This window comes from Globicephala melas, chromosome 12 (assembly GCF_963455315.2).
Source record: "Globicephala melas chromosome 12, mGloMel1.2, whole genome shotgun sequence".
Taxonomy (NCBI): Eukaryota; Metazoa; Chordata; class Mammalia; order Artiodactyla; family Delphinidae; genus Globicephala; species Globicephala melas.
The window spans coordinates 12384254-12504684 of NC_083325.1; the positions used below are offsets into that span (position 1 = coordinate 12384254).

Genomic DNA, 120431 nt, shown 5'->3' on the forward strand with positions numbered 1-120431 from the left:
TTCCAGACAATTTTTATAGACATGCTTGTCCTTAATCATATTTTATCTTTACGCAATAGGATTATGGTGTTTACTACGCTGCAACTTGTTTTTTCACTTGCTAATATCGCAGCCATCTTTTCGTTTTGGTATAGACACACCTACCTCATTCTGTAGAGGGTTGCATTTTAGGGCACCTCATAATTTAACCAGTTTTCTATTGGTGAATATTTTTTTTTGCTCTATAAACTATGCTGCATTAAAAAATCTTTATATGCCGCATTATCTGTTACATAGCTGTGGGGATATATCTGTTGCGTAAATTCCCAGAAAAGGGAATTCTGGGTCAAAGGGCATGTGTGTTAAAAGTGTTTATAGATATTGCAAAATTGCCCTGCAAAAAGGGTGCACCAATTTACATTCCTATCCGTAGACTCATTGGTCCTCCATTTGCCCTTCCTCATTTCCTTCCCTTCCCTTTCTCCCTCTCCGCCCCCCTTCCTTCCACTTAACAAACAGACAAGCAAACACTTTACTTTTTCCATAGTAACACGACAGGAATGAAAATAAAACGTATATTGCAGTTTCTCATAGTTTGTTGGTCCATCTGGTTCTCTGGCATCCAACTATTGACTATATTCATCCTTTTGCTTTAATTCACATCATGTTATTACTCTAGGAATAAGTTATCTTGAAATGTTTGGGTCTTATGTATGCTTTTTGTCTTGTCAACATAAAGTTAAAAATATGTCTTTCATTCTAAAGAATGACTGCTGGGTTCAGGGTATGATTTTGTTTTTGGTTATAATTACACTTTCTTTATATGAAAATTGCCCTGTAGTTTTTAATTTAATTTTATGGCTCACCATCCAAAAATATGAGCTGGTGTCCTGTGAAAAGTCTGTCTCTTTTCCTTCTTCTCCATCTCTGGTTCCTACTGCCTTCCCTGGCCTCTGAAACCTTGTTTTTAGTTTCTTATATATTCTTCCAGTGTTTCTTTATGAAAATACAAGCAAACAAATATGGATTCTTTTCCCTCTCTTTTTACACGAATGTAGTGCATTATTTGTTCTGCAACCTTTTTTCCTTCCTAGTTATTGGCATACATTGGAGATCTTTCCTGATTAGTAGATGGAGAGCTTCCTCATTCTTTTTCATGGTTGTGTATATATATATATATATATATATATATATATATATATGATATTCCATTGTGGAGGGACCTTATTTACGTAACCAGCCCTCTGTTGATGACTATATCCTATTTATTTTTACTATTATAAACAGTGTTGCAGTGTGGTCCATGTTCTTGTCCATGTGGTCATTTTGGATGTGTACAAGTCATTCTGAAGTGTCATGAGGAACTGATGGGTCAAAGGATTTCTCTTAATTTTGTAGATGCTGCCAATTTGCCTTCCTGAAGGGGCTGCACCAACGTGCACTATCACGAGGAATGTGGGAAAGTTCCTCTTTCTCCACAGCCTCGCTGCATGTATTATCTTGTTGGAGTTTTGCCAATCTGATAGGTGAAAATTGGTATCTGTAGGTCTTTTTTTTTTTTTTTTTTTTTTGCGGTACGCGGGCCTCTCACTGTTGTGGCCTCTCCCGTTGCGGAGCACAGGCTCCGGACGCGCAGGCTCAGCAGCCATGGCTCACGGGCCCAGCTGCTCCGCGGCATGTGGGATTTTCCCGGACCAGGGCACGAACCCATGTCCCCTGCATCGGCAGGCGGACTCTCAACCACTGCGCCACCAGGGAAGCCCTCATTGTAGTTTTGATTTCCACTTCTCTAATAATTAGTGATGTTGAGCATCTTTTCATGTGCCTCTTGGCCATCTATATGTCTTCCTTGGTGAAATGTCTATTTAGGTCTTCTGCCCATTTTTTAACTGGATTGTTTGTTTTTTTGATATTGAGCTCCATGAGCTGTTTGGTTATTTTGGAGATTAATCCTTTGTCTATTGTTTCATTTGCAAATATTTTCTCCCATTCTGAGGGTTGTCTTTGTCTTGTTTATTGTTTCCTTTGCTGTGCAAAAGCTTTTAAGTTTAATTAAGTCCCATTTGTTTCTTTTTCTTTTTATTTCTGTTACTCTAGGACGTGGGTCAAAAAAGATCTTGCTGTGGTTTATGTCAAACAGTGTTTTTCCTATGTTTTCCTCTAAAAGTTTTATAGTGTCTGGTCTTACATTTAAGTCTTTAATCCACTTGGAGTTTATTTCTGTGTATGGTGTTAAGGAGTGTTCTAACTTCATTCTTTTACATGTAGCTGTCCAGTTTTCCCAGCACCACTTATTTTTTATTTTTTTATTTTTTGCTGTACGCGGGCCTCTCACTGCTGTGGCCTCTCCCGTTGCGGAGCACAGGCTCCGGACGTGCAGGCTCAGCGGCCATGGCTCAAGGGCCCAGCCCCTCCGCGGCATGTGGGATCTTCCCGGACCGGGGCACGAACCTGTGTCCCCTGCATCGGCAGGCGGACTCTCAACCACTGCGCCACCAGGGAAGTCCCATCCCAGCACCACTTATTGAAGAGGCTGTCTTTTCTCCATTTAATATCCTTGCCTCCTTTGTCATAGATTAATTGACCATAGGTGCGTGGGTTTATCTCTGGGCTTTCTATCCTGTACCATTGATCTATATTTCTGTTTATGTGCCAGCACCATACTGTCTTGATTACTGTAGCTTCGTTTTTTTAAAGAAGATGTTAGGGGTAGGAGTTTATTAATTAATTAATTTATTTTTGCTGTGTTGGGTCTTCGTTTCTGTGCAAGGGCTTTCTCTAGTGGTGTCAAGCAGGGGCCACTCGTCATCGCTGTGCGCGGGCCTCTCACTGTCGCGGCCTCTCTTGTTGCGGAACACAGGCTCCAGACGCGCAGGCTCAGTAGTTGTGGCTCACGGGCCTAGTTCTTCCGTGGCATGTGGGATCCTCCCAGACCAGGGCTCGAACCCGTGTCCCCTGCATTAGCAGGCAGATTCTCAACCACTGTGCCACCAGGGAAGCCCGATTCCTGTAGCTTTGTAGTATAGTTTGAAGTCTGGGAGCCTGATTACTCCAACTCCATTTTTCTTTCTCAAGGTTGCTTTGGCTATTCAGGGTCTTTTGTGTTTCCATACAAATTGTAAGATTTTTTTGTTCTAATTCTGTGAAGAATGCCACTGGTAGTTTGATAGGGATTGCACTGAACCTGTAGATTGCTTTGGGTAGCATAGTCATTTTCACAGTATTGATTCTTCCAATCCAAGAACATGGTATAGGTATATTTCTCCATCTGTTTGTGTCATCTTTGATTTCTTTCCTCAGTGTTTTTTATTTAAATTTATTTTTATTTAATTTATTTTATTTTTGGCTGTGTTGGGTTTTGGTTGCTGCGTGCGGGCTTTCTCTAGTTGTGGTGAGCGAGGGCTACTCTTCGTTGCAGTGCGAGGGCTTCTCCCTGCGGTGGCTTCTCTTGCTGCGGAGCACGGGCTCTAGGCGCGCGGGCTTCAGTAGTTGTGGCTTGCGGGCTCTAGGCGCGTGGGCTTCAGTAGTTGTGGTACACGGGCTTAGTTGCTCCGTGGCATGTGGGATCTTCCCGGACCAGGGCTCGAACCCATGTCCCCTGCCTTGGCAGGCGGATTCTTAACCACTGCGCCACCAGGGGAGCCCTAGGAGGCTTTTCTGAAGATTTGGAGCAGACATGGGGATGTAAGGAGGATGGAGCCGGTGTCTGGGCAGCCGGTGGCACAGTTTAGAGTGTCCTGTCTCGGGGGCACCACTAACTTCCTTTGCACAAGTTACTGCTTTCCTTTTGTCTCCTTTTCTCTCCATCTCTCCACCTTCCTCACGGGGGCAAGACTCCTGACTCCTGCAAGAGAATTCTCTCTGTCCTTCGGTCTCACCTTACTCTGAGGGGCTTACCTGCCGGCCATAACAGAGCACGGCCTGCACAACCATATGGGGGTGTGGTGTCCGCTGCTACTTGCTCTTCCTGGGTTTTCCAGTGCTTTCTGGAAACTCTGCTTTCTAAGGCGTGAGGCATGGGAATCAGGGCATGTCCCAGTGTGACAGCAATGAAGGAAGAACAGACAGAGAGACTGTGTAACATGGGTAAGAGCAGATTGAAAAAGGACAATTTAAAAAATTTTTAGTTAAAAGAATTTGGAGGCGGGGAAGCACTATAAACACAAGGAAAAAAATTCAAACTGTAGAAAATGTGTGCGGTGAGAAACCTCCCCTCTCTGCCCTCAGTTCTTTAGTTCACTTTCCTGAAATAACCACTGTTACCGCTTCTTATTGATTTTGGGGAAATGTTTATGCATATATAAGCATAAGTTATATGTATTATGTGTAAGTATTCTCCCCCTTTAACAAGAAATAGTAGCCTGTTATACATAAGGCTTTTCTTTTAACTTTTGAAAATATAACAATATATCTTTACTATTTTAAATGGAGCGACTTATAAATATAGGTACATAAATACACAAAAACACATATATATCAATATTTTCTTGTATTTGCACAAAAGGCAAACCTACGTGACCTCCTTCATCTGTCAGCAGGGAAGCCTTCTGGGGCACGGGAGTTTCCATTATGAAAGGGATTCTTGTTGCCAAACATTCCTGATGTCACGTTCAGTCCCAGGATGTGATAACAAACACTGAGATCTGTTTCTGAGGGCTCAGAGCTGTGGTCGGTGGTATTCTTGTTGCCAGTTATTTTCTGTCCACTCCGTAGAGAGTTCTGCACAGCCGGGTGTGACCAGTGGTGCCTCCCCGTGGGAGGAATGTACTTCTTCCCCTCACTGGCACTGGACTGGCCACATCACCTCCCTGGGCCAACGGAAGTGAGTGGGAGTGATGCCTGCCACGTCGACATCAAAGCCTTAAAAGCCAGGGTGGGCTTCTGCTCTGTCTCTTTGTCCTTGGCCATGAGAATGGAGACAGGACTTGTTCCTTCAGCCTGGGTCCCAGAACAAGAAGGCATCTGGAGTAAAGCCACAGCTGATCCACATCTTAGGAGTAATGTGGGTGAGAGAGAAAGCTTCCTCGTTGAAGGTTGTTCGTTATAGCAGCCTCGCCTAGAGAAAGCTGACTCAGACCCGGGCTGTGCTTTGTTCTAAAGTCCAGATGGCTCTGAGGAACTGGTATCGGCTAACACTGCCTCTGGGCTGGACCTGGATCTACCACCAGTAGGTAAAGGAGTTCTGCTTGTTATTACAGGAATTAAGATATGCCATGGGCGCTATGATATCTCATCCTTTGCTCATAGCAGTGCCAATCACTTCCAACGTTCAGAAAGCCGTTTGGTCATGTATAATAAGAGCCCTAAATAATTTTTACTTCTGGAAATCTAGCCCAGGAAACAAAGTCAGAGCTATACACGGAGGTCCATTGTAAAGTTATTTAAAAAACCGGAAACAGTGTTAATGCCCCATCACTATGGGAGAGTGTATACGTTATCCTATATGATGGACGCTGTGCAGTCATTAAAAATCAAGCAGCTGAATATTTAATGAGGTGGAGGAGACGTTTGTGTTTTAATACTGAGTGAAAGAAACAGGATACAGAACTCTATCCTTATGACAACCCTAACAAATTTGGGATCACACTGTTTATAATTTTGTATCTCTTTTCACTTACGTTATGTGAATAAACATTTCCCCGAAGGCCAAACATGTAAATAGGTACCAAAAAAAGACCATGAGGAAATAAGCAAAAACAGTGGTTCTCTCTGGGTAGCATTTTCTTGTCTGTACTTTCTGTATTTTCCAAACGTGCTATGATGAATATATGCTACTTCAATAATCAGAAGTAACTGCTGTTTAAAAATAATTATTCCGGTTACTTCTAGAGCCGTGCCTTTGCGCTGTGGCTGCCCAGGGGCCTTAATTGGGGCTCCTTGGCTAAGAATAAGCCTGTGTGTTTAATTAGGTCACTCTCCTGCCGACCTAGAATCTTTGCACAGGGCTTAGCTTGTGCTGCCCCGAACCCCTGGGACGTACCCTGTCTGAGCTGGGAGCCTCACAGGCAGGCGCCGGACTGCTGCCTGCCTTTAGCTCAGTCTGAATTTGAGAAATGTAGGAACTGTCACCCTGATGTCTCTCTCCCTTAAAAATGAATTGAGACCTAGCAGTTTTATTGAAGAGAAAACGAAGACTCATGAAGTAAGCATTCTACCCGTTTCGGGTTGGTTGTAATCCTGGTGAGGACAGCCGCTGTGCCCGGCAGCCGTCGTTCACTGTCCCCTGCGGCCTTCCAGGTCTGTCCCGTGTCACACACATGGAGGCCCTGGAGAGGCTAGTGAGCAGATGGGGGATATCTCATGTGTGAGAGCCAGAAGTCTCCTAGGGAAGAGCTCCATCCCAAGGAAAAGGAGACCCGTATGACCAGGATGACCCTAACCAGGGCCTCAAGTGTCAGTGGGCCAGCCAGGGCCACTCCATTCCTGTGGTGTCACTAAGCCTTTTGCCAGGTTTGGCCCTTGTAAGTGTGTGCGCTGTGTGGGCAGGTGGGTGTCCACAGTGTTGCCCAGCAGATGCTACTGTGGATTTGGGGACCAGGCCTGGGGACAGACAGGGAAAGGGCGGCTGGGACCGGCACCCTCATGGAATAGGGCCTGCGGATAAACTAGCACAGCACGATCCACTTTCCAAAATAGTTTTTCTTAACTGTTTCACAATCATTCACAACTGAATGACTTTCCCGTCCATGGGGCGCGGGTTCCCTCCCCTCCCAGACTCCATCAACCTCCCTGGGACCTGCTTCTACCCTGCACCACAGGGCCTCGTCCTCCCCCAGACTGCTCCCCATCTGAAATCTTCAAATCCATCACCCTTAATTTTTTTCCTTGAGGTCTAATGTACATATAATAAAGTACATGAGTTTTTTAAAAAATATTTATTTATTTATTTTTTGCGGTACGCGGGCCTCTCACTGCCGTGGCCTCTCCTGTTGCAGAGCACAGGCTCCGGATGCGCAGGCTCAGCAGCCACGGCTCACGGGCCCAGCCGCTCTGTGGCATGTGGGATCCTCCCGGACCGGGGCACGAACCTGCGTCCCCCGCATTGGCAGGCGGACTCTCAACCACTGCGCCACCAGGGAAGCCCTGACCTTGTTTATTTCCTAGTATTTCCCCCACCTCCTCTTCGCCAGCATCACTCCCGTGGAGGGCGGGTTCAGGCGCTTAGCATCTCTTGCCCCACCACTGCACCAGGCGCCGGACTGGCCTCTGCCGCCCGGCCAAGCCCTCTCACGTGTCCTCCTCCACCCTGAGCCACGGAGATCCACCCCTGGGCACATGGGACCGGGTCACTCTTCTCTTGCATTCCTTCACTCTCATCACCTCCAAGAGAAAGTCCCCGCCTGTCAGTGTGGCCTGGAAGGCCGGCCACAGTGCACCCCAGCTGACACCCCAACTCCCCACCGCAACCAAGCATGTCTGTGACACCCACAGGCTCGCCAGGCGGCCGCTCAGCACCGTCGGGGGCAGCCCTTGCATGGCTGATTCCTCCTCCAGGAAGCCTTCCCTGACCTCCCCGGGTTCTAAGGGCACAGCTTTCTCATTTCACTGTTTCCCACTAATGCCTGTTGTCTGTCTCCTTTCTTGGACTGTCAGCTACTTAAGGGCAGGTAACACCTCCTCATAGTTTTAAACCCAGCTTCTAGCATAAGTTTGGCATGAGGCGCATACCTAAGGAATGCGTGGTGTCTGACTAGATCGATTGATGTGCAGGAAAATACTGCACATAATACTGAAATATGCCCCATTCTGACTCCCGCGCAGGTTCCCTTTGCCCCGGGACCCTCTGCTCTGGCCTGTGCTCATCCTGCCTAGCCCCCTCCGGATTCTCCAGGTCGCAGCAAGGGCAGGTGTGGGTCTCTGTCGGGGGCAGGGGGAGGGACCTGTCCCTGGCAGTGGCTGTTAAGACCCCTGGCCAGGCCTCAGGCAGGTCTGGCGGGTCTCGGATGCCCTTCCATCCTGTCCCAAACCTGGCTCGGGGCCATCGTGCACCTTCTCCACTGAGCTACACAGTTCAGGGACAGGATGGCACTGTCTCCCGTGCTTCGGGCTTCCTCTGCCTCCTGCCGTCCTCAGATTCCCTGGGGACCCAAGGTCTGCAGGGCTGCACAGCTGCTGAGCTAGGGGGGCCCCTGGTTTCCCAGTTTAGGTGTAAATAAGACCTCACCTCACTCCCTCAGGGGCCAATTTTACCTAAAAGTGGAGCCCCAAAGTGTTGCATTGATGTCCCACGGGGGAGCCTTGGCCCCGGCCTCCCTGCCCCCATCCTGTGCTCTTGCAGGATGGTCAGGTCGGCCGTGTGGGCAGTCAGCGCACACACACTCACACCCACACTCACTCACGCTCACATATGCACTCACACACCACAGCCTCCCAGCGACTTCCTTTATTCTAATGGCAGGAGAGATAAGTTCTTGGAAGTTTCCTAACGTCTCACCCCAGATCTCTCCTTCCACGCTGCCCCACCCATTCAGGGGGCCGGCCTTTGCCCTGGGTGGGGCAGGATTGGGGCAGAATTGTATGTGGGCCTTATGTCAGCCCCAGCTCCTTCCAGCAAGTGGAGTCCACCCTCCAGTCACCGTCCCTCCCCATTCACCCCGGGACGTGCCCTTTGGCTGTGTGGCCACATCGGAGGGGAGGAGCCCTCCAACGGCCACTGCCCTGGAGGCAGCTCCCAGCCTCTGCTGTTTCTGTGGGTCAGTTTCCTTCCAGCCCCTCAGCGCTGGGCGCACTGCCGGCTTCGTGAAATCCCTTTCTCCTCTAAACTAACACAAATCCTACATTTCCTGAAGACCTCATCCAGGATGCCCCTCTGTTAAAAAGCCTTCCTTTGGCGCACCCCTGAAGATCCTGGTGTTGCTGTGGGCCGCCACCCCTCCCGGTGTTACCGGTATGGTGAGAACAGACTGTACCCAAAATCTGGCTTCTGCTGAGGTGTCCCTGATGCTAAGAGATGCATCTTTCTTTTTTTTGTGGTACGCGGGCCTCTCACTGCTGTGGCCTCTCCCATTGCGGAGCACAGGCTCCAGATGCGCAGACTCAGTAGTTGTGGCTCACGGGCCCAGCCGCTTCGCGGCATGTGGGATCCTCCGGGACCGGGGCACGAACCCACGTCCCCTGCATCGGCAGGTGGACTCTCAACCACTGCGCCACCAGGGAAGTCCACGATCTGCATCTTTGACCTGGGCTGGAAGAAGGCGAAAGTGGTTGAGCTCCCACTCTGTGGCCACGTGGTGTCACATAAGTATGAGCAGCTCTCCTCCGAAGCCCCGGAGGCGGCCCGTATTTGTGCCAACGCGTACGTCATGAAAAGCTGTGGCAAAGATAGTTTTCACATCCGAGTGCAGCCCCACGCCTTCCACATCATCCGTGTCAACAAGATGTTGCCCTGGGCTGGAGCTGATAGGCTCCGGACAGGTATGCATGGTGCCTTTGGAAAGCCCCAGGGCACGGTGGCCAGGGTCCACACTGGCCAGGTCATAATGTCCATCCACACCAAGCTGCAGAACAAGGAGCACGTGATTGATGCCCTGCGCAGGGCCAAGTTCAAGTTCCCTGGCCGCCAGAAAATCCACATCCCCAAGAAGAGGGGATTTACTAAGTTTAATGCGGATGAATTTGAAAACATGGTGGCAGAAAAGTGGCTCATCCCAGATGCCTGTGGGATCAAATACACCCCTAGTCGTGGCCCCTGGACACATGGCGGGCCCTGCACTCCTGAGAGTCTTGGCGCTGTCCCCTCCTTACTCACACCCACCGATAAATCCTACTTTCCTGTCCAAAAAAATCCAAAAAGCCTTCCTGATATATTGCTCTGGTCCCCGCCTCAGTCTCCCTGTACAGCCACCCCTGTGTGAGGAAGCCCCATCTGCGGGAAGTTTCTGGTGGTCTCGAGAGAGTTTCTCCAAGCTCAGGGGTATGAAAGGCCCCTCGATGCTGTGGACCAGCTGTGCACCAGCTGGGTGAGCTGGAATAATGCCTCCGACTGAAGGTGGAGGTGAAGTGTGAGGGGCGACAGGTGCACCCAACACCCCGGGCACCTACGATCTGGCCACCTCTCTGAGTGTCAGGCAGCCACGGGGAACAAAGCCATCACGTGCTGGGCCTGGACACTTTCTAAACAGGCACAGCCTGGGTGTGAGAATCAACAGGCATGAGGGCTGAGTGGTCCTGTTTCCACTCTGCCCCTGGGGGGATGGGAGGCGTCCAGCTGGGAGCTCAGAAGAAAGTGGGAGCCAAAGTGACTGTTCCTGGTGGTGACATGGGGGCCTTGGGACTCCTTATTTAAAAAAGATATTTTTAAAATTTGGAAATAATTCCAAGTTTATGAAAAGTTGTAAACATAAGACATAGTTCAAAGGACATCTTTCTACCTTTTGCCAAGATTTACCGACTGTTAACGTTTTACTCCATTTGCTTTATCATTTGTCTCCCCAAGCATGTACACACACACACACACACACACACACACACACACACACACACACACACACACACACACACACACACACACACACACACACACACACACACACACACCACACGGATGTCTCTATATGCATAATTTTTTCCCTGGAGCATTTGAAGGTAAGTTACCCTTTTACCCTAAATACTTCAGTATTTTCCAAGAATAGAGATTTTTCTTACGGTATCAACTTCATAGATTGACATTGAGCCAGTACTTTTAGCAGCTGTTGATTGTCTAGTCTTATTTGTTGACCTAAGGATGTCCTCTTCCCTGATTCAATATCTGAGAGCAGATACCGCATAGCCTCCTCCATTAATCTGGAACATTCCCTCGGCCTTTCTTTGTCTTTCATGCTGTTGAAAAGTCCAGGGGTTTTGTGAGGGCTCCTGGGCAGAGGCGGTTTCACCCAGGGGTTGACAGCACAGATGTTGGCGCCTGGGCTCTGGGCTCAAGTCCGCTCTGCCATCTTGCTTTGTAATGGTGGGCGAGCGGCTTAGGACTTTGGTGCCTCATTTTGCCATCTGTAAATTCAGAGTAATGGAAGGCCTACCCCGTAGGGCTGTTAACGAGCCTGGCACACAGTCAAAGCAATGCAAGGATTCACTTGTTGTTACCGTAACAAATCTCCTCTTCTGGAAGGGGCTCTGAAATGTACCAAGTCCCACAAGGGTGCCCGTGGCACAGGGGCCAGGCCAAGAGGGCCCTGTGACAGCCTGTGGTCCTCCCCAGCTGGACCTGCCGTCAGCTGAGGGGCACTGGGGTCTGGACAGGTGGCCACATCCTGGAACGGCACTACAGACTGGCCAGCTGAAGATCCATTGGGGATATGGCCACCTCAGCACGCAGCAGTGTGGGGATGTGCTGGTTCCCCAGCTGTGCCAGTGCACGTCACATGAGGCCCCACCAAGAAGTGATGGGCAGCTACCAGCTCCTAGCTCCCAGCGTGCTGAGTATAACCCCCACGCTGTTCAGTCAAGCCCAGGAGAGGGCTGGGAGTGTACTTGGAGAGGTGGCCTGAGAAACCACTGATGTGACGGAGTGTATGTGAATGTCACTGGGTGACTTCCTTATCCTCAGGTGGAAGGGAATCTTGGGATAGACCCCCGAGTTCAGCTATGGGAAAAGCAGGATACATTTTTGCACACTCACCATGTTAACACCCAGTGGGAGGGCTGAGGAAATTTCTGGTGACTTCCCATAACCGGGTATTCCTCCTTCTGTTTCTGACCCAGAGAGGAACTATGCACCTTTAAAAAGGTCTCCCTGAGATGAGCAGAGAGCAGAGAATGGGTGAAAAGGACTCGGGAAATCCTGCTGATTTCTGAAGCTTGATTCTCCTCTGATACCCTTAATAAAGGCTACCATATATAGTCCATAGGTCTGTGCATCCAACTGTCCTTCCATCCATCCATCTATCCATCCATCTATCCACGAATCCATCCGTCCATCCACCGATCCATCCATCCATCCATCCATCCATCTATCCACTAATCCATCCATCCATCCAATGAGGTAATGTACCTCCTGCAGCCTCCATACTCTTGCCTCACCATCCTAACAGTTGCTCGTCTGGAATTACCAAGGAAGGAACTATTTCACTGAAATACATTTTTTTCCCCCAGATAATTGTTATCCCTTCAAAAGTGCCTAATTTCATTAAGTTTGGCCATTTTGTAGAGAAAATTTTCGAAAATGTATCATAAACTGGCCTTCCTTTTTCAAAGAGGACATGCCACATCCTATAAGTCTTTCTGGATGATCAGGTCAAAACTCTGAATGGAAGTCGTTGTGCTTTGTTGCAAAACCAGCAATTGTGGACCCTTAGGGACTATTTCCAGCTCTACACTAAATGGTCCCAATTGCTCTGCTTTTTTTTTTTTTTTTTTTGCGGTACGCGGGTCTCTCAGTGTTGCGGCCTCTCCCGTTGCGGAGCACAGGCTCCGGACGCGCAGGCTCAGCGGCCATGGCTCACGGGCCCAGCCACTCCGCGGCATGTGGGATCCTCCCGGACCAGGGCACGAACCCGCGTCCCCTGCATCGGCAGGCGGACCCTCAACCACTGCGCCACCAGGGAAGCCCTGCTCTGCTTTTTGATACTCACTTTTGTACTTTTTTTTTTCTGATTCTGAGATTCTAGTCATCTGCCACTTCTTATAGCTCCTGGTATGCTTCTAGCAATTACTTCTTTAAATGGCCTTGGGCTGGGAAGATTGATAGCCAAGTGTGTTAGAATTGTGTGTAAAGCAAGAATCTTAAGTTCTTTCTTTCTTTATTAGTTTTATTATTTTTATTTTTTAAATTAATTAATTAATTTTATTTATGTTTTGGTCGCGTTGGGTCTTTGTTGCTGCGCACGGGCTTTCTCTCATTGCAGCGAGCAGGGGCTACTCTTCGTTGCGGTGCGCGGGCTTCGCGGTGCGCAGGCTTCTCATTGTGGTCGCTTCTCTTGTTGCGGAGCACGGGCTCTAGGCGCACGGGCTTTAGTAGTTGTGGCATGCGGCCTTAGTAGTTGTGGCGTGCGGGCTCTAGGGCGTGGGGGCTTCAGTAGTTGTGGCGCTCAGGCTTAGTTGCTCCATGGCATGTGGGATCTTTCCGGACCAGGGCTTGAACACGTGTCCTCTGCCTTGGCAGGCAGATTCTTAACCACTGTGCCACCAGGGAAGTCCCTAGACACCCTTATTTCATTTTTTTAAACATTCAAGTACAGGTTTTTGAGTGGACATTTTTTTTTATGGGTTTTTAAAATTGTTTTATTTGGGAAAAGTGCGTCTTACAAAAGGGCAGCTGCAAAATACAGAGACCTCTGCAACAATTACTTGGTTTTGCTTAACGTGAAAGAATGAGTGTTATCCAAGGAATCAAAGCAGTAGATGGACAAATCAGGGGCATCTCCAAGTTATTTTCAAGAAATAGAGCAACAAAACGCAAAGCTATAATTTCCTATCAAGAAATTCTTCTAACAATTTAACTTTAGCTTATCTCGTGGCTTACCACCCCTCCGTCCCCTTTTAGTGGCAAAGCATGACTGACTATTGCAAACCAATGACTTCACTACAGGAAACACCTTAGAACATAGTTTTGAATCACATCTGTCTAGCTGCAAAGCTCAGGGATGGAATGAGGCAAATACCCACAAAAACAAACACAAAAACCCGACAACAAAAGCCCCTCAAATGAGGACAAAGTTTTGTCAAAAAGTGCCTGGACTGGAAAGTCTAGGAGATCATAAAACATTAAATACAACTGGAACTGAGACCCAGTTTGTGTTAATACATGAGATAACCAGATAGTTTGAACTTCTATGGTTAGGCCCATTTGTTTACTTATATAGACAGAGCTAGCCCTGCTCTATTAACAGCTACCAATGTACCGTTGTGTCCTTTCAGATCCATTTTGAGTGGACATATTTTTTTTTCTTTCTTACGTATTTATTTATTTATTTGGCCGTGCCGGTCTTAGTTGCGGCACGCAGGATCCTCGTTGCTGCGTGTGGGATCTTCAACTGCGGCATGCAAGATCTTTAGATGCATCACGTGGGATCTAGTTCCCTGACCAGGGATCGAACCCAGGCCCGCTGCATTGGAAGCGCGGAGTGCTAGCCACTGGACCGCAAGGGAAGTCCCGACACTCTTATTTTTAAAGCACACGCGTCTTCCGCTTTTGTAAACGCCATGTTTGCTTCACTCTGTGTTCTCTGCTACATTCTAGGTGGTTGAGGTCTTTGGGGGCACAAGCCCTAGAAGTGGAGGTGGCATAATACGGATGAATTCTTCTTCCTTGATCATTACTATTTTCTCTCTTAGAGAAGAGAGGGGATGCCAGAGACTGTCCTGGCTTTCTTCTCCCTCAAAGGAGGAGATGGGGGCCCAGGGTGGCGCCCACGGGGTCAGTGGTGTCTGAAGTGTTTGAGGGAGACGGGAGCTGCTGGGCCTCACTGCTAGCAGGCAGGTGGGTGGGGAGGGGGCCGCTGTCTCCTCACTCCTGGCAGCGATGGCCTGTGTGGACGGGGGAGAGCCTGGGGGGCCCAGAGGGGAGACACAGGCCCTGGGGTAGGATTGGCACCAGCGGTGAGGTGGGCATTTGGGATGGGGGTCGGGGGGATCTTACAAACACCCCATTTCCTGACATATCCCACACAACACAGCAGCTCATACACAGGGATGGTGACACTCAGAACACAGACCAGCCCCTGCACTCACAAGGGGACATCTTTCTGTAGGTGGGCAGTGACCCGTCAGAGGGAAACCTGACAGTGTACACTTGGCATGGAGGAAGGTGCTCTCCCCCCACGCACGCCGACGTGGGGACATGTGCTGCCCACCTGTGACAAACGCATCCTCTCTGAACTTGGACACAGTGACCCCGCTCAGGAAAGAGACAACGGCGCATCCTCGCGCACGGGGATGCCCCCAGCACACTCCCACGTTGAGACGGAGCCCTGCACACGCGCTCACACGCATGTGCCCAGACACACGCGAGGCCCTGGGTCTTGGAGTCTGGGGGGCTGATCTCAGTGTCCTTCCCCTTCCAGGATTTTTGTCAACCGCAGCCTGGAGCTGGGGAAGATTTGTTGCCTTGGCTTCAACATGGACTGCACTCTGGCTGGGAGGGGGAGGGGAGTGAGGGGAATTTGGGGCTGGGAGCAGGGGGCGGGCACCAACCGGCCTGGGTCTGCTTGGCCCACAGCCTACAAGTCCCCGGCCTATGAGACGCTGGCCTTCGAGTTGCTGCTGGAGCGCCTGGTGTGCGTCGGGTACCCACACGAGATCCTGCGCTGCACCTACGACCCTGCCTTCCCCACCAGGTGCGGGAGCCCGCGGGGCGGGAGGCTGGGCCCACTCACTGGCCCTGGTGCCTCATCCACAACCTCTGTGCCCTCTCCCGGGGGGCTGGTGTTTGACGCGCCCTGTGGAAACCTGCTGAAGGTGGACGCCCGCGGGAATGGGCTGCTGGGCACCCATGGCTTCTCCTTCCTCCCGGAGTAAGGAACGGGGTGCGGGGCGAGGATGCTGGAGGAAAGACAGTGGCGGGGGTGACTCGGGCACATCGCAGGGGCTCGGCAATGCCAGCTGGATAAGGAGGGAGAGAAGGATGGGTAGAGGCGGGAAAGAGTGGCGGGGCCTGTCCTGGCCTCTGGGAGGCGCTGGGGAGGGGCATCATGGCACCCAGCCCACCCCTTCCCTAGGGCCGAGATCTGGAGTTTCTACCCCAGTAAGTTCATTCAGAGGGATGAGTTGCAGCGGTCCCACACCCTCATCACGCTCTTCAACCTGCCTGGTGAGGGCTGATGGGGGTGGGGGGAGGTGATCCTTTGGTCCTGGCTCTGGCCTGGCGGGCTGCTGCCTGGATCCTCGGGCCGGCGACCGACCAGCCTCCCTCTGCCCTAGAAACCTGTCTCTACGTCTGCCTGGTGGGCTTCTTCTCTGGCTGCTCCCGCTACATCCAGTGAGTTCCATGCCCCTCCCCGCTGCGGCCCTGGGTGACCAGCAGGACACTGTGCAGCTTAGGGGCCAAGCCCGGAAATGGGGGCCCCGCCAGAGGGCAGAGGCTCCTCCTGAGGGGTTTGAGGGGCTCCAGGAGCTCAGAGGGAAGGCCTTGGATGTAGGGGCCCCCAACCTTGTAACTGATGCCCCCACGGGGTGACACCCGTGCCAGGAGGGTTGGGACATGAGCCCAGTGTCGGGCCCACTGTGGATGGAGGGGTCCCCCTGGTAGGGGTCCAGGGTTGGTGGTCACATCAGGGCCCCTTATCAGCCTCGCTCTTGGCCTGACCCAGCTGTGACACCGGTGATCAGCATGGGAACCTCTTCATGTCTTCCAGGATGTGACGGATGCCGTGGATAACGTCCACCATTCGGTGAGTGGCCCAGGCCCCCAGACCCCATAAGGTTTCACTCTTCTTCCCATGGAGGCTGGTGGTCTGGGCTCCCTCATCTTGGATGCAGGCATGTGTAGGCACGCGCGCGTGCACGCACGCACACACGCTCACAGCTCTGCTCCCTCCCGCGGGGCTGTCTCAAGGAGAGGCCCCCAGAAGACTTGGAGAAGTACATGGAGAAGGATGCGAGCGGCTATAGACCAGGGTCGTGACCAAGCCTGTCCCTTTGTCCCCCTCCTCCCCAGGGCACTGGGGCTGCTCCCCCTTCCCTGGCATCCCGTCGAGATCTGGACAGAGCTGTGCACCCTGGCCTTGCGCCCCGCCCTCCTGCCTGGCCTGAGGCCCCCTGCCCATGGGGCTGAGACCTGGGAAGGGGCTCCCGGGGCAGCTTGGGGAGACCCCAGCCCTGGAGGCTGCTCTTCTCTCTGACCCAGGCGGGAATCCCCATCCTGCGGGGCAAGAGGAAGGAGGTAGGGAAGGTGTCCTGGCTACCGGCAGCTACAACTACACCGACGTGCATGTGCCTGTGACGGGGGAGGCCCTCAGCCTCCGGGCCAGAGAACTGCTTCCTTCTTGGCCCTGGGGAAACTGAGGCACTGCAGGAAACAGCAGCCAAGACCCTGCTCCGCCCACTGCCTGATTGGCATCTTGGGTTCCATTTCTTGGCCTTTTTAGATCTCAGTGGAAGAAGCAATTTTCCCACCATCTCGCTCCTGTGGTCCCCAGCATGGCCTGTGGGGTGAGGGCAATGGTAGTGGCCCTTGGCCCATCTCAGCTGGGGGCCCTGACCCCTGCCCTGTCCCCGCCAGGCCATCCGGAGCTACCTGTTTGGCGCTGGTGAGGTGAGGGCCACGCGCCTGGCTGGGGGAGGCTGTGTCAAGGGCAGGCAGGGCCGGGCTGGGCCACCTTGCTGGGGCCCTTCCCATGGCCAGCCCCCCGCTGGACGAAGAGGCAAGTGTGTGTGTGGGTCGTTTCACGTGGGTGGGTCTGTTGGAACTTGCCCCGTGGGTGGGAGACCAGTGACCTCAGCCGGTCCACAGGAGGAGCCTGGAGGGGTGGGGAAGGCCACTCACGGCCTTGGAGAAGGCAGTGAAGAGGCCATCAGGTATTTGGGGAGGGGCTGGTTGGGGCGGAAGTGGGTGGGGAAGGGGGTGAGAAGAGGCTGTAGCAGGCTGTAGCAGGGGAGGGGGCATGACACACCCCGCGGGGACCCGGCAGGCAAGCCGGTGAGCGGGTCTGCAGCTCGGGGACTGTGCTCTTGTCCCGTGCCCCTGCGTCTCTGACTCTGCCGTGAGGGGCTCTGGAGGCTGACGCGGTGCACGCGACATCCAGCGCTGGCCTCCGCTGCTATAGCTTGTGAGCCTCCCATGCCAGCATGGCTGCGTGGCCAGACTGCCGGGGTCCTGCCCCCGGGACGTCTCAGTCCTGCTGAGGGCCAGGGCCAGGGCACGTGGGCGGGCATGAGATGCGAGGGCTGGCGAGCTTTCACCGGTCCAGAGCGTGGCGGAGCCTGGGCGGGCATCCGGCCGGGTATGGCGGGGCAGGGGCTGGCAGGGACCTGGCTGAGGACCTGTGAGCCGCGGCGGGTCAGATTCCCAGGCTGAGCACTTGTGTCTGCACCTGCCCACCCCCTGCAGGCCCTGGAGGTCCTACTTCGACCTGATCGTGGTGGACACGCAGAAGCCCTGCTTCTTTGCGGAGGGAACGGTGCTGAGACAGCTCAGGACGGTAATGCAGGGGCCGAGGCCCGTCCCCCATGACCCGTGGCCCACGCTGTGGGGAGGGAACCTGCCTCTCAGGCTTGATCTGCCCTTAGCAGCTGCTGCTCTGCTGTCTGTCTGTCCCTGGAAGCAAGGAAGCAGGGGACCCCTTCAGGGCCCTCTGCCGCCTCCTTCTTCCCACACCCCACGGTCACCCCTGCCAATCCCAGCCCCCTGCCCTCTCTGGCCAGGGCACCCCTTCTGCCTGCTCTAGGACATGGGTAAGCTCCGCGTGGGCACCAGCACGGGGACCCATCAGCACTGTGCCGTCTACTCTGGAGGTACCGGCTCCCCGCCCCGTCCCTCCACAGGCGCCACCTCTCAGCTAGGAGCCCATGTCCCCAGGCTGCCCACCAGGACAGGAAGGGCTGTGAGTGGGCCTGTCCTCCCATGGTCGGGCAGGGTCGTCAGACGCAGTGTGCAAGCTGCTCGGGGTGCGGGGGAAGGACATCCTGGACGTCGGGGACCACATCTTTGGGGACATCCTCAAGTCCAAGGAGCGGCAGGGCTGGCGGACTTGCCTGGTGGTTCCTGAGCTGTCCCGGGAGCTGGACATCTGGGCCTGAGAGGAGGGTGAGACGTGGGGGGCCAGCAGGGGGCACCATGGTCACATCTTCCCCTCTCTCCTGCGGGGGGCTTGGTAGTGACCGTGATAATACCGTCCTCTCTGTGGTTTGTGAGAGCAGATCTATTTTATACACGAGGAAACAAGAGACCCAGAGAGGTTAAGCGGCTTGCCCAAAGTCACACAGCCAGAAGGGCTAAAGTTGAGACTCAAATCCTGTCTCCTGATTCCAGAGTCCTGTGGTGTTTCTGTAGTCCGAGGTTTCCTTCCTCACTGAACCCACCCTCCTTATCCACCCTGAGGAATCTTAGTGAGTGGAAGGTCCACTCTCCCAGCCGGGAATGACTTGTATCCTCGGGGTCAGGAGTTGCTCTGAACCCAAACAATCCGGGCTTGTCCTAAGGGCTGGGTTTGAGTCATTGCCTTGTGACCTTGGGCGGGTCACCTGACTCCCTGTCAGCTTCCTCAACCGTCCCTGCTCTGCCTTGGGCAGAGTCTCCCTCGATGTAAGGAAAGGGTGAAGGATGTTATACACACAGTAGGGGGAGCCTAGACGCCAGTGGCCTTTCCACCCTCACCTCAACTAGCTGAGCTAGGCCTGGGACAAAGGTGGGCAGGGTTGTCAAGCCCCCTGTCCCCTGTCCACTTTTCAGAGCGAATGGAGGAGCTGAAGAGGCTGGACGTGCAACTGGTGGACCTGTACCAGTGAGAGCCCTGACCTGTGACCCCTGCCCAGGGAGGGGAGCAGGATGGAGGGTAATGGTCCATGTCCAGGCCTGGCAGCGGGGTCCTCGCCAGAGTGGTCGGGAAATCACGATCTGTTTCAGGGTGGGCTTCCCTAGTAAACTGGACTTTGGGACCCCTCTGACCCCCTTGGGACACTCACACTGTGACCTCTAGGCCCTTCCTGCTGACGCACCAGCCTGGACTGAGGACGCTTACCATCTCACGGGCACACACCCAGCCCAGTACCCCCCACTGGTGTCCCCAACTCGATCTGGGGAGGTTGTGCCTGGAGCCTGGGGGGCCGTTCCTCTCTTCCTGGGTCATGTGGCCATTTTTGCACCAGGCACATGGATGGCAGCAGTTCCGGGCTGCCACTCATCAGCTCCACCAAGAGGGAGATTCGGGTAAGAGCGGGGTGCCGAGGGAGGAGGGGATGGGCCCAGGGGGCTGAAGGTAGGGCGTGTGCCTCCGGGCGGCCTGACTGGATCCGCTCCGTCCCAGACCCCAGAGCCCAATTACGACTCCCCCAGTCGTCAGGAGCGCCACCTGGCCTTGTCAGCCAGCGCCCCCTGCTGGCCATATTACGAATGACAGCAGTATGCTCTTAAAAGGGCCTGCGGGGTGATGGGTGGGGCTTAGCCAGTTCCTCAATCTCCACCGTTAACCTTGAGAAGTGCCGGCCTCCTGGGTTGGGTCCTCATGTGACCGACCACCCGGCTAGCGTCTGGGGTCAGCCAGACAAGGGGCCTGAGAAGACGGGATCTAGGGCCGGTGGAAAGGACACGTTCCCTGTGGTATTACTTGACCAGTCACCAAAGCTGGGAGAGTCCCACAGGCCACATCAAGGGGAGTCAGGCCACTTGGCCTTCCCAGGCCCAGCTGGGACCAATAGTGAAGGATCTTTGCTGAGCCTCTTGTAGGGTATTTGATCCTCCCACAGCCCCGCGAGGTGGGCTGGGCGGGGATCGTCATCCTTATTTTACTCACGGGGAAACTGAGGCACATGTGCTGCTCAGTCACTCTGGGAGTAACATCTGGACCAGTTTTCTAGACTCTAAAAGAAGGGCCTGTGATGCGGGGGGGCCTGTTGGGGGGGCCGGAGTGGGGACTGGGCGTGTGGGCCTCCTGCAAAGCCCTCTGAGGAGGCATCAGAAGGTAAGTGATGCTGAGAATTTAGTGCAGGGTGGTCACTCTCCAGGGCCAGGCAGGAAACTAACTGTGAAGCGGGAAGTGGGGTCCGTGGCAAAGCGGCGAGCTGCCCCACTTCCCAAAGACCCCGGCTGCGGGCAACACGGCAGCCCCTTCCCCGTCGTGGGCTGCAGGGGTGGGGGTGAGGGGGTGGGGTGGGCGGGGATGGGATCTCTGCCCGCGAGTCTCCCAGGAGCTGGACCAGTGCTACAGCGCGATGGGCAGCCTGTTCCGCTGCGGCTTCCGCCAGACGCTCTTCTCCAACCATATGATGCGCTACGCCGACCTCTACACGGCCACCTGCCTCAACTTCCTGTACCACCGCTCAGCTCTCTGTACCGGGTGGCCCCGGAGCTGGTGGGTCCCTGCAGAACCCCCACCCCCCCCCACCCCCGGCATCCCTGACCCTCCGTCCCAGAAGGATCCACTGGTCCCCAGCCCTGCCAAGGGCTTTTGAGGTCACCAGACCCACGCTCCCTCTCTAGGCACAAGCGGGTCAAACCCTTGCAGATAACTGTCCACACGGTTAAAAAAAAAAAAAAAGCTCTAGAGGGGTTGTGGTTGTATAGATACGATGCCTCTGCTGGGAAGTTTTCCTCCTGCCCTCCTGCTTTAAACTGAGACCACATTATCTCCCTAGTACATATGATACTGGTTTGAAGGAGGAAGGCTATGGTCTCCCTACCCTCAGTACACAGTGATCGCAGAGGAAGTGGACCAAACAGCAGTCCATACAGTAAACGCTCCAGCTGGCTTTCCTCTGGAAGCCCTGGAGATGCTTCTGGGGCAAAAGCAGGGAAGTGGAGGCGGCGAAGACGCCACGGAGTTCATGGGGGCCGTGGGATTGACCAGGGCAGAGCTCCCCGGAGGACACCCGTCCCTCTCCCAACAGGCGGTCATTATTTCCGTCGTACATGGTGTGCCACCTGCACTCAAGATTCTGGACTTGAAACTAGTTCTCTGGGGCTCCCTGAGCCCTGCTTTTCTTGTCACTCTCAGCTCCCTTCCTGATATTTGAGAGGAGGAAAAACTGTTTTGTTTCTGGGCTGGGTGTTTGTTTTTTTAAAATCGATCCTGCTGAATGCTTAACCCAGCAAAGTAGGTTTTCTTCTCATTTTACCACTGGTGAATTTTAAGTGCAGAGAACCTAAGTAACTTGCTGTCACACTGGTAGACAGACTGCAGAGTCAGCATTTGAACCCAGGGCTGCTGAACTCAGGGGACACGCTCTGCCCCCTGCATCACACTGCCACATGCTGGGGGAACTGAGCTCTCCCCATGCAGCTTCATCCCTTCTCTGGGCTTTTAGATGAGCAGGGCTGGAGATTTCCTGTTGCCAAAGCTGGGGGTCCGAGGCACAGTTAGAGTGCTGTTAGACATTGTTGCTAAAGTAGAGACCAGACAGGTGAAGAAAAAGGATCCGGAGCACCCAGGTGAAACAGTTAAAGAAACCTGACCTTTACCCCGCTGTGCTGCCTGGGATTTTTGAGGAAGTGAAGTCCGTCTGCCAGAGCTTTCCTTCTCCAGCTGACCCTCCTGGGCTCCCCTTTCTGTGGCATCACTGGGCAGGAAGCTGGCAGCTGGGGGCAGAGGATGGAGCTGGCGGGGGTGGGGGGGGTGGGGCGGTGTCTATGCATAACTGGGGACTCCGGGAAGGCCTCACCACTGACGGAGCTTCTCCACCTCTTGCTGCATTGGTCCCTACAGATGCCCCATGAGTCAGCAGCAGAGCCAGAATGGGCCAGTCTGGGTCCTGCCGCCCACCTCCTCTCCTGCAGCCAGAGGGTGAGTTGCTGGGAAGTGGGAGGAGCCACCTGGCTGGCCCAGGAGCTCAGCGACTTAGGGGCTACCCCGGGGCTAGAGCAGGGGTCCCAATGGAGCAGTATCAACCCGAGCAGGCATTTGGGAGATTTGCAGGAGCTCTTTTGCCTTCCAAGTGCAATCATTCCTGAGTATTTACATAGAAATACATATTATATTATACATTGCTTTTCATTTCTCCTATGTTATAGCTATGGTATTATATTGATTTTTAAGATTATAGACACAATCATTATATTATCTATGAATTTCAATTCAGGATAGAAGAAATGAAAATACTTGTTTTACATATTTTTTTAATTGAAATAGTTGATTTACAATGTTGTGTTAGAAAATATTTAGATTTAAAATGAGGCATTGGGGCTTCCTTGGTGGCGCAGTGGTTCAGAGTCCGCCTGCAAATGCAGGGGACACGGGTTCGTGCTCCGGTCCGGGAAGATCCCACATGCCGCGGAGCGGCTGGGCCCGTGAGCCATGGCCGCTGAGCCTGCGCGTCTGGAGCCTGTGCTCCGCAAGTGGAGGGGCCACAACAGTGAGAGGCCCGCGTACCGGAAAAAAAAAAAAAAAAAAAATGAGGCATTGGGTCCGAGGGGGCCCAGAACCACTGGCTGTCAGCCCAAACTCACAGGTTCTGCTCAGCGGGGTCAGCTGACTGCACTGGGGCCCTGCACCTCTTCACACCAGTTCTGGCTCATTTCTCTCACAGCTCCGTCTCCGCCCTGGGAGAGGTTGCAGAGCACAGGCTCTCCCTGGCCAGGCTTCCTCTCCAGGCAGCTTTTACGGACACAATGTGTAGGGGCTTCTGCTTTGACCCTTCTGCTCCTTTGTGCTGCCTGACTGCCCTTTGAGTGCAAACTCCAGTTTTCCTGAGGGGCAGGCTCAGCTCCTAGCCTGGTTCTGCAGCCCCAGGCCCTGCAGGAGGGTTCCTGTTTCTACCCTGGCGTTCCTGGGCCTTGATTTTCAAAATGCCTGTCTCGTCGGTTCCCTTTAGATTGGTGGCTTCGGGCTCAGTGAGCATTCTTCCCACCGGTTTTTTTACCAAGCACCTCCAGCATGCCCGACAAGGTAGAAACGGAATTGTAAGCCACTTTACTCCCGCCCAGGAGAAGCTCAAAATTCAAGCACATCAATACTTTAATCAGTGCTTTGCAACTATTTTTCCCTCCCAGCCCACCAGAGGGCTGGACCCACTCCCATCTGCAACTGCATGTTCTCTAGGGATGTGTTGGTTTCTCTACCCCTTCATCTCCATCCCAGCCCAGGCTAGGGCATTTTGACACATTTTCTACCCCTGGTTGAGAGTCACTGTGTGAACCTGGGAAGGCTCCATGACCAGCTCTCTTTGTTTCTTAGAAGGCTGAGGGCAAAGAGAGAGGCAAGGACCAGGAGGGCTGCACGGAGGCAGACTGAACCCAGGACACAGGCCGGCATCACGGTCGTCTTCCACTTGAAATATTTTTCAGATAACGGGAAAAATATGGAAGAGAGAAAAAGCAACCATATTGAAGTCTCCTAAATGTAACAGGTTTGGAGCCCAAGAGCACTTCTTTTAGGTAGGAGGAAGGTGTCTTGCTCTCATCCTGGAAGGCAACCCTCCCTGGCCTCTGGGCCATTTGTGTGTAACAAGTGGAATTATTTTGCCCAGTTCCCCTGAGTGTATCATTTCACATCCAATTTTATTTCTATCCATTTCTTTTTAAAAATAGTATTTCCGGGACTTCCCTGGCGGTCCAGTGGTTAAGACTCCGCACTTCCAGTGCAGGGGGTGTGGGTTCGATCCCTGGTCGGGGAGCTATGATCCCACATGCCTTGCGGCCAAAAAACCAAAACATAAAATAGTAGCAATAGTGTAACAAATTCAATAAAGACTTAAAAAAAAAAGGTCCACATCAAAAAATAAATAAAAATAATATTTCTGTGCACTTTTGATTCCGTCACTAGTAACAATAATACCTAATGGGCTATAGATGACCTCATTAATGTTCTTTCCAGGTCACTATGCAAGACAGCGAGATGCCCAGACATCTTTGAACTTGATGTATACATGCATTAAAAACTGTAAGTCCTACTCATGATTTAAAAACTTGATTCTTTATTTTAGTCGGAGCTCCTCCGTGGTGTTAAGCCCTGGCCCTTCTTGTTCTGTCATTAATTTGAGTTCACTTTTCGTGTTAGTGTATCGTCTGGCATTAATATTGGAGGCTCAGAAGGAATATATTTACATGTTTGAAATGACAAAACAAACTCTTGAAGAAATTGGTCTGTGGCACAGTTCACTAGTTTTATTTTCTGTGGATAAACAAGGGAAACATTTGGAATATCTGAGGATAAATAAGGGACAACAGGCTGCATGCTGAGAGTTCACAGTCATTTTTTTAAATCTCTGTTTATTTCAGAAGTTTCCGGGCCTTTCACTCTTCTTCCTGGGTTGACTTTTGGGCCTCAGAGTCCTGCAGGGGTAGGTTCTCCAGGCAAGAACCGGGTATCCCTGGCCTTTTGTCTTTAAACACTAGATTTTTATTCAAGAGGTAGATGATAGTATTTTACCGGGAAAACTGCTCAGACCCTAGGGTCCATGCTTTTCTGGAAAGGTGCTGAAATACAGTAGTATTACAAAAAGTATTTTGTAATGCTACAAAACTGAACCCTTAGAATTCCCTCCCAGGGTGGAGAGAATGCAGAAGGGCCTGGGGGTAATCGGCCTGGCAGCAGACCCCTAACGGGTGTGAGGAAGAGAGTGAGGGAGAGGGAGAGGGGAAGGGGGGAAGGGACAGGGAGGGGAGAGAGACCTGCAAAAGGAAGAGGTGGCCAAAGGGCCCTTCCCGTGTTTTTCCTTCTGCCTGAAGCACCCCCATCTCTGCCCCCCACCTCACATCTCGGGGGGCCTCCCCACCTCCCTGACTGGATCAGTTCCTTCTCTTAGTCCCTCCCCCAGGGACCTCTTTCTCAGAATCATCACACTTTTTTTTTTTTTGCGGTACACGGGCCTCTCACTGCCGTGGCCCCTCCCCTTGCGGAGCACAGGCTCAGGACGCGCAGGCTCAGCGGCCATGGCTCACGGGCCCAGCCGCTCCGCGGCATGTGGCATCCTCCCGGACCGGGGCACGAACCCGTGTCCCCTGCATCGGCAGGCGGACCCTCAACCACTGCGCCACCAGGGAAGCCCAGGATCATCACACTTTGACACTTGTGATTCTTTAACATGTGTCCCCACCGGACTTAAGGCTCCTTAGTGACAGGTCGTTTGGGTCATCATTGTATCTCTGGCTTCCAGTGTCCTGTATGTTTTATTGAGTGAACCGTGTAACCTGATTTATTATTACTCTGGGTCAGCTTGTAGAACTGCAGGGGAAAGGGTGGGGCTAAAGACCTATCATGAGACGGACGAGAGGAAGTGGGGAAGGGCTATACAACTTTGGATTAGAACCCTCCTCAATTCTTAGGAACTCATCTGAGGCAGGGTAGGGTGGGAGATATTTCTAGCTCGGGGTTGTTCATTTGATGCAGTATATATATTTTTAATCCTGTGTCACCTCTGTCCTCATTTATCTGCACCTTAGAGATGTACTCCGTTACTCCTAAGACTGTGGTAGACACTGATAGTCATATCCCGTTTCTGGAAGAAGTTTTAGTTGGGCATGTGGCCACCCAGAAGACATTTCCCAGCCTTCTTTGAAGATGAGTGGGGACACGTGAGCAAGCTGTGGTCCCTCTCACCCTAAGCAGAAATAATGCATCCAACTTCCAGGTCGTGACCTTAAAAGGAGAGGGTGTGCCTTCCGCCCCCTCTCTTCGCCGTTCCCACTGGCTGCCATGTGAAACTGCTTGGGAGCCACGCTTGTCCACATGGGTGAGGCTGCACCCTGGGGATGGCAGAGCCCCGAGACCGACGTGCTGTGGGCCTGGCACAGCTGAGCATTGGCTGTTTCACCAGGGTTGCTGACGGGAGAGAGACGCATTTCTAGTTGTGAGTAGTCACACCGGCTGAATCGGGGTCTGAATTCCGGCACCCAGTCCCGAGCAGGCAGAAATGATGAGAAGCACCATGCCTGGGGTGGCGCTCTTGTGGTAAAGATGTGATCGATCACCTCATCTGGAGGATAAATGACAGCACTCTGGCTATCACAGTGATTCTTATTTGGTAAGTTGGGAACCGTTCAAGAATGTCTTTCTCAGATTTGCTCTTTCCTTGTCACCGTCCTAGTTCTCATTTCCATACTTTAGAGACAGGAGTTAAAAGCTCTGCACTTGGAGCCAGGCAGCTCTGAGTTTGAAACTTCAGTCCTGCCTGTCATTTACTGTCTCGCTTTGTTTCCATACCTATGCCATAGGGCTACTGTGAGAATGTAGTGAGACAACATGCCGGGAAGGCGGCCAGAGCAAACATGAAATAGGAGTTTCCTCTACTACTGTATATATGTGTACGAGTCAGGATTTTCCCTAGCACCTGACAGAAACCTAAATGCAACTGGCTTAAGAATAAGGGAATCAATTGTCTCACATCACTGAAAAGTACAGGGCTTGGCCAGCTCCAGGCTTTAGCCAGGGATCAAATGATGTCACTGGATGTAAGCTTACTCTCTCTAGCTCTCAGGCTTATTGCGTTGGTGCCATTCTCTAGGAGGTTTTTTCCTCCATGGTTATAAGAAGGTTTACAGGTTTCCATCCTCTCTGCAGCAACTCTACCAGGGAAAGAGTCTCTCCAACAAAAGTCTGGGAAACGAGTCTCACTGGTTTTGAGTGAGAAATAACCCCATCGTCCAATCAATGCCGCTGGCCACGATACTGGGCTCTGGTTGGCCTAGCCTGGGTCACATGCTAATGTGGGTGGAGTCCGTTCCTGTTAAGCGACAGATTGTGAGTGGGAAAGAGGCGGTCCTAAGGAAATTAGGGCACTCTTATTAGAAGAAGGGCTACGCCAAGCAGGCACAGCAGATGTCTTTTATAGCATGAGTACCTGTACCTAGTAAACAGTAATAAATGTGAACTGTCATGCCTCCTCCTCTCCTCGTCTTCTGGTTCATGGTCATTCTGCACCAGGATGCCAGTATATAACCATCCTTATTTATCTTCCTTTAACACTCCCTTTACACTCCCCCCTTCTAAGAAGTTGGACGTTAGACTTAATTTCTGCCGAGGCCCATATCTCCCCTGCAATTCCCTATGAATCTTCCTCCCAAGTGATTAAGGGCCTGCTTCTTACCTTGCCTCTCTCCCTCCCTCCTGCTCCAGGTATCTAGGAACCGCTATTTACTAAACAAGAGGGCTACTAAGAATCTACAAAGAGCTCCAGAATCACGGTGCAGTTTCCTGTAGTTGCTATACCATCCCCATCACTTCCACATCCTTTTATATCCTGAAGATGCTACCTAGTCCAATCAGGCTGTTTAAAACCTCCAATTTGTCAGTTTGAAATCTACACGTTATTCAGTGCCAGTGGTTCAGCCGACATTGTTAGTACCCAGGGTGGTACTGTGAGAAGTCCTGCTGGGAACTGGCAATAGTGAAGGTGTTCTTTTGAGAACTGAGCTGTAATACTGAGACGATGTTCTGAGGAGAGAGAGACGTAACATCACCATAGACAGCTGAGTCCCAGTCTGGGTGGGGGGATGGGCATTAGGTGGCAAGGATGAACCGTCTGAAGCCAAAGAACAGGTAATGCACAAAGGACAGCAGTGCAGGCCCAATCAGAGGACTGGTCCACGGACGTGAGCTGGAGGGCCTGAGGTCTGAGGCAAGGGCGTTCCTAACAAGGAGGGGCGTGCTTCAGGCTCTTTCTGTCTCGTGATTTTGAATATTTGATTTCCCCAAGTCCCATTTTCAGCTGCCAGGACTTCTAAGCAACCCCTCGGGCATGATTTGGCTTTAGAGGTAAAGTGAGTCTGTCTAAAGGGCAGGGAACGCCTAGCTGTGTGGATTCCTGCGTTTTGGTTGTGGTGACAATCTATTTCTCATCCAAAGTTAGTCTATGAGCATTATGGGTTTATACCTCAGCTTTATGAACCTCGTTTTTGTAAATCAGACTTGGAGAGATGGATCTGCTTCCCTCACAATGGAAAAATCCACATGAAGGTGAGTTCTCCAGGGTAGCGGGTGTTCCCTGTGAGGCGCTTGGGATAGCCTATTGGCGTTCCCCAGACAAACCCCTAATTCTCTAGGCCAAGCCACCAGCACTGTTTTCTGTAATAAATACGATAAATGAATACGCAGGAATGAATAAAAGTCAATTGTTTTTTAGATGATACGTAAGTATTAAGAAAACTAAAATCTCAAATACATCGACTAGGTTTTCCTATACATTATATTTACACAACGATTCTGATTTTACCTTTCCACAGGCAGTTGCCCAGGAGGAAGGAAAGGCGACCTATGATAGTCTCTGGGGCTCAGATGTCTTCTCAGGCCAGGTGTCCCCTAGCAGAGCAAAGAACTGAAGAGGCAAGGGTCCTTTCCCCGCCCCTGTCTGCTGCTCCCTTTTGTTTTTATTTGAAGCATTTCTCAATAACAAATGCAAAATTAGGTTTGAATATAAAAAGCTAGATGACCACTCCAGTGCAGGATTGTGTATCATTAAGGAGGCCAGGCCCAGAAAGGATGTGAATTACCTCTCATCTCCAAGGATCTGTGACGGAAGTCAAAGATCACACATAAAAGTCATCTGTGATCTCTGAGCGAAAGGCACAGCCAGCATAAACTCAGCTGCAGAATGAGAGGATCTGACCAGATGGTCTGTCACGTCCCACCTAGCGGGGAAGGCTAGTTTCTACACTCAGATCTTCCATGCTGGAAGGATTTGCCCTCTCTGCTAAGGTGGATGCAGGAAGGAAAGTCTATCATATTGTGGAATTGACCTCCTGATATAAAAAATAACTATGTTGGGATTAAGGCAGGTCAATAAAATTCAAATTGTTACCATACTTGTGGGGTAAGTTAATTTTCAAAGTTTGAGATTTCTGTGTGCTGTAAAGCTGGGGCAAACTACAGTCTTAAGTAACCAGACTTTCCAATGGGGGTGTAAAATCTGAGAGGAAGCGCAGGGAATTACTTCCCAGGCCCTGGGCCCACAGTCTGCACCCACGATGCCCCTCTATTACAGTTTCTCCTAGGCCACCCAGCTAAGTGCATTTCTTGTCTTGTGGAGGCTCTGAAATGTCTCTCTTTTTTAAAAAAAAAAATCAAGAAATTACGACTCAAGGACTTGAAACCCTAATGTTACCGGCAAAGCCTCATTTTTGCGGAATATAAAACACTCTGTCTCTTCCACTTCTAACAGTTCGTTGAGAGAAGCCACCACTAGGTCATGTTCCTGCAGCATTTCCGGGTAGCGGGACACTGCTCGCTCGATCCTGGCTGAACGCCGTACAGGAGTGATAAGCTTCATGTCTTGCACTTCCGGCATTCCGTTTATTCTGAGAGACAGCAAGAGATGCATTCAAAACCTTCTCACTTCTTTCAAAATTCTACTTGTTAGTCTTTATTTTTTTCTTATTCCCTAATAAAACACAAGAGAAATGTCTATAGCAGCTCTCGTCCTAAGGTGGACTTGCCCTCATTGTCAGAATGAACTGGGTGGTGTCCATCTGCTCTCACATGGTGTCAGCACAGGGATTTAATTGAGTGAATTGTTAAGTGTGCTTTTATTTGAAGTCAGCTACTTGGCAGTTGGTGTTTGTTTATTCCATAAACTTTCAAAGAGCTGACACGTTTTGATGAAATTGGGCCTAACACCAAATGAGGCTGGACTAATGAATTCTAAGATTCTTTCTAGCTTTGACAGTAAATTATTCAAAAAACATCTTTTAAGATGGTGGACCAAACCACAAATTGAAACTGGAACAAATCAGGCATCTTCCTGGTAAACCTGAATGCATTCCAATCACAGGCAGCCTGGAGGGTACGTTGCAGAGACCTTTCCAGGCAGTGAATCCTGGTCACACATCACAAAACCACTGATTACATTAGCCTCACAAAACTCGTGGCCAGTCTGCTGAAAACGCCCATCACCAATTCCGGAGACAGTAAGAGGTGGTCTTCACGTCAGCTGCCTGCTTTCATCCACCCACGAGCTGACTACAGTGGGGAAATGACAGGTCTGAGACAGGAGTTTAGACTGGAAGAGGCCCAGCTGTGCTTTCCAGAGAACGAAGATACAGAACTGTGGTCTTGGTGCTTTTGTTTGGAATTTTCCTTTCAAGAGCACGAACAGAGACTGATGTGACACTAATGTTTTAGAAAATGACATCGATACCCTGACACAGTTCCTTAAATTACCATGGATTCTTAACCTTACACTTGTCTCAAAACCAAACACTTCTGATACTGTGCGCGGTCTCTAACTAGCACGTGCCTGCCGCCTCCCTGTTCTCACAGGGCTATTCACAGCTCCCTCCTTCCCACAGCTCCAGAGGCTGCCTGCTTGGCAGTTTGCTCCTGCCCCCCAGGACTGGCTGTAAAGGTGGGTGGGATCTGCAAGTGCAGCACAAATGAGGGTGAAGAGGGAGGACCAATGCCAGGAGGGAGGGGTGACTCCACTCCTGCAGCCCTCCTGACTCTGGCAGCTCCTTCCTCATTGCAGGTCAGGTCTCCTTGGGGGTGGTGTGAGGGGGGATGGTGTGTGTACTGAGAAAGGACACAGATCTTCCTGGCACTGGTTCCAACCCCCCCCATCACCCTCAGCTCCTTCCCTTAACACCAAAGATGGATTAGACCCCCTGGTCCTCGTGTGAGGCAGAAGGTATCACTAATCTGATGGTATCCTGGATCTGGGGAGGAGAAATTGAGAATTGGACTTGAATTAGACCTGTGAACACAAGCCTGCTTTAGAGTTTGCTTACCTAGGGATCGGGGCGATCTGTAATTTGATACCAGGATGATTATCCTGTTCTGACTTGGTGATTTGGGGTGTTGCTGAAACCTGTTCCCTCTCTTTTGGAGAAAGACAAGACGTCCCAGACTCCATCTTCTTGGCCAGCATTTCTATTGATGTTATATTAGTTTCAGCAGCTAAAGAGTCAGAGGTAATTCCTGTGTATACAAGGTCAAAAAGAAAAGATTTAGCAATTTAATACTGAAGCTAAAAAATCAATAAAATGAAACAGCAGTTATCTACAATGATTTCTCAGTGATCCTTACGGATTCCATATACTCAATAAAGAGTAATTGATTTGGAGTGGGACCTACAACTAGTTTTTCCTGCTACATCAGGCCATCCTCCTAACCAGCCCTCCAGGCAGCCTTGGGGCCTGTGAGAATGGATCCCGGCTACCCTTTCAACATTGTGAACACATCCCCAATCTCTTATTCACTCTCGAGGGAGCTCCCTTAGTGACTAATCATTGGCCTCTTCTTACCCTTACATCACACCTTGGTTCAATTTTCCTGACTCATTAGAGTTAATTCACTTGACCTTCTGATCCCTCCCTACCCAGGTGTGACCATATGGCTATCACCTTGGACAGTAGGTGAAAAAATGTCTTGTGTTGACACAATTTGCATGATAGCCCAACCATAACAACCAAAATTAAGGGAAGGAAATCAGGCTGAGACAGACAGATACTGTGGCTGGAGGCTGAGACCCCAAGAGAGGCCAACAGGGGCCAAGAGGTGGGAAAGGCATGGATTCCTGTCTCCTCTTTTTATCCCTTTGAAGAACACTGCCACACATTATAAACAAATACCTGAATTGTAGCATCATTCTCAGCAAGAGGACCACTGAGTATAGGTACTCTACAACCTTATTCCCAAAAGTAATGGGTTAGTTGGCTGTAATTCCTCATGACGTGATTGTTCCCCAAAGGTCAATCTACCCCTTTGTTTTTTTTTGGCTGCGTGGCACGCATGGGATCTTAGTTCTCTGACCAGGGATTGAACCCAGGCCCTTGGCAGTGAGAGCGCAGAGTCTTACCCACTGGACCGCCAGGCAATTCCCTAAACCTACACTTGAAAAAGATTTGTCACCTTCTAAGATTATAAAAATAATCCATTTTATTTTCTCAAGGTAGCTTTTTTTCCCCCATTCATATAACAAATATTATAATTAACGTGTCACTCACTGTATTTGGCACATTTTTCATAGAAGAGTTCTCTAAAGGTTCTGGCCAATGACAGTAATGGTGAATTAAGTGAAATGATTCCTGAGATGGGTATGATTTAAAGGTATAACATGAATTTGGATGTATACGTGTTGGTGGGCTTGTTATGATGAAACATGTAACTTAAACCAAAGCACCTCTCCCATTTGCCTCAGTCTCTTCTGGTAAAGAGTCACTTGCTGGGCTTCCCTGGTGGCACAGTGGTTGAGAGTCCGCCTGTCGATACGGGGGACGCGGGTTCATGCCCCGGTCCGGGAAGATCCCACATGCCGCGGAGCGGCTGGGCCCGTGAGCCATGGCTGCTGAGCCTGCGCTCCGCAACGGGAGAGGTCACAACAGTGAGAGGTCCGCGTACCGCAAAAAAAAAAAAAAAAAAAAAAGTCACTTGCCTTCTCCTCTCACCTTCTCTCCAGGGAAGCAATACACCCTAGTCTAGGCTGCTCTGGTGGAAACCTTTGTTTGGTGTTGAGCAGTATATTTACTTGTAATAATAGAACAGAAATGAATCAGCTGATGATGAAGGCCAAAAGGGCAGGCCATGGAAACCAAGAAGCAAGAGGCATTTCAGGGGACTTACAATTCTTTTTTTACCCGCTATGTGTTCCTCAATGACTTCTACTTGAGTGGCTGGAGGGAATGAATTTAAATACAAAATAGTAGTACCTTCTGTGGTTCTGTCTGGGTCTTGCAAAATATTAAGGACAACTTTCCGCAACTCTTGTATTGGCTGGAAGGAAGAAAATACATGAACAGTAGTAAAAATATTCATGGAAAAAAGTGATCTAAGGAACTTACGCTGTTGTTCAACATCAAATAGACTTTTTATAACAGAAACATTTCCCTTTTTATCTCTTGTCTAACTACAAATAACATTTAAAAGGTTTCAGTTTTAGCTTTATGGGAAAAATAAAGGAACAAAGAAAATGTTGGTTAAATGCTGGCATGCTTGACTTTTTTTTTTTACACAAAATTGCAGATTTTATATGAAATCACACCAAGAGATACACATTAAACTCAATAAAGTTAACTGTGGGAGGAAGAGAATGATAGTTGGCTACAGGAATAAAAGAATAAATAAAATGAGAGGCTTTGCATAGAACAACCATGACGATGTGTCATGAATGTGAAATATGATCAGACCTCCGACACTTTGAGAGGTAAATAGGTACCTCTTATTTTTGCATGGGGCCTCACGTTCTCAGAGGGCTAAGACTAGTACGTATGTGAAATCTCTTCACGTCCATCCTGGGCATAGAAGTCTGGATATGGCAAAAGCCGGACAAGTCCATTTTGTGGATGCATACTATACTGTAGTCCAAAAGTTAAATCTAGTCTGTGTTTGGGGTGCTGACCCTTAGCAGGCTGGACAAGTCCATTCTATGGATGACATATTTAGAGTCTCTGAGGGCAAACTAACCCATTCCTTCTTTTTTTTTTTTTTTTTTTTTTTTTGCGGTACGCGGGCCTCTCACTGCTGTGGCCCCTCCCGTTGCGGAGCACAGGCTCTGAACATGCAGTCTCAGCGGCCACGGCTCACGGGCCCAGCCGCTCCGCGGCACGCGGGATCCTCCCGGACTGGGGCACGAACCCGTCCCCTGCATCGGCAGGCGGACTCTCAACCACTGCACCACCAGGGAAGCCCCCATTCTTTCTTGCTGGCGAGTTCAGAAACGAAAAGTCTGTCAAATCCATTCATTGGAAAGGTAGCTCACACACTCAGAAGGCTGAACGAGAACCAACCATGGGGAGTGGGCTCAGACACTCTTTGCTTTGGGTAAGTGCATTGATGTATTGTGGAAGTCCTTTCTGGGGATCAAGGGTTCAGCAACTCTGAGCGACAGCAAATAATCGTTCTGTTGGATTGGGATTTACTCCTGTAGACTGAAGCATCCTCTTCTGCAGAAGGCACCTCAGACGGTCTGCTGGTGGGGAATTCGAGAAACTGGCTTCAGGAGGGCTTTATCAGGAGTCTTCCCAGTCTCTCGGCTTCTTGGCGGTAGCTGCCTCTTTGGCCTTTTTACTTAATTGCCAGGTAAGCAGCGTGCATCTTGCGGAGCGACTGCTCCTCGCCCCACTGACGTGTGCCACGCAGGGCGAGAGCGAGGTGTGCGACTGGGGGGAGTGCCGGCTTCCGACACGTAGGCTTGGGCTTCTCCGGGGTGGTGGGTCCCGTGCTCCGAGGTGACACTTTTTGGTTGGTGCGAAGCTGGCGCGCTATATGCGAGCGCGAGGAATGCCGGGAGGGGCTGGCGGCGTGGGTGGTGGCAGTGACCACGACAGCGGAGACCTGGGTGGGGGGTTTGCTCATGTGGCCGCCGCCATCTTGTTTTTGGCATGCTTGACTTTAATGAAGAGATGTATTTATGGAAAGTTGTCTATAATAAAATTTCTCTAAATCAATTTTCTTACTGACTTATATAATCCCACTGAAGATGTGTTCCCACATAAAGATTCTGATCCAAAGATGTAAAGCGAGCCATACAGAAAATTTGGCATATGTTTTTAGTGTTGTCTTAACTGAATTTTTGTTTTTATTATAAAAGTCATATATCTTTTTTATTTTATTTATTTATTTTTGGCTGCATTGGGTCTTTGTTGCTGTGCGTGGGCTTTCTCTACTTGTGGCAAGCGGGGGCTACTCTTCATGGCGGTGTGTGGGCTTCTCATTGCGGTGGCTTCTCTTGTTGCGGAGCACGGGCTCTAGGTGCACGGGCTTCAGTAGTTGTGGTGCACAGGCTCTAGAGCGCAGGCTCAGCAATTGTGGCGCACGGGCTTCGTTGCTCCACAGCATGTGGGATCTTCCCGGACCACGGCTCGAACCGTGTCCCCTGCATTGGCAGGCGGATTCTTAACCACTGCGCCACCAGGGAAGCCCAAAAGTCATATATCTTATTACAGAAAACTGAACAATAGGTCAAATTTGAAAAGGAAAACCACCCATAATCCCATCATCTAAATATAACCTTTAGTTGGCATTCTGGGCAATTTCCCCCCAGCCTTCCCTTTCTTCTTGTATTTGGTAAAATAACGTAAAAAACAATAAAAAAAAACTATTATAGAATAGTAATTTTCTGATAAAATTATCTGAGATAGCCATCCTTTTTAAAGCATGTTAACCAGCATGAAGCAGAACATCATAAATGAGTTGTACATTCTCATAGGAACATGATATTTGGAGCCTGGTCTTCCTGACCTGGGACTCTGTATCAAGTAAATAACAGATACAAACTGACAACAGAGCATAAAAGCAAAGCTATCTATACATTTTTACAAAATCTAAAAGGCTGTAAACTTAAGAATGGGAATAAATGTACAGAATATACTGCAAAAGGTCTTAATTATATAAAACACTCATCAAGTGTATTTTACATTTTCACAGGCTTCTAGCTAAAGATGATGCATTGAGTACACATTTCTTTTTTTTTTTTACACATTTATTTCTAATCACTCTTGAAACGCTACTGAAATTATACTAAAGGGATTAAAAAGGAGGCAGTAACCACAGGGAATAGAAGAAACAGCAACAAGACTTTGGAAGCTCGAATGTGGAAGGAAGAGGTAAGCAGTTTGACCAACTTGAAAGAGCCAAATTCTAAGCTGGCAGTGTGGCTAAGAAAGAACCTGATTCGACCCCAGAGCCCCTGAAAGGCTGAGGAATGGATGGAAGGGTCAAAATCAGGAGGGCTCTTGAGCATCTGTCAAAAAGCAGTCAGACCTGGGAATTCCCTGGCGGTCCAGTGGTTAGGACTCGGCGCTTTCAGGGCCACGGCCCTGGTTCAATCCCTGGCTGGGGAACGAAGATCCCGCAAGCTGCGTGGCTTGGGAAGTAAGCAAGTAAATAAATAAATACGGTCAGACCTCCAAATCCACCCTGCATCCCTAAACTCCATGCAGCCCGGTGACTGTGCCCCTCCCACCTTCATCCAAACAGGACACTGGGCATGTATCCTCCAAGTCTCTGGGGGATATCATGCAAGATTGAGGGTGGGAGTGCCTACTGAAAAAAGGGATAAATGAAAGTTTCCACGCTGAAGGTTGAGACACCCAGCTCTCTCCTCCCCCATAACACCTGGTAGCCTGGCTTCTAGTTCCTGGGAAGAAGACTGGATGAGGCTTCTTCAGAGAATATAGCCAGTCTTAGAAGGAAGACCTGAAGACACTGATATGGAGGGTTCTTCAGTCAACTGACTCAGCCAAAGCACCCTACGGTAAAGCCTCATCTGTGTCCAGAGTTTTTAACAAGCTTTGTAAAATCCACCTCTTCTACTGAAACAGCCCAGTTTCACTGGCATCTGAGTAAAGCATTTAATGAACAAAAGAGAACAACCCCCTACCCACCAAAAAAAAAAATGGTGAGAGAAGAAAAGTATTGGAGAAGAATCAGGCAATGCAGGAAGAAACGGGAATCTGAGGGTTTTGGTGAAAGGAGATCCCAGAATGACAGGCAATAAAGACAGGGGTAAAGAACAACCTGTTGAGCCTGGAACAGATTAAGAAGGGTCTGGGAGAAAAGTCTGAGAAAAAGAAATCAACAGAATATCGAATGTTTTGAAAGTATGGAGAAATTTAGATAATTATAGAAGAGTATGGGAATTAATTATATAATAAATACTCAGAAAACTAAGCAAAGGGAAAACAAGAAAATAATTTCAGGAAAATTATGAAACCATACTTGAAAGGCAAAGTAATCACAGTGTATACCACATGGCTCAATGCAAATTTCTCACATAGTCAATAACAACGTGAACACTGAATAGTGACCAGAATTTCCATATGACTCTAATGGAAATATGGAGGACAGTAAAAGTCTGCAGGGGTGATAGGGGTGTCTATGTGTGTGCGTTGGGGATCTGTGTGGGTGTGTGTGAGAAAGAAGGTTAGATCCTCATCCTGTATAGTTGGATGTCTACAAATCATGTCTAAAGAGAGAAAAATCAAGAAATAGTAATATAAGCATGTTATCTGAAACTATCAAGGTAACAAAATACTCAGTTTGCTCTGGGAAGTGGGAAATGGGAGGGGAGGGAATCAGGCCTTATGGAACAGACCTTATCAAATTATTTATTTAAACTATGTCCATGGACAAGTCTGATTCTGAACAATCATGGAAAAGGTATGGTAGAATATATGATGACATGGAAAGTGATATTATAGGGAAAAGAGTTATGAAACTATTTAATGCAGTCTGTGTTAAAAAAATTATATATAGGGCTTCCCTGGTGGTGCAGTGGTTAAGAATCTGCCTGCCAATGCAGGGGACACGGGTTCGATCCCTGGCCCGGGAAGACCCCACATGCCACGGAGCAACTAAGCCCGTGCACCACAACTGCTGAGCCTGTGCTCTAGAGCCTGTGCTCTAGAGCCTGCGAGCCACAACTACTGAAGCCCGCGCGCCTAGAGCCCGTGCTCCGCAACAAGAGAAACCACTGCAATGAGAAGCCCATGCACCGCAACGAAGAGTAGCCCCTGCTCGCCGCAACTAGGGAAAAGCCCACGTGCAGCAACGAAGAGCCAACACAGCCAAAAATAAAGAAAAATTTATTTAAAAAAATTATATATAGACAGTGGTTTTACTAGGTTTTAGGATTAAAAGTTATTTCATAAAATAGCCCTAAATTATTGATTTATGGACATTGATGTGTTGGGTTTAATATATTTTTAGGTTCTTTAGGTGAGGTATGACTTTCTTAGTATTGGCTACTGACGTTACATTATAATTTTCTATGCTATTACTTTTCACAAGTGCTTATTTCTACAGTGAGTGTAAAGTGAGACATATTCGCTTGACAAGAAAGTGATTCTATTGGTTTACATGTAACACTATATTCTACAAAATAAATATTTTAATTAAAATGTTCATAAAGGACATATCGTACTTCATATTTTGCATATAACTTAATGAAGTGAATTAGAAGCTTCAACATTACATTACATAGCCGCCATTTTGCAAACAACAGAGAAGTCGTATTAAAGAGAAGTTTTAAGAAGTCACCCACTCAAGGTAGATACTTACTCTGGCCCCATTTCTAATGGCCTCTTCATATAGCCCAATGACATCAAAGGTGCCTTTACTTGCCAACAACTTTGCTTTGCAGATCCAGAACTGAGCAAACTTTTCAGCCTCAGGAATACTGGACAAAATGGCGCCTATTTCATTAGAATGTACACCCTGGAGAAGAGAAATACACGGAGGTAATTATTACTGTCTTGCTGTTATTCTCGCCTAATGTTTATCATAGAAGGTATGCAGAAATCAGTCTGGTCAATATTTTTTTGAATTAAAAAAAATTGAATTTTATTGAAGTAGTTTATATAAAATGCACCCGTTTAAATAGCATGTTTTGATGAATTTTGACACTGATCATTAAATTTTAAATTAAGAGACCAAATAGAAAAATATTTATCATAGTTGAAAGTAAGAAATATGTTCTCCATTTTTATGCAAAACCAAAACCAAACCAAACCAAACCCTGGAGTAATCAGCCATTCATGTATTTCTTACACATTCATAATAATGTGAACACTGAATGGTGACCAGAATTTCCGCTTGACCCTAACAGAAGAATGAAGGATGGCAAAGGTATGCAAGGGTCATGGGTGTATATGTGTGTGTGTGCTGGGGATCCACACAGGTGTATATAAAGATAAAGAGGGTTAAATCCCACAAAAAGGAACTTTAAAATGGCTTCACTGGTTTGGTTCCCTTCTGCCTTGTACCAAGAGTGGTGCAGTGACCTGGACCAGGAGGAATATGAAGAGCCACATGCCCAGAAACCCAGGCACTGGCACACTCAGCCAGGCAGCACCTCCTACTTCTCCTGAGACGGGAAAGACACAAGGGTAAGCTCACAGTCAAGAATCACTAATGTTTGAGGAAACCAACACTACATGAAAGAGGCATAAAACTCAAGAACCAGAAGAATGAACATTGGAGCAAACAGCTGAGGGAGCAAAGAGAAATACATTTTAAGAGTACTGTAGTCAGGACAGGAATAAAGACGCAGAAGTAGAGAATGGACTTGGGGACACGGGGAGGGGGAGGGTAAGCTGGGACAAAGTGAGAGAGTGGCATGGACTTATATATACTACCAAGTGTAAAATAGATAGCTAGTGGGAAGCAGCTGCATAGCACAGGGAGATCAGCTGAGTGCTTTGTGACTACCTAAGGGTGAGGGTGGGATAGGGAGGGTGGGAGGGAGACGCAAGAGTGAGGAGATACGGGGATATACGTATATGTGTAGCTGATTCACTTTGCTATAAAGCAGAAACTAACACACCACTGTAAAGCAATTATACTCCAATAAAGATGTTAAAAAAACAAACAAACCTGTAGTCAGTATCTTCAGAGTGATAAGAGAATATTGCCATCATAAAACTAGAACGAATGCTGCGAAAAAGAATCAACAGAAAGGCAGAACAGTGGCATGGACCCTGCTGAAGAATAAATCAGTGCACTGAAAATTTGGCTGTGGAATTCTTCCAGAACCCAGTGCAACAGAACAAAGAAATAAAGAGTATAAAAGAAAAGTTAAGAGTTCTGGAGGATACATCTATTACTCAAGAATTCCAATATCCATGTAATAGAATTTCTAGAAGAAAAAGTAGAGAAAGAACAAAGCAGAACATACACTCAAAGCAGTTGTAGAAGAAAATTCCCAAGGACTGAACAAAGAAACAAGTGTTCAGACTGCAAGGTCCTCAGAGAGCTAAGCAAGATGGATGAAAAAAGACCCATACTTAGAAAACTAAGGACGGAATTCCCTGGTGGTCCAGTGGTTAGGACTCCATGCTTCCACTGCAGGGGGCGTGGGTTGGATCCCTGGTCGGGGAACTAAGGGCCTGCAAGCTGCATGGTATGGCCAGTTACAAAAAAAAAAAGGGATAAAAGGAAAATCTTAAATCCTTCCAGAAGGGAAAAAAAGGATTACCTATACAGGAATGAGAATTAGATTGACATGAGACTTTAATAAATCAACAATTCCAGATGTAAGAAAGAAAATGAAAGAGTAACTTCAAATTTTCCAGGGAAGATCATGTGAATTTAGAAATTTCCCCCAGCCAAACTATGAATCCAGCAGGAGGGTGAAATAATGACATTTTTACAAGCATAACAACTCAGAAAGTTTACCATTCAAAAACATAAAGTTACTAGTGAACAAACTTTAGAATTCAAGTGGAAGACTTGAAACAAAAGTAACCACGAGAAGAATATATAACTTGCATACCATGTTTGAACTCACACTTACCACTTTCTTTTGTGATTTCAATTTATATGCTTTCGTTATGAAATAAAGAAAACTGGATAAAGAGATGAGGGAAAATGAACCAAAAAATAATTCATGTAAATTGAATTACAAAATAAAACGGCAGAGATAAAGTTAAACATATGCGTAATTATTACAACTGATGTATATGGGTTAAATGCACTTTTTTAAAAGCAGGGAGTTCCAGATTTGGTTAGAGAAATTAAATTGTATGTATTCATGAGACATACCTTTAAAAATAAAGGAATAGAAAAAAATTTACTAGACAAATTGTAAGAACAACAAAGCAGGTGTGGCAAGATTAATATCAGACAAAAGAAAAATCAAAGCAAGTCATGAATCTTTAGTACCTAACAACGTAACTTTGAAAAGTAGAAAGTAAATGTTGACAGAAATACAAAATGAAATTATCAATCACAAATCACAGTGCCAGGGACAGACTCTGGTATATTTCTTTCAGAGAGCAATGGGTACCCATGTAGAATTTTCTGTTCAACAGAGAATACGTATCCTTTTCAAACACTTTTGGAACATTCACCAAGACTGATCAGACATTAAGACCAGAAAGAAAATTTCAACATTCACCAACCACAATGCAGTATAATTAAAAATTGACACCCAGAAAAAACAAAAAAAGAACCCCCCAAAACCCAACACCAACAAAACCAACTACATATCTGGGAGTTAAAAGATACTCTTCTAAGATAACTTTTGGATTAAAGAACTCAAAATGGAAATCTCAAACTAGAAACGAAAATGAGAACATGTCAGTTATTAGGCTATGATCTCTTAGCTCTAAACCCACCTTTTATCCTCTGCTTTGTTGTGCAGAATTCTGTAAATGTGCTGGAATTCTATAAATCACTTTCTGCTTTGACAGCAGTTCTCTGATGGGCTCGGCCAGTATGGGGCACTAGAGGGAGGTTGCAGGGCTGGAGAAGAGAGGGGACTGCCTCTTTCCCATTTGCTTTCATCACCCCAGCAATGGTCCTTCACTGTGGCAGCAGCAGTTGGTTCCAGCCTCTACCTTTTTACACTGGCATTCACAGACTCTGCCTCACTGTGCTCCTTCAGAGGCAAAAGCACCAACCGGCTAGCTAGCATCGTTTTCTCAAGGTCTGAATCCCAGCCCTGCAGGGCCCCTCCTCCAGCTCCGGTGGCACCAGCATTGCTAGTAGTATGCCCTCCTTAGAGCTGGAGTCCCACTTCCACCAGGGTTTGTCTCTCCTAGCTGCTAGGTTCTGATATCCCCAACCTCTCTTTGTTCCCCTTTCTTCCTTGAAGGGTCTGCTTCAAGGACACTCACCTGAGACACTGTGAAACCAACCTTCATATTCCATTCTTTCTATTGAGATACCTTGTGTTTCTGTTTTTGACTTGACTCTGATACAAAACATTACCTAGTCAAACATGAAGGATATGACCAAAGCTAAATTCAGAGGCAAATTGACAGCACTAAAAAATATTTTTAATAAAATAAGAAAGACTGACATAAATGCTCTAAGCTTTCAACTAAAAAAGCTAGAAAAGAAAAATAAACATAAAAATAGATGCAGACACTGATGCAAGAGAAAAAAATAAAACCCAAAAGATGGCCTTTTAAAAAGATGAATAGAGAAATCTTTAGCAAGTCTGATTTAAATAAAAGGCACAGAATTACTACAACTGGTTCAAGAAATACAAAACCTAAATAGACCAATGACCATGGAAAAAATTGAAAAAACAGAAAATTATCCCCCAAAGTCCAGATGATTTTAGAGGTAAGTTCTTACCAAACCTTCAAAGAACAAAATAATTCTAATGAATCTCAATTGCAAATAAAGTATTTTCAGGGTGCAGGAAAAAAGGAAAATACCCAACTCATTTGACAAAGCCAGCATAATACTGATACTAGGAAAACACAAGAAAAGACAACCAAAGAACACACATAAAAATCTGAAATAACTGCAACTCACAAAACCATATACTTCATTTCTCTACATACCCATACTGTTAAGCAAATGCATAAAAACTGTCTGGAAGGATAATGGGCAGTAGTGGTCACCTCCAGGGAGAAGCCTGGGGTGCGTACCTTGTGTGTGTGCGTGCACCTGCGCAAGTGCTGGGAGTAATTTACCTGTATTATCTGAAATGCTTTTAATAATAAAAATGTATTCAGGTATTTTTTTAATGCAATGAAAACAAGAGAAAGAACAAACAAAGAACTGAAGTTTAATTCCACAAAAGAGTAGTCAATGTTTAACTGAATCTAATGAAAAAACTACCCAGAGTAGACCTAATTTGAAGGTTTCCTTTTTTTTGCTGATATACAATACTACCAGTCAAACGACAGAACTGAGTTTGCTTCAGGCAAGGACCTTGGTATAGAAGTCTATCCAGTTATTTTTTATTAATATATTTTTCCTTCAAGGAATATCCTAAGGATCATACCCTTTGCTTACCATTTACTTTATCCTTATCTGCAAAATCCAAGATACAATTTAGATGCCATTCATAGCTACCTAGAGACGTTAGGATAATCTAATTCTACATGCAGCCTTGCCTTTTGACTTTAGCTTCATATCTAAATGTCAAATGTTTACTCTTTGGACCTCAATACCTGAAGAAGGCAGAGTTCCTTTTGAATCCCTCTGGAGCCAGGCTAGTTGGGTTAATTTCCCAACTTCTCTGTGCCTCCGCTTCATTTGTAAAGTGAATATCGTAATAGTCATTATGTAATTGTATGAAATAATATAAGTAAAGTGCTTAGAACAGTACCTGGCATACAAGAGTCATTATTTAAGTACAGGTTTTTTATTATTACTATCCTTCCTCTCTATTAAAAGGAGGAGCTAAATTTCTGCTTAGACAGAGGTTATCTCCCCTACACTATATTTAACAAAAATGTTTAAAAAACTCTAAGATTCAGCAAAGCTTTGGGAGCTTACTGTTCTCACTCACCCCTTCAATGAGCTGCAGACATTCTGTCAGAGTGTTGTTAATTTTACTGGATAGTTCAAGTTGTGCTTTCTTTTCTTCCTCTTCTTTTTCCATACTCTTCCAGAATGAAATATTCATTTCCTCTATTATTTTTCTTTTTGTTTTAAGTTCCATAGGAGGCCGTTTATAGATCCTCCCCTTAGATTTCTGCCATTCTTCCAACTGTTTCCTGTTATACAATTAAAAAGGGGGATGGTTTTAGGGGTCTTTTTTGGTACACGGTTAAGCTTCTAAAGTATGACATGCATAGATTATCACTGAACACCTTCAACTAGAAAGTCAGGAGAATGTTTTAAAAATAATTTACCAATTGGTATTGGAAGCACTGGTTGCCCCCACCCTTCAGAAGGCAGATGCCAGACGGATTAGTTGGATTACAACAGGTGGTTAGCATCTCAATCTTCAAACTCCTTAATTTCCTGTTTATTTTCCAATATTTTTCTCTGAAAATTTTTACCTGTATGCTACTCCTGACAAATTGCTGTCCTAAGACATCCCTCCATCTCTGAGATCATTAACTCAGCACTCCATTTCTCTTATCACGAGCTTTGTATCTGCCACTCAACCAGACTCACCAAACCTGTATTCTGCCCTCAGCAGGGTCGTGGCCACTCAGAGTGACCCACTTTGCCCAGTTCCTTAGCCCTCTCCTACCACACATGACCCCCTCTTCCCCAATGAAATCAATAATTTCAGGGCTCTTTTCTTAAGTAGCTAGTCTCTGATGGTGCCACGTCCTAATCCTCGCTCTCCCCACACTGTTCACTCTCCACTCCTGCTCCTAGGCAGTCCATAGACTACTGTTGAAGGAGTCACCAAGACATGTAGGCCCAAGCATCTGAATGTAGGCTCTTCAGTTTCTTTAAATTACAACTACATGTTTATGACTCACAAACGTACATTTCAGCCCAGATCACTCTCTAGGGTCCCAAACTTTGTAAACTCCAGTGCCTAACTGATAACTTTTATTTGATGTCTGGCAGGCATTTAAAATTTAATATTGTTCAAAACGAAGCTCTCGATTTTCATCTCCAAATCTTTTCCCAAACAGCCTTCCCTACATTGGTAAACAGTGGCCCAATCTACCCAGTTGCTAGGGCCTAAAACGAGGAGTTGTCTTGAGTAGTCCTTTCTTTTCCCCACGTCCAATACATCATCATATAATCAGTATTGATTCTATCTCCACTACCACCATTCTTGTCCAGATCACTGTCACCTTCTGCCTGAAATGCTGCAGCAGCCTCCTAACTCATCTCCTTCCTTCCACTCTAACCCTTCTCAAATTCATCCTGTGCACAGCAGCTAGTGATCTTTATAAAGTAAACCAGTCATGGCCAGGTACTTTCCACGGCTCTTGGAATAAAATTCAAAATGTTCTCTGTGGCCGGAGGTGCAGTGCAGGTTGGTTCCTGCCTACAACCTCATGTTACACCACTCTCCCCCTCACTCACTGCCTTCCAGGAGCTCTGGCATTTTTTCCGTTACTTAACCCAAGCTCATTCCTCCCTCAGGGTCTTATATTGTCTGTCTTCAGTCCTCTGCTCAAATGATAACTCCTTGAAGAGGTAATTTTCTGTAATTATGCTGTCTTAATCAACATGTTGATTTTCTATCTTTTCCACTAGAATCCAAGGTCTATGAAGACAGAAACCTTGGATGTCCCAGTGCCTAGCATAGTGTTTAGAACACGTGTTTAATTACAGTAAAATTCACCTTTTTTGGTACACAGTTCTGTGAGTTTTGACAAATGCATGAAATCATGTGACTGTGACTACAATCAAGATATAACACCCTCAAAAATGCCCCTGTGTTCCTCGGTGGTCAACCTTGCCACCCATGCCAGCTCCTAGCAGTCACTGATCGCTTTGCTGTCCTTATAGCTTTGCTTTTTCCAGAAAACCAGTAACTATCAAAAAAAAAATTTATTTATTTTTGGCTGCATTGAGTCTTCGCTGCTGCACACAGGCTTTCTCTAGTTGCATCGAGCGGGCTACTCTTCGTTGCGGTGTGCATGCTTCTCACTGCGGTGGCTTCTCTTGTTGCAGAGCAGGGGCTCTAGGCGTGCGGGCTTCAGTAGTCATGGCACGTGGGCTCAGTAGTTGTGGCTCGTGGGCTCTAGAGTGCGGGCTCGGTAGTTGTGGCGCACGGGCTTAGCGGCTCCGTGGCATGTGGGATCTTCCCAGACCAGGACTTGAACCTGTGTCCCCTGCACTGGCAGGCAGATTCTTAACCATTGCGCCACCAGGGAAGCCCCCGAGAAAATCAGTAACTATTAACTCTCTTGTTTCTCCCTTGATTTCTCAGCACAGTCCACACAGTGCTTATATTAGCCCTAACTGCTTCCCCTTTACCTTCACCGGCTTCATGATAGAAGCTGAGTCATCTGGCATGTGCTTCCCCTATGTTCCCGGCATTCTTATCTCCTTAGCCTTGCTTCTAATCATAAATGAAGAGGGAACTTGCTTTTTCTAAAGCTAACATATTCCTAGGACCTGGCTTTATTATTCTAGTACTTTCCATATATACACCAGAAAAAATGTTCCATAATAGTAGACTATGACTGTGTGCTGATCACTGTATCTCCCAGTGTAGGTGCTAAAGGAACACTCGAGGAATGAGAGAGTGATCTATCCTTCTCCACAGACTCCTCCTATTTTTTGTCATCAAACTTGGCCCAACTGTAATCTGTCTTAGGATCCATCGTCTGTTATCTGGTCTACACTGCAAAGCTCCAGGGTAGGGACCCTGACCTCCTCATTCACCAGCTCAAGGCCTTTGCATTCAGTTTTCTTTTTGCTCAGAAGACTCATCCTTCTTCCTGTCACTGTCCTTTTTTTTTGTGGTACGCGGGCCTCTCACTGTTGTGGCCTCTCCCACTGCAGAGCACAGGCTCCGGACGTGCAGGCTCAGCGGCCATGGCTCACAGGCCCAGCCGCTCTGTGGCATGTGGGATCTTCCCGGTCTGGGGCATGAACCCGTGTCCCCTGCATCGGCAGGCGGACTCTCAACCACTGCGCCACCAGGGAAGCCCTCTGTCACTGTCCTTTTCCCAGTCCAGATGTCACTGTTCAAAGTACCTCCCCTGACCTTTCTATCTAAAGTCATCCCAGCCTCCCTCTCTCAATCGCATCACCCTGAATTAAGTTATTTTCTGTCTCTTCAGGAGGGCAGAGAGCTTGTCAGTGGTGTTCAGGGCTGTATTCAGAGAATAAATCCTGCCCTCACTTCACTCTGCTATACCTTTTAGCTACCATCTAATTTTACATGTTCCTTTTGCCCTTGCCAGGAATCTCCTTATTTTCTACTCCAATCCAGTGTACAGAGGTGCTTCTCCTGGGAGGTTCACCACATCATCAGAATATGTCTGGTCCTGTTCAGAAAGTGTATGAAATCCTTTGGCTCAGTTTCAAGCATCACACATGTTAATGTTAACTCCCAGCAGCCTGAGATTCTGACTTCTAACATCTGAACTCTGTATGTGAACTGATTACTTCTCTCTGCCTTAGCGTACTTTCCAAAACTTGGCCTGCTCAGACTCATAGAAGTTTCCTGCTCCTTCTTCTCTGATAACTTTTTGGATTTCACATTAGTTGGCTTGACAAGGGGCTACCATGTCTGCACTTCCTAGCAGTGTAAGTTCACTACTCTGGCTCCTCCTACCCTGCCTCTTCTGTTGCTGTTCAGTCCCTGCAGGACACTTCTTGCATGAATGGTCTACCTCTGCAACCTCTACTTCTTATCCAACTGTTCTGTTTCAATTTCTTTTTTAAAAAATAAATTATTTCAAGCATACAGAAAATTACAGAGAACAATTTGAACACATGTATGTACCACCCAGCTCTATCAAGTCTTCATATTTGCTTTGTCTTTTTTTCAGAGTTACAGCTAAAAATTACTCAGGAGCCATTATTTATGACCCATCTCCTGACTTTAGCACTCCTGATGGTCAATTTGCCTAGTCATCTTACTTTGCAAAATTTTGGAATTAAAATAAAGTACCTTCGATCCTCTGCTGTGGTCTTCTTATTTGGATTAGTTTGGGTCCCATTTGGGAGTCCTCTTCCATTTACGGTTGTGCCACCAGCTTGAGTTCTGGGAGCTGTCTTGTTTAGAAAACAGTTCTGGGGAAGAGCCCTTTTCAACTTGGAGTCCAAAGTCTGTGCTTTTTGTTGACAGCTGTTGTTGCATTTATTCCCTTTGGCTCCATTTGCTCTTATGCTAGGGGTGCTTGGAATGACTGAGTTAAAGCTGCCAACTGTCAAATTAGGCCTTTGGCTTATGGCTTTTGATTTTTGCAGTACATATGATGTCCGACGTCTACAACAAGCTTGCGTGGGTTTATGATCTTGCTTTGTGTTTGGATGTCTGTTGTTACATCCTCTTTGAAGCACTCTGGGGTATGTGCTGGGTTTGCTATGTTTTACTTTCTGTTCAGTAACAGTGCATGACTGTAACTTAGTTTCATTTGGTCTTTCATACTTACCCCTATTAACCTTTATATTCTTTATGTCCTTAACCACTGTTTTCTTTGATGCTCGAGTCCTGTTAAGTGTCTGGACAAAGTGAGAGGAAACTGTTTTTGGGGGTTTTCCCCCTGGTCTTGCAAGATCTGTTCCTCTAGAGAGTTGCTGAGCCTTCTCTGGTGGAATCCTGATCTGTGTGTCTTCGAGGAATTGTTTATTGACTCTGTCTTTCAGCACAGCACCGTGCACTGACCTTTTGCCCAAGACTTCTTTAGTAGGAGCCACACTGCTCTTGGTTTGATTAGTGTTTGGCTTACTGACGGTGCCTAATTCGGGATTTGGCTTCCCCCCAGAGTCTGGTGAGATCTGGGGCGAGCTCTCCCTGTTCATCTCTTTTAGGCAGCTGCCCAAGGATTCATCTCCGACACGGGTGTCCACAGAGTCTGTACATTTAGCAGGTCCTTGTTGTGTTACCTGCTGCTTTTTAGTTTTCAATTCCTGTATACTAAGTGACCCCATGGTTTTTCTTGACAGTTCTCCAGTAGCGGATGATCCAAATTCATGGTGGTGTTGACTACTTCCGGAAGGCTTACGGTTTGGGTTAGAAGAAATACATTCGGAAGTGAGCCTTTTTCTGCCCAGAAGTTTTGGTGGCTCCAACTTTGGCCTCTGGGACCCTGTGATACTGGCAGGTCTGGACTGATGTTTAATGCTGATGGGTCTTGTAGCTTTGACAGGCAAAGCAACATGGTTGGTAACATCTTTTTTAGGTCTAATAGTCTAAAAAGACAGAGAAAGATATGAAAAAAGTAAACTCATAACAACAGTCCACTGTTTTTAAAATAAAAAAACTAGTTATTTTGTTTATAATTTCATTTAAGAGACTTGAATCCTGAGAAAATAAAAGACTCACTAATAGATGATTTTTATAATTGGAGTTCCTATTAGAAATACATTAGAATCTTTTGGCTTGATAGAATTCAGCAGAGATGCAGTGAACACATAAAAATTGCTGTTTACAAAAATAAATTTGGCTCCATCAAACAAGTACTTGCTGAATGCCCATTATATCCAAGTGAAGTGTCATTCTAGGGACTCTGGAAAGATACATACATAATAGACTTATGTTAGGGTACCTCCCAAGTTCCTCCTAGTACTTTGTATTGCTACACTAATTTTCTTAAAACAACACTGCCTTTGTAAAGGTCAGAGTGTCACTCAAGAAACTTTGTCTCATCCTGGAGATCAGTGGTATGGATATGCTGGGAGTCCTGAGATACTCTGGAACAGTTCTGAATAAGTACCTAACATCTCAGCAGAAAGTCAGTCATATTTGTGAAGTCAGGAAAGGGTTTTAAGGTTAGATTGTACATTATTAACAAGTAAATATTTCAGTCATGTGATTTAATTTTGGATAAGAAAGGTAGGACTAGGTTGCAGAGAACTTTTAAAACTAGGGAGGGGTGTTTAGAATTAATATGGTAAATAACAGGGACAGGCCACTGTGGATTCTGGAGTGTCTGCATTGAACGCAGTTACTCAGAAAGGAGAATTTGGCAGAGATTTGTAGACTATCCAGGGAAAGATATGGCAGTGCTAGAGTTACTGTCCTCTATTTTTGGTTTGATAATATGATGAATAATTACTATGTAAGCTTTGTGAATGTGTAAAGGACGTCTGTAACTAGAACCACTTGTCCTTAAGGGCGAAGAGATGGCCACCCTAGGATGGCCGGGGCATGTGCACTGTTGCTCATGGGTACTCTAGGGGAGCGCTGGGGGCGGGAGGCAGAGAGACAGACGGTGTGCTCACGCGGCCACAGCTGGGTTACTCCTTGAGCCCCAACATTTACATCAACCTCGGCTCTCCCCATTATTGCTCATTACTGCTTACTGAAGAGGCAGAGATGTTGGTATAAACTTTCCAATTCCTTACTCGTTCTTTTTTGTATATTAAAAAAATATCGACATATAACTTGTACCCCAGTCACCATTTTAAAGCATACAATTCAGTGGGTTTTAGTATATTCAAAAGACTGTACAACCATCGCCACTAATTCCAGAACATTTTCATCACTGCAGAAAGAAATCCCACATTTGTTAGAAGTCACTCCCCATTTCCTCCTCCCCACGGATCTGGACAACCAGTAATCTATTTTCTGTCTCTATAAATTTGCCTATTCTGGACATTTCATATAAATGGAATCATATAATATGTGGCCTTTCGAATCTGGCTTCTTCCACTTAGCATAATGTTTTTGAGATTCACCCGTGTTGTGGCATGTATCAGCACTTCATTACTCTATTTTTTAAATAATAAACTTTAGGGCTTCCCTGGTGGCGCAGTGGTTGAGAGTCCGCCTGCCGATGCAGGGGACACGGGTTCGTGCCCCGGTCTGGGAGGATCCCACGTGCTGTGGAGCGGCTGGGCCCATGAGCCATGGCCGCTGAGCCTGCGCGTCCGGAGCCTGTGCTCTGCAACGGGAGAGGCCACAACAGTGAGAGGCCTGCGTACCTAAAAAAAAAACAAACAAAAAAAACCCAAAAAACAAAAAAACCCAAAAAACCCCACTTCATTTTTAGAGCAGTTTTAGTTCAAAGCAAAATTGAGTGGAAGTACAGAGACTTCCCATATATTCCTTGCCCCCACACAGGCACGTCACGTCTTTTTATGGCTGAATAAATATTCCATTTTATGGCTATATCACATTTTGGTTATCTATTCAATTGATGGACATCTGGGTCATTTCCACCTTCTGGCTATTATGAATAATGTTGCTATGAATATTTGCTATAAGTTTTGTGTGTTTGTGTGTGTGTGTATATCTCTGTTTTCAACTCTCTTGGGTACATATCTAGGAGTGGAATTGCCGGGTCATATGGTAGCTCTATGATTAACTTCTGAGGAACTGTCAAACTATTTTCCAAAGGTACTGCACCATTTTACATTCCCACCAGTAATGCATAGGGGTTCTAATTTCTCCACATCCTCCCCAACACATATTATCTGTCTTTTTGATTATAACCATCCTAGTGGGTGTGAAGTGGTATCTCACTGTGATTTTTATTTGCATTTCCCTAATGTTGAGCATCTTTTCATGTCCTTATTTCCCATTTGTATACTTTCTTTGGAGAAATTTCTATTCAGATCCTTTGTCCATTTAGAAATTGGGCTGTCTTTTTATTGTTGAGTTGTAAGAGTGCTTTATTTATCCTGGGTCCTAGATCTTTATCATATATAAGATTTGCAAATATTTTCTCTCTTGTACAGTTTTTATATCTTTATTTTAGATCAGCCTGGCCTTGCTAACTTACTGTAAGTGGTAGAACTGGTCATGCAGTTAGTTTCAAGTACTTCATTGAGAGAAAAACTAGGCTTAGAAGAGTCATTAGGCTAGCAGAATAGCCTGCAATCAATAGGCAAATACACACCATTCGAGCTGGAAGGGATTTTGGAGATCATTAAATTGAGCCCCTTCATCTGAGAGGGAACGTGAGCTGCCCAAGGTCAGGCAGGGTGTTAAGAGGCAGGGTTGGGGATAGAACTTCAGTCTCTGACTCCTGGCCTCAGACAACTCACGTCAGATCTGATTAAAAAAAAAAACAAAGACAGAATGTACAAGAAGGAACAAGTGACACAAACTGAATTTGGTCACTTCATTCTGTACACATGAAGCCAGAGAAGGGAGAAAATTCACAAAGGATATGACAAGGGTTTAAATCAGGAGAGATTTACTGCATCTGTACTAGGCACTGTGCTAGACTGCAAGGGGATACAAAGATGACAAGATGACACATGCCCCTGAGGAGTGCTAACAGAAAATTATGATACGAAGACATGAGGGCTGTAATAGGGCTGGGACGGATTGTAAAGCTCATCTGATTGGTGGTTTTCAAGCATTTTTGTTCATATACTCCCAAAATAATTTTGACAAACTCTGTGCCTTCCTATACTTTTAAAAGTTAATAGCTAACATTTTTTCATCATTAGTTTAAATAGCTGCAAATATGTAATTTCAGGCACACTGTCAATATTGACATTTCAAGATGAAATGAAATTTGATACCCACTATAATCTATTTAAAAACTATAGAAACACACTCTTCTTTAACAACTGAAAAGATAATTCCTTTCTTTTTTCTCCTGGTCTGTTCTCATTCCAGTTCACCACAAAATTTTTATACTAGATATTTGTGCTTGGAAGTTTATAATCCATTACCCTATCATACTTCTCAACAAATATATGTCTATAAGTTTACCTTAACCTGTATTTACCATAACTATAAACAATTCAGCAAAAGAAGATAAATGTTACCAATTTTGATCAATAATTATTAAGTATAAAGAGTAAAATACTTTTTCATAAAGAAATGGAAATATCTCTTAGTGAGTTGGCTGGAGGTTTCCCCCCACAATTAGTTCATGTATTCGCTGGAAGACATTATATTACTTATTGCTAGAATGAGACAGAGGTCTTCATCAGTTTTATTCCTTTGGCTTTTTAAATAAAAACACAGAAAATTTGTGCACATTATCAAGTAGATGGGAATAGAAGATGTTTTGTTACAGCAATTACAGTCAATTCTTTGAACTCATCCAGAGGCATATGCTGAAAGTCATGCAGTGATCTCTCAGCAAAAAATTATTTTTAATGTTCTTCCACATGACAATGTTGAATGCAAAGAACTGGAAGCTGCTTGAACTGCAAAAGGCTTTCTGAACATCACCACCATTATTTCAAATTGTCCCTTGATTTTGTACTTTGGAGGTACATATTTCCATCCCTGGGCAAAACAAGCAGAGAAAGAACTGAAAAGTGGAAGAAGGATGACAAGGGAGTGTCAAGGGAGGTGGGAAAGGAGAAACTGAAGCACATTCGACGACAAATCAATTTTGGGCAAAAGCACATACGGAAGCTGAAGATGTGGAAATTGGTTCTGTTAAAATGTGTACCTGCTGGAGATGCTTTATGCACCTCCAGAGGAACATATATCCCAATATGCAGACACTTCTAAATGTACTTCAATCTGCATTAACTCAATCCTTTCAAACAACTCTATGAGAAACCTCCTATTATTCCCATCTCACAGATGAAGTTAAATAACTTGCCCAAGGTCCCTGAGCTAGAAAACAAAGGAGTCAGGATTTGGACCAAGGCAGTTTCTTAACTATTATACATTACTGTTTCTCAATAAATCCAAGAGGATGGCTCCAAGGAATCTTTTCAAATACGTTAAAACTCCTGATAGGAACAGAAAATGAAAAACTTCTTTTGTGTGTTCCTTTGTGGGCCAGAATGAAACTGAAACAGTTATGGTGAGGCTGTTAATTTCAAAAAGTGAGGCATGGTAACAGTACACTAAGAGTATGCCAGAAAAGCTTTGTTCAGGTCCTTATTGGCTGTATAAATGTGGCCAATCTCCTTGAGCCTCAGTCCTCTCATCTGTAAAATGGGAATAATAATATCTATAATCTAGGGAAGGTGCCATAAAGTCCTGGCTTTTGCAAGATAGTTTTGATTTATGCCTGTTGGCCCAACATATTAATAGCACTTCCTTTTACTCTCAAAGGTCTCTGGACATTAAATCATATGACCACCCTGCTTATAGCGTTGTTTTGAATATTAATTGAGATATTGTATGTAAGGTGTCTCATCCAGTATCTGCATAATAATAAGTACTCAAATGTTAACTCTTATGGTTATATATAAAAAATGTTTTATAAATTGTGAAGCCTTATACAATTGTAATGATGATTTATTTGCCTAGTACGTTGAGTTTCTCCCAAGTTCCATAATTGCCTTCCCCACTTCATTTTTATCTTCACTACTGTGATATCTACCGTAAAGAGTAGGTATCACCTCATTTAAGAGATGATTTACTGAAATCAGTATTGTCGGCTTCGAGTGAACCTTCTGGGAGCTCTTAATGAGGGCCCCTTCCAACAGAGTTAAGCCTTGCATGCTATACCAGTTAAATCTTCCTAAAGCAGAAGTCTAATCCAGGGGCTTCCCTGGTGGCACAGTGGTGAAGAATTCACCTGCCAATGCAGGGGACACGGGTTCATTCCCTGGTCCGGGAAGATCCCACATGCCACAGAGCAACTAAGTCCGTGCGCCACAACTACTGAGCCTGTGCTCTAGAGCCCATGAGCTACAACTACTGAGCCCACATGACACAACTACTGAAGCCTGCGCGCCTAGAGCCCGTGCTCTGCAACAAGAGAAGCTACCTCAATGAGAAGTCCACGCACTACAACGAAGAGTAACCCCCATTCTCCGCAACTAGAGAAAGCCTGCGCAGCAATGAAGGCCCAACACAGCCAAACATAAATAAATAAAAAATAAAGATTAAAAAAAAAGTCTAGCCCAGTAATTCTCAACTGTTCACATCATCATGCACCACTTTTGCTTTCTATGCATTTTCTATCCTCCACAGTGTCTAATGTCACGTGTACACATAACATATATAATCTATATATGATATATACATGCCTATGCATATAGGTATATATGTATATGTGTGTGTGTCTGTGTACATTTAATGAACGAATCATTAAAACTTATGAAAACTGGCACCAGTGTCACACTTTGGGCAACATTATTTCAATTACACTTGAACTCAGATAAAACTATGGTTTTAAAAATTAAAGTTGGGATTTTTATTGATTATTTTATTGCAGATGAACAATTTGTGCCATTTTCAGGAGGATAATTTCTCCCATTTTAAAACCTTAAGTATGTTAGGATCTTTTTATCATTCCATCCACAGTCTAGCTGAACCGAACTGATTGGGAAGCACAGGTTTGTTAAGTACCTTGGAAGATCCAACACAGATGTTCTCTTTTAATGACTACTGAGCTATTTAACTTCATGGCAGCATACCAAAGTAGTTAAGACCATGGGCTCTCAGCCTATCAACCTATTAAGAGATTAATAACTATGTGACCATGGGAACTTAACCCTTCTGTGACTCAGTTCCCTCATCTGTAAAATGGGCTACTAATAGTCCTACCTCATAAGGTTGTAAGGACTTTTCTGACTTAATGCAAGTCAGAAAAGTTCCAGACACATAGTAAGTATTCAATAAACGTTAAGAGGACAAAAGTGCACTTAAAGATTTTTTTTGGCTAATAAACTGAACTATAGTATGTTGTACTTTTCAAAAAATGATAGTATTGCTTACTAAACCAAACTGTTCTTATATTTATGTAAATACCTTTGAAAAACATGTTCTTTAGGTTGTTAACATGGTTGTTATTTTTATTGCTAATCATCCAAAACGGATATTTTTTAAAAGACTAATTTCTACTTACAGATTTAGAAGGTGGTAGATTCGGGCAATTATTCTTGGCTTTTAGATAAGGCCTATAAAAGATGAAATAAGATTAATTCTTGGTACAGAAGAATCAGCAAGGCTTGGGAAGTACAGTGATTAACAGTACAGTGATTAAAAATTTTTACGGTTAGAATTTTAAAGCATTAGAATTTCCATATATGGTAAAAAAAAATTCAAAAATTATGACTGATAGAAAGTCTCCTTATCATCCCTTCCTCAGTCCTATTATTCTACTCCTCAGCGACCACAACCACTGTTGCCCATTTTTTTCTGTGATCCTTTCATAGATGTCCTATGCATAAACATAACATTCTAACAGTATTAATAAAATATGTGTTTTCTTCATATCTGCATAGTCTTACTCAGTGGAACATCATTCCGGGAACACTGCAATGTGCCAGGCACTAGAGATTCAATGCCAAATAAGATAATTAAATGCTTCTTTAAAAAGCTTGTTTTCTATGACTATGAATCTGTTTCTGTTTTGTAAATAAATTCATTTATATTAAATCAACTATAAGTAAGAAAAAAACTTGCTTGTTTTGTAAGTATCTTCACATAGTGAATTTTCAGGTGGGGAAAGTGATATAAATAAAAAATACTGAGGCACATATGAAATCTAGCTAGTGAGAGATAAAATGCAAAAAAAAGAGAAAAACAGAGAATTTAGACTCAGTCTTCACAGATCATAAACTGACAAGACTAACAGGGACTTTGATCATGACTTGATGCTTGTTTCTCCCATCTTGGATGTATGTAAGTCCTGGGAAGGCAGGGAGCGCATACCTTCAGAAGCAAGAGTGACTGATACATTATAGGTATTAAATAAATATATGTTGACTACATGAATTAGGTTTATTTAATCAAGGAAATAGAGTCGAGTAAAAACCCAAAGTAAAAAGAAACTAAAACAAAGGGTGAAAGCTAACTTTGTAAAAATTGGTTTTCAAATAAAAATTTAGCAACATGTTGGGTAGAAAAACATATCAATGCTAAGGCAAGTGAGATAACACCATTTAGATGACAAGATGCTGACAAAAGATCAAAGTGAAGCAGTCATATTCTGTTCACCTCAAGAGTAAGTGCTAAGAGGGAGACCAAAGAGCACTGTCAGGCTGGAGGATGTGGGTATGCAGCTAATGGAGGACGGATTGAACCGGCTCTCCTGCTTTAGAGAGAAGCACCAGAACCAGGGTCACTCAACTCCTCGGCCAAACATTGCCTTCACAAGAATCGCTTTCCCAGGAAACGCAGCAGGGACAGGAAAAGCTTGCAGCATTGCAGGTGATATTGTAGACCCTCCTCTCCCGCCTTTGGAGACTGTCACAGTAGTAATGCTTAAATCTTTGCCAACATCTTTGTCATGGCTTGCCTGGAAATGCCCTTTTTGAATAATCATAGGATCCCAAGGCAAGTCTGAGTAGACTGCAAACAAAAGGGCTATGTTTTGAAAAGGCTTTAAGTCGCTATTAGCAACCAGGGCAAACGTGCATAACCGCGGGAGACAAACTCACTTGGCGTTTTGGCACTTCAGTTTTCCCTTGGCTGCTAGGTACTCCTGGAGCTTTCTCTGCCGCTCTTCTGCAAAACAGGCGAGCAAACAAACGCGTGAGATTCTAACCAGTTCATTTATATTCTAAAAGATGACACCTCTCTGTAATGATTCTGGCTTTGGACCATAAAGCTATGAAGTCCCTAGCCCTACAAATGGGCCTCCAGGTTAACACTAACATCAACAATATCATTTATATGCCACGTTCAAAGCTCGTCACACACACTTCCTTTCTTCTGCACTACAATCCTATGAAGTATTTTACAGTCCGAAATTTAAAGAGGATAAATGATATGCCCAAAGTTACCCAGATAACATGTGGCTAAGCCAGGATTTGAAACCAGGTTTATCCAAACCCAAAGCCCTTGCTCACAGCCACTGTTCTCAGCTCCAACACATCAAGCTTTGCTTGAAGAGATTCTGTTACTGGCCCATCTAAGCTGGCAAGCCCGGGCCTTGTTTTATTAATCCCTTCTAACAGGGATGATGACTTTTGACCCCAAACCTTTACACGGTTTCCTTTGGTACTAAGGACAAAATAGGCCAGGTTAGGGGGTTCATGGCAAACATCTATCCATATGGTGACTTTCTAAGCAAGGCATCTGTGAGGGAATGAAAAGTCAGTATTTCCATCTTCAAGAAGTTTCAATCTAGTAGTGGAGATAAAATAAACACAATAATAATTACAATATAAGGCAAAATCTAAATGCCATAAAATAGGGTCAAAGAAAGAACTATGGGAGTCCAGAGGCAGAGACTCAGTGAGGGGACTGGGTGGTTGGAAAAGGCTAAAATTCAGTAATGGTTTAAAAAAAAAAAAAAAAAGCTATAGGGGTGCAAAACAACTCAACCTCATTCAAACTGAGTTGCCCTGTGTTTTTTGGGGTTTTTTTGTTTTTCGTTTTTGGAGTATAATTGCCTTACAATGTTGTGTTAGCTTCTGCCGCAGAGCCAAGTGCATCAGCCATTCGCATACACACATCTCCTCCCTCTTGGGCAGCCCCCCCACCATCCCACCCAACTAGGCCATCACAGAGCAGGAGCTATCTATTTTCCACGTGGTAGTGTATTTATGCCCTGTATTTTGATATCTGGCTCTGATGCATCCCTAGGAGACAGCTGTGTCAAGAGGACCGTTGGAGACTGAGAGACGGGGCTGGAATCCCAGCTCTGTGACTTCTAGCAAGTTACCAAACCTTGCTGCTGCTGAGCCTTTAAAATGGGGCAGAAATGCCCATCTTGAAAGGCTGTTGTGTAAAGTGCCTAAACAGTCAACATGCATTATTACCGAAACCAACAAAACACTATACGCATTTTGGAGCAGGTGGCAGGCACCTGAGCAGGAGTATGCTGAAAGTCAGCAAAGGGCTCCAGGCACATCTAAGAGGTCGGGGAGCCCTTCAGCCTCCGCGCACGTTTAACCCATCAGCTTCCACCAGGGCGCGCAGGCTTGCGAGGAGATGAGCTCCGCGTCGGGGTGAGACCCTCCTTGACAGCTGTCACTACTCGGGCGGCCGGCGCTGCCCCGAGGGCCACACCCGGGCTCCGCCTGGAGCCAAATATGGGCCGCAGGAGCGCCTAGCTTCCTACTGACTGTGCCACCCCGGGCAAGGGGTCTCAGGTTCTTTACCCAAACGAGGTGACAATGACAGCTTCTTGCAGAGCTGCTGCGGGAGTCACTGGGAAGATGCCTGGGAGGCACATGGCCCCGCGCACACCCTCCCCGACCCCCGGCCCCGACTTCTCACCGGGGCCTAGGGCCTGGGCTCGGGTCAGCGCCCCCTGGACCGGAAACGCCGACGGGGAGGCAGAGGCAGGCAGGCGAGCGGACCGGCCACTTCCGCCTAAAGAACTCACTCGGGGGCCTCCCTTCGTCCCCGCCCGTAAGACACAGCGGCTCGAAGTCATACTCACCCGCGGCGGCGGAGCGCCCCGGCAGCACCATGACTCCCCAGCTACAGTTCTTCTTCAAAAGGCCGCGCCTGCAGTCAAGGCCGGCGCGTCGGGAGTGCGCCCACTCTCATTGGCTCCCGTTGGTTTGAAACCCGCCAGTCGGAAGCAGGGGAGGGCGGGACAAAAGGAAATAGACGCGTTGTGGTTGGCTCTGCCAGTCAAATCACCCAGGTGGCCCTTTGATTGGAAGAACGTACAGTTGAACGGGCAGTTGGCACTGAGGGCGGCTGGTTAAGTGGGAGAAGCCCCCCTTTTAAGGATGCGGTTTCTGGGCCGTTGTGCTGTCACTTACGCTGAAGGCAGCGGGGATGGGCGATGGGGGAGCCCCCGGGCCCCATAGACAACGCCTCCCCAGCCCCCTTAGATGCTAAGGTTCACATAAAAATAAGATAAAACCAAAATGATGAATTTGGCGACTACACATGAGTGTACATCTCCACTTGTTATGGGTCTCTGAAGCTAAAGGATCTTAGTTTTTAGTACTGCAGCGTGTCTCCTTTTATGTTTTTCAGTGTGCTAAGATATACAAAACAAAGTTTACCATTTAAGCCATTTTTAAGTGTACAGTTCAGTGTCATTATGTTCATTTACAGTGCTGTACAATCATCACCACTGTAAAAAATCAAACATGTACCTCAAATAGAGTAGGGAGATCAGAAGGGGGAGTTCTCATATTCTGCGACCACAGGGAGCCCAGTCATAAGAAGAAAGACTCCTGCTTCCTGGCAAGGACTCGCCAATGAAAAGCCAGGGATTCTTTGTTTATTACAGCTCTCCCAACTTCCGTTTCCCCCTCTGTAAAAGCCTTTTCCTTCCCTCGACTTCAGTGTGGCTCGTCATGGTTGCAGATCCCAAATTGCAATTCTCTGCTGACCCTGAATAAACCCATCTCTGCTGGGAAACTATCTGGCAGTCTATTTCAGGTCAACACCATCATCTGTCTCCTGAGCTTTCGCATCCTCCTAAACAGAAACTCTATACCCATTAAACACTAACTCCCTGTTGCCTTCTCCCCACAGGCCCTGGCAACCACCATTCTACTTTCTGTCTGTGATTTTGACTACACTGGGAACCTCATTTAAGAGGAATCATACAGTATTTGCCTTTTTGTGACTGACTTACTTCACTTAGCATTAAGTCCTCAAGGTTCATCCATGTTGTAGCGTATGACAGAATTTCCTTCCTTTCTAAGGCTGAATAATATTCCATTGTATGTATATACTACATTTTGTTCATGCATTCATCTGTCACGGACATTTGGGTTACTTCTACCTTTTGGCTATGGTGAATAATGTCGCTTTGAACATGAGTGTACAATTATCTGTTTGAGCTTCTGCTTTCAATTCTTTGGGTATATAACTTGAAGTGGTATTACTGGATTATGCAGTAACTCTATTTTTAATTTTTTGAGGAACCACCATACTGTTTTCGGGATGGCCCCTTTTTGATGTATATTTTTGATTAGACCTTATCAGCTGGGTGTGTGCCTAACCAAGGAAGGGACAATGGGGGCAGGTCCAGACCTCCTGAGTCCCTAGACACACCTCATTCCTTTTACTTCTGTCCTAAAACTTTTCTTTCAAAAATTTCCCCAGTTTGGCTAGTCCACAGTTTCATGAAGAGGTTTGGGAAATGCTTTTGGCACTCTAAGTGTTAGGGTTCCACTTCCCTAGGTGCCAGAGAGGTGGTGGATAGAGAGGTGGAGCTGTGTGTGGGCCCATTTTTGCCAGGTTTGCTTCACCATTTGGGTGCTCAGCTGGGCATGAAGCCATTGGGGCAGCTCTCCTCTTTGTTTCCAAACAGGCTATTCAGGAGGGAGCCATGCTGGGGTTTCTGGCTTTATATGTTTTGACACACTAGTAGTATACAAATATGTTTAAAATAGGACAACTGATAATTGTTTAAGTGAAAAACTTGGACTCTTTGTCTAGTGCCATGAATCCTTGCCTAATGGTTAAATCTAGCAGCTGGGCAGAACATTTTTGGTTAATGAGTAAGAAAGTGGCTCATGTACAGTTTCAGAAAAGTGAAAGGAGTTCTCTTGGTCTTTATAGAATCTTAGTGATCGAATGGGTTGCAGATTGAGAAGTCATCTTGTCCACCACCCAGTGCTAGAGTATTCTGCAGATCCCATGTGTGCATTGCATCTTTGCAGGAATACTGCTTGGGTCAGGGAGCTGCTTCACCTGTCCTGTTTTTAGACAACTGCTGATTATTATGAAAATTAAAGAAAAAAAAGAGCTCAAATAAGCCTCTTGCTCATTGGTCCTTGTTCTCTGGAGCAACATGGGCTGACTCTGCACCCTTTTCTAAATTCTTTGGATATTTGAAGAACCATTTTGTAGGACACAAAATATGGAAAAAAAGCTAAATAGGTTTAACAATTCTCAACTCATCTAGCAAAGTATCCATCTTGTGGCTTGAATGGCTTCCCATTGCTCTGAGGCTAAAGTCCTACAACTCCTGCAGGGCCTAGCCTTTGCCTACTTTTACAGCTTCAGCTCATACCACTCTCCCCTTGGTCACTGTAGTTCAGGCACCTTGCAAAAATGTTTGTAACCTATTTTTTATACTCTATGATATACTATATACAAAATGAAAACATGCTCACCAAATTACAGATGTCACAAAACTAAGAGGAAGAGTCAGTGTATTAAAAAAAAAATCAGAATCTGGAACAATCTAGAAAGATCTGGGGCCAAATAAAGATTAAAATTGAACAGGGATATATGTAAAGTTTTGAATTTAGGATGAGAACCTATAGGTCTTTGTTGCCTACAAACCCTATATGAATCAACAATGTCACTTGCTTTCAAAAAGCTAATGTCACTTTCTAAAAACAGCATGGTGTCTAAAATTGGAAGGACAAGGTCCCACTCTAAGCTGTGCTGGGCTGGCCATATCCTGAATAGTATACTAATTTCTGGGTAACAAGTTTTATGAGAGATATTGACAAGCCAACATTGGCCAAGACTCAAGAGGACAATTTTGACAAATGTATATGGTCATGAAACCACCACACAATCAAGGAATAGGTATAGATACACAAGCATATTTTACATCCAACACAGTACTTACTGTTATCCCAACTATTTCCATCATCCCCCAAAAGTTCAAGTGTAGGTATATGTAAGCATCAGAGGGATGATTTAATTCGGGGGAGGGTTAGGGAAATATCCTTTCCCTTTTCCTTCCATACCTTGGACTTACAGGTGATGTGGCTCTACGCTCATCAATTTGGAGACTGATGTATAAGACCATACTAAAGAAATAGACTCCAACAAGTTCAGTGCTAGGATTGTTGAAGCTCATCATGGTGACCTTCTCACTGTTTATGCAGCTGGGGAGTAGGGAGTAGGGGATATGCATAGCTGATCCTGTTAGAATAATACTTGAGGCCATTTCTAGAATGATTCAATATTTCACTGTTGAAGACTGAGCAGCTATTACGCTTTTTACGATTTCTTGAATTGGTATTGCTTGCTCAGTGTTTTGTATTTCTCTATTTCTTAAATATTGATACCTAGTCTTACTCTAGCCAGACTCGGGGTATAGAAAACCTAGGAAAGTAATGGCAACTAGAAAGAACAGTGTTAAACAAACAAGAGAACAGGTTTTTTCCTTTTCTCTCTGTTTTTCTGCAGCGCTCTGTATCTGTGTCTGTATTCTGTGGTGCTCAGTTAGGCTGAGTTTGGCTGTAAGTAATAGCAAACCAAATGTAAATGATTTAAAATCACAATAATGGGACTTCCCTGGTGGTGCAGTGGTCAAGAATCCACCTGCCAGTGCAGGGGACATGGGTTCGAGCCCTGGTCTGGGAAGATCCCACATGCCCTGGAACAACTAAGCCCATGCACCACAACTACTGAAGCCCTCATGCCTAGAGCCTGTGCTCTGCAACAAGAGAAGCCACTGCAATGAGAAGCCCGCACACCATAACGAAGAGTAGCCCCCACTCGCCACAACTAGAGAAAGCCCGTGCACAGCAACGAAGACCCGACGCGGCCAAATATAAAAAGAATAAAATCGCAATAATGCTTCTTGTGGTCTTAAAGTCTGGCAGTAAGTAGATTCTTAGTGCAACAATATCATCAGAAATGCTGACTCTATTTCTCCTTCCATTCTGCCATCCTCAGCGTGTGGCTGTGTCTTCCCAAGTGCAAGTTGGTTAGCACAGTTCCAAGCTCTACATCCTCATAGAACATGTCTCATGCAGGAAGGAAGGAAGAAAAAAAAGACTTTCTTCTACATGGCTCTTTTATCAGAGTAGAAAATCTTTCCCAGAAATTGCCCCCAGCAGACATCTCATTAGGCAGGACTAACTCAACGTGACTTAGTCATGGGAGGACAGAATGACCATGATTGGCTCAGACCAATTGGACTCATTCTTTGAGTCCAGTTGGTCTAAGCCAATTCAAGACATATTTCCTTCTGAATGAAGTCAGGGTTCTGTCAGTAAGGAAGATGGGGAGATGGTGATTGGGTGGACAACCAACAGTGTTCATCATATTCTTCTCTTCTCTCTCTGATGTCATTTTTAGGATTTTACCTACTAAAAACCTGCTGATGTCTTCCAAGTCTGTATCTAGTTCTAACTTTTCTTGAGTTCCAGACACATCATCATCTGTCCATGTACATCTGCATCTGGGTGTCCTGCCAGTAGCTCAAGTTACGTGTCTAAAATGGTACTCATTATATTTCATCCTAGAACTTCATATTTTCACCAAAAATACTGATTAAGACACCACTGCTCACCCTCTCTCCAGTAGCAGGAAACTGAGAATCATCTTGGACTACTCCTTCTCCACTACTTCCCACATCTAATTCCAAGTTCTCTTGATTTCAACTTTTTCCAACTCAACATACTTTGTATCTATGCTTTCCAAAAGGATCCATTAGTCCTTAATGTGGCTCTGAATGTGTGAGTTTGTATGGACATATGAACACAAGTGTTGTGTGTAATATGAGCTTTAAATGAACCTGGGAATATTATCATTCTTATGCCTTTTATGCATACTGGCAAGCTAACAAAGGGGAGAGAAAACCCATAAAATCTTGGTATGGTTTTGTAACACTACTTATAGTTATTTACTTTTATTATCTGTTCCTAATTACCATGCTGTAAAATAATGATTAAGACAACATGTAATTATGGGCCAGATTTACTTTTTTCTAAATTATATTCAATTATGATTGATAATAATGTATCAGTTCACATTGTTTTTTTTTTTTTTTTTTTTTTTTGCGGGCCTCTCACTGCTGTGGCCTCTCCCATTGCGGAGCACAGGCTCCGGACGGGCAGGCTCAGCGGCCATGGCTCACGGGCCCAGCCACTCCGCGGCATGTGGGATCTTCCCGGACCGGGGCACGAACCCGTGTCCCCTGCATCGGCAGGCGGACTCTCAACCACTGCGCCACCAGGGAAGCCCCAGTTCACATTGTTGATGGTAATGTAACACTACGATTGGATCACAACTTCTAGAACCTAGAAGAAACGTTGCTCATGTTCCAGAAAAGAAAGTTGAGATAACAGTTGTCCTGTGGTTGCCAAAGTTAGGTTCATCCCATTTTAGCTAGTAGGACTTGAGAGCAGGTGAAATTGAATGACACAAGAATGACAAAGGCGGAGGAGTGAAAGAGTTTGGCCAGTTATCAGTTCAAACGAACAAGGTAATTAATACAAATTTATTATCGTAATTACAGAACTCCCAGGTACTAGAATACAGAGCTTCACAGCAATGGAAAAAGCACAACTTGGATCAAAGTGCCTTAGTGCCTGAAACTCATTCAGCCTGGAAAACACTGTCTACTATTGTTGAAGATACATGGGCATACTCAGAGACTGCAAAGAATTGCTATAAATATAATAATGTTACAATTATCTTAGAAATAATATTTATAAATATATAAGTGTAATAAATAATAATTTAAAATAATATTGCATCCTTTGCCTTCTTCTTGAGGCTCAGCTTCAAGAAGTGTTTTACTAAAACGAGCTCACGGATTGGCATAAAATACTGTTGAGGCAGGAAGGATATAGCCATCATTCCCTCCATTTTGAAGATGATCAAACTGAGGTCCCAGAAACTTACAGTGTTTGATAAAGGGTCCATCAGCAACTTAAAAGCAGAAGCTAAGCAGTTGGAATGAAATCCTGGGTCCATGGTTTCTCATTCCAAATACTATGGTGGGTATTTCTTAGTATTCTTATGCCTTAGTTAACCCATCTGTAATATGGGTAGAGCTTTTTTGGTAGCCACAGTCAGTAGCCCTGGCCCTCCCAAGATTGTATGCATAATAATAATTAAAATGATTGGTAATTTGCAAAGCATGGGGTGTTCTTTAAATAACAAGCAACATTATATGTTAGTGTTGGTTCTACTAGACCTTGTGCCCTCTCTTAGAAAGAGAGTAAATATTCATTTAGAGTTACAAAGGCTCAGCACATGCTCAGAGAGTGACTAAGAGAGCAGGATTTGACTCCTTCATGTACATGGTACATACAGATTGTCAACACTTCACAAGTAAGTAGACTCCACAGTCAAAGCTGAAAGTCAATGATAGAGGGCGGGCCCCTTGCCAGGTGCACCAGTTTTTCTCCCTTTGTGGCAAAATACAGCTTGGGATGGGCAACTGATTTGAAGTGTTGCATACTGCCATGGTTGCTCCAGAGGAAGAGGAGATCGGTCTCATCTTTGATGGTTTGGGGTGTCTCAGGCATCTCCTAGGATAAGGAAAACAAAGATCTATTAAAAGAGAAGAGGAAGATGGTAAAAAAAGAACTGATGCTCAATTCCTTGGCGTTTGGTCTTCATGAGATACACAGTACTTTAGGACTATGAGTAGGTAACATGATGATATAGGTTCTTCATTCATTTTTTCATTCAGAAAGCATTTATTACATGCCTGTTAGATGTATGGCCCCATCTATTCATAATAATTGGTTTCCTCAGTTAACTGGAGAGAAATCCAATGTCATCATGAAGATCACCAAAGACACTAGTGTCTCACTGTATCCTGACAGGTAGGGCGGAACATTCTTCTTGTCCTGCCTGAACATGGGAATAGAACATTTTGCATCAGATATGAGCACTAAGGACGCTAAGACCTGGAAACCTTTTGACCTCTAAATGTACAAAACATACTTTGGGAAAATAACTTAGAATTTAGACATGTTTATCTCTGTATTTAAGTCAACAACTGAAGACTAAAGAAACCCAAATCTCACACACACACATACACAAAACTTTCCAGACATATTAGAAGCTGAATCCTTTCAATACAATTTTTTGAAAATTGTGATCCCTTTAGACGACACTCCTCTTGTTCCTCTTGCGAGTATGAAAAAAACTTAAGATGCTTCTTCTCTATTCTTTTAATAGAAAAGAACTAAATATCCTTTTGAGGTTTCCTTGGGTTTTTCAATGTCAACAAGGATTTTATTTCTCAAACCTATTTCTCTCCCAGTTTCCCCCTCTTCCTCTTGTTGGTTCTATCTCCAAAATATAACCAGATTCTGTCTCCTTCTTTCCACCTGTCTCACAACTCCTGCCCCCACCCACCCCGACTGTTACTACCACATCTTAATCAGATTTTCTCTATTGCCTCCTTTCTGATCTATTCTCTGAGTTAGAAAATATAAGTAAAGTCAGGATACTTCCCTGTTTGAAGTCCTTTCCTCTATTTATCTTTCCTTTTTTTCAGGGTGTCCCAGCTCCTTGGGTGTCCCTTCTGATCTTTGAAGCTGGCCTTGTAAAGCTCTAGGGCTGGGTGCACTCAGATCCCTCTGTTTGGAATGCCCCCCACCCCCCATGGCATGCTCCCTCCTGGCAGCAGCTCTCATCTCTAGGGAGCTCTGTGTAAAAAGCATGCTCTCATTTTCTCTATCTCAGCGCCCTGTTCATTGGTTTTACAGCATCTTGCACTTTTTGCTGGTTGTTTGGCTCGTCTATTGTCTGTGCCCTTCAGAAGAGTGAGTTCTATAAGGCTTTGGCTCACCACTGTCTACTGAGCTGTTGACACTGCTTGAAAAATAGAAGGCTCTCAATAAACAACGTTTGTTGAATGAATTCACAAATGAAGCTACTGCCCTACTCTATAGACATCACTTTCATCTGACTTGATCCAGGAAGAGAGACACATGCATCCACGTAAATCCTAGTTAGGGTGGGAGCAGGGGTTGGGTTTTACACATTTACTGAATAAGAGTCACCCACTAATCAGTGGAGAAAACATCTGGCTCTAGTGGGCATGTGTGTGCGTCTGTATGTTTGGAGGGGAATGTGGTAGTAGAGATGAGGCTGGGCTGAGAGAGAAGGCTGGCACCAATGGAGAGAGAGAGGCACTGCAGTCAGAAAGTCAGGGTTTGAGCCTTGGCTCCCAGTTTTTGCTTTGTACCCACTGGCAGGTGATTAATCCTCTGTGATCTCAGTGGTTTATTTGACACTCTTGGAGGCAGGCCCCCTGGTACTAAAGCCTACTGTCATGTAGGTCAGATAGTAGATGTCAGTAGAGCTCAAAGAGGGATGGAATAAACAGATGCCCAGGGATGGGAGGTGAATAGGACCAGGCAGGGAAAAGAGAAAGAAGAAGAAGGCAGTTTGCCTTTTATGTCATTTTGCCACCTCCACCTCCACAGATCCTGCCTAGAACTGCCTCTGAATATAGTGGGTAAGAAGTAGGACGGGGGCTTCCCTGGTGGCGCAGTGGTTGAGAGTCCGCCTGCCGATGCAGCGGACACGGGTTCGTGCCCCGGTCCGGGAAGATCCCACATGCCGCGGAGCGGCTGGACCCGTGAGCCATGGCCGCTGAGCCTGCGCGTCCGGAGCCTGTGCTCCGCAACGGGAGGGGCCACAACAGTGAGAGGCCCGCATACCGCCAGAAAAAAAAAACAAAAAACGAAGAAGAAAAGAGGACTATGCCATCCTGCTAGGGGTGTCTGCCTCTTGGGATCATCTACAAATGCATGGGTTGTAAATGAAGGTAAATTGGAGACTGAGAACAACTGACCTTTAGCAATACGGGTTCGCCTTCGTTTTGAGCACAAACAAACAGTTGAGTTTTTGAGATTCTTAGAGTCACAGGAAGTTGAGTATCATCTCCTGATGTATAAGCAGCTATGTCAAATTCCACTGGCAAAGAGAAAAGCCAAAAAAAAAAAAAAAAAAAGTAAATCCATTGTATTTGTGTAAAATCAAGTGTCTATGAAGATGCTGTGTGTGGGCTTCCCTGGTGGCACAGTGATTGGGAATCCGTCTACCAATGCAAGGGACACGGGTTCGAGCCCTGGTCCAGGAGGATCCCACATGCCACAGAGCAATTCAGTCTGTGCGTCACAACTACTGAGCCTGTGCTCTAGAGCCCACGAGCCACAACTACTGAGCTCACGTGCTGCAACTACTGAAGCCCACATGCCTAGAGCCCGTGCTCTGCAGCAAGAGAAGCCACTGCAATAAGAAGCCCGTGCACTGCAACGAAGAGTAGCCCCCACTCACCGCAAATAGAGAAAGCCCGCACATAGCAACGAAGACCCAATGCAGCCAAAAATAAATAAATAAGAAATAAATTTATATATGTATATATAAAAGATGCTCTGTGTGTGTGTGCAGTTATGTCCCCAGCTATGGTGTAAGTACCCGAAGGTCAGGAATGGAATTTATACATCTTTGTATCCTTCACAATGTCTGCCTTATTCACTAGGCAGGTAAATACTTGGTTAATGGCTCTAGAATTTTCTATGTTGAATGAATGCTTGGGGGCTGCATATTTATTGAATCTCTTATAATTATATTAGTGGGATAAGACCCTGGAATTTGTGAAGTCGTGAGTAAAATGGAGGGGTTTAGAAGCTGATACACTCATATGTTGCTAAGGATAGTGAAAAGTAGTTCAGTTTTCCTTAGAGAACAATGCTTAATAAGAGCTGTAAAATTATTTATGCCTAGAAATCCAGCATCTGGGATACGTTCCAAGAAATAAGCTCATAGAGAAAGAAATAATTTAAACAAAGACATTTGCAACTGAATTATTTAGAGCAAACCCAAGGCACCAGCATAGCAACATGATTGAATATTCTAGTGCCATTAAAAATGGCAAATACATATACTCTGTCAATATGTGGGAAAATTGTGTGAAATAATATTAAGTAGGAAAATAGAACACAAAATAATTTGTAAATGTCTTAGAGTGGAAAGCGTGTTAGCTGAAATATATCCAATCAGAAAGAGCCCTGCTTGTTTATCACAAAGTAGCCTCTTTGGACCTCTGAAGATAATTTTGTTTACTGATGACATGTCCTTAAGCTAAAATATGTACACCATGGAAATTGGATCGTTGTGACAAAATTTCTTGCATCCTAAATTTCATTCTTCAGAACATATTTGCAGCTTATTGGCTACTTTGCCTCACAATTATGTTATCAGAGATAATGATTCTTGGGCTTCCCTGGTAGTGCAGTGGTTAAGAATCCGCCTGCCAGTGCAGGGGACACGGGTTCGAGCCCTGGTCCAGGAAGATCCCACATGCCACGAAACAACTAAGCCTGTGCACCACAACTACTGAGCTCACGTGCTGCAACTACTGAAGCCCTCACGCCTAGAGCCCGTGCTCCACAACAAGAGAAGCCGCAACAATGAGAAGCCCGAGCACCACAAGGAAAAGAAGCCCCCTGCTCGTCGCAGCTAGAGAAAGCCCGTGTGCAGCAATGAAGTCCCAACACAGCGAAAAAATAAACAAATAAATAAATTTATATATATATATAAAAAGATAATGATTCTTCCTAGTTTGGTGTTATTTGGAAGTTTGATCAGCAGGCTCCTCATTGGCTTCTGAGTAAATTTGCATAAGTCACTGAATATTTCTGAGGCTCCGTTTACTTACCTTTAAAATCAAGGATAAGACTATCTCAGAGAAACAAAGGAGACAGTATCTCAGAAAGCTTTAAACTGCACTTAGAGCTTTCATAGCTAAGACACTTCTCTCTTGTTAAAGCTTCCAGATTTGGCTGAAGTTCCTGTCCTTGCCCAGAATTTTTACGAGGGGTGATGTGCTTCATCTTATTCTAGATAAATCGTGCAAAGCCAGGAATCTAGAGAGGTTTATTCTTTAAAAGCAGAAAGCTTAAAAGAAATACAGAAATAAAAAGGGTGGGGGAAGATGACAGAATTGTCCATTTACCTGCCTCATCCAGATTATTTAATGCAGCAGCCATGAGGTATTGACCTGATGGATGTAGAACTATACTTTGATGGAGGGCGTCATTCAGGATGTATTGCTGTTGGATGAGCTTGATAAAGTTGTATTTCATGTTGCTCTGGAAGCTGTAATGTGCTGATCTGGGCTTGATGATTTCTAAAACCGTTATCACGAGCTCAGATTAATGTCCAAGTACAAACATAGATGATATACATGCTCTAATACAAGGTATTGAAGGGACATGAAGAATATCCCAGTCTAGGTGAGGAAACTGAGAGAGAAATGAAATCACCCTGTCAGCAGAATTGGTTCTAGAATTATCCCTGTGGTTACTTATTTGTTTCTTTTTAAACTTAGATTCTTCAGGCAATAGTTTTTTTTTTTTTTTTTAAAGATTACCTGTACAACTTTTTGGTTGTTTGGAGGTTTGTAAGTAACCAGGAAGACTCCTTGTATATTCTCCACCTATATTTTCAAATGAATGCACTCTGAGAAAAAAATGAATCCACTAGGAATTTTATATGTCACTGAGGTGCAGGAACCTCCATAAGGAGGTTAAGGAACCTCCATACTGTTCTCCATAGTCTGCCACCTTTCTTTTTATTTTTTGAAAAAAATTTTTTTATTTTGTTTTTTCTATCTACCACCTTTCTGAACAGGGGTATATGTCAATAGCTTCACAAATCCTCATGGCTCTGAATAATTCTACTTCCAGGAATATTTTATTCTAAGTAAATAAATGATAGAAATGAAGATTTATTGATACGGCTCTTCATTGTCACATTACTTATAATGGTAAAAAACTGGAGCTCTAAAATGTCTTTTATTTATTGACAAATGAAAAAAGTTGGATATTAAATTGTATGTAATTGACCTAATAATGTTTAACATGTATATTCCTGTGTGTGCAGGCACATAGAAGACTTTAAGGAAGGTAACATAGTGCTGGCAGTGGTAAACCCTGAGGGGTAGTATGCGTATGCGTGGTTTTAATTTTCATTCTTGTATTTTCCAATTTTCTAGGTGAACGTGTGTTAATATTTAGCTGTTACTTTAAAAATATTAGGTTTATATCTCATGTGGAGGCTTGTATAGTGAAGGCATGGGAGAAAAATCATGACTTCTATAGTCAGATAGAACAGATTTGGTTTGACACTTTACTACTTAACACACTGTGAGATTTTGGGCAGGTCACTATCTCACTGAGCTTACTTTCCTCATATATAAAACAAGAATGTAGGATTGTTGTGAAGGTTAGAGATAATGCAGCCATTAGTAAGTTAGTAGTGTCAGTAGTATTAACAAAATAGTAGTAGTAATAATGCTAATAATAGCTAACATTTTTTAGGTATTTTCTACGTGGCAGGCATTATTTTAGTCCAGAAGCTTGCAAGTATCGACTCATTTAATCTTCACAACAGTTAGGGGATTACCCCCATTTTACAGTAGAGGAAACTGAAGTACAGAAAGGTTAAGTAACTTGCCCAAGGAGACATAATTAGTATGTGGAGGAGCATAACTTCCACAGTGGAAGTCACCCACTAACAGTATATAACTGCTTTCTGTCGAAAGGCGCAAAGTCACATGACCTTAAGAATATGGTCACGAAGTGAGCCTGTGAGCAGGTATGCTAAACTCAAGCCACTGCTGACCTCTTCCCACTGGAGAAGGCTAAAAATTAATTTTCCTTTCTTATAGTTACAGACGAATGGTTGGTTGCCCTCTTGTTACTCAAGGTTTTATTTTTCCCTGTACTCTGCTGTCCCCATTTGCTTAAAAGTAGAAAACAAAGATATTATTGCACTTGACCCCTTACCTTCTTCTGTATCATTGGCAATGTCTTCCAGGTCATCGTCGGTGAGGAACTGATTTAAACTCAACCATCTGTTCTTCAGAATCTTCCCGTTGGCTGCCACCATCATCACATTTTCCTTGAAGGTAAGCTTGGATGTCTTAGAGGTTTCAGGGGTATTCAGAGACATATATTTATCTATGCAGTCCTGATGAAGTGGTTCATAGCTTGCATCATAGAAGGACTTCTGTGAGGAAGGAAAATGAAAACTGAAAAGCTGCCCATGGCCATAGAATGAGACTCCTTTATAATAGGAGTTTTATTCAACAGACTTAGAGAGAAGGATGTCCATTTTGGTCTCGGGTAACCCATGTTTCATCAGTCTTTCCCTCCTTCCTCCTTTCCTCCTTTCCTTTCTCCTTCCTCCTTTCCTTTTCCTCTGCCTCCTTCCTCTTTACCCACTTCCTCCCATCCCTCCTTTGAGGATTTCCCTGAAAAGATGTGATCTCTGGGAAGGTCTTTGTCATCCAACCACAGACTCAAAAATGAGATCTTGTTATACTTAGTGAAGTAAGTCAGAGAAAGACAAATACTATATGATATCACTTACATGTGGAATCTAAAAAATAATACAAATGAACCTATATACAAAACAGAAAAAGACTCACAGACGTAGAAAACAAACTTATGGTTACCAAAGGGGAGATGTAAGGGGGGAGGGGCAAATTAGGGATATGGGATTAAGAGATACACACTACTATACATAAAATAGATAAGCAACAAGGATTTACTGTATAGCACAGGAAATTATATTCAATATCTTGTAATAACCTATATCAGAAAAAAAAACTGTATCGCTATGCTCTCCTCCTGAAACTAACACAATATTGTAAATCAACTATATTTCAGTAAAAAAAATGACATGTTGTAATGAAACAGGTCTACAAGTGATCTTAGTGAGTGGTAGCCTTCTAGTCAGTTCCCCCTCAGGAGGTCAAACACCTACTTGACAATGCTTAAATATTTTAGAAATACTCCCCTAGGTATAGCTTTTAGAACTAGTACCAAAGACACACAAAGCAGTACCTATTTGTGGTCTCCTAACCAAATAACACAGCATGTGAACGGCTGCAGATTTTTTACTTTCAACTGGTCTGCTTCTTCCACCTCAGCTTCATGGGCTATTACACTTAGAGGGCTATCTCTAATCTCTGGAGCTGGTGTTAGAGAAGGTGTCAACAACACGTCACTTAAGGAGACAGAACCCTGGTGAAGTGGCCCAAAGGGGCTGTCCCAGGATGGCAAAACCAACATTCTGATTGAAGGCTCACCCAGGAGACTCCATTCTCGGAGTTTCAGGTGAGTTCTGCTCTGTTCTGGGAAAATCTGGTGACCATGAATGAGGCCATCAACTGTTAGTGCAAAGAGGCAGTTGGTCTCACTTATAATGAAAAAATGCATGTCTCTGGACTTCTAGTGAAGGTAAAACAGAAGCATCTAAGATTCAAGCCATTGTTATACTAGTGGAGAAAATACTGCGTAAACACAGCAATCTTAGAAGAATTACAGTCATATGCTTACCTGATTCAGAGACAGATGGTCAATTTCGGAACTGTATTCTTCATTTTCACTGTTAAACAAGAGGATGAGAATTTAATTCTGTTTGTTATATCACTACAGTCACTGGGCAACATATTTTAATAACTATATTAGCTTTGGGTAACACACACACACACACATGGCCATTACTGTCATCTTTGAAAATTAAGGGCCTCTGTGCATACACACCCATGCAGTAATTTGTACTTGATAATTTGGAATTAGTAATCATCGGGCCAGGCCTTGAACTCTACCTGTGCTCTACCTATAAAAACGAGGCTTGGCTAACCAACTGAAGAGTTGTAATTGAATTTCGGGGAAAAATTTTAAGCTCCTCAAGACAGAAGAAACGCTTTTGAAGCACCTCATTTAAATTTGAACCAAATGGGTTATACGTTACACTTTGCTTTCATGTATTTACTAAAACAGATTTAATCATTTATACTTTGCCAAATATCCAGGCAACATTTCCATAGTCTAGTTTGTGGTTAGTGTATCTTAATAGGTAATGGGAATACCGTGTTGGCTTAAAGTGTTACACAATTTTAACTTTTTATTCATTATCTTTCTCCTGTGTCTGAATGAGATTGACTGTGTATGTCTCACATGCTCAAATTGCTGTGAAGCCATTTCCTATTCCAGATTGAGATCAAGAAGTTTTCCTGAGAAAGGTTTCTCTTTCTGACAATCCATTAAAACTCCTTACTGTATCAGGGCATGTGAACCAGACTGAAGCTGTGTCTAAGTAGATGTTGAAAACCACTAGGACTCAGCAGCCCTTAAAAGTGATCTTTCGGGCTTCCCTGGTGGCGCAGTGGTTGAGAATCTGCCTGCTAATGCAGGTCACACGGGTTCGAGCCCTGGTCTGGGAAGATCCCACATGCCGCGGAGCAACTGGGCCTGTGGGCCACAACTACTGAGCCTGCGCGTCTGGAGCCTGTGCTCCGCAACAAGAGAGGCCGTGATAGTGAGAGGCCCGCGCACGGCGATGAAGAGTGGCCCCCCGCTTGCCACAACTAGAGAAAGCCCTTGCACAGAAACGAAGACCCAACACAGCAAAACTAAATAAATAAATTAATAAACTCCTACCCCCAACATCTAAAAAAAACAAAAACAAAAAACCAACCTGATTAAAAAATGGGCAAAAGACCTGAATAAACATTTTTTTTTTTAAAAAAGTGATCTTTCTAGAATGGCTGCCTCCCTGTCAATTTCACCTCAGTTTAAATTCTGGGTGCTGTTTCCCTGCGTCTTCACTGAACCTGCCCTGACTTCAGAGGTAGGACACATCTTTACAGCCTCTGCGGGTCTGGCCCAGCTGGATTCTAATGTACCTTGATCCCCTCATTAAATCACAAGAGACAGAAGCTCTTTCCTACCTGTAACAGTTCTTCAGGTCTTCAAAGAGGTCGGGGACTTTGGCCATCTTCACTTCTGCAACAGAGAACACCAGTAGCTGTCAGCCCGGCCAGCCTCTGAACCAGATGCCAGCAACGAGAACCACCTCCCCTTTGTGTTTCTTGAGACATTTAATGAATGACTTAGCTCACACTCAGCACTCTTCTTTTCACTCCCTTGAATTATTTGCATATGTATCTGCCTCCTCTGCTACACAGTAAACTTCTTTTAGAATCTTGGTAACCCTTATGTGTCCAACCCAACGCACCACCCATGGTAGGCATTCAATGAAAGTTTGAATAAGTAAAAAGCAAGAAACAGAAAACCCCCAACAAGGATGAGATATTTACCTTACACAGATGCAAGAGAGAGACAGAGTTAGAAATTCCCAGTTTTCTCCTAACAGTTTTTGGTTGTAGAGATTCCCTTCAAGGAAAGCCTTGGCTACACCCTCCAATGCCCTCATATGCAACCAGTTCCTCTGTCCCTCAATTTCCCACCAGTAGAGAGAAGCATTTTCTGAAATCTGAATGTGATTCTAACTCACACACCAAACCAGAGAGGGATGGGAAAGGAAGGAAGAGGCTTTAGCTTCAGAGGAGGCAGTTTGAGAGATCACAGCCAAGGAGAAAAACAAAAAAAATGTGTTAATATCCAAAGATGTGATAAGGACTTTACCTTTGCTGACTCGAGCGAGCGACAATGAAATGACTTGCTCTCTTTCCGTGTGGAGACTGGAGCCCCAGTCAGCTTTCTTCGCCTTTTGTCTGCTCTGGCGTGGGCGTGGCCATGATTGCACCACTGGAAATTCACAGGGAAAAATTCTGCTTTGTATTTTTTTAAGTTCATTCAACCTTATACTGGCCAAAATAATGACAAACAATATACTTGATCATAGCGTTTGCAGAGATTCCAGGAGTATCTGACTTGGTTCATTTATTTATTGCTTTGCTCTAAACAGTGATAAACATGTAGTCTTAGGAAAAGGGAAGAAGAACAGGAAGCTTAAGTTTCTAAAAATATTTGGTGGGGGATGGAGGGAGAACTCCTAAAAGCAGAATTGTAGATGGTTAGAGTTGGAGGGGTGCTTAGGAGTTGTAGTTCGTGTTTTGGCTTAATTTGCTTATTGCGCCCCAGGGCTGAGTATGAATTGATGGAATACTTGGAAGTCCCCCGGCAGCTAAGGGGTGGCTCTTGAGAGAAGACGGTCCATCTTTTCTGAGGAGGGAGGTCTGCTTGAGTAGGCATCCATCACTCGAGTATGGGGTGACCACTTCTCCGTTAGGGCAGGGTAGAGGAGAGAAAAATCATAGTCAACCACAGAAGTCAATCCTTTTACTCCTCTGAATACTGTCAATCCATTTCAGACAGAAGTGACAGAGCTTTAGGAGAAAACTCTTTTCCTGGCCATGTTTGGCTTCTACCAGAGCCCAGAGAGAAGCATGGTCTTCTCTAGGATAAACCCAAGGTGTGTGAGGATAGCTGCAGACTCAGGGAGGTATGGACAAGGCTAGAAGCCAGTGGCTGGATTCAAGAATGGAGATCGGGGGACTTCCCTGGTGGTGCATTGGTTAAGACTCCACGCTTCCACTGCAGGGGCCTGGATTCCATCCCCGGTCGGGGAGCTAAGATCATGCATGCTGCGTGGCACGGTCAAAAATAAAAGAAGAATGGAGATTGAGAAAGGAAGGGACTCAGGGACTCTTATACACGACCCTGATTCAGTGTTACCTGGCTGTTATCATCAAAGACTTTTTCAGTATACTGAGGCTGGCCCAGTTCAGGTGGCAGAACACCAGACTCTTAGCAGATAAATGTTTCAGGTTTCCTGGTTGGAGTTTAAGCCATATAATTTAAAATAAAGGAAATGGATGGGAAAAGAGGGTAGAGGAGGAATATAAAAAGTAAAGAGAGGAAGGCAAGACACCACAATGCAACATGATATTAAAAAGCAAAAAAGCTCAGAAGGGCTAGGAGTAAAGTGGTTTGGTGTGAGTTGAGTAAAGCATGCTGTGTGGGCCTTGTTTGACATAAATCATGAGGTTGGTTAGGTGATCATTAAGGTCTGTCCTAGGTGCAAAATCTCTGGTACTGATTCTATTGTCCAGTTCAGTTCCTCCTGCTCACAGACCTGGTGTTATAATAGTTATAAATAAGAACCACAGGAATAACTGGCATCCTGGATGCAGGCAATGTAGATGGAGGACCAGACTGGGACGAGCTTGGGTGTCTCAGGATGGATCCTTTCGTGAAGGGTGTTGGCAGTCTGTGCTTCTCTTTCAGGCGACACAGAAATACTAACACTCATTACCCCCTCTGCCTCCTACGGATCTCGTGAAGACTATTACTAAGAAACAATTGCAAAGCACATAGCGAACGTGGGCTGCTGTGGAGATGCAATTAAACAAAAATAATAACAGCGCTAACGATGGCTTCTGTCACTTGGGACCCTGTAGAGTCATCATTGTAATGCCTTAGTTCACTGAAGATAATATAGTTCTTATAAAAATAATGACTTGAAACTTCAACAGGGAGGACATTTTCAGGTGAAGGCCTCCACTGAAACCTAGGGTGGGTTCAGTTTCTGGGAGGAATACATACCACCTCTTTGGTAATCCAGGAAAATACCCTTGGTTCCACCATCAGTGGCAACACCCATCCTGGCCCATGTCACATCTCTGTCATAGAAAATTGCTCAAATGTGGTTGCTGAATTTCTCAAGGAGGGTCTGAACTGATTTTCTAGCCAATCAACTCAGGTTGTGTCTCACTTAACTTTTTCCTGGACATGACCTTTTTGGAAACTGGTTTTTAAAGGAAGAACAAAAATGTGGGTGAGGTTTAGAGAGTGAGGAGTCCTTGCTTTGTTTTGGGGAATGTGCTTTTCTGTGAGTGTGAACAAAGCTTGACTTGCAAGTAATTCTCAGCACCACACCATCTCTTTCTAGGAAACAGAGAGAGGAACATACTGGAGCCCCAAGTGTGTTTGTGGGTTGTCCTGTGACTGGGAATTTGGGTGGTTTCCTGTATCCACTTCTTGACTCCGGGGAGGCCTCAAAAATCCTTCTTTAGTCCTTTTAATCTAAATCATTCAGAAAAAAGTTATTGTGCCCTTATTCTGTGCCAGGGGTTTTGCTGGGCGTCAGTATTTTTCTTTCATGATTCACAAAATTAGACAGGTATTGGGGCTTCCCTGGTGGCACAGGGATTAAGAATCCGCCTGCCAATGCAGGGGACACAGGTTCGAGCCCTGGTCCGGGAAGATCCCACATGCCGCTGGGCGACTAAGCCCGTGCGCCACAACTACTGAGTCTGGGCTCTAGAGCCCGCGAGCCACAACTACTGAGCCCGCGTGCCTAGAGTCCATGCTCTGCTACAAGAGAAGCCACCACAAATCAGAAGCCCACGCACCGCAACAAAGAGTAGACCCCGCTCGCCACAACTAGGGGAAGCCCGCACGCAGCAACAAAGACCCGATGCAGCCAAAAATAAATAAAATTAAATCTTAAAAAAAAAATTATTGGGCTTCCCTGGTGGCGCAGTGGTTCAGAGTCTGCCTGCCGATGCAGGGGACAAGGGTTCGTGCCCCAGTCCGGGAAGATCCCACATGCTGCGGAGTGGCTGGGCCCGTGAGTCATGGCCGCTGAGCCTGCACGTCCGGAGCCTGTGCTCCGCAACGGGAGAGGCCACAACAGTGAGAGGCCCGCGTACCGCAAAAAAAAAGATAAGTAAATAAAAAATGCTATAGGTATGCAGGATGAGAGGGTGTAGTATTTTGGTAGGTGATTGGATACGCTTTATGAGCTTGGAGGCTGTGGGTCTAACAGTCACGGTGGTGCTTTTCACTTGAAAACTGCTTTACATAGTTCACAAAGAACTCTCACCCGCACTGTCTCACTGGCTCCTCACTTTACCTACGAGAGACAGTGATTACCATGCCCTTTCACAGCTGAGGACCCTTGAAGAGGTTAAGTGACCAACCTATGGTCACCAAACTGGCAGAGCCAGCACTTGAACTCAGGTTTCTGATTCCAAGTCCAAGCTTCTCTTTCCACTGCATATAGATGTGCCAGTCTCTTATCACCACCAACGCCAAGTGACAGAGCTGAAACTGATTGTCCTTAAAGGTCTTTCCTGCCTCAAACAGCCTATCATTCAGTGATTCTACGGTTCTTTGTAAAAGAAAAGTAAAAATAAAAAAAAGAAATGGTTTGAAATAGCTTTCCTCTCTTCTTCTATGAAATCTCACTTTTTTCTTTGGAAATACAGGAAAGGGGTGAAGGCGATCAGCGTAATCGAGTACATGATCGTGGTGGAGTCTGAATGGGGACTTTGGTGATGCTCTTGTCATTGTATCATGAAGACAGGAATCATCTGTAAACATCTTGGGAACCAACTTTAAAATCATTGCATGTAGTTGGATGTGACAGGGTGACAGAATGCTTGATTGAAGGGAGATAATCAAAACTGTGAGGTCGGTATTCTTATCACATTTATAGAAGAGGAAACCTAGGTCCAGGGAGGTGGAGCAATCTGTCTAAGATCGCAAGGTAACCAAGTTGCCGAAATGGAATTCAGATTCCAGAGTCGAGGCTCAGTCAACCACGAGGGATTCTCTTTTTCTTAGTGGGTGACCTCTTTCTTTCTTTTGCTCTTGTTAATCTCTAATTTCTTCTGCTTTGTCTTGTTAGTCTTTTGAAGGGCCTAGAACGATATGTTGGAGAAGGATGCACCTCAGACACTATGTAGATTAAACACTTCCTAAAAGAGGAAGTAGGCTCAGAGAGGGGGAGCGTCAGTGTCCCGAGGTCACATGGAGAGTTCATGATGAGAGTGGGAATGAAAAATGAAAACTCGCTGTTTCTCGATTTCTAGTTCAAAATATCCCACTACCTAGTGACACTGGCTCTGTAGTAAAGAAAGGGAAGGTGAAGATATAATCTCTCCATGGCTCCTCATTAGTAAGTAAAAAAGGAGTTAAAAAAATGAAACCCCATTCAGTGAGCGAAACCAGCTATGGTCTCTGCTCTCCTGGAAGCTGACAGCAAAAGTGCTCATCAATAATCCCCTATATGAGTAGATATGTACAAACTGAGATAAAAGTGTTGTGAGGGCATTGAACAGAGGAGCTAGTCTGAGATCGGGAGTGGGTAGTTCAATGGGAAGGGAAGAGGGAACGTTCCAGGCAGAGAAAAAGTCATGGGGGTCAAATGATGACATGAAAGCAGGGCATTGAGGCTGGAGCCCAGAGTTGAGGGGAGTTGAGAAGGTGGTGAGATGAGGGGGGGAAGGGAGGCAAGAGCCAGCCGGGCAGCGCCTTGTGTCGACCCCACTAAGGTCTTTACGCATTTAATTTTGGGTAAACTTTGGGCAAGTGCTCTGGGAACTCGGAGAGCATCGAGATGGCTGTGGCTTGGAGCAGATGGAGAAATTCAAGTTGACAGGGTGAGGAAGGGACAGTTTCCTGGTCAGCCAGCAAATCCCCATTTAGCTGTGATCCCCTTTCTTCCCCTAAGCTTGTTTGTTCCCTGATGTATGTGCTTTTATTGTTTCTAAATTCTCTTTCTTTCTTCTCTTGAGATGGTGGTAAATAGAGCTGTGCCCCCTCTTTGCCTTCTCCATTGGCTCTGTGTCCTTTTTTCTCTCTTTCACAGACACACTTTAAAAATCATAGTTCACTGTTGGGTTGGGTAGCCGCATGGCTGCGCCCATCTCGGGCCACGGGGCCTAGAACCTGCTGCAGTTCCTGCGGCTGGTGGGACAGCTCAAGAGAGTCCCATGTACTGGCTGGGCATACAGAAATGTCCAGAAGCCAGAGAGCATATCAGGTCACATGTATAGGATGGCAATTATGGCTCTGGTGACCAAAGATGAACATCTTAACAAAGACCGATGTGTACGCCTAGCCCTGGTTCATGATTTGACAGAATGCATCGCTGGGGACATAGCACCAGCAGATAACATCCCCAAAGAGGAAAAACATAGGCGAGAAGAGGAAGCTATGAAGCAGCTAACCCAGCTACTCCCAGAGGATCTCAGAAAAGAGCTCTATGAACTTTGGAAAGAATATGAGACCCAATCTAGTGCAGAAGTTAAATCTGTGAAGCAGCTGGACCAATGTGAAATGATTCTTCAGGCATCTGAATATGAAGACCTTGAGAACAAACCTGGGAGACTGCAGGACTTCTACAATTCCACAGCAGGAAAATTCAGTCACCCTGAGATAGCCCAGATGGTTTCTGAACTCGAGGCAGAAAGAAACGCTCACATAGCTGCCGCCGCCAGCGAGCCACACTCGTGAGATGCACTCCTGTAACAAACATTTTATTTTTCTGTTTCATGGTATTGTGTTTTGCCACTGTTGGTCTGTTGATTCCCCAGATGTGAGTCTGTTTATTTTCAATTGCCTGGACTCCAGCAAGAAACATGATACAATTTGGACAGTAAAAGAAGCTACAGAACAGGGTGTGGTCCTGAAAATGCCATGGATGAAGACTTGGAGGGTGGGGAACTTTTTATGAACTGAATAAATAAATTTTTAAAACCTTAAAAAAAAAATCATAGTTCATCAGAAAGCTTCCTGTGTGGCACAGTCATGTCTATGCTTCTCTCTCATTTTCTTCTTGCTGGCTAATTGTGACTGTCTAATTAGACTGTCTAATTCATGTCTAATTAGAAGTGCATTCTTAAAAGATTTTCTTTTCTTTTCCTTATGGGAATCATAGTTATCTCTGGCCTGAACTTGTTTCTCAATTAAAAAAAAAACACTTGTATTACTCTTTTGGGTTCTAAAACATGTTGATTAAATATTGCTAGGGAAATACAAAACATACAAAAAAAAAAGAGAGAAGAAGAAAATAAAATCCCCAAACAATTGAATAATTATTCAAAAAAAGTATTCACTATTATTATTTTGGTGTACTTCCTTTCAGTCTTTTTTTCCTCAAGGCATGTATACATTTGTTTCGATACAGATGAGATGCTCCAGCATTTCAATATTTGCTCTCTTGAAATCTAAGGAACATATATTTGGTAGACCATGCTCATCGAACGTCCATCTACTCATTGGTGGGATTACTTGGTAAATGTCTATCGTCATGCCCTGATCTCCCTTGCAGTTAGATCAGGGACACATGGTTTGTCTGGCCAATGCACTGTGAGCAGGAAGTCAGACGTGACATGTTACACCTCTAGGCTGATGCAATCGAGGGTCAGTGTGTGCCTCTGTCGTTGCCAACTTCCCCTGATGCAGCAACTTCAGAGGTGGTGTGTTCCCGAGGGTGTGGCTGTGGGGTGTGGCTGTAAACGTATGAGACTAGAACAACCTGCATTCGTGTTTAAGTTACTGAGATTTCAGGGTTTATGTGTTACTCTGGTACAGCCTAACCTATTCTGACTACTGCCGGGGATGACTGTCCTTCCTTTATCACAAACTCCAAAGTGACATGCATTTTTTTCCTCAAAATTCCTCTTTCACGTAATCGATGTCTTCTTGGACAGAAGTGTGTCTAGATTAGCATTCTTCTTGTCACATTCTTTACCCTCTGGGAGATGAATTTTCCACTAAGGTCATGTTGGCCAAGTTTCAATTCCAGATATAAAGATCAATTAACTGTGAAAACAAAATAGCCAATCATAAAGTTGAAGTAACAGCCCAGAATCAAAGCACATAATAATTACATTCAAGCTCTAACGTTTATATGGTACTTTACAATTTTTCAAAGCATTTTTTATAAACAAAATACGGGCATCTAATATGATGCGAGACTGACTTATGCATGCAGGTGGTCAATTGCAAAGGTCCCATGCCCAGTGCATGATTCTCTCCTCCCTCCCTTTGTTATGAACTCCTGGCTGCTGGAGAAGATGGGCCCCTGATTAGAGCAAATGTGGCCCAGGCAGGGTGTGGAGTGGCAGGTGTGGCAGACAGTGTGGTGGGAGAGGCAATAGAGTTGGATCTGACTCTGACCTTGACCCTAACCAGTTGCGTGACCTTTGGCAATTCCCACACATTCTCTGGACCTTCCTTATCTATAAAGGGAGGAAGTTGTACTGAATGACTACTAGGCTTCTAGCCCTGACTGTCCATTCCATATTTCATGACTACCCTGAACATGACCATGTTCTGCCTCATGGCAGCTCTGTGCTCTTGAAATATTATGTTTGGTTACATAGAGCCCACACTGAACTCATTCCTCACTATCTTTTTAAAACTTTTTTTAAAAAATAAATTTATTTATTTTTATTTATTTATTTTTGGCTGCGTTGGGTGTTTGTTGCTGCGTGCGGGTTTTCTCTAGTTGCAGCGAGTAGGGGTTACTCTTCATTGCGGTGTGCGGGCTTCTCATTGCAGTGGCTTCTCTTGTTGCGGAGCACAGGCTCTAGGTGCGTGGGCTTCAGTAGTGGCAGCGCTCGGGCTCTGTAGTTGCAGCACACAGGCCCTAGAGCATGTGGGCTTCAGTAGTTGTGGCTCACGGGCTCTAGAGCTCAGGCTCAGTAGTTGTGGCCCACGGGCTTAGTTGCTCTGAGGCAGGTGGGATCTTCCTGGACCAGGGATTGAACCCATGTCCTCTGCAATGGTAGGCAGATTCTCTTTTATTTTTTTTTTGATATTGGGGGTAGGAGTTTATTAACTAATTTATTTATTTTTGCTGTGTTGCATCTTCGTTTCTGTGCTTTCTCTACCTGGGGCAAGCGGGGGCCACTCTTCATCGAGATGCGCGGGCCTCTCACTGTCGCGGCCTCTCTTGTTGCGGAGCACAGGCTCCAGATGCGCAGGCTCAGTAGTTGTGTCTCACGGGCCTAGTTGCTCCGCAGCATGTGGGATCCTCCCAGACCAGAGCTTGAACACGTGTCCCCTGCATTAGCAGGCAGATTCTCAACCACTGCGCCACCAGGGAAGTCCCCTCACTCTACTTTGTAGAATCTTTCTCAGTCACACATACAGTTGAATCACAAAGATATACCTGCTTTTTCATTACTTTAGTGGCAAATTTGATTTATCACTCTGAGTGCATATAGAAAAAAGTTCCTTTTCTAGTACAGAAATATATAACAGTTGCTGATAAATTAGAAGGAAATGACAATTTTACTCCATCTGTTAAGTGATGATGACTCAGGCTTGTTTTCTAGAAAGCTTGATATACATGGAGGACCATCTGAGCCCTCGATTACCCTCAAGAAAAGGAAGTTTAGGTTTCTGAGCCTGAAAGGCTGGACAAGTGTTGGAGTATTTTGGTAAAAAAAGGAATATCCAAGGAAAAAATATGATCTTAATTTCCCCTTTTCTGGACTCTTCCATCCAGGAGGTCTTCCATCCAGTGCTGTCCCCAAGTAGGCCATTATATTCCCTGCAGGGTTGCTCAAAGCACTGTGGCTTCCCTGGAGAAGCCTAAGAGAGCCTGGACTCAGGAGCAGGGCTTGGAGGCAGAGGGGAAAAGGTGGTCCTATAGAGCCTACTTCCGTGAAGCCTTCCTGGAGCCCTCTTGACAACCTTCTTCATGGTTCCATCGTGTGTAAGGCATTGTACTGGAAGCCATGGGAAAGAGGTGACAAGAAAGCCACTGGCCCTTAACAGGCTTGGAACTTGTGGGCAAGACCCGTGTAGAAGACAGTAGCACAAGCAGAATAAAAGAAGTGCTGTAGTAGAGACAGAAACAGACGGAAGGGAAGGGAGTGACTGAAGCTAACACCAAGAATCAAGGAAGCTTCCCAAAGGCTGCATTTTAGCCGTGTCTTGAAGAATTAGATTCAGATAGTGGAGAATGGATAGTCCAGGCTGGGGAAATAGGCTGAGTAAAAGCATAAGGAGTAACATTTCATGTCTGTCTCTCCTACCGTGTGGCCCTGGGCAATTTCCTTAACTTTTAGAACTTTGGTTGCCTCATTTGTAAAACTGGGCTAGTAATTCTTCCTTCACAGGGTTTTAGAAAGATTAAATGAGGTTGTGTTTGTAAGAGTGTTCAGTTTAGTGTCAGTTTCCTTTCCCTTCTGTCCAAATGTCCAATGCTCTCCCATCTCTCCACATTTGCTCAGGCTGCCCCTTCTTTGGGATCTATCCGCCTTCCTCCATCCATGGAATTTTAGACCTTTTTCTTACTAGTCCCGGTCTCTCCGTGATGCAGAATGGAAAGCATAGATTTGCTGCAGGGAATGTCAAATATGGCTAGTCAAAAATCAGGTTACAGTCAAAGGAATTTAAAGTGGAATGCAAGCTTGTCTATAGTGAGTATAGTAGACTGGAATACTTATTACAGCTATCAGTTCTTTCATTCATTCATAGAAGATGGAGATCTTTGGTCCAGGAACGTGTTTGGAGCTGAGGAATGAGGTATGATGAAAAGAAACACTGTTCTGAATCTCACGGAGCATCTCTGCTAGCAGGGAAGCCATATCTTGCACAGATGATCACAGTTGGGGGTGGTTATTAAGAAAAGGGTTGTATGGAGATATCAATATATGCAGTGGGAGGGGAGAACCTAATCTATTCTGAAAAGTCACGGAAAGTCTCTCTGAGAAAGCAACCTAATGGATAGGAAGGGGAGGGTTTAGCCAGATGAAGGTGCAGGTAGACGTATGGAAAGAGATTCATGTCTCGGGCAATGAGAACAGCATGCGTGGAGGCCCCGAATCTAGAAGGACTGTTGTGTATTAGAGAAACTGGAAAAGAGCCAGTTTGGCAGAAGCCAAAAGAGTGAGGGGCAAAGTGGCATGAGTTCAGGGTGAAGGGGTAGACAGGGCCAGGTCACTGACAACCTTGTAAACATACTAAGGACGTTGGATTTATTCTGAAGGCATTTTGAGATATTTTTAAGCAGGTAAAGTCAGGTTTGTGTTTTTAAAAGATCAGGTTTGTGTTTTTAAAGGGGAGAAAGCAAATGAGGGGAGAAGCCTGTTGAATCCTCCCAGTGAGAGATGAGGATGGCTCGGACTTGGGTGGTGGCAGTGGAGGTGGAGAGAAAATGATGTACTGGAGTTATTAGAAGGCAGCATCTACACGACTTGGTTATTGGTTAGACGTGGGGTGTGAAGAAGATAGACGGCCCTAAGAAAACTGCCCACTTGGATGGCTGATGTATTTGAGTTATCCATATTCTGGAAGGAGCAGCGAGGAATACCAAGGTACCACACTCTGAGAGAAATGGTGGCAGACTTGGACAAGAGGCTGTGGGGTGGGAGGAGCTTATGAGGCGGGAGTTGCAGGCATACGTTTAGAGCTCAGAAGAGACAGTGGGCTGGAGCTGGTGTTGTGGAATCCTTAGCAGTGGAAGGCTTGAGAGCGGGTGAGAGGGCCCGGTAGGCAAACCGACTGGTTAGAGGGCAGGTGCCCAGGAAGGGGCAGGTAAAGGCAACTGGGAAGCCAGGGAAGTAGGGGAAGCATGGAGAGTGTGGGGTCCTGGGAGGCAAGGGAGCTGCCGGCTCTGGTCCATCCACGTGAGGACACAGGTCCCAGTGCAGCCAAAACCATTGCCAGCTCACCTTTGGTGTTACCGCTCCTTCCAGCTTGTTCTGACCTATTTCAGCCCTTTCATTTCAGTCACCCAGTGCCCTATTCTGATCCCAGCTCTTTCTTGGCTTGGAGGGAAGTGGTCTGATAAAATCGTCGATGCAAAATTTCCGGGACCGAATATGGTGCAACTTGCAGACATTTATGTCTCTTAAAAGAAGAGCTTGGAAAAGGCAAGGCCTTACGTTGGGACTGAGAACTGTGCTTTTGTGAGGGCTACTGACCCACTGAGAAAAGTAAATACATGGGCATTAAGGTGCAGTGTAATTTAAAATTTTAGAAATTAACAGTGGGCACTGTCATACTTTATTCAATACTTGAATAAAGATCCCTAAATCCAGTTGAGACTGGAGGTAAAAGAGGAGAGAAATAATGAAATATTTACGAGATAGACAGAGAGCTCGTGTCAGAGGAAGGAGAAAAGATTGAGGAGGTGGGTGGGATTCCCAAATTGCAGCGGGCATCGCTGAGTATTGATATTGTTGCCAAATCTGGCTCCCTGTGCACTGATGCCAAATAAAAACACCGAGACAGAGAATTGGAAGATAAGAAATAGAGAGGCTTTTTATTTTCTTTGCCAGGCAAAGGGAAGACACAGTATGCTAATGCCTCAATAACTGTGCCACCCTCCTTTGGGAATCGGAGAAGATTTTATAGGTGGGGCTTGTAGTCTGGGGTATATGATAAGGATCAATTTGGTGAAGGTCTTGCATTTCTCTTCTTCTGCAAATTTATGGCCCAAGCTGGCATCCTTGAAGTTATCTGGTCTGGTGTTATTGGCCCGTGACCTTCTTTCTGAAATGAAGAATGCTACAAGGGAATGCACGGGGAGAAGAAATGCCAGGTGCAAAGGGTCATTTGTATGGAGTCAGAAGGTAATCAGCTTTGTGAAGGACAAGTCTAGCTACAAGTGTTTGTTAGTAGTAACAGTTAAAGAATAACCAAGATTGCTTAACTCTTTCAGGCCTGTTTATGTTGTTTCCCCAGCCTGTTCATCTTTTCCTTGTTTATCAGAAAAATCTCATTTCTGGTTTTGCTGCAACAATATGATATCTGGACTGTCGTTTATGAGCAAGGAGGAAGCCCTGGAGCGTTTGGAGCAGAGCGATGCTGTGATGGAGAACATGTTGACAGTGATTAGAACAGGAAATGAGTGAGGCAGGGAGACGAAAGGTGAAAGGTGAGCAAGGCGTGGGCTGAGAGAAGCCGTGATGGGACCAGATGAAGGGGCAGATCTGAGAGGCCCGAGTGGGGAAGGAGGAACTGATGTGCTGGGTCCTGGGTGTGTGAGAGAGAAGAAAGAGGACTCTAGGGTGACATCAAGATCTTGAGTCTGGACAATAGAAATGGAGAAGTCCTGAGGAGGAAATGGTTTGGGAAGGAAGATGATGATTTAGGCTTTAGACAGTTTGAGTAACAGCTTAGGGTAGGTTGAACCAATAGCGTTTCCCAGATTTCCCCATTTTAGTTAAGTTCTGCTTTGTCTGTAGCCCCGGGAATTTCTATACAATGGAACCAGTGGCCTTTCCTTGCAGAATTTGGAAAGAAGGAATTCATAGAACCAAAGTAAAAAGAGAGGAAGTGACATATTATTTGTCTCATAGGTTTGAGGGAGGAGACAGGATGTTCTGACTTTCAGTCTAACATTTCCTGAAGTGTAGCCCGAACGGCAGTGGATTACATGTCAAAGCCAAACTTCCGGTATTTACAAGCAGAGGGGGAAAGCATGGATTAATTAATAAATGGTGCACTGGGAACTGATAATCCATTGGAAAATAAAAAATGAAAAGGTTGCATTTTTTTCCTCATGCCAAATTCAATTCCAAATAAATGAAAGGCTTAAACATTAAAAAAAAGAAATCATAAAATTATGAGAAGAAAATAAAGGCAAATACTTATATAATCTGGGGAATACATTTCCATAGGATAAATTTTCCTCTGGCTAAATTTCTGAAAGTGGAATTCAGTGTCCAGAAGTTTATGGACTCTATCACCAGATTGCCCTCCAGAAAGGTTGTGTCCATATACACTGCCACTAGCATTGTATGAAAATGCCCATTTTCCCACACTTTCACCAATGCTATTTTCACTTTAAAAATGTCATTAATTTTCTGTTAATGATTTTTACCGTTTCGATTTTTTACTGTTAGCTTTTAAAACCTCTTCATAAAATAGTAAACTCATTGACACGGATGAAGCAAATATGTTTTTTTCCTTTTGCCCTGTATTTCAGTTACTGAGCAGTATTTATGGTTCTGTTTTATAAAAACAAAAAGACTGGCTGGATATATACCAGTATGTCGACAACAGGAATATTTTGCATTTTGAATCACAGATGTTTTAAATTTTCTTCTTTGTGCTTTTATTTATTTGAAAAATTTCTGCAACAAACCTATATTACTTTTGTTATAATAAGAAAAACATTTAAAAAATGTTTAAAAGATTTAAAATGTTAAAAAGAAGTCTTCCCAGCTAGCTTATGAAAATTTTTCAAAGGGATCTTCCTCTGGCCTTCAGTTCTTGGGACTTTTCTGGGCTCTTTGAAGAGGGTAGGTACGCCTCTTTTTGTTGGACACCTTGGTGGATTTTGGGGTAGTAGACCCCTGTATAAAAGTCCTTCCAGTCTGTTGCTCTCCAGCTGAGTTGGCCCCATGCTCAGCATCACTTAATATTCTGGGAAGTCTTCCTACTCAGCCTTTACCACTGTAATTGAGCCAGACCCTAGAACTCATTACTTCATTGTCATCTACTTGTGTTGACTTTTTTTTTAATATATAAATTTATTTATTTATTTATGGCTGCATTGGGTCTTTGTTGCTGCGTGTGGTCTTTCTCTAGTTGCAGAGAGCGGGGGCTACTCTTCGTTGTGGTGGGCGGGCTGCTTATTGCAGTGGCTTCTCTTGTTGTGGAGCACAGGCTCTAGGCGCGCGGGCTTCAGTAGTTGTGGCACGCGGGCTCAGTAGTTGTGGCTCGCGGGCTTTAGAGTGCAGGCTCAGTAGTTGTGGCACACGGGCTTAGTTGCTCCGTGGCATGTGGGATCTTCCCGGACTAAGCATCGAACCTGTGTCCCCTGCATTTGCAGGCAGATTCTTAACCACTGAGCCACCAGGGAAGTCCCTACTTGTGTTGCCTTAATGCAATCTCTATTAATGTCTAATTTGGCATGTCCTGTCTCAACTCTTCAGTTTCATTAAACAAAGACCTTAGAAAACTCCAAGTATGTGACCATACCTTCTACTTCTTAGAATTTTGGAACTGTTTTCCTAGTCCGACTCTTCCTCAGGGTGGCAGTAAGTACCTTCAGCTGCATTTCCTGCAGAGATGAGAGTGATTCAAGAAATGGGGTACCTGTAGCTTTGTGAAGGAGCCCACTCTGCAGCTGGACAGCTCTGCTATTAGAATGCTCTCCCTTTTGGTGAACCAAAGACTGTAAGCACCTCTGTGAGTCCCTTCTGTTGATCCAACGTATATCGACAAAGATGCACGGAAGTTATGACACCACAGCAGAGATCTTGAGGAAGGTGATGACATCGATCATGTGCCCCTGAATCTTCTCTAACTGCTTTTCACAGAGCTTGTCTCTCAGACCCCTCATTGAGTTGGTTGTTCTCCTCAGTGAAGACTCAGCTTGTCCATGGCCCTCCTGAAATATGGTTGACCCCTGAATGCTCGAGATGTGAAGGACAGTGTGGGCTGACCTTTCTGCTTCTCATGCTCTGCTCTCTCCAGTAGAGAAGAGGTGAAACACATTCTTCTTCTTTTCTTTTTTAATTAAAATTTTTTTTAATTAAAATTTTTTATTTTTATTGAAGTATAGTTGATTTACAATGTTGTGTTAGTTTCAGGTGTACAGCAAAGTGGTTCAGTTATATATACATATATATATATATATATATATTCTTTTTCAGTCTTTTCCCTTATAGGTTATTATAAAATATTGAGTATAATTCCCTCTGCTGTACAGCAGGTCCTTGTTATTTACCTATTTTATATATAGTAGTGTATATATGTTAATCCCAAACGCCTGATTTATCCCTCCTTCCCCCTTTCGCCTTTGCTAACCATAAGTTTGTTTTCTATGTCAGTGGTTCTATTTCTGTTTTGTATATAAGTTCATTTGTAACACATTCTTCTTCTTTTAAATCCTCAGCAACTTTGTTTCTAGGCCTGATTAAACCATTTGTGTTAAGGATCGGGTTGAGGATGACTGAGGGGATTATTATGAAACTGCAACTCTATTCAGTTTGGGGGACAGAGTGCACATACACAGGGTTCCTGAGTGATGAATGCATCTGTAGGGAACTAGTTGCTTCATTTCTCATTGCAGAAGAAGAACCTGGGCTTTGGAGTCTGACAGATTGCTGTTTTCTAGCATCTGAAATGGGGTAGCTCTCCTTGTAAGGTAGTTGTGGAAATCAAACAAAAGGTGAATTTCCAGGTAAAAAATAAAGACTCAAAAATATTCAAGTTCTCTTCTTTTGCATCTGATGTAGTCCTTAAAATATTTGGAAATTTGCATCCCTCATAAAAATGAAATTTCTATTATATAGAAAAGACTTCTTCACTGATATACATAATTTTGACCACCCATAAACTTTTGCAAATCAGTTATCCTAATTTTTCCCATTTTACAGATAAGAAAATTGAACCCCTGGGAAGTTGAGTGACTACTTAACTAATACTTTACTTAACTAATACTGCTACTTAACTAATGGCTACTTAACTAATACTTTACTAGATGATGGGCCAGGACTAGAGCCCAAGTCATCTCCTTACCAATCCCTTGCTTTGCCTTCTATACCTCACTGTCTCTGTGTCTGTGCCTTTGATTAGGAACAGTTTAACCCGTAGGCCTACCAGTTTGTAACTGATTCCATTTACTGAAAAAAACTGATCAATCAAGCAACTAGTATTTCCTCTAGGCCTGGCATTGTTCTTGGTGCCAAAGAAGATACCAGTGGAACTCCAGACTCTTTAGGTCTCATTGCACACCTACAAGAATGTCTGAAATGAAAAAGACTGACCATATCAAGTGTTGATGAGGATGTCGAAGAATAGAACCTTCATGAGAATGAAAAATGGTACAACCACTTTGGGAAACAAGTTGACAGTTTCTTAAAACTTTACACATATATCTACCATATGACTCAGACCTTCCACTCTTCGGTTTTTATTTACCCAAGGGAAATGAAAACATATGTTTATACAAATACACATACAGGAATATTTATAGCAGCTTTACTTGTCATTACTAAAAATGGAAACAACTCAACATCACGAGCAAGTGATTGGATAAACAAACTATGGTACTTCCACACAGTGGAAAACCGCTCAGCCACAAAAAGGAATAAACTAATGATACACACATCAATGTGGCGGAATCTCAGAACAATTATTCTGAAAGAAGCCAAACATGAAAGAGAACATATCATATGATTTCATTTATAGAAAATTCTAGAAAATGCAAACTGACTAATGGGACAGCAAGCATCGGTAGTTGTCTGGTGTTGGGGGCTGCTGGTCGGGGGAGAGAGGGTTACACAGGGGCATGAGGAAACTTTTGGGGGTAATGGAAATGTTCATTATCTTGATTGTGGGGAAAGTTTCACCGATGTATGCCTTTGTCAAAACTATCAAACTGTGTGCTTTCAGTGCGTGCATTTTTTAAACTGTAAGTTGCATCTCAATAAGTCTGTTAAAAGACTAGACAGAAAAACAAAACAAAGACGCTTTGGGCCTCACAATTGTGCGGGCGTAAAGAAACTGCAAAAACAAATAAGGACCTACGGTATAGCACAGGGAACTCTACTCAATACTCTGTAATGGCCTATATGGGAAAAGAATCTAAAAAAGGAAGTGGACATATGTATATGTATAACTGATTCACTTTGCTAGATACCTGAAGCTAACACAACATGTAAATCAACTCTACTCCAATAAAAATTAAAAAAAAGAAACTGCAAAAACATAATTGCAGTTTCCCTGGCTCCTGTTTTCTTCTGGCCAAGAACTCAGTCTCACCCAGCTTATCTTAGATTCAGAGATAGCTTTGTCGCTATCTCACATGTAAATCAGCCTGGCAGCGATAGTCCCCACGTGGCACTGCCCCTGCTGTTGTTGGGAGCGGCTTGCGATGCTTCCTGAGGGCATTGCACTGGCCCTGCTGCCAGGGACCAGCAGAGACGTGATGTCTACGCCAGAGGCCCGTCTCTCCAGGAGCGGCTGTCCTCTGAGGACCCGTGTGTGTACAGGCACAAAGGCTTTTCTGCATCAGTGCAGAAGAGGGAAGATCACGTCCCTACCCACTGCCTCTGTGTCCTGGGTATAGCCATGTCTCACGGAACGTCTGATGAAATACTGCCTCCAAGCCCCTTCCCCGTGATTTCCTGTGCCTGAGCGAGGCATCTACGAAAGAAGGATGCCACGATTTCCTCACGGGCAGATTCCTCTGATTAGATTGCCACCGCATTCAAGTCAGCTCATGCCAATGAGTGACTTCCTGCTGCTTGCCAAACCCGCTCATCTGACCTGCCTGCACCAGTTGTATCCAACTACTGGCTTGACCTAGGCCTCCGCCGAGCACACCCACCACTCAGGGCAGACTCCGTTTGGCTGGCAAACCCCAGACATTGAAGACTTTCCCTACTGCCACTACTTCTTCCTAGGCTCCAAATCAGGGAGGAAGTTTGGACACTGGAGGGGGGGAAGGAGGAAAGAGTGAAGGAAGATACACGCCCCCCTTCCCAGAGCCACAGGCCAGGTTGAGAAACTTTGAATTAGTTGTGGGATTGGTAATCTTCCTTCCTCCCCCTCAATTCTCACCATGGAAAATTTCAAACATTCAGACAAGTTTAAACAATAGCACAATGAACATCTGCACACTCATCGTCCTAAAGCAACAGTCCTCAATGTTTTGTCACATTTGCTTCACACACACACACACACACACACACACACACACACACACACACAGAGGCAGGCTAACGTTTAATTATTTTCTCTTTGCCCCTTTCAGAGTAAGGAATTGGTGTACTGGTTACATGTGAGACTGACGTTTTGATTTTGAAGGCAAGTTTGAAGTTCTGACTTAGATTGGTGGACTAACCTGGAAGGGAATCAAAAAAAAATTTTTTTTTAATTGAAGTATAGTTGATTTACAATGTTGTGTTATGGAAGGGAGTTTTAATTACTGAAATGAGACTGATTAAACTTTTTCTTCTCCTTTTTAAATCTAGTTTTAAAACATAGTACATGCCATGTGGCATGGCCAAAAAAAAGAAAAAAATAGAGAATCTTTGACGTAAGCCAGTAAAGAAAAAAAAAAAGTACAGCTTTATTGTTTTTTGTGTTTGTTTTTAAAAGTTCTACATGTAAAGAGTCAAATAGTTCTAGAAGATTTGTTAAATACTAATATATTATTATTAATAGATATAAATGTATATTAATCAATATAAATATAAAATATATTAAGTATAGCAGGTTCTTCTTCTCCCATCTCTATCATTTCGTACTTAATTCTTATTTTTAATGAGACACTTGCTTTACTTTTTCCTGAACTTTAAGTTTTAGGCATTAACGATGATCTTCCCACTTTGGAGAATGAGAATTTCAGTTCTCTGTCCTGTCCCAACCATCCACTTCACCTACTTCCCAGTCCTCCTAATACAGTTATATCTTAATTTTCTTAGATTAATAATAAGAGTTTATATTATTATGAATATGTCAGTGCTATTCAGACCTAAGCCAATTAGTAAACTCTTCCTTTCCAGTTCAACATGTTGTTTTCCCTTGAGTTAATAACTGTCTTTTTTTTCATTTGCTTAGTTTTTATGTACTTATCACTGGGGCTGGATATAGTTTCTATTGGCAGCCCTCTTTAAGAAAACAAATAAAAATTACAAATACAGGGCTTCCCTGGTGGTGCAGTGGTTAAGAATCTGCCTGCCAATGCAGGGGACATGGGTTTGAGCCCTGGTCCGGGAAGATCCCACATGCCGTGGAACAACTAAGCCCGCGAGCCACAACTACTGAGCCCATGTGCCACGACTACTGAAGCCCGCGGACCTAGAGCCCGTGCTCCGTGACGAGAGAAGCCACCTCAACAAAGAGTAACCTCTGCTCGCCGCAACTAGAGAAAGCCCTGCACACGGCAATGAAGACCAAACGCAGCCAAAAATAAAGAAATTTATTAAAAAAAATTACAAATACAAACTAAGCACAGACTTTGCAAGGGACCTTGTAAATGAAGGGTCTTGAGATTTAAGCTTGATTAGCTTCACAGTAAATCCACCTCTGATGATTATTAATCAAACTCTAAATTTCCAGTAATCGTTTAAATTTTAAGACATTCAGATGTATTAGGCAGTTTCTTTTATCTTAGAAAAAGAATATTTCCTAGGTTTTCTGACCTGCTCTACCTTGGACTGGTGGCTCTCTTTACTGCTGCATACAGCTTCATCCTGAGATCTCCTTCACCATCAGGATTCCCTACACCTTACTCCTGCACTGGAGCCACCCTTTCCTTGTTTCCCATGTATTCTTCTATCTTGGTTTACTCCCTTTAGTGGCTTCTTGGGAAAAGATGCCAAAGAAGTAAAAATATTTTTAGGAACCTACATGTCTGAGAAAGTCTTTATTCTACCTTGACATTTGGTTGATAGTTTGGCTGGATATAGAATTCTGGGTTGGATGGAATTAATTCTCCCTTGGGATTTTGAAGGCATTTCTCCCTTTTCTTCTAGCTTTCAATATTGCTGCTTGAAGTCTGATACCATTCAAATGCCCTTTATTTCCACGTGGCTGTGGTTTTCTGTCTGGAATATTGTAGGATTATGTCTTCATCCCCAGTGTCTTGAAATTTTATGCTGTGGACCTTTTTTCATTCATTATGCTAGACACTCAATGGGCCATGTCCATCTGGAAACTCCTGTCCTTTAAGTTCTGAAAACTTTATTAATTATTTGAGTAAGTGCCTTTCCGCTCTGATTTTTCCTCTTGTCTTTTCCTCTGGAACCTCTAGTTTTAGCTTCTGAGTCTCCTGGATCTGCCCTCTAATATTCTTATTGATTCTGTTCTATTTCTAAGTCTTTAGTCTTTTGCTTTACTTCCTGGGAGATTTGTTTAACTTAATCTCCCAACTTCTTAATTATTTTCATTTCTCTTACCATATTTTCTTTTTCTCTGAATATTTTCCCCCAGCCCTTCTCTCGTTCCCCCATGGTATCTTCCTCCTGTTTCATGATCTTACTATCTTATTATTTTGAGGACATTCATAATAGTTTTTGTTGTTGTTGCTTTTAAAGTTTCATTCTCTTTGCATAGTCTCTTCTTTTCCCTCTGCTTTTTTTCCAGTTGGTTTGTTTTTATACCCACCTTGCTAGAAAGTTCCTGCAGATGTCTAGTAATCCTAGATTTTCTGCTTATGTGCAAAAGTGGGTGCTCAAAAGCTGATTGGAAACTCTGAGAGTATGGGGAAGGCTTGTTGACTCTGAGTGTCGTCCTTTGATGCCCTGGCAGGGCCATTGGGTTGAACAAGCCCTAGTATCAGTATGGGCTTGATTCCCCAGAGAAGTCTCTTTTAGTCTCCTGCCTAAAGGGTAAAGGCCTGGCCATCAGCCTTCTGCAAGTGGTATGTGTGGGGGAAGGGCGGGGATTCTCAGAATCATGTTGCATGCTGTCATTAATTACTCTGTTTGTGATACTTCTCCCACCTTCAAATATACCTGGTATTCCCTAGTTCAAAGACCCTTTATTTTACACCCTTTACGGAGTCTTCTTATCTTCTTGTTGTCTTCTGTTAACATGGGAAAAGTCATCTGTGGATATAATTATTTATTTTTTTCCCTGTTAATGTCATTTTAATTATTATCCAGATGTTAAATTACTATCATGTTATTCTTCAAAAACACTGAACCAGTCAGCAACAAATGAGAATTTCCTCACAGCCCTGTCAGTACTTCTAACAAACAACTTTACTAAGGTAAAACCGACATATAATAAATTGCACGTTTAAATTGTTCTCTTTATATGTTTTGACATACCTCTGTGAAACCATCACCACAATCAAGATAGCGAATGTATTCCTCACCTCCTAAGTTCCCTCAAGCCTCTTTGTAATTCCTTCTCTTCCCCTCCTTCATTCCCAGCAATCACTGATCTGTTTTCTGTCACTGTAGATTAGTTTACATTTTCTAGAGTTTTATGAAAATGGAATGGCACAAGATGTACTTTTTCTTTGCTCTCTTTATTGGCTTTCAAGCAGTCTTCCATATTTTACCCTCTAATCCCTCTCTCAGAGATACTAAATGTTGGCTGGTTCTGAGTTTTTCCACTGCTCACTTAAGATCAACTTCCACTTGTCCAACTATTGCTTTCCAGCTTTCAAAAAAATTTTTTTCCTTGTAAAACTCCTATGTGAGGCTAAGACCTCTTGCATCTCTGTTGTGAATGTGCACTCAGCAAAGTGCATGCCAGGGAGCTGCCTGATCTTCATCTCCTTCCACTATTGCTGGTTCCTTTCCTGTTCTCTCCATCCTTGTGGGTTTGTGCCTTTAAAGATCCCTTTAATGTTATTTTAGTAGGGTTTGGGAAAAGGAACAGAATTAGTGAGAGAGTTCATATCTGCCCTCTTTATCTGGAACCTGAGACTGTTCAGATATGAAGGTTATTCAACAGAAAGTTCTGCACTGGCTGGAGGGATCAGAAGGATATGATAGATCATGTGTGAAGCAGTTGCTGGAGGAAAACAGATGGAAAGCTATACTGCATTCTTGGATTAGAAGAATCAATGTTGTTAAAATGACCCTACAACCCAAGGCAATCTACAGATTCACTACAATCCCTATCAAATTACCAATGGCATTTTTCACAGAACTAGAACAAATAATTTCACAATTTGTATGGAAACACAAAAGACCCTGAATAGCCAAAGCAAACTTGAGAAAGAAAAATGGAGCTGGAGGAATCAGGCTCCCTGACTTCAGACTATACTACAAAGCTACAGTAGTCAAAACATTATGGTACTGGCACAAAAACAGACATATAGATCAATGGAACAGGATAGAAAGCCCAGAAATAAACCCATGCACTTATGGTCAATTAATCTATGACAAAGGAGGCAAGAATATACAACGGAGAAAAGACAAGTCTCTTCAATAAGTGGAGCTGGAAAAACTGGACAGCTACATGTAAAAGAATGAAATTAGAACATTCTCTAACACCATGTACAAAAATAAACTGAAAACAAAGTCATTTCTTGTTTGTCATTCGTGAAGTTCAGACTGCCTGATATATTGGTTACATTTGGTACTAAGTAAAAAGTCATTTCTCCTCCTTCCCTCCTGCCTTTCTCCCTTTATTCCTCCTTTTCTCCTTTTACTTCAGCAGCTACTTTGTGGAAACTTCTCAGGAGGAGAATGTGCCAGCCCACGGGTGAGGGCGACGTCTTGCGAGGATAGAAGAGATGCTGCAGCTCAATTTGGGATGGTGTGAAGGTCAATGGAGGCAGTTAAGGATGGATCTTCCTGCCAGGAAAAGGGGAGGGAGAAGGGGAGGGGAGTTAAGATAAGCCTCTGAGTATAGGGATTCCAGGGCCTGAAGCCCGGAAGAGTTTTTTTTTCTCAGCCATACTGTGAGGCATGCAAGATCAAGATCTTAGTTCCCTGACAAGGGATCGAACCTGTGCCCCCTGCAGTGGAAAGGCAGAGTCTTAACCACTGGACTGTAAGGGAAGTCTCAGGGAGAGGTTTTAAGAGGCCCGGCCTGGTGGGAACTCAGCTGATGAGGAGCAGCCTGAAGGCCAAGGAGGACCTTTTGGTGACCAGGCAGAAAGTTCCTTCCTCATTCAGGGACGCCAACTGACTGATGGGCAAGGGGGTGTGGAGGGACAGGCTTGGCAAATAAGCTCAGGTAGAGAGTATGGAGTTCTTATAGATGAGTGTTTTTCATTCCGAGTCTTAGAAAATGAAATTCAAGGCCTCATGTGACTGGAGGGTGGGTGGGAGGAGGAAGGGTCTCTGGGATTTATGTCCTAGGAACCGTGGAGCCACTGCCCAGCTGTCTCTCAGTTGTTCTGCTGAGGTCACTCCAAAGGCAAGAGATTCTTAGCCCTGCTGGATAGTATCGACCGAGGGAATCTTATTAGAGCATATACTTCCTTTTCTTTCGATGAAAGTTTAAAGGTCATCATTTCTTCTTGCAAAGGAATTTCCACAAATATTCCATTTCCTGCCTTAGAAATAAATAGCATGACATCAAGTTTATTGCAAACTCCCTGTTCTGGGGGAATTCCCAAGGAAGCGCAGGCAGAGTTCTGGTAGAGACAAAATGAATTCAGAGCGATTACTCAGCAGCTGCAGTAAGAACCAGAATTTCCCCCACACGTTCTCAGGCTCCCATTTGCCAACTCAGCCTGGAAGTATTTCTATTGGTGGAAAAAAAAATAGCTGTGGGTGAAAGAATTCATTTTTCAGGCATGAGCCTCCACCTTGGTTGGCTTGGAGGCCTGTTTTACCTTTCTCTGGGACGGCAGAGGCAGACGGCCCTGATGTCATTATTGGGAATGGGAGATGCGTGGCTATCTAGGCTTGAGTTCCACCCACTTATAACATTAAATAGAGCTAAATGTCAAGTTTGTAGACATTCTACAGACAGTATTTGAATCCCAACCTGCCACTTCCGAGACGTTGGCGAGGACTGTAAATGGTTCTGGGGCGTCCCTCCCCTCTTTGGGGCAGATGATCCAAAGCTGACTTTCTATGGATGGAGGGTCAGTGGTTAAATGTGAGTAATGCAGCTGTACTGGAGCCTGGGGGGTTACATGCCAGAATCTCATGTCATTCATCATTTGTCCACGTGAATAGCTGTGGTATCAGGTCCAGGGTTAAGGTCTTCCTACCGTGTCTGGGGGGAACAAAATAACCCTACCGGGCTGAGATGTTTCTGTGATACAGAAGCATTGTGGGGCGGGGCGGGGCAGGGCGGGGCTGGGGAAACTAATGTGTTATTTCCAGATGCTTTGTTTTAAAAATGTAGACTTCTTACTCAGGAGAGATAGCCTGGTGAGTCAGAGCAGGATCAGAAAGACCAGGACAAAAAGATGGAAAAGTTCAGGGCATTGAGTGTGACTGTATTTAGTAGGGTAAGGGGGAGAAGGCAGAATAGAGGGAGTAGTTTCACCTTCACCCAACCCCATGCCCAGCTGATAATTGTCATTTTGTACTTTATTGAAACAACAAAGATAATAGGGCAGGAAATCTCTTATCTACCCCCTGAAATACTGAACCCACCTGCCTTTGCTTCTATTACAGTGGAAGAGGTGTCCCTGGGGACAACAGTTATCTTGAGCTCTGGTTTTTACTCCCCACCTGCACCCCACCCCTCCACAGCCTGCTCAGGACTCTTTTCTCACCTACGTCATCCCCTCTTCCCTCTCTCCCAGGTCTTTGCCCAAGTGTCTGCCCTCATGAAGAAGTCCTCCCTTGACCCCATGTCGCTCTCCAGCCACCACCCCACTTCTTTGTGTTCCTTCCCAGGGGGTTGTACTTCTATCCTTTCTTCATTCTATTCCATAGGGTTGCTGTGTTCACCAATCCACTGAGACTCTCATGCCAAAGGCAACCTTTGACCGCCATCTAGTAGCCACTTGTCCATCCTCATCTGTCCCTATCTCTCAGCAGCACTGGACACAGGTAGCCCCTCCCTTGTTTTTGAAATGCTTCCTTGCTTTGGTTTCTTTCTTTCTTTCTTTTCAGAAAATATTTATTTATTTTGGCTGCGTCAGGTCTTAGTTGCCGCACACAGGATCTTTTGTCATGTGGGATCTTTTGTTGTGGTGTGTGGGCTCTTCGTTTTGGCATGTGGGCTCCAGAATGCATGGGCTCTGTAGTTGTGGCATGAGGGCTCTCTAGCTGTGGCTCGAGTGCTCAGTAGTTGCGGCATGTGGGCTTCGTTGCCCTGGGGCATGTGGGATCTCAGTTCTCCGACCAGGGATCGAACGCACATCCCCTGCATTGGAAGGCGGATTCTTAACCATTGGATCACCAGGGAAGTCCCCTTTGCTTTGGCCTCTAAGACACCTAATTTTCCTCGTTTCCGTCTTACTTTTCCTCTGCCCCTGGCTGCCCTTTTCAATCACCTTTGCTGGCTCTTCCTCTCCTACCTCTTAATGTTGGCATGTCCCAGGCTCAGCTCTGGGTCTGCTTTCTCCTCAGGAGGTCTAATTTAGTCCCATGTTTCATTTACCCTCTGTTTGCGGTCCATTCCTAAGTTTATAACTCCAGCCTGTGTTTATTTTCTCTGAGCTTTAGACTTGTATATCTATCTGACTGTTTGCCACCTTCACTTGAATATCTAATCGGTGTCTCAAGCTAAACATGTCCTAACAAAAACCCTTGACTCACCACATACTTTAAGCCTGTTAGTCTCTTGGTCTTCCTCAGTAAATGACACCAAGATTTACCTAGTTACTCATGAAAAATCTAAGAAGTAATCTTTGTTTTTTTAAATTAATTTTTATTGGAGTATAGTTGATTTACAATATTGTGTTAGTTTCTGCTGTACAGCAAAATGATTCAGTTATACATACACATATATCCACTCTTTTTTAGGTTCTTTTCCCATATAGGTCATTACAGAGTATTGAGTAGAGTTCCCTGTGTTATAAGTAGGTCCCTATTAGTTATCTATTTTTAAAAAATATTTAATGAATTAATTTATTTCTTTATTTTTGGCTGCATTGGGTCTTAGTTGTGGCGCGTGGGATCTTTTGTGGCGGCGCAGGCTCTGCCTTGCGGTGCGCAGGTTTCTCTCTGGTTGTGGCATCTAGGCTCCAGAGCGCTTGGGCTCTGTAGCTGAGGCACGTGGGCTTTCTAGTTGCAGTACACGTATTAGTTGCCCCGCGGCATGTGGAATCTTAGTTCCCCGTCCAGGGATCGAACTGGCGTTCCCTGCATTGCAAGATGGATTCTTAACCACTGGACCACCAGGGAAGTCCCTAGTTATCTATGATATATGGTAGTGTGTATATGTCAATCCCAATCTCCCGATTTATCCCCCCTCCCCCTTTCCCCCGGTAACTGTAAGTTTTTTTATTTAGAAGTTATCTTTTACTCATTAACTTTTCTCATTCCCACATCCAATCCACTAGGATGACCATTACTTCTACCTCTGAATTAGTATCCAAAATATTTTTATTCTTTCTTCATTCTCCACTAGAGAAGATTCGATGTATGATAGTCCAAGCCACCACATTCCTTGGATGGTGCAATAGCCTCCTAATTGGTCTCTCAGTTTCCACTTCTGCTCCTGGACAGTCCATTTTCCACACGGTGGTTATAATCATGCTTTAAAAAAATATAAATCTGGGGCTTCCCTAGTGGCGCAGTGGTTGAGAGTCCGCCTGCTGATGCAGGGGACACGGGTTCGTGCCCTGGTCCGGGAAGATCCCACACGCTGCGGAACAGCTAGGCCTGTGAGCCGTGGCCGCTGAGCCTGCGCATCCGGAGCCTGTGTTCCACAACGGGAGAGGCCACAACAGTGAGAGGCCCGCGTACCACAAATAAATAAATAAATCTGGTAATGTTACTTTCTGCTTAAAATCTTCCAATGGTTTCCCTATAATATGTTTTTCTTTTAAAAGATTTTTTGATGTGGATCATTTTTAAAGTCTTTATTGAATTTGCTACAATATTGCTTCTGCTCTATGTTTTTTTTTCTTTGGTGTTTTGGCTGTGAGGCATGTGAGATCCTAGTTGCCCAACCAGGGATTGAACCTGCAACCCCTGCATTGGAAGGTGAAGTCCCATTTCTGGACCTCCAGGGAAGTCCCCCGATAACCTTGTCATAGGTCCAAATTCCTCAATACGGCTTACAAAACCTGAGTGATGGTGGCCCTTATCTGTTTCTCAATTTCATTTCATAACACCTTCAGTGATGTCCTGAAGCCACTTATACCTGCTCATGAGATGACTGTGTGCAGGGCTTTCCAACTTTGCATTTAGTGACACCATGTTGATAGCTTTAAGTTGGCCATGGTGGAAATATTTACATCTTGGCAATTGGGAAATGCTACAAACCCAGATTTTTTTGCTTTTTTCTCAGAGGGTCAGTTGTTAAAACACCACTGATCCCCCCCTTTCCCATGATGCTCCAGTCACACTGACCTTCTAGCTTTTACTTGCACTCATCCAGCTGGTTGCTGCCTCAGAGCCTTTATGCGTAGATAAACTTACAGTTCTCTCTAGCTGGGTTGTTCTTCCTTTCCATGGTTGGCTCCTTCTTACCATTTAGAGCTTAGTTCAGAGTCATTTCCTGGGAGACGTCTTCCTTGATGAGCTTCCTTGGTGAACCCCCTCTCAACTCTACCACATCACTCTGTTTTATTGATGACACAGCATCTACCTCTAACTGAAATAATTAATTTTCTTACGTGGTTACCGTCTGTCTCGACACATTAAAATGTTGCCTCCTGTGTCTCCAGCACCTAGAACAGGGTCTGGCGCATGGTTGCTACTTACTAAACATTACTGAATGAATAGGTGAAATTTGTTATATTCTTTATCCTCTCTGGGCCTCAGTTTCCTCATCTAAAATGGAATCATTGAGGTGATGTCACCAAGATGGCAATAGGAAACCCCGTCCTCTGTCCCCCAACAAAGATCAACAATTAGACGGCTATCCATGAATAAAAACAGCTCTAAGAGAGCTCTGGAGTCCACTGAAGAAACTTCAGCAACACAGAGGAAGAGAAAATTTGAGAATGACTACACAAAATGGGAAGGAAGAACAGTTTCATTGAGCTTGCATCATCCCATCCCTCAAGCCAGCATTGTTCAGCACCAAGAGGGAACCCCCCAGCTAGAAAGAGTCCCCATCACCCTTTGTGGGGCACTGCCCGAAGGACCCACTTCATTTTCACTCCACTTAGAGACCAGACAAAATAGACTTTAAGTAAAAAACTGTAACAAAACACAAGATAATTATTTAATGATAAAGGTGGTAATTCATCAAGAGGATATAACAATTATAAATATATATGTACCCAACATTGGAGCACCTAAACATATTAAAGAAATACTAACATATATGAAGGGAGTAATAGACAGCAGTGCAATAATAGTAGGGGTCTTCAATACCCCACTTTCAACAACGGATAGCTCATCTATACAGAAAAGCAATAAAGAAATATTGAACTTGAACTATGCTTTAGAGTAAATGGACCTAACAGACATATATAGAGCATTCTATCCAACAGCAGCAGAATAGACATTCTTCTCAAGCATGTATGGAACATTCTCAGGATAGATCATATGTTATGTCACAAAACACATCTTAGCAAATTTTAAAAGATTGATATCATGCACAGTAACTTTTATGAACACAATGGTATGAAACTAGAAATCAATAACAGGAGGAAAAAGGAAAATTCACAAATATGTGGAAATTAAGCAGCACATTCCTGAACAACAATGGGTCAAAGATAAAATCAAAAAGAAAATTAAAAATATCTTGAAACAAAGAAAAAAAGAAACACAATATACCACAACTTATGGGATGAAGCAAAAGCAGAGGGAAGAGGGAAGTATATAGTGATAATGCCTACATTAAAAGAAAAGAAAGGGGGCTTCCCTGGTGGCGCAGTGGTTGAGAGTCCGCCTGCCGATGCAGGGGACACGGGTTTGTGCCCCGGTCTGGGAAGAACCCACATGCCGTGGAGCGGCTGAGCCCGTGAGCCATGGCTGCTGAGCCTGCGCGTCCGGAGCCTGTGCTCCGCAACGGGAGAGGCCACAACAGTGAGAGGCCCGCGTATCGCCAAAAAAAAAAAAAAAAAAAAAAAAGAAGAAAAGAAATATCTCAAATAAATAACCTAACTTTACACCTCAAAAAACTAGTAAAAGAATAAACTAAGCCTAAAGTTAGCAGAAGGAAGGAGATAACAAAATTCACAGCAGTAATAAGTGAAATAGAAATTAGAAAAACAATAGATGAGAGTGACAAAATGAAGAGTTGATTTTTTGAAAAGATAAAAAAATTGACAATCCTTTAACTAGTTGTATTAAAAAAAAAGAGATAGGGTTCAATAAATAAAATTATAATTAAAAAGGAGACTTTTCAACTGAAATCACAGACATACAAAGGATCATAAGAGACTACTGTGAAAAATTATAAGCCAACAAACTGGACAACCTAGAGAAATGGATAAATTCCTAGAAAAGTATAATCTACCAGTCTGAATTATGAACAAATGGAAAATCTCAACAGATTGATAATGAATAAGGACATTGAATCAGTAATCAAAAACTTTCCAAAAAAGAAAAGTCTAGGACCAGATGGCTAGTGAATTCTACCAAACATTTAAGGAAGAATTAATGCTAATTCTTCTTAAAACCCTTCCAAAAAACAGAAGAGGAGGGAACACTTTCAAACTCATTTTATGGGGCCAGCTTTACCTTAATATCACAACCAGTTAAGGATACTACAAGAAAAGAAAACTACAGGCCAATATTCCTGATGAATATGGATGTAAAAATTCTCAAGAAAATTTAGCAAACTGAATTCAACAGCACATTAAAAGGGTCATACACTATGATCAAATGGGATTTACCCCTGCCTTGCAAGGATGTTTCCACATAAATCAATAAATGTGAAACATCACAATAGTAGATAAAAGACAAAAATCATATGATCATCTCAATAGATGCAGAAAAAGCATTTGACAAAAATCAACATCCTTTAAAAATAGAACTACCGTATGATCCAGCAGTTCCACTTCTAGGTACTGTATGTGTCCAAAGGAAATGAGGTCCTATCTCAAAGATATATCTTCACTCACATATTTGTTGCAGCCTTATTCACTATAGTTAAGATATGGAAACAACTTAAGTGTCCATCAATGGATGAATGGATAAAGAAGACATGGTATTTATACATAATGGAATATTATTCAGGCATAAAAAGAAGGAAATCCTGCCATTTGTAAACATGGGCAAACTTGACGACATTATGCTAAGTCAGACAGAGAAAGACAAATACTGTACGACCTCACTATTTTGTGGAATCTAAAAATTTCAAAATTAAAAAAAATAAAAATTTCAAACTCAGAGAAACAGAGTAGAATGGTGGTTGCTAGGGCCTGAGTGTGGGGGAAATGGGGAGATGTTGGTCAAAGGGTACAAACTTTCAGTTATAAGATGAATAAGTTTCAGGGATCTAGCGTACATCATGGCGAATACAGTTAACAATACTATATTGTATGCTTGAAAGTTGCTACGAGAGTAGACGTTGAATGTCCTCACCATAACAACAGCAACAACACAACAACAACGAAATGGTAGTTGTGTGAGGGGAAGGATGTGTTAACTAACCTTATTGTGGTAAACATTTCATGATAGCTACGTGTATCAAATCATCACGTTGTACACCTTAAACGTATACAATATTATATGCCAGTTATATCTCAATAAAGCTGGAAAAGAATCACACAAAAAATAAAAGTGAGATCATGTTTTCATTGAACATTCATTAAGTTCTTGTCCTGGGCACTGTTCACAAAGCTGGATTGAAAACTAAACTCACTCCATGAAGACTAAAATGTAAAGTTTGTACAAATAACATTAAAATCTATACAAATACGGCTATTCAATGACTGTGTGGGCATTACAGGGGATTTTTAATATTCTTTTTTCTTTTTTTTTACTTTCTCTTTAGTGAGAGTATTTTTCTTGTGTAAAACAAATTCACAGTGTTGATTGTTATTATTATTATTGGCATTATAACTAGCCTACTTCACTTGCTTTTTTGTTGCCTCCAGGCTTTTCCAAGTCTGTAATCTGGACCCTTCTCATCCCCTAAGTAATTAAGGAGATAAAGCACTTTCTTAAGAGAGAAATGAAGAAGATCCATACTGGTTTCTTCTACGAAAAGGCTAGAGGAAGCAGAGATGAGAAGTAAATTGGCAAAAATGAATTTACTTTTATAAAATAGCAAAGTTAGACACAAAACAAGGCACTAGTACCATTTATTTTTATAACTGGAAAGGACCTCAGATGCCATTTGGTTCAATCGAGTCCATTTTGTATTATTGTCAATTTCTCCCCTTTTGTCTATAAATATTTGCTTTATATATTTAGGTTTTCCTGTATTGGGTGCATATATGCTAATGAGTATAATATCCTCTTCTTGTCTTGATCCCTTCATCATTATATGATGCTCTTCTTTATCTTTTGTTACAGTCTTTGTTTTAAAGTGTATTTTGTCTGATATGAGTGTTGCTACCATTTGCATGAAATATCTTTTTCCATCTCCTCACTTTCAGTCTGTGTGTGTCTTTAGCTCTGAAGTGAGTGTCTTGTAAGCCACATAGAGATGGGTCTTGTTTTTTATCCAATCAGCCACACTATGTCTTTTGATTGGAGCACTTAGTCCATTGACTCTTAAAGTAATTATTGATAGGTATGTCGTTATTCCATTTTATGACTTGTTTTCCAGTGTTTCTGTAGTTCTTCTCTGTTCTTTTCTTCTTCTTTTTATTTCTTCCCTTGAGGCTTGATGATATTCTTTAGTGGTGTTCTTGTGTTTCTTCCTCTCTTGCTTTTGTGTATCTGTTGTAGGTTTTTGATTTGTGGTTACCACGGGATATATATACATTGACCTATAACTATATCTATTTGTTTTAAACTGGAGGTCCTTTAAGTTCATAAAGATTCTAAAAGATCCACATGTTTTACTCGCCTCCCCCACCCTTTGCCATATTTTACATTTTCACGTTTATCCCTTTACTGATTATTGTAGTTGTAGTTGATTTTTACAATTTTTTGTCTTTTAATCTTTGTACTAGTTCATTTAAGTGGTTGCTCCTCAGCCTTTACTATATATATTTGCCTTTACTAGTGGGATTTTTCCTTTCCTACAGATTCTTTTTTTTTTTTTTACTTTTCCTACAGATTCTTACTTCCTGTTATCGCCTTTTCTTTTCCACTTAGAGAAGACACTTTAGTATTTCTTTTAGGGTAGGTTTAATATTGATGAACTCGTTTAGTTTTTGCTTGTCTGAGTTATTTATTTATTTATTTACATTGAAATAATGTTAATTTACAATGTTGTGTGAGAAGTTCTTCGTCTCTCCTTCAATTCTAAATGATAATGTTGCTGGGTAGAGCATCTTAGTTTGCAGGTTTTTCCCTTTCAGCACTTTGAATATATCATGCCACTTGCTTCTGGCCTGCAAAGTATCTGCAGAAAAATCAGCTGATAACCTTATAGGGGTTCCCTGTACATCACTCTTTGTTTTTCTCTTGTTGCCTTTAGAATTCTCTCCTTATCTTTAACTTTTGCCATTTTAATTAGGATGTGTCTTGGTGTGGGTCTGTTTGGGTTCAACTTGTTTGGGGCCTTCTGCACTTTCTGTACCTGGATACTTGTTTTCTTCCTCAGTTTTGGGAATTTTTCAGCCATAATTTCATCAAATACATTTCAACGTCCTTCTCTCTCTTTTCTCCTTCTGGGACCCCTAGAATGTGAATGTTGATGCACTTGAAGTTGTTCCAGAAATCCCTTAAACTGTTCTCATTTTTAAAAATTTGTTTCTCTTTTTGCTGTTCTGAGTGGGTGATTTCCATTATTCTATCTTCCAGGCCTCTTATGCATTTCCCTGTATCACATAGCCTGCTATTAATTCCTTCTAGGGTGTTTTTCATCTCAGCTATGGTTCTTCAGTTCTGACTGGTTCTTTTTTGTGTGTTTTATAGTTCCTTGCTAAAATTGTCACTGTGGTCATATCTTCTTTTCCCTAATTCAGTTAGCATTCTTATTATTAATGTTTTGAATTCTTTATATGGTAAATTGTTTATATCTGTTTCATTATTTGTTTTTTCAGGGTTTTTTTTTTCTTGCTTTTTCAATTGAATCAAATTTCTCTCCTCATTTTTCTTAACCTTCTGTGTCTCTAGGAAATTGGGTGAAACAGTTACCTATTGTGGTCTCGAAGGGGTTTCCTTGTGTGGAAGCATCCCTATACAGTTTGCATGTGCCCAGTGGCTTTGGTGGGAGAACCAGGTGTGATGTGAACACAAGTCATGTCTTTCTAAAGGGTGTGCTGGCAGCTATCACTTCGGTAGGAGGTAGGGCTGGAGATGGAGGGGCAAGGATCAGAGCCAGGTGTGAGCTGGAGCTTCTCTTCTGTGACCATCACGGCCCTATCTGGGTTGGAGTCAGGTCCCAAGCTAATGTAGCAGAAGCTCTGAGGGCTGGGTCTGAGCTGACTTTGTTCCCTTTAAGTGTGGTCTCTCCCCTCTCCTGGCACCAGCACCCTCATCCCAGAGGGAAAGAGTGCTGGAGCAAGTGGGGTTGGTGGGGGTACTCGGGGTGGGTCAGGGCACAGGCTGTGGTGGTTCAGTCACAGACAGGGATCAGGGCTGCTTCTGATACTCTGCCTGTGTAAGCATTGGTGATGGCTATCCCCACCCTGCTCAGATGTTGCTTCGGGTCTGAGCTACCTCTGTGTCTTAAAGCTGAACCATCACCCCAGGGTGGAGCTGTGTCATGAAGCAAACGGGGCTGGAGTGTTCACTTGGCTTATGTCGGGCTGCACACCGGGATGGTCAGCCACTGGTGCAGTTTTCAGTCTTCCCTTTCTGACCTGCTTTAGGAGCAAGCAGTCGTGCACACACTCCCCACAAGTGGAGTCTAGCTAAGGGAGCTTGTCTTCTCTGGGTCGGACCCCAGGGCTGGGGCAACCAATCTGTGGCTCAAATCACTCACTCCCCAGGGAGGGTCTCTGCCTGTGTAATTTCTAAGTCCCCTCCTAGGGGCACAGGTCCAGATCTGATCACTTCTCTTCCCTTCCTACCTGGTTCTGTGTGGCTCTTTCTTACAGCCTTGGTTGTACAGGAGTCTTCCTGCTAATCTCCAGCTGGTTTTCAGCGAGAATTGTTCCACAGGTAGATGTATTTTTGATGTGTTTCGTGGGAGGGGAGGGGAGTTCCATGTCGTCCTACTCTGCCATCTTGATCTCCTCTCATAAGTGGAAAAAACGGAGTGGAGAAGTTACTTGAGTGGTCACGGGTCAATCAGCTACTTTGCATAAAACCTGGGAATCCCAACCCAGTGCTCTTACCACTGTACCTCATGACTACTAACGCTGGGCATTCTGGGGAGGAAGCTGAAGCTCTGATGTTGGTGAAACACATTGCCCTCAAGATAGTCCACAGTGGCTAAAATAGATATGTTAGCAATGAAGGGAGCCCAAGTCAGCGTACTTCGGTGTGAGCTTTGGCCCTTGTTTTGTGCCAAATCACAGTGCTACTGGAACAGGTCACTGCCATGCTTTGCGCCTCAGCCTTCTTTTTCTTTGTAAAAAGGAGGGAATGGTGGGATGAAACTAGACATTCAACAAACCCCTGTTGTCTTGGAGTCATGTAACAAGGTTTGGGGGTGACTAATTGGACATATCACCCACAAATAAAGCCAGACTGTCCTGTGGTATTCTCTTTCTTCCAAACACCAGTCCTATCTTCCACACTAGCCATGCCCCACCCCACTCTGGTCATGTCTAACTTTGTCTCCTGCATCCTTCCCACCCCCCCCCCACCTCATCTTTGCTTCTTTTTCACCTACCCCTATGTCTGTTAATAGAAATACTTCTTGTTTTTCAGGGCCTAGCTTAAATTCCACTGCTACAAAAACGTTCTTAAATCTCCCCCCTGCATCCCCACCCCCCAAGCCAAAGTTAATTTCCTTTTGTGGCCAAGGGACTGTGGTTGTATTGATAAATCTCTCATGGTACGTAACGTTGGGACCAACGTCCTTAGACTTCACCAGCCAGAGGGGTAAACATCTATGTTATGTGAGCTCCCGCCTGGACTTGCTGATGCGTGGCCTCTGCCTTCTCGTCTAGTCTCTTCCACTGTTTCAGGAATTTCCCAAGGTCATGGTGCAGCCCATGAGCTCCAGGGCAGGTCCATATACGTTCTTGCTTCCTCTCCTTTGCACATGGCTTTCTTGAGCTCTGGTGGTAGTTGTGGTGGTGGGGTCCCAGTCTGTAGGTTGAGTAGGGAGGGGACTTTAATAGTTGTGCTGTCCTTTGTCTTCCCCCAAATAGCATGAAACGCAAAGGCTCTCAAGAAAGAGCTGCTTTGATCTCTGGTCCTAACTCCTCCCTCCTCTGAGGACTCAAAACCAGGCCCCCAGGCTGAGCAGACCATAGATGTATCCTATCTTCACCATCACATTTGTCTAATCTTTCTCCTTCTTAGAGCAGATATTATATATATAAAATACATATACACTATACTACAGAGTACATATATTACAGGTGTATATATGTAATGAAGGTATATATAATACACATATGTATATATTATACATGTTATATCTATATATACATATATAATTGTATATGCAAATACATACAGCAAAGTTAGATACAAACCAGGGTAATAATATCATAACAGTTGAGTTCACCATTTCTCCTGGACAGAAATAATTTGTTATCCTGCTGGACAAAAATGACTCACCACTCATCCATCTTCTGAAGGTCAAGATCTAACTCTACAGCATCTGGGCCCTGATCAATAGTAAACAGTAATTTAAACAAAGGTACTTTCCTTTAGAGAAGGGGGTCAGCAAATTGGCCCATGGGCTTAATCTGGCCTTCTGTGTGTTTTTGTAATAAAAATGTATTGGGGCACAGTCTGTCCACATGTCACAGATTTTCAATGGCTGCTTTCATGCTGTAACAGTGGTGATGAGTAGTTGCCTCGGAGAGCTTATGGCCCTCAGGTGTAAAAGATTTACCATCTGGCTTCTTCCAGAAAATAAAAATATTTAGAATATCAGGCACCTTTTCAGCAGGCTAGTTAGACACTGAAAAGGTGCAAATAGTTTTTTTGCCCTCTTACCATGTTTTGGATACATTTTCTTAACATAACGTTTTAGCCTTTTTCTCTTATCCCTGCCCTCAAAGGGGCCACTTCTACCTTAGTAAGTCCAGTTGTTTAGGCTTTAGTAATGCCAATCGGTAAAGAGCAAGGGGTCTAGGACATGGGGTAGGGATTTAACAGGGAGCTTGGAAGAGAAAGTGTGGAGGCAGCTGTGAAGGAAATGGATGGAAGAGATAAGGGACATTCTAAGAAATGGTGCTTGGCAGAGGCCGAGTTTTGGGCATCAAGTTCATGTTAAACAGGGACAGAGTTTCTCTTTGGGATGATGAAAACATTCTGGAGAGGGATGGTGGTGACGGTTGCACAACAGTGTAAATGTACTTAATGCCACTGAACTGTACACTTAAAAATGGTTCAAATGGTAAATTGTATGTTATTTACACTTTATCAAAATAAAAAAGAAAGAGTTAAAAAAGAGAAATGGTGTTTGTGCTCTGGGCACTTTTCATGAGGTTCGTGGAAATTAGCCAAAAATCGGAATTATTTGAAAACTGATTTTTTTGTTGCCAAAATGTATGTGTGTGTGTGTGTGTGTGTGTGTGTGTGTATGTTTCCTCTACTGGGACTCAGTCCTGAGACTGGGCAGCAGAGTTGTCCATCATCAGAGATTCAAAGGGACCAATGAGGATGCAGCATTCCAGGACTGTTAACGTGTTGGAAAGGAGAGCACTACACAGCTTCCTGAAGACTACTTGGGGACCGGCTACTCTCTGCAGGCTGACTTCCTGTGATGTCAGTTAAATTTTTTGAGGTTCCAGAGTTGTTTGTGTGCATAGAAAAGCATTTATAGTTACTTGAGCCTAAATTTGTGTAGTAAGCTATTACAGTTATATATTTAAAAACCAAGATTTTTCTTAATAAGTTCAAATGACAAATCTTGCCACTCTCTTTATAAAGCTAGTTTTTGGTACAACAATGAGAAAAAACACTTTCACTTTAAAAAATTAGTGCTCAGTTATTTCATTGCTTTGATAAATGGAATATTGTCTGCCATATCAGTAAACAAGGGATGTCACAGTCATCAGCGATTGCAGCCACCACGGATGGTGAGCTGGTGAGCCCTGAGGGAGCTCAGGAAGGAAAGAACACCTGCCATCTAGCAGCCATCAGACTGCAGTCATTCCCCACGGTGAGCCCTGAGGAAACACAGGATGTGAAAACACATGATACTGGCCCCCGATAGATGAGGTGCATATCGAAGGAATGATTTCAGTGAGCCCAGACTCTTGCATCCTCTCATATATAGAAAAGTGCTAAATTCCTTAACTTGACATATCTGATTTCTTTAGTTAACAGTAATAATTTGATGTTCCAGACTACCTGTCGTTTGGTGCAAAACCTCCTATATATCCTAGCTCCCCCCTGCCTCTTTGGAGCAGCTTCTCAGAGCTGTCTGAAATGCTGTCTCCCGGGCTGCAGTCCTCATTTTGCTCCAAATAAAACTTAACTCGCAACTCTCATGTTGTGCATTTTTTTTAAAGTCAACAGCATAATATATTAAATCTCACTAAATATTTACCTCTCTTTTCTAGCATAGTTAATTGCGTTTTTCTTAAATATTTTAAACTACAAATTTAATATATCTGCAAATTTAGTATGTAATTTTTTTTCCCAAACATTTCAAAAACCTGCCAGGGTGGATTAAAAAAATCTAAGGAGCAAAATATTTCTAAGCACCTAAGTCATGCCTGTAACTCCAGAGAAAGCAAATAAAAAATGTAGTAACTAGGGCTCTGAAAATGCAAACGCAATCAAATTTTCTGTCCTTCAAATGAAAATCAGAAGTCTAATATCAATTGCACATTTCAAATTGGAATTACAAAGTTAATATGACAAATTCTTTAATGTTTCAGTTTCTTTAATTGTTTCAGGCCCATTAAATAACAAAGACAGATCACCAGGAGACTCTCAAAACTTATTTCTAAGCTAAACACAAAAAACGTTAAACCTATGGGTTTCATTTACATCATCAGCTCTATGCTTTTTTTTTTTTTTTTCCTTTAAATACTTATGTGGTGTTGTCAAGCCACTTAACCCAGGGGCACAGACCACAGATGAACTATCTCAGTAGGCTCCTAGATCAAAGATTCTGACCCTGAGTTTCCTGCGTCAAAGATTTAGCAACTTGACTTGGGCTACTGGCTTGAGAATCTGAGACAGGGTTAGTGGCCTCTTGGATAACTCTTGACGCAAACCACAGGGTGACACACTCAGTCAACCCTTAGTGTTGGATGCAGGTTGCTGAGTCAGAGGGAAGCCTTCGGACCAGGCTTTTTAGCTGTGAGTTGATGTCACAACTAAGTCCCATGGACGTCTTTCAAATGGCATCCTTACGCAATTTTTTTTTTTTTTTTTTTGCGGTATGCGGGCCTCTCACTGTTGTGGCCTCTCCCGTTGCGGACCACAGGCTCCGGACGCGCAGGCTTAGCAGCCGTGGCTCACGGGCCCAGCCGCTCCGAGGCATGTGGGATCTTCCCGGACCGGGGCACGAACCCGCGTCCCCTGCATCGGCAGGCGGACTCTCAACCACTGCGCCACCAGGGGAGCCCCCTTACGCAATTTTTATCTTAACCGCTTTCAACCTTTCACCACCTGTTGTAGATAGATAGTCTTGCCTCTTGTCCGGATTGTAGTTAATATCTCTCATTGTTTTATCAGACTCAACTAATTTCTGTACTACCTGATTTTTTCCCTAATGTTCCCTGATGACTGCAACTCTGTACTCATTGTATTGATTAATAGGTACTTTAAAATCTCAGCGTTCTTATGCCTGCAATGGAATAAATTCTTATGCATTTATTGCCTGTGATGGCCAATGCTCACAGCCGTCGTGTAATAATGAATAAGGGGGAGATGCCTTTCAGACTCTTCTGGGAGCCAGTAAGACCTTAAAGGGGTTGATGGTAAAGCACAATAGCGTTTCGAGTTTGGCAGAAGATGACAGCGGCTGGGGCGGCTCAGCCTGTTTGACCTGAGAAGCAGTTGAGAATCGTCCTGTTCAAGAGAGGAGAACCCAGACTGGGCAGGATTAACAACCTCAAGGACCTGGACGGCTAGCATCACTGAGCACTCTGAGCTGTCTCATTCAGAAGATGGGAGCAGGGCTTCCCTGGTGGCGCAGTGGTTGAGAGTCCGCCTGTCGATGCGGGGGACACGGGTTCGTGCCCCGGTCCGGGAAGATCCCACATGCCGCGGAGCAGCTGGGCCCGTGAGCCATGGCCACTGAGCCTGCGCGTCCGGAGCCTGTGCTCCGCAACGGGAGAGGCCATGACAGTGAGAGGCCCGCGTACCGCAAAAAAAAAAAAAAAAAGAAAAAAGAAAAAAAGAAGATGGGAGCAGTCAGGAAAGAGCTGCCTCGTATTTCTATCCCAGGAATTATTGACCTACTTGCATCTGTTCCCATGCACATCACTGCCCAGCATCACCTCCCCTACGGGACACCCAAGGCTTTGGCTTTTCTGATCCTCTTCCTCTCTCCCTCCTACTGACTGATGCACTATAACAACTCTCATCTTGAACATAAAAATCCGCTTTTGATCCCACAGTCCCCTCCAGCTACCATGGCATTTCTCTGTCCCCCTCGCTCTCACTTTTATTTTACTGCAAAATTACTCAAAGGAGCCTCGTCTACTCACTGGCTCACTTGCTCGCCTTTCACTGGAACCCATCGCAATCACACTTTTGTCCTCAGCTTTGTCCTCGCTTTTGTTATGGCCACATACCACCTCTTTCTCACCAAATCCAGTGGCCAGGCCCTCATGTCCTCAGCCTCTCAGCATCATTGGGCCTGGTGGACCTCCTTCTCCATTACTTGTTTTTTTCCCGCCATCCTCCCCCCATCCTGATTTTTCTCTTCCCTCACTTTTTACTTGTCCTCAGTCTCCTTTGACGGCTCCATTTCTTCCTTCCAACCTCTTTCGTAGCGCCCCAGGCTCAGTCTTTGGCCATTCTCTCTTTTCTATCTACACACTCTTGGTAGGTATTCTCATGTGATCCATGGTATTCTATGCCTTCTACTTGCCAGTTACTCCTGAATCTGAATCTCAGGGGAGATTCCAATTTTTTTTTTTTTTTCCGGTACGCGGGCCTCTCACCGCTATGGCCTCTCCCGCTGCGGAGCACAGGCTCCGGACGCCAGGCTCAGCGGCCATGGCTCACGGGCCCAGCCGCTCCGGGGCATGTGGGATCTTCCCGGACCAGGGCACGAACCCGCGTCCCCTGCACCGGCAGGCGGACTCTCAACCACTGAGCCACCAGGGGAGCCCCGAGATTCCAATTTTATATCCTCATGGATGTCTAATATATATCTCAAATGAAACTTGGCCAAAGCAGGACTTTTGGAGAATCCCCTCCCCCCAATATGATACTTGTCCCTTCCCAAGTCTTCCCCATTTCTGTTAAATACCCCCATTTGCCCAGTTAATCAGCTCTCAACCTGTGAGTGCCCCTTGATTGCTCTCTTTCCTTTACCTCCCACATTTACTCTGTCAGCCAGTTCTGCTGTCACAATGCCCAGAACACCTCCCTTCTCACCTTCTCTGCTATTACCCTAGTCCAAGGTACCATTGTCTCCTGTGTAGTTCATTGCCACAGCCTCCCAACTGGTCTTTCTGCTTTCGTTCTTGACACCCTCTCCTCCTGCCCCCAGGGTCCATTCTTCACACAACAGCAAGAGTGATAAAACTTCTATGAGGTCATCCCTTCCGTGTGTAGGATGCTTTGCAAAACACAGTAAGTCCAAACTCCTTACACAGAGACCTGGCCCTTGCCTGCCCCGTCCCTGCATCCTCCTCTCCAGCCCTCTCTCCTTTGCTCACTCTGCTTCCACCACATCGGCCTACTTACTCTGCAACTGATGGGGTTCAAAGCAGGCTGCCTCCAAATATGCCACTTTGCTATATTGACTATTTTGAATTAAAGTTACTTTGGAAACAGCTGGTGCAAGAAGAAGGATCTGACCCTCTTTTGTCCCCCCAAAAACAGGAAATGAATCTCCCACGGAAAGATATCCTACCTACAGCAGAAGGATAGGAGACATCTTTATGGCCAGAGACAGGGAATTCAAGGCCAAGAAAGATGTAGAAACAAACAAATTTTGTTATGTCAGTAATCTGCTGCCCCAAGCAAAAACCCCTCTGTTTTGTCCAATTTTCACACATTTTCTTTGTCTAAAAGGTATAAAAGCTGCCTACTTTGGTCACTTCTTTGAGCCTCATATCTTTGGAGTTCCTGTATATGTGAAATTAAATTCAGTTGTTTTTCTCCGGTTGATGTTTTAGGTCAATTTCATTGTTAGCCCAGCCGAAAAGAACCTGGAAGGGTAGAGGAAAAATTTTCCCTTTCCTATACCTCATACACGCCAAGCCCATTTACAGCTGTGTGCTACCTCCCCTTGGCATGCTGTCTCCCCAGATCTTTGCAAGATCTGCACCCTCCCTACATCTCTGCTCAAGCCACCTTCCCTGACCAGCTCACATAAACCAGCACCTCTCAGTGCACCCACCCCTTATTCTCTATCCTAAGAAAGCTAAGCTACTTTCCTATCACTGATGATGAACTGAACCACAGATGCTAGATCTCCCTGCACCCCCATCATTTTTTTTTAATATGGCTGTAGGCCACCCCCATCATTACAGATGAAGAAAAGAAGCCAGAGGTCAGAGTGGCCCCAGGCCTCCACTTCAGCCTTCTCCCCCTCACTGTGCAGCAGAATTTGATTAGGTGTTGTCACTGCCATCACCTGACACCCTGACATGAGGCTGTCACTCTTGGCCCATTCAACCAGTCCAGTGAACACAGCACCAGGGCAGCAGCCCCATGAGTAGTGGAAAGGAGGCTGGAGTGACCTACAATGTCCCTCGTAGATTTTTTAAAATCGAAGTACAGTTGATTTACAATGTTGTGTTAAATGTGAGCCCCAAAGGGTTCTGCTTGGTTTCAGCATGTAAGCTAAAATATTGGAAGACTAACATTCCACCAGGATTACGGCCCTGGGAGGCCTTTTGGGAAGGGAACTGGACTTGCTGCTCTGGTAGTGAGGCTGACAGTGGACGGTGCAGCAGGAGGACATTACCTACTTGGGACAAGGGTCTCACCCCCAAGGGTGGGAGGGCAGTGAGGCTCACCTTCCAAGTTTGACATCTCTTCCAGGTGTTCCTGATATATTTTCCTTTAAAGCCAAACCATAGCTCCTGGATCCTTCTGGTCCAAGGACTGAACCAAACCCAACATTCACACGTGAACACTGTGGCCCCTTCTGGCTGGTGCTTCTTCAGGTTGACTTATAGCCTCAGGACACTCAGGCAGTGGCTGGGACTCCCTCGGCCCACCTGATCCCTGGCGGATGAAGGATTTCATACCTTTTGTCTCCGAGGGCTGGTGGGATTGGGGTGCAGGTACTGGAGGTGAGGGGCTGGAGAGAAAGAGAAGCATTGGCCCTTTCAAACCACCTGTGGGGAAACTCAAGACTTGGAAGGGAGTGGCCGAATAACTGTCACAATTCCCACCTTAGTTCCCAGAGGGCCCCACCTGCCCAGGACAACCTGGACCTCTCTGTCTCTAGCTGCCCCATTTGCAAGAAGGGAAAATATTCTCAGAGACAGTGATGTCCCTGATTAGAGAAGGTGGCCCAGGTCCCAGGCACCCTCCTTGCCCCTTCCTGTCCAACTTTTCCTGGTACATTTGCTGCGTTTCATGGTTTTACAACCTGCTTTCAGAGAGGGATGTGAATTTTCATGATTCTTGTGTAAGCAAACAGTCATGCTTATACAAATAAGCCAAGCAGTGTTTCTGGACTTCCCAGGTAGAAAATTGAATCACTTGGCTTGCTTCCAAACTGCCAATTTAGGAGGCAAGATGTGGTCCCACACCCCTGGGCGGGCATCTTACCAGTTCTCTAGGTCATCCTCACCCCGGCGTCCAGCTGAATCAGATGGTTGTGGGTAGTTCAGCAAGTCTGTACTGGGGAGTGAGGAATGGGGTGGGGAGGAGGTCTGCACAGAAGGCCCACGGACTTACCCTTGCCCCTCTGACCAGGACGTTGTGGCAGCCACCCACTCCTAACCTGTCCTTCAGACAAGGTATGCTCCCACCCACCATTGCATCACTTACCTTCCCTCACCTGCTTACTGCAGTCCAAGCTTATGGGATGAGCCACACCCTAATCCTAATGTCTGCCTGACACAGAATCCAAGACATCAAGTCAAATTCAGAAGCGCCGACCTCTTACTCTCCAAGTACGTGGATGGGATCTCCTTGAAAGCTGGTCAGAGCTGTGCTGCTGTGGTGCAGACGAACTGATGTCCCAGCCCATTGGAGAGCCTTCATACTTCTGGTTGTGTTTCCTGGGCTGGGTGAAGTGTGGGCATGGGGAGGGCACTGCCTCTCCTCACTTCAACCATCTGACCCTTTCCATTTAGAAACAGGCCATTTTTCTTTTCCAGGATAAGGCTACCCAGTGTAGAGAAAGGAGAGCTGTTCCCAGGGAAATAATTTGGTCCCAAACCAGGAATCGAACAGCCCTTGGAAGATCTATTTTAGTGTTTGGCTCAGGTCCAGGAATTGAAACACATTTCAAATTGAATATTTTAATGCAAAAGATTAAAATGTATATATATGTAATTCATGAATATAGTCATCTTGTAAAAAAATTCAAACTTTATAAATAAAGCTAGAGTTCCTCTTGACGACCCCCTCCCGGCCCCATCCCACCTCAAGTAACCGCTATTTTCAGTTCAGTCCATACTCTTCCAGACCTCTCTGCTTTCCATGATCTTAGAAGCACATGGCTATGCATTTTGGATGGGCAGTGTTTTTTTCTTTTATGTAAATGGTATCATTTTGTCCTTATTGTTCTGCAACTTGACTTTTTCTCACAGTGATTTGCCTGGATCTCTTTCCATTTCAGAGCTCTCTTTTTCTTTTTAATTTGCCATTTTATTTAAACTTTTTCCTACCAAAGGACCTTTAGGTTGTCTCCAGCTTATTCTGTTACACTTTTCCTAAACAATTCTAAAGTAAACCTCCTGAAATTTGTTTCTTTAGGGAAGACATCAAATAGTGGAACAGTAAGTCATGTTAGAAATAAATTAGACACTGTCAATGTTTTCTCCAAAATGGAGGTACGAATTTTCTCTCACAGAGATGCTTCATAATCTGGCTTCCTTATGAGGTGAGGCGCCTTCACACTTTGTCATTTTGGCTGGTGTGTCTTCCCTTTTGGACCTCAGAGAGGTGGGTGGAATTGTACCACTGAACCAAGGAAAGGGGATTGTATCACTGCTGGGGCTCCCAGGGGCACCTCTGCTTTCTCCCCAAAGCAGCTCCCCGCCTCCCAGGAACCCTGTTACATGTTGAGGATGGGTACCACTTGGATACTTGTTTCTCATAGCCATCCCATCCTTTTGTACTGCAGTTAGGAAGCAGACCGAGCTGGGGGTGCGGCCCTGCCGGCTTTAAAAAAAAACACTATTTTATTTGAATACATAATATAGTCACATGATTCAAGAATCAAACAATATAAAAAGTATTAAAAGAAATGTCTTGCTCCCACCCTTATCCCCTTGTATCTTATTCCCCAACCCCTCACGGCTACTTTTTAAATTTCTTACATATCTTCCAGAATTTTCGAAATCAGATAAAAGACCTTGGAAAGGACTGCCTTATTTTCTTCTGCTGTTTGTTACATAAAAGCTAGCACCCTATAAACACTGCCTCTTGTTCTTATTTATTTATTAGGCTGCACCGCGCGGCATGCGAGGGATTGAACCCATGCCCCCTGCAGTGGAAAAGCAGAGTCTTAACCACTGGACCACCAGAGAAGGCCCTCCTGTTCTTTTTTTTTTTTTTTTTTTGCGGTACGCGGGCCTCTCATTGTTGTGGCCTCTCCCGTTGCGGAGCACAGGCTCCGGACGCGCTGGCTCAGCGGCCATGGCTCACGGGCCCAGCCGCTCCGCGGCATGTGGGATCTTCCCGGACCGGGGCACGAACC

The 120431-nt window shown here is 44.7% G+C and overlaps 3 protein-coding genes, 1 long non-coding RNA gene and 2 pseudogenes across 4 annotated transcripts; 4 read left to right on the top strand and 2 right to left on the bottom strand.

Annotated features, from left to right (window-relative positions):
- Positions 1–4061: 4061 nt before the first annotated feature.
- Positions 4062–9697, top strand: LOC115842535 (large ribosomal subunit protein uL16-like; annotated as a pseudogene).
- Positions 9698–14302: 4605 nt separating this feature from the next.
- On the top strand, positions 14303–23850 carry NT5DC4 (5'-nucleotidase domain containing 4). Its single transcript, XM_060309870.1, is given in 19 exon segments — positions 14303–14329; positions 14959–15046; positions 15128–15247; positions 15329–15425; positions 15630–15721; positions 15832–15889; positions 16221–16255; positions 16258–16301; positions 16436–16507; positions 16757–16802; positions 16805–16836; positions 17132–17164; positions 17922–18050; positions 18297–18363; positions 18485–18655; positions 19301–19352; positions 19717–19777; positions 22269–22346; positions 23736–23850. Coding segments are annotated over 19 exon segments (1359 nt in total). The 3' UTR covers positions 23793–23850.
- A 1567-nt stretch (positions 23851–25417) lies between these two features.
- LOC115842453 (uncharacterized) lies at positions 25418–32329 on the top strand. Its single transcript, XR_011377903.1, has 4 exons — positions 25418–26232; positions 26317–26523; positions 28721–28820; positions 29656–32329. It is a non-coding gene; the product is annotated as an uncharacterized lncRNA (long non-coding RNA).
- CKAP2L (cytoskeleton associated protein 2 like) lies at positions 28621–59022 on the bottom strand. Its single transcript, XM_030837379.2, has 9 exons — positions 58982–59022; positions 57030–57096; positions 55493–55544; positions 47716–48959; positions 43678–43885; positions 38487–38642; positions 33137–33200; positions 31217–31406; positions 28621–29791 (listed from the first exon to the last, which is right to left on the bottom strand). The coding sequence occupies exons 1-9, from the start codon at positions 59010–59012 to the stop codon at positions 29566–29568; spliced, it is 2238 nt and encodes a 745-aa protein (XP_030693239.2). The 5' UTR covers positions 59013–59022; the 3' UTR covers positions 28621–29565.
- A 5769-nt stretch (positions 59023–64791) lies between these two features.
- Positions 64792–75724, bottom strand: IL1A (interleukin 1 alpha). Its single transcript, XM_030837384.2, has 7 exons — positions 75681–75724; positions 74984–75038; positions 73587–73635; positions 72030–72252; positions 70196–70369; positions 68030–68151; positions 64792–65744 (listed from the first exon to the last, which is right to left on the bottom strand). Exons 2-7 carry the CDS (start codon positions 75028–75030, stop codon positions 65562–65564), a joined length of 798 nt encoding a protein of 265 aa, XP_030693244.1. The 5' UTR covers positions 75031–75038; positions 75681–75724; the 3' UTR covers positions 64792–65561.
- A 4975-nt stretch (positions 75725–80699) lies between these two features.
- LOC115842537 (5'-deoxynucleotidase HDDC2 pseudogene) lies at positions 80700–81476 on the top strand (annotated as a pseudogene).
- Positions 81477–120431: the final 38955 nt, after the last annotated feature.

What these genes read in the sequence shown, in the direction of transcription:
- CKAP2L (XM_030837379.2), bottom strand. Translation starts at nt 59,012, where the DNA reads ATGGTGCTGCCGGGGCGCTCCGCCGCCGCGG. An exon ending in ACCACAGCAGAGGATCGAAG is followed by an intron (nt 43,886 to 47,715) that starts GTACTTTATTTT and finishes ATTGTATAACAG; the next exon opens with GAAACAGTTGGAAGAATGGC. An exon ending in CCCAGACAGAACCACAGAAG is followed by an intron (nt 31,407 to 33,136) that starts GTACTACTATTT and finishes TTGTATACACAG; the next exon opens with GAATTACCTCTGACTCTTTA.
- IL1A (XM_030837384.2), bottom strand. Translation starts at nt 75,030, where the DNA reads ATGGCCAAAGTCCCCGACCTCTTTGAAGACCTGAAGAACTGTTACAG. An exon ending in ACCATCTGTCTCTGAATCAG is followed by an intron (nt 72,253 to 73,586) that starts GTAAGCATATGA and finishes CCTTCCTCACAG; the next exon opens with AAGTCCTTCTATGATGCAAG. An exon ending in AAATAATCTGGATGAGGCAG is followed by an intron (nt 68,152 to 70,195) that starts GTAAATGGACAA and finishes TCTCTTTGCCAG; the next exon opens with TGGAATTTGACATAGCTGCT.